General features: G+C 40.7%; 3 protein-coding genes across 7 annotated transcripts; 2 read left to right on the plus strand and 1 right to left on the minus strand.

Moving 5' to 3' along the window:
- Nucleotides 1–2,898: 2,898 nt before the first annotated feature.
- UBAC2 (UBA domain containing 2) lies at nt 2,899–106,617 on the minus strand. 2 transcript variants are annotated; one of them, XM_054074517.1, is made up of 9 exons: nt 106,469–106,617; nt 92,919–93,046; nt 87,645–87,764; nt 87,096–87,202; nt 42,723–42,846; nt 40,764–40,811; nt 27,121–27,369; nt 9,926–10,048; nt 2,899–6,675 (listed from the first exon to the last, which is right to left on the minus strand). In XM_054074517.1, exons 1-9 carry the CDS (start codon nt 106,497–106,499, stop codon nt 6,568–6,570), a joined length of 1,038 nt encoding a protein of 345 aa, XP_053930492.1. In that variant the 5' UTR covers nt 106,500–106,617; the 3' UTR covers nt 2,899–6,567. The 2 variants fall into 2 exon arrangements, with proteins under 2 accessions (XP_053930492.1, XP_053930485.1); XM_054074510.1 differs by lacking the exon at nt 2,899–6,675 and adding an exon at nt 9,694–9,822.
- On the plus strand, nt 52,455–63,695 carry LOC104057301 (G-protein coupled receptor 183). Its single transcript, XM_009558647.2, has 2 exons — nt 52,455–52,745; nt 60,071–63,695. The coding sequence occupies exons 1-2, from the start codon at nt 52,705–52,707 to the stop codon at nt 61,182–61,184; spliced, it is 1,155 nt and encodes a 384-aa protein (XP_009556942.2). The 5' UTR covers nt 52,455–52,704; the 3' UTR covers nt 61,185–63,695.
- On the plus strand, nt 81,036–87,054 carry GPR18 (G protein-coupled receptor 18). 4 transcript variants are annotated; one of them, XM_054074546.1, is made up of 3 exons: nt 81,112–81,149; nt 81,817–81,876; nt 84,482–87,054. In XM_054074546.1, the coding sequence occupies exon 3, from the start codon at nt 84,526–84,528 to the stop codon at nt 85,489–85,491; it is 966 nt and encodes a 321-aa protein (XP_053930521.1). In that variant the 5' UTR covers nt 81,112–81,149; nt 81,817–81,876; nt 84,482–84,525; the 3' UTR covers nt 85,492–87,054. The 4 variants fall into 4 exon arrangements, with proteins under 4 accessions (XP_053930503.1, XP_053930521.1, XP_053930515.1 ...); XM_054074528.1 differs by lacking the exon at nt 81,817–81,876 and having other exon boundaries at nt 81,036–81,149; nt 84,482–87,035; XM_054074540.1 differs by lacking the exon at nt 81,112–81,149 and having other exon boundaries at nt 81,164–81,876.
- Nucleotides 106,618–144,179: the final 37,562 nt, after the last annotated feature.

Genomic DNA, 144,179 nt, shown 5'->3' on the forward strand with positions numbered 1-144,179 from the left:
TCCTTAGCAAACTCACGCTGTGACTCCTGTAGCTCAAAACTCCTTGTGAACCAAAACCCTTGTACCAGAGTGTATTCCATGTTTCTCCTGAACTCCTGCCAAAGGCAATCATCTCATGCAATTGGAGTGCAGAAAGTAGATTGGATGTCCGCCTGCCTGACAAGCCATACCTTGATGGCAAATAAGCACATAGGGCTCAAACAGCACTGCCTTTTTCCCTTAGCCATGGTTCCCAACTTCATTATTTCAGCTTGGAATATAGATTTCCAGGACAGCGCTGGGGAACAGCAGCTGCCCTGGGGCTGCAGTTACACATTTGCCCATTCATAAACTCCCTGTGCTGTACAAAACACCTCTCTAGTCTGTGCTTTGAATTGTCCTGCATTCAAGCCATCATGTCACCATACCCATACCTGTAAGCCAGTAAAGCACTGTCATGTAAAACCACATATATCTACCTAAAATAAAAGCTTCTCATCGCCAAGTAACAAGCTTTGGTGTGATTGTTTGGGCCAGGTGATGCAGATTTGTTATCTTCTCAGAGGTGCCTGCTTGCCTCTCCCCCCTGCAAGCAAAGCGAACACTGGGAAGTGGCAAGGGACAAGCACAAGCTCTTGATCCACCTCCTTTATGCAGGATGTTTGTTTCCCCAGGAGGGTGGTGTGTTCTCATGTCATGGGGTTTTGTACATAACCTTCTGTGGGAAGAGCGGTGGGAGCTGTGTCATAGAACCATAGAATGGTTTGGGTTGGAAGGGACCTTAAAGATCATCTAGTTCCAATCCCCTGCTACGAGCAGGGACAATTCCCACTGGATCAGGTTGCTCAAAGCCTCATCCAACCTGGCCTCAAATACCTCCAGGAATGGGGCATCCACAACTTCCCTGGGCAACCTGTTCCAGTGCCTCATCACACTCACAGTAAAAAATTTCTTCCTAATATCTAGTCTAAATTTCCCTTCTTTCAGCTCAAAACCATTACCCCTATTCCTATTTCTGCAATCCCTGATAAAGAGCCCCTCCTCAACTTTCCTGCAGGCCCCCTTGAAGTACTGGAAGGTCGCTATTAGGTGTCTCCAGAGCCTTCTCTTCTCCAGGATAAACAATCCCAACTGTCTCAGCCTGTCCTCCTACGGGAGGTTCTCCAGCCCTCTGATAATCTTTGTGGCCCCTTCTAGACTTGCTCCAACAGATCCCTGCCCTTCCTGTGCTGAGGACCCTAGAACCCAACGCAGGACTCCAGGTGAGGTCTCACCAGAGCAGAACAGAGAGGAAGAATCACCTTCCCCACCCTGCTTATCACACTTCTTTTGATAAAGTCTGGGATAATTTCTGTCCTTCGTGGAGCAGGTCTCTCTGGGGGAAAAGCCAGGCTGGCAGGACTAACTGTGCTTTAAAAACCACATACCATGGTAATTCCAGGGTTCGCTTCACTGCTGAGTTGCTGGGATTAGACTGTTTTCTCTTTTGCTTACATGGACCACCTCATGCAAAACCACCCAAAGAAAACTGAAAGATTCCTCCATTCATCCCCCCTGAAAACAGAGTGGATTTTCAGTACAAGGTTAGCCACAATATTGTGTATTTGCGTTTTTCCACACAGAACCTCTGTGAATGCGTTCAAAATGGAACTAAATGCAATGTGACACTCCATCGTCCCCCTCCTCTCATCAGGTCTTTTCTTTCTCTCCTTTGCAGTCTATCACAGGATCATAGAACGGTTTGGGTTGGAAGGGACCTTCAAGATCATCCAGTTCCAACACCCCTGCCATGGGCAGGGACACTTCCCACTAACCCTCAAATCTTCTGACTTCGCTCCTTTTTGTTAAACCCTTTGTTCCACCCAGTTTCCCCTCCCCAGCCTCCAAATCCTCTCTTTTGCTAATCATAAATGGCATTTACGGCCCCTACTTATCTCCAGTCAAAAAGCCAAATCTTGCTTTCAGTTCTGCCATGACCCCAGCATTTTTCACCCATTTTTAAGCTGTGTATTATTCCCGCCTTTCTCCAGTGCTACGTTCAGGTTTGGAAACATTGTCCTACAAATGTGTATGAGCTCAGCTTACTTCTTGTTTCCTTTTAAAACTCTCCTTTGGAAAAAAAATCAAGTGACAACAGCTGATCTACCAATTTCTTGATATTTCCACCAGTTGCACTCATTCATCGGATCGTATTCATCTCTGCTTCCATCAGCAGTTTCTTGTCTTATATTTGGACTGAAAACTATACATAGCACGTACCCTCTTCTGAGTTTCAATTACATGGCCAAAGCACTCCTTTATATATGGAAACAAGAAAAAATGCAATTTTACTAAAAATTAAACCAAATATGTTTTAAATAAGCACAGAGATATATATGCTAAAATATGCACGCATGCGTGCATAAACACATATAGTGTTTTTCTGTTCGTGTGACTCTCTTAATAAAACAGCCAATCCCATTTAGGTTTCTCTTCTGGAAGAAGACACAAAAGAAATTAATTGCACTTGCATATCCCTAACTTCTACTCAGCTCCTATTCTCAGAACAGGAAGGACATGGATCTGTTGAAGCGAAGGACGGCCACGAAAATGATCAGAGGGCTGGAGAACATCCCATAGGAGGACAGCCCGAGAGAGTTGGGGTTGTTCAGCCTGGAGAAGAGAAGGCTCCGAGGAGACCTTATAGCAGCCTTCCAGGACTTAAAAGCGGCTACAGAAAAGCTGGAAATAAACCTTTTAGCAAGGCCTGTTGTGACAGGATAAAGAGTAATAGTTTTAAAGCAAGGGAGGGATATAAGGGACTGGATATAAGGAAGAAATTCTTTACCGTGAGGGTTGTGAAACACTGGAACAGGTTGCCCAGGGAGGTAGTGGAGGCCCTATCCTTGAAAGCATTCAAGGCCAGGTTGGATGGAGCTGTAAGCAAACAGATCGAGTTAAAGATCTCCCTACTCCTGCAAGGGGGCTGGACCAGATGACCTGTAAAGGTCCTTTCCAACTCAAAGCATTCTATGATTCTATTAATATTGTGACTTTATCTTCAAACTGATCGGTTCCCCTACATCATGAGTTGTAGTTCCAAGTGTTTTCAAATTTGGATGCCTTGAAAATCACACACATACTGCAAACACACACAGGTTTGAGAAGTGAGAGTCTTTGAATATAGACCTTTAATTTTCTTCAGCAAACTCTTAGCTCCAGTTAAACGCATCAAATCAATACATAAATATTCTCACTCACTCTCTGTATATATACATACTCGTACACACATACCTGTGTGTGTATATGTATACAGACACACAAACAGGAGAGACAAAAATGTTGCCATTTGCCCAGTACCTTGCGATACGCTTTGCTTGCTGGTTCTTCTGTTTCAGACAAAAGTAAGGAGATCTTTTCTCCATCACATCTTCACAAAGGCACCAAACAAGCGCGAGACAGCACAGGTTGGTACGTGAACCAGCTGCGACAGTCCATTTGCTCACGCTAAGTAGCAGGCAACCTTTAACACTTGTTTTGGGAGAGGAAAATGTATTTGGTAGGTACAGAACCAAATCATTCTTCATCTTAGCAGTAAGTTAAGGCTTGAGAACCTGGCGGCTTATCGGGCAGATTTCCACAAATACAAACCTCACCTTGGGCATATTTCAAAATACCACACAACCGTCTAGGAAAGTCCCAAATAAATCACTCTGAAGTCATCTCAAAAGGCAACATTCCCAGCCTAGTAGACAAAATTTAACAGCAGCAACTACTTTTATTTCAAAATACCAAATCTTGTCTTTACTCAAACCAGTGTGAATTTCCTAGGGAAGTAGAGATATATTAGGCATTCTCTTACTGCCTAAAATACATCACCAGGTATGCACAAAACAGAAAGAGTGCGATGAAATATTCAAAACCGTACTGGACAAACACTGCATAGGCTGTGAAGAACACACTGCTTGTGTTCCCAGAAATGGTCCATCAAGCAGAAACCAACATTTTCCAGCTCTAACGTGTGAATCTTTCCTCTTACACAAAACAGGAACCGCGTTCAACGGCATCCCAGTCCCCTCCTTTTACCACTTCTTTGTTTTTTGCTTGTTTGGTTTTTGTTTTTTTTTTAATTGGAAATCACAACCATGGAAGTATTTTGAGCACAAACTGTTCTCACAGATGTCAAGGGTTTTTCAACTGACATCATCACGACCTGAATTTTACCCCTTATGTTTGACCACATTTTGCGACATGCCCAGCAAAATGTAGTTTTCCAAACTACTGTGACATTTGGATACCCTCTGTATAGTAATACATGCTAATAGTAAGAAAGAATTTAGACTCGAGAATATCCACTTAGATGACTGTGATGCCACTCAACATGTTTTAAAATCCCAGGCAATAAATGCTCTTTGCTCTTGTCCCTACAGAACAGGGATGTCTGGAAGGGCACAGATCTTATTTAACTTGCCTTGGGTTAGGTGGACCTTTATTTGCTACAGACAAAATTTGACTTCTGAAGTAATTCACTAATCTTTATTGCTACTTGTAATAAAATACCAGCGAGGGAAGAATCAGTATGTTTCAAAATTAAAACCTGAACTTGGTTCAAATAATTTAGTTTACATATACAGATTATAGTATGTTTTTTTTCTTACGTCTGCCCTTTCCTTTGTAAGACAGTAGGTTTCCAGAGTTCTCTGGGTACAGAAACATCCCTACACACACATAGAGCCACTCATCTTAACGCAAACAAAACCTTTCAATGAGAAAGCAGACCCTGCCTGAGTAACGTGACCATAGCAGAAAGCCAAACCCTGAAGGAGGTTGATCAAAACCCAGGAAAACACATGGTCATTCAAAAAAATCCTTATTTCACCCACTGGAAAATACTAAAAGTATTCTAAAAGTCCATACAGGAGTTGATTGAAAATTATGTCATGTGCCAAAAGCTGCACAAATTTGATGTCATTTCTGGATAAGGATTTGTACACTTAAAGGACTTCTTCCAGTTTTATCAGTCAATTAAAAAAGACAAAGGTATCTCTCTCTCCCCAAATCTTGTCCTGTAATTTCCCAGCATATTTTCCAAGCCAAGTGAGGCTGTGCAGGTCTCAACTTTGGTACGGAGGTGTTCATTTGAATCTCCAAAACATCCTTCTCTCTCCTGTACTCTCTCACGTCCTCCCCTTTGAACCTGCTATTGCCTTTGTTATCCTCCTGATGATCTATATCTTATTCTAAATGTATGTATGTATTAAATATGGCTGTGTGTATATAAATAGACACACACATACGCAGACTTTACAAACAGAAGTAGATACAGAAATACACATTAAATGCTTGAGATACATGTGTAGATCAGTTTTACGGAGTCACAGTTTGGAATATCACATTACTTCAGCTTGGTTTTATAGAACTGTTCACCTCTCTCCACCCCACCTCCTGACAATCCTAAGGTGCTAATACTGAGCACTTCTGAGAATCAAGCCAAGTAGGTTTATTTTATCAATCAAAACTTCAAACCTGATATTGTACGATGTTGGCATTCGCATCCTGTAACCTCCTGTGTTAGCCTGAATAACCCTTAAAATTAATATTCCAGTAAGTTGGTTCAGACAGTGAGGATTCAGCAAGTGCAGGGTCATCCACATCTTTGACAGTAGAAAACTAGAACTATATATAGAAAATTAGCTTTTTATAATATTCTTTTAAGACAGTATGCAGCCAGCTCAAAAAATGAAACGAGCCCATAGGACACCGAGCATACGTCCATCATTACAGAAGGCTGTCTGAATTAGACATGGAAGTCATTCAAATCATTTCAGCTCTGATCTTACTGTATCATTCGATACACCTTTATTGCTTCCCGTGAATATCTTCTCGACCTGTATCTTAATAGCGATTCACTCGATTTGTAAAGATTTAAGTTTACAGTGGTCACTTACTCTGGCTTGCAATATGCACGTGAATTTTCTTGCATCCTAACTGTGTATTATGTGCTGAACAACAACTTTTAATTAAAAAGAAATTCAGGAAATAAAATATTACAGGCATTAATAAAACTTTCTGAAGAATGACATAATAGTCCCATATCCCTCCACTTGAGCTGAAAATGAAGAGATCTTCAAACATCTTATTATGTAATAAAAAATCAAGTACTGTAAAATAACATGTTAAACTAGAGAAATTAGGCTAGTAAATGAAGAAAATGTCATTTTTCTTGACAGGTAAATCTAGTTGTTGTGGTTGTTGGAGCTTCTTTTTCTAGTCATTAAACCTGATAACGTGTCTAACAAGGATTTACAAGAAAAAAACCCCACCTACTTTATTTAAAAAATAAATTTAGGTGATACCCAGTAAGAAGAAGAAACTAAAGTTACTTTGAAAAGAAAAAGCAGACTAGAAACCACCAAGCGATCTGAAGGCTTGGGAACAGTTCATGTCATTCATTAACATCACTTAGAATCACCACTCACACGGAGCCAGTTTCTCTTTTCCGACGCTCTTGCGGGGACGACCTTTGTGAGTCTGTCCAGCAGGTGGCTTTAATACTCTTTCAAACATGTACAAACTCATCCAGCAAAGTTCCTTCAACACAAAAACCCATCAGTGCTGCAGTAGAAAATTAGTGGCTACATTTAAGTCATTATTTGAAGCCCTCAGAGCTTCTAGAGCATCTCCCCTGGAAAATCCCATTTCCATAAGTCGTGCAACCTGGAAAAGAAATAACACCACTTTAAAACCAGAGTTTTATTCACACTGTGTGTGCATTAGTCATGTTAACAGTGTTAAGAGAGGACTTTTCCACTGATCAGGCTGTTCAAAAGCTTACCTTTTCAGAGAGTAAGCAAGCGTGGCTACACACTGCCACAAAGACATATCTGGGGCAGCGTGCTTGAAAACAATGCCACAGAGGTGGCTGCTTGCTGATACTTTATTCATAACGAACTGTTTGCTGAAAATGCCACGCCTGCATTTCCCAGTGCATCCAGTTTTGAAAGAAGAGTAAAATAGAAAGTATGGCCCCACACATGACAACTACAATCTGACCTGGGAGCTTGCTGCTTTTGACAGGAACAGGACCTCCAAGGTCCCAAGACTGACCAACATATGGAATTTCACAGCAGACGCAAAAACGTGTCCAGACATAGAATCACAGAATCATAGACTAGTTAGGTCTGGAAGGGAACTTAAAGATCATCTAGTTCCAATCCCTCTGCCATATGGACATCCCACTAGATCAGGCTGCCCAAGGCCCCATCCAACCTACCCTTGAACACCTCCAGGGATGGGGCATCCACAACTTCCCTGGGAAACCTGTTCCAGTGTCTTACCACTCTCATGGTGAAAAAATTCTTCCTAATGTCCAGTCTATATCTGCCCCTCTCCAGTTTATACTTGTACATCTTCAGCTCTGCTTTCCTTAGAAAGACCTGCTTCTCCAGGAGGCAGTAAAAAAAATCAAAACTATTCCTTCCAGGTGTTTTTTAAAATAAATCTGAAAGCCCTAAAGCAGAGGTGCCACAATACTTGAATGGAGTCAGTAAAATTGTTGGAAGGATTCTGCATATTCTCAAAACAGTGTTAAGTTAATGACTTTTGATAGAAGGATTACCCAGAAAAGGGCACATTAAGACAGTGACTTTGGTATTTAGAAACCACTTGACCATCCCTCTATATGATATCATGTACTCAACATCTAACCTGTTTGCTTTGTGCTAACAGATATTCAAATTACCACATATAAAAGGCAATGTAGTTACAACCAAATTCAATTTATGGTTAAATACCAATCTAAAGTACACTTACAATTTACAATTCTCAATTAGTTATGACTGAAAGTCACAATATAACTCATTTTCATAGTTAATTTTCCAGAGAGGGGAGGAAACAAGATTGTAGGGGTAAAGGGAGTGGCATGTAACCGTGGCAATCGGCAGCCTAAAGCATCCCCTTACCCTGCTCCAAACGGCCTGTGAGCAGACACCACAGCCCATGAACCTGGAAGTCCTGGGCTACAGGAGCTGTCTGGGAGCCCCCACTGCTCCTCCTCTGCTTGTATGGAGACTGCAGCCACAGCAGAAAGCAGCTAAGCAGGAATGCAGCAGAGGCCATTTACATCTCAGGAGGACTCTTCGCAGGCCGCAAGAGCAATGTGCACCACGTTTAAAAGTACTTTAAATGCCTTTTAAAAGACAGGTGCCATTAAAAACAACCTACCCTTCCTCTAAGATACCTTCAGAACTTTCAGAATTTTTAATCTCTGCTTTGGTGGCTTACTGAGAAATACACTGCTGTCCTGTTTGCCCCAGAGGTGGGGCTCCTCAATTCTCCTTATCTAAATACACCTCTACAAAACACTTGAAATCAGCAGCCTGGGCTGTCACAATATCAAATACGGCACTGACAATTTCTGTGTATTTCCCTCTTTTTTCCCCTTACAACCCAGTGTCGGTTTCTCAGTTCTGGTAGAGAGAGAAATGAATTGTTACTTTCGACACATCTGCAACAACAGTTTAACTTCAAACTGGATTTCATAATCTGTAACTTTCTAAAGTTTGCTCTGTCTGTGTTTTTCATGAGAAAAAGGGCAGGAGGTGAAATAAATGTTAACCATAGAAATACATTTCAGAAGAAAGGTTTTTACCATAGTTGCCATGAATTCTAACCTTAAGAGGCTATGGAAAGACCTGCCATGTTCCCATTTACAGAAATATCCAGCAAGCACCACAGGGAATTGATTGTAACAACAAAAAGTTCTTTTCATCTGAGTATATTTTAAGCACTGACACTGAATCCAGCTCCAGGAAACATGGTTGTGTACTGGTAACAGTAATTGAAGGTGCTAAAAAACCCACAAGAATTGCAGAGATTTTTGCACCAAAAGCACTGCAAATGCTTGCAAATTTTTATCTGAAGAACAGAAGAAAGCCTTGCATTTCCGTTGTTCTAAGACATCTTGTGTAGTTGTGAGTACAGTCCTGAGAAACAGCTCAGGAGGTCTGAAGTCAAAACCACTGGTGAAATTACAGTTTCAAACATTTTGAACATTATCTAACATTGAATCAAAACTAGAATTCAGATCATAGCAGATTTCCGTTTGGGACAATCTCATTTTAAGCTAGCTAGAAATGACAGCACGGTGCTAGCAAGTGTTGACTTATCTCCACTAAAAAAGACAAAGGGAAAGAAAAATTCACCCCTGAAACCTACTCTTGTTCAAGTGTAGCAGAGATCTTAGACTATAAAATAGCCAATGCAGCTAACTGCAGACAGGCTACAACCTGGAGAACTTGACTGCATGCAATAAATCTTGAATACAGAAACAAGACTAATATTAAATTTCCTAGTAAATCCTCTCTTCTGAGAATAAAACTGTTAACAAAAGTCTAAAAGTCTGAATCCATACACTAAGTCTAAATCTATACTTGGCAGAAAAGACACAAAATTCTCTGTAGCATCCATATGTGAAATCGGAGAACCCCATTCTTGAGGGAAACATCCAAGCTTTAGACCAAGTGTGTGTTGTAGTTCACAGCTGGCATAACATTCTTATTTCCAAGAAATTACATGACCAAATTGGAAACTTAAGCCGGAGACTTCAATGAAGGAAATCTTGCCTGTCTACAAGACAAATAATGAAATCTATTTGTTTTTCTTCCTTCTTTGAAACATTTATTTTATCAAATTTGAATAGCCTCATTGGTGAAACTCTCATCTTTCAATACAAAACACAAAGACACTTACTCAAAAAAGAGGAAACTCCCAAGTTGATTTGTAACTCTGGGTTGGATGGCAATGACCAATGACAATTTGCCGTCTCTGTGTTGTGACCGTTATCTGATACCCTAATTTGTGTTGCTATAGAGAACATTTAAGAAACCGTGTCAACAGATGATAACAAACTACTAGAGGTAATTCCCAAGTAGTGTTTTATGCCATTTTAAAATAGAAAATTTTTTACCTGCTCTTCAGAAACCTCGGTAGGTGGAGGTGTGTCTTGTTCAGACGGGCGACGATCTTGATAATTCGCATTATGTCTATGACGTAAAGGAGGAAACAGTCTATTCCAGTTAATCATTCCATCCTGAAACCAGATACAGCTGTCAGTCTTTGCAAGAGGAACTACAGAGATATTTAAACAATAAGATCATCCATCCTGCATAATACAAAAGGCAAATGTTTGAGTAAAATGCTTTATTTTAAACAACAAAAACTGCTGCAGTTTCTTACAAAGTCAAAATTGAGACAGGTAACTGGTTTACTAGTTATTAGAAGTAATCACTGTAAACTAAGGAAAAGTATTACTAGAAGGAGGAAGGGATCTTTGACATTCCTTGTTAAAGAACTGGTTTACTATGGTGACAGATTTCTGAGGCTGAAGGCTCTGCTCTCTTTGTCAATAGAGATTTGCCTGGCAAAATGCAATAGATGTAACAGTGGGTCCCGCCAGTGCTTTGCAAGACTGTCGCTGAGGTTAACAAGGGGAAAAGAGTGCAAGGAATAAGTGAGGGGAAAAAGCAAAAATGGATCCTCGGTGCATCAGCAAAACCACCTCAGAAAACTTGGAACAAGCCTGACCTTCAGGACGCCTGTGATCTCCATGCAAATGATTAATTTTGTGACACCAGCATGACAGTTGCAGACACACAGCCCACCTCGCCTAACTTCTGGGTATTAAACACCATTGCAAATCTGGCAGTATTCCAGTGCCAAAACATTTTGTAACTACATGGTGATAATACAAATACACAACAGTAAAATAGGTATGGTGCAAATCACAGAATTGAAACTTTCTTTCAACAGCCAACTTTCAGGTCTTCTAATACTAAGATGTTTAGAATATAGAGTATAAATATTAAAGTACAAGCTATATAATTTTCCAGAAATAACCCATCTTCATTTTATTAGCTCAAACGAACTTTTTTAAAGGGATCTTGTATCATATTAAAACCACAGGCCCTGCAAGCAGGGAATAAGAACAAACCTCAAAACTCTTTTCTGTCCAATCTGTTAAAACAGCTTTTGCACTTTGTGTGGTCCTTTTCCTTCTCTTGTGCTCTCTCCATTACTATGGTGAAGATCCCCCTCCCTTCTTTTTTTCTGTATATATAGGACACAGACTTCCTTCCTCTAGTTGCTCTATTTTAGCTCTATACTGTTGTTTCTCAGAAGACCTTCCTCTTAAGACAGCCTTTTCTTTTCTCCTTCAGCAAGGGCTCTTCCTGCCTTTATGTACTCCTAGAACGTTAAATGCTCTCTGCTCTATCAGATCAGCAGCAGCTAAACCTGCTCCTACACAAAAAAAATTTCTTGCCCTTTTCTTTGTTTTCTTCCTTTCTCTCCAGAGGAGACCCAATCAGCCCAGACACCACAGGGGGCAGTGGAACAGCACGCTTAAAAAGGCATTTGGGGAGTCGTGAGACTTGAATCATAATATAGTTTGGGTTGGAAGGGACTTTAAAGATCATTCAGTTCCAACCCCCCTGCCATGAGCACTGGTATCCTGCTAGACCAGGCTGCCCAAGGCCCCATACAACCTGGCCTTGAACGCCTCCAAGGATGGGGCAGCCACAGCTTCCCTGGGCAACCTGTGCCAGTGCCTCACCACTCTCAGAGTGAAGAAATTCCTCCTTATGTCTAGTCAAAATCTGCCTCTCTCCAGTTTGTACCCACTGCTCCTCGTCCTATCACCACCAGCCTTTGTAAAAAGTCCCTCCCCAGCTTTCCTGTAGCCCCTTCAGGTTCTGGAAGGTCACTGTAAGGCCTCCTCACAGCCTTCTCTTCTCCAGGCTGAACAACCCCAACTCTCTCAGCCTGTCTTCGTATGGGATGTTCTCCAGCCCTCTGATCATCTTCATAGCCCTCTTCTGGACCCGTTCCAGCAGCTCCATATCCTTCTTATGTTGAGGATTCCAGAACTGGACACAATACTCCAGGTGAGGTCTCCTCACCTTTACAAACAAGAGTTTGTAAAGTGTTCCAGTCCTTTATACTAGAGGGCATTTTTCCCTGTGAAGGTGTGCAATAGCAAGGAGTCATCATTCGTTTTCAAGACACAGTTTCCACTATTAAAGCTTTTTAATTTAAAAAATTATAATGTATCTACATTTCTATTTTGTGCACTGTGCAAAACATTTGCTTAAAAGTCAAGAGGTTTTAACCAAAGTTTCTGTATAAGCCTTCCATACAACTTAGTGTAGTAAAAAGGAGAACTGGTTTGTAGTTTAAACGTAAGAGAGGGATCTCAGACCTTCTGCTGACACCACTGCACTACTCTGTCTGTGGTCTTGGAAAATCACAAGTACTTCCCCGTCTATAATTTCCTCCAACTCAGAATTACCTTCAGTTTTAATCATTACCTTTGAACTCCCAAAAATCTACTGAGTCCTATAGTTCAGCAAGAACGTTGCACGAATGCTTCTTTGTCTGTTTTTTTACTCTTTTGAAAAGACCCAGAGGGGAGAACATAATGCTTCCAAGTGTCATTCACGTTAAACTGGTGAATTGCAGAATGCTAACAAGACCATGACACATTTTTTGTCACAGAATAACATGTATGAAATACAAAATCTACAATAAATGAATTAATTTAGCAGTACTCTAGTGCATCTGAAGACAAATAAATGTACACGTCTTGCCGTGCCCTTGGCTTTACTACTGAGCTGCCTATTCCACGCTGGGTCTGCATCTCTGTCCTGTGCACTGTAGCATAACACTACAAAGGGACTTGTCTAACTCCTTACCTTAAACTTACAATGCCTTTTAAATTAATGCACACAGAACTCATTACTTCCAGTTAAAAAACAGATTCTTTAGTAAGTTAACTAGTTTTGAAGGTTTACAGCAGATATCTTGATATACTGTAGATACAGATTGATGTATTCAGAAGAGTTCCATGTGCAGACTACTAACCCTTTCTCAGAAATAACAGACTAGACAAATTAATAAAAATAGCTGATAAAAGATCTTTTTCAGTTGCCCTCAGAATATTTCAATTACTTTTGAAAACTGTGACAAACATAACATAATCAGTTCTTAACTATATCAATAAGGTAAGAATACCCAACGTACAACAACAGTAAGTTATAAAGGCTGAAACTCTTAAAGTATGCGAATGCTGATATTTAGGATTAATCCCAACACTTCTCATCCGTGTGTTACTTTATAAACTGCACCAAAACCAGGCACAGTACACTCGTGATCCTTAACTGTAAGAGAATTGTTTCCTTCACAGATAAGCCTCTAATTATACAATGGACGAGCACAAAGTCAGGCTCAGAAGAGCAGAGATTCAGGGAACTGCAGCGGGAACCATGACACTGCTACCGGGAGCCAATCCTACAGAGTAAAGGTAAAGAAAAATTAGGAAGTGCAGCTAATGTCTCGGATCCACAGGAGATGGAGATCAGGGCCATGGATTCCCAGTGTGGATGATGACTGCAAAAAGCCTTTCACACAGCCTTAACTATCACAGCAGAAATGCATGAAGATCAGTGAATTTTAATTTGACCCAAAACAAAGAGCAAACAATATCTTCAATATAGTAAACATCACAAATTCCAGTTAAAAAATATGCAGAATGAGACTTCCAGACCAATACTCCACGTTGCCCCACAGAAATTATTTTGCAGACTTCCTCCTTCACAGTTTTATGATGATTTCTGTATTACAGTGTTTTTTGACTGTGCTAACAAAACTACTTTGTGAGAAGTCATGTGGGTTTCACATGAGGGTACCCAATCTGATGAATTTCTTTAAGTGATGCTTATAAGCCACCTGAGAGTCCCCACTGGAGAATCAGCAAAAAATATTTGTGCATTTTACAATATACTTGAACTCTGGCACCAGCTCCCAACAGCACAGATGAGCTCAGACCCACCTTCTAAGCCTCCACAGGCATCGTGTCTCAGTTAACAGAGCTCTCTGGAGTGGTCCAAAACAGAAGCAGAAAAGGAGCCAAAAAATAAGCAGTGAGAAAGATGAAGGGTCTAGTAGATAAGCTCCTTTCACGCAAGGCACCTTCAGTGACGAATGTCTGCCAGTCTAATCCATTAAACAAAATCCAGGCAGTTGTTTTGTCATTATGGTTTGCTGGTTTGTTATAAAAAGAAGTTTAGTACTAAATGGCCTGGGAGGTGGGATTTAATGCCACTCAGGACTAGGTAGGGAGGATGCACTAAAATTCTTATGTCCAGAGCCAGTTTTAACAACTGTCAGACTCCAGCTATCTTGCACTCAGATTATCTCAGGTGACATTTTAATTTGTCCTAAATCTTAGGTGTCAGGTAGCGGCAAGTGCAGGTGCTGCTGGAAGAGGAAAGCAAGCTGAGAGCCAAAGGTGTCAACAAGGCAAGCAGAGGCAGAAGCCTCTGAAACACAGTGTGTTTCCATAGGACCCAAGTGAGAAGAGCAAAAGCGAGTCCAGTGACCGTAACCACGGTTTGCCATACGTACAGATGGCCAGGCAGGTGTAAGATCAAGCCTAGAAGTCAAGTCAGTGGGTCAGGAGCAGGGAAGGAGATACACCGGATGGTAGATGTGTATCCACAAAGCTTAGCAAGGACCAAGGACAAGGACTTGAACTTAAAAGCAACTCCCAGACAAAGTGGGTGAGGCCACAACAAGACTTCTCACAGGTATTTCTAAGCATGGCTCTTTCTCATACAAGTCTGCTCCAAGGCTGAAGAGCCATACTGCACCAGAGCTGGCCCTCAGCACAGGTCGCCAAGCCCCTAGAGAACCTGTTGGTGCATTGGGGTCATGTCATAAACCAACACATTCCCCCATTCAATGTTCTGGACAGTCACCACTTGTCCAGTAAGCTAAACAAAGGTAAGGTTTCTCGTTCATGACTGCTTTTTTAGTCCAATCTTTCCATGTCCAATTGGAATTTCCTAGAGAAAAAAGGCATTTTATTTTTTTTTCATATTTAATTCCTCCATTGCTTTGTTTGTGCTGCATGATGAGAGGCTCGAAGTGACCTTCTCTGCTTATGGCGTGAAAAGCGCACCAAGCTCACTATAGTCAGGAGGCAAAAGGTTCCTATCAACTTGCATGCACTGTTCCATTCCCTGAAGCTGATTGCTATGAAGAACTTCTTGTCTCCACTGCCAGCTTCCATGGTGTTGATCAGAAATTCTGGTTTGGAAGTCCTCACTGCTGTGCTACTAGAGAGAGACAAGCATCAAAACACTCAGTCTACAGACTATCAGTCATAAAAATACTTTGAACACAAATTGGTGACCCGGCCCTTTTTTCTGTCCACAACAGCATCTGCCATGTGTCATCAGGAAATACACTTGACAAAAAGATACCTTCATTAATTATTTGACTAGAAGTGTGACTGGAAACACCTCAGGAAGGCCTGTAAGCCTTTCCCCCTCCCTTATTCCTAGGTTTTAATATTTATCTAAAGAAGAATTCAGTTTCCTTTGGTTTAGCAGTGCAAGGACTGGGTGACTAGGTCAATTGTAAATTCTTCGTTACTGCCTGACAGGAGGCAAACATACCAAGGAGACCATTTCATTGGTCTCTGATAAATCATTACTAGAAGTGGCTTAGGAGAACACCAGTGATGATGGAACTTCTGTTACAGGAAGATAAGAAGTCAGTCACAGGTTTAGATGACCAAAGAATGAGATTTAAGAATAGATTCGATTAAGGAAATGGGAAGATGGCAGCTCTTTATTGCAGAAAAGGCTGTAAGGAAATGCCATACTGATGACATTCTTGGGTAGCTGCCAGGGCTTTACGTACTGAAGCTGTAACTTATGAGGTCACATCCTCGATGTCTTTTTTTGTTTTGAGTTGGGGTTTTTTATGGTGTCTGGGACAATACTGTTTAGAAGGAAAAGAGTATCCTCCTTTCCTACAAAATAAGGAAGAGAGAGTCATACCAGCCTAGAGCTAGCAAATGTCTCTGACTGTACAGCTTGCCAAAACGTCAGTTATGCTATTTCTTTTCCTGTAATCTCCTTCCTCTCTTTCTGAAAAGGCAGCTCTACCTGTTTCCCACACACATACCTACACCATGGCGTATTGGGTAAAAGCACTTCTTACGCAAAGCTTGACAATTAAAAATGCTGTATTACAGACAAGAAATAAATATCCAGTTAAGTAGCTGTCACATCTGCATGTATTTGAATTAGATTATTTTAAAAAGAAATGAAAGAAAATGCTTTATAAAAGTCCTCTTGAAAGTGATGCATGTGGTTAAGATATTTTGATAATCTTATCTTATGTATATGGTTAATGCCAACTCGCCATGTTTGCACAAACAGGAAGCACCTCCCGATATCTGTCCTGTTCACCTTTTCTTAACATAACAACCGCAATGAAAGAAAAAAAAAAAAAAAAGGAAATTGCTTTGCATTTCGTCTTTTAAAGTAACATTTTTAAAGTCTGTTTCTCTGCATAGGAGCCATTACCTGGTACGGACATAAATATTGTCTTACTTCTTTCATAGGAAGCTTCATTTCAAAAGATGTTTTGCACTGAAAGCAAGAAGACACTTATTTGCTTTTCAGACATATTTTTTTCTACAAATTATTGACTCCAAACAACACATTTTGATGATAAAAACAAAGAGAAAGCCTAGCCGTGAATGACGCAACGATACCTGCCGCCCCAGTATCTGAACACTGTGTAAGAAAGATAAATGGCAACAGTGGCATTTCCAGTAAACTTAGTCAAATGTATAGCCTGCCTCTTTTTTTTAAAGACAAAGCTCTTCTGGTTTTTAGGATGGGTATTTTTGGTTGTTTTTTTTCTTTACTTTAATAATTATTTTTTTTTGAAAGGTGGTAGGAATGCAACAGTGTTAGTGTTGTGAGCATCATTCTTAACAATGGAAAGCTTTACCAAGGGAAGCACTCCAACAATTTCTAATGTTATTCCAGTTTCCTCTGGAAATGTATCCTACAGACAAGCCCCTTTAGCCAAAAGGCTCTGTCTCCAACTCTTAGTTACTGCATCCTGAACTTTGATGCCTGCATCGTCCCAGAGGAGGCTCAAGTGTCACAGAAATTCTGAAATCCACATGTGGCCTTTTCTGAAGCCTGAACAGCTATTTCCTTTGAAATCTAGGAGGAATCTGGCATCTGAAGCTGCATGAGAGACAATGGAAGGGATTTCAGCACAGGCATGATGTATTCATAGTAGCAGAAGTCAGAAATGCCTGCTCTTATCTGCTCTTTGGAGGTGAGGTGGGAATGGCTGCTTTTGCTACTGCACTCAAGGGAGGAGCAGAGCTGTGAGTGCTTCCTTGCATGCTCAGGTTTGTCTCTGTAGACCACAGCTTGTCACACATGCCAGGAAGGGATGCCATTATTTGACCTAGAGACACAATTGGCTGGTAGTAAGTGAGGAGCCGTACAGCTGCTCCCAAAAACTGGTGGCCAGCTCAGAACACTGTTAGAGTCAGACCTCTCTGTGTTTAACCTGCCACAATAAGGGTAAATACCTACTCTGGACCCAACTGTGCATCAGGGTAACATTCACTTTCCAGTACTGCCATGATGCAGTAATTCAGCCAGAAAGTGATGGATCACTATGTCAAGAAGGAAGATATTTTGTATCAAGCAGAAGCTGAGAGATGGAATTTCTGAGAAATGATGTTATTCATTTGTCTAACATCAGGAAAGCATGGATCAGGATTCTCAGACTTTGTTTGCACTAATAATTGGGGATCTGGATCTTTTCCTAGACAGCAGAGGCAGGTCTTCAATGACCTTTTCAAAGCACTTTCCCAAACTTCCCAGCTCTTGCTCTTCATCCAGACTCGGTTCCTGTGACATCGCAGATACAGTCATGGCTACATCAGCTGAAAACACGCATCAATGGAATGCTACTGGCAGCAGGGCTCATCACTTTTCCCCACAGAAATCTCAGTTATATATTGCAAAGTTAAGTTTCAATTATTAAAAATTAATCTTTATAAGTGAGTACCTTCTGAAAGGTGAAGCTGTCTACTGTAATCACCACCTGAATTCTAAAGGAATGATGTGTTTTGCTTTTACATTGGGCATTCAACACTTGCTGAGTGAGATAATCGGGTGAGGTGCTGTAGGCAGGTCTACCAGCATGACCACAGAGTCTGTACTCAAGGAAATAAGCTCTGATTTAGACATTCTACACAAAACATGAGTTCTAATCCTTACAGCGTGGCTCTTGGGATGTTGACTGGTGACAGTGGATTGCTACTAAAACTTGATAATTAGACAGATAATCCTTCACCTCCTATGCATAAACCTTTTCAAAGAGGAATAAGTAGAGGCTGAAATGAAAGTGAGAAATCAGTGTTCCAAAATTGATTTGATTTGACAAGTTGAAATCAAAAAACTGGGCACAAAGAAAACTCAAACCCAATTTCTCCAACACAGCAGCATAAACACACACTTGAGCATACAAGGGGCTAGTCTAGGATGATGTAGGGAAAAAAATAGGTAATTACACCATTTTGGGCTGTAAAGATTCAAGGGAGGCTTCCACTTGTTGCCATGTCAAAGTAAAAATACAAGGTATCATACTGGCAACACTGTTTGGTGAAACTTTCCTATCTATTGAGCCTCTTAAGATACTTCATTAAGGAACAGCCAGTGAAACTGTCCAGCAGTTGTTATGTGCTGATATCAGAGTTCTTAGACAGGGGCAGATTTAGACTAGACATAAGAAGGACATTCTTCACTCTGAGAGTGGTGAGGCACTGGCACAGGTTGCCCAGGGACGTTGTGGCTGCCCCATCCCTGGACGTGTTCAAGGCCAGGTAGGTTGTATAGGGCCTTGGGCACACTGGTCTGGTGGGAGGTGTCCCTGCCCACAGCAGGGGGGTTGGAACTAGATGATCTTTGAGATCCATTCTAACTCAAACCATTCTACGACTCTTAGATTAAGATGGACCACTTACTGCATGAACTACATCCTTCTTGTCTACTACGTGCTATGAAAGATGACACCAGGCCTCCCATCAAGACTCTCTCAGTGCAGACTGGAAGGACAACAAAAGCAGCCCTGGAACCCAATAACTGACCAGTGCCCAAATGAGATGCCTTTTTTGTGCCATGTCCCAAGCCAGAAAGGAAGGGATGGGTACAGCTAAGAAGAAACCTGCCTTCTCTAAACAGGAATTGATCTGACAATAGAGAATTAAATACACTGGAAATGCTTGGGGAGCTTTTCTTATGGGGAACTGCCTCAAGTTAATTTGTCAAAGGAAGATAATATAGAACAATCACGGAGGAGAACAAGCACGCTCTGTTTCTCAAAAAAAATCATTTGCTTTGAAAAAAACAGTATTTTGCTTTAGGAAGTTGTCCAACCCATCTGTCAATTAATGCTTCTCTAGAGAAACTGATTACAAATATGAAACCAAATTCAAAGGCTCAGTCAGACAGAAAGAGAATTTCATAATTCCAGTACAAGAAAAAAATCATAGTTCAGTGTATGAGCAGGGTGCTAGTGAGGTGTAGGAGTAAAAGACAGTTTGCCTTGTGAGTATGACAACTTGCGGTTAATGAGACACATCCAGTTATTCTAGTAGTACCACTAGTGTCTGTCAGCTTGTGGAACTGCTGATTTCCATGAAAAAAAAAAATACAGTGTTAGTCTGTAGAGGAAATAGTCATAAACTGTTTGTTACCTGGATCAGCACCCTGGAAATTCAACATTATTAATTTCTCACCTAGAATCCGTGAAAAAAAGTTATTGAAACAAAAGAAAACAGAACTATCTAAATAGCAGCGGGCTATCAGCTGCTGCAAATATGTTATTGAAATGAAAAAGTAAAAACCCAAGGAATTCACATATGCTAACAGCAGTATATGCAGTTTTCATCTTCAATAACCTCTAAGAGTAAAGCTCCCCCTTTGAAATAAAAATGGCTTATTCTCAACACAAAGAAAAGAGTATAAACAATTAAAGAATAATCAAATTTTGAAAATGCCAGAAGAGCACCAAAAACCAAAGGATGAGTTGAAGACTCACTGAGGTCTGAAAGAGAAGATACAACTTTCTCTACCAAAATAAAAGCTGTCTGTGATTTCGAAAAGGCTTGGGGTGTGTCCACACATGTACATCAACATGCAGAGGAAGAAAAGGATGAAGGAATACTGAGTAAATTTAGCCATGATTACTATTGCTGCAGTACACACACTTCACTCATGGACTGAAATAAACCCACAAATCACTTTCTAATTAATATAATTCTTTAAAAATACAACGTCGACTCTTGTACACACGTCTCAGGAGTCTGTGCTCAAATAACTTTTTTATCCTATTGGTACCCTTGAAGCTTATGTCAATGTTGCTCAAGGCAGTTGCTATTCAAATATGTCACAAAATCCCAAAGTAGCCTTAGGTAACAAAGAGCAGTTGGAATGGAAACCCAATTACAGAAGAAGACATTGTGCAACACTTGGCTGAAAATCTCAGCCGTTTATTCAGGTAAAGCAGTCTACTAGATTCCTTTCTGACAATAGCATGTACATCCATGGAACAATATAACCAAGCTGCTTCCATCCAAAGTCCTAGCTGTGTGAGCAAGAGTTTTTTATGGACCCACCAATGCCCAGAGGTTGCAGAAGCCCTTCATGGTTCAAAGCATCTGTTTGAAGGACTTCTGAAGTTACTCAAGAAGACTTTGCCAAAGTGGCTGGTGGGAGAGCTAAAGAATATGCTGAGGTCTGGTTCTAACAGTTCTTTAAGGCTGCAGAAATGGACTGTCTGGGAGGATATTCACTGAGGCTTTTTTTCCTACCATTGTGAATGAGAATAACATTCCTGAGAAAGAATTCTTGTGCCAGGATAGTCTTTGCTCCATTATTCTATTTTTTTCCCAAGGTCAGGATGTTAGTGCTTAGATATAACCAGAAGGTAAATCAATAATCTAGCCTCACAGTCCTTAGTTGACAAAATGTGAAACTTGTCCATGTCTCAAGATATGAGACTCCCCATAAAAATAAAGACACTCAGTATGCTTAACCGCAGAGCATCTCTCTGGTGTCCCAGGAGAAAGACATCTAATCAACGAACAATTAGAGGAAGTCACATTGTTATAGAAGAAGTCTGATCTTTGCAAGCAGAAGAATCTCATATAGAGATGCTGTGTGATATACATCAAAGGAGAGTCTGGTCTGACTGAAAAGTAACGGCAGTTGGAATAGCATAAAAAAAGACAGAAGGGAAAGACAAAATAAGCTTAAAGTAGGTAATGAAGCAGAAAAGAAGTAATGAAGTGAAGGCTGTGGGATTACCACACAGTATGGAGCAACCTGGTAAAGTTCTTTTCTGAGCCGTGAAACTTAAGAGAAACCAAGAAGCAGGCAATACAGTCTTTAACATGCTTGGCATGAGTAAAGTAATAATGCTCTGTGGATACACAAAGCATTTATAAAAGATGAAGGGACTAAGGTGCATGTGCTGCCTGCTGTGAATGGGATGAGCACTCAAAGGAGAAGTGGTATTTAGTTGACAACAGAAGGCGCTGATCACCTTTTCTGCATCTTTCCACCATTTTCCACACACCCATCTCTAGCGACAACAGTGTTTTCAACATTACCTAAGGCACAGACTCCTCCTTTAACTATTTGCAATTTGTTTATCCACCAGCCTCCCTCCAAGTTTCTCAACAGGAAGTGAAAGTCAAGTTGACTCCTTGCTACCACACTAGTGCACAGATGCAGCAGTTGCTTCCCTTTTCCCACCAGGGCCTTCATTTGGGTTACTGAAAGATAAACTTTAGAAAAATACTGCAAAATGAATGAAAATCAAGGAACAGAAAAGTCAGAAGAAGAAGACCAAAATGCTCACAGATACTATAGTACCAACAGGATAAAATAGTGCTCGAAGACCTCAACTACATCCTCTATGAATCATAGAATCATAGAATAGTTTGGGTTGGAAGGGGTCTTAAAGATCATCTAGTCCCAACCCCCCTGCAGGGGTCTAGTGGGCAGGGACACCCCACTAGACCAGGCTGCCCAAGGCCCCATCCAACCTGGCCTTGAACAGGGATGGGGCATCCCTCCAGGGATGGGGCAGCCACAACTTCCCTGGGCAACCTGTTCCAGTGTCTCACTACTCTCATGGTGAAGAAATTCTTCCTAATGTCTAGTCTAAATTGGCCCCTCTCCAGTTTATACCCGTTCTCCCTGGTCCTATCCCCACAAGCCTTTATGAATAGCCCCTCTCCAGCTTTCCAGAAGGCCCTCTTCAGGTACTGGAAGGTTGCTATAAGACCTCTTCGGAGCCTTCTCTTCTTCAGGGTGAATGAGCCAAACTCTCCCAATCTGTCCTGGTAGGGAAGGTGCTCCAGCCCTCCAATCATCCTTGTAGCCCTCCTCTGAACCTGTTCCAACATTTCCATAGCCTTCTCACATTGAGTATTCCAGAACTCGACACAGTATTCCAGATGAGGTCTCACAAGAGAGGAATAGAGGGGCAGAATCACTTCCCTCGACCTGCTATCCACACTTCTTCTGATGCAGCCCAGGATACGGTTGGCCTTCTGGGCTGCAAGTGCACATTGCTGGCTCATGTTGAGCTCCTCATCAACCAGCACTCCCAAGTCCTTCTCCGCATGGCAGCTCTCAAGCACATCATCTCCCATCATGTACGGAAAATGGGGATTGCCCCGACCCAGGTGCAGGACCTTACACTTGGCCTTGTTGAACCTCATGAGGTTCTCACAGGCTTACTTCTCCAGCCTGTCCGGGTCCCTCTGGATGACATCCCATCCTTCTAGCACTCAGCTTGGTGTCATCTGCAAGCTTGCTGAGGGTGCATCTCACTGTCAATATCATTGATAAAGATACTGAACAGCACCGGTCCCAGCACGGACCCCTGATGGACATCACTTGTCACAGATCTCTATCTGGACTTGAAGCATTGACCACTATGTGAATGCGACCAGCCAGCCAGTTTCTTATCCACTGTACCATCCACCCATCAAATCCATATCTCTCCAATTTACACAGAAGGGTGTTGTGGGGGACCATGTCAAAGGCTTTACAGAAGTCTAGATAGATCACATCTGTTGGTTTACCCACGTCCACTGCTGTGGTTACCCCATCACAGAAAGCCACTAAGTTGGTCATACAGGATTTGTCCCTGGTGAAGCCATGCTGGCTGCCACTAATCACCTCCCTGTCCTCCATGTCCTTTAGCATGGCTTCTAGGAGGATCTGTTCCATGATCCTTCCAGGCACAGAGGTGAGGCTGACAGGTCGGTAGTTCTCAGGGTTGTCTTTTCTACCCTTTTTAAAAATAGGCACAATGTTACCCTTCTTCCAGTTACCAGGGACTTCTCCTGACTGCTACGACTTTTCAAACATCATGGAGAGTGGCTTGGCAACCACATCTGCCAATTCCCTCAGGACTCTGGGATGCATCTCATCAGGTCCCATGGACTTACATAAGTTCAGGTTCCTCAGGTGGTCACAAACGCGATCCTCCTCTACTGTAGAAGGGGGTTTACCCTGGTCACAATCTTGCTGTCCCATGACCCAGGAGGGGTGAAGAGAGCAGTTATCGGTGAAGACTGAGGCAAAAAAGTTGTTAAGTACCTCAGCCTTGACCTCATCTGTTGATACATGATCACCATTTCCAACTATCAGTGGGGGTACGAAGGAGAGAAAGGCCAGAGGCATCTATCCCTAAAATCCTATGAGCTTCATGTTGCATCAGTAAATGATTACTGGTGGTGAGACACGATGGGAGAGAACTTTCCCCAAAGCAAAGAAGGGTGTTCTACAGGAGCAAACACAAAGTATGGGAAACAATAGAGGTGAAGGGGAAGAGATGATGAAACGGTGTGGAATGAAAATGTGCAAGTGATATGAAGGGGAAAAAGAGATCAGATTAAGGGGGCGGGGGGAAGGATAAATTATTTAAATTAGAACAGAACTAAGACACTAAACTTTAAAAAGCAGTAACTAAACAGCAAGCTGGTGAGTTTTGAGGGGATGAATGCATATGGCACACTTTTTATTCTACTGCCTCAAAAGGTGCATGGAGGTGATGCTTAGGTCTCCATTTGTGACAAAGTCATAATTTTTCAGGATTGTCAGTGGAAGAAAAAAAAGAACAGAAAGTTTTCTATATCCACACTACCATCTGTTTAAGGGCTGTAGCCACAGCAACTAGAAACAAAGACAAAAAAATCAGTCACCATGTCACCACACTCCCCAGAGAAACTAGCAACATAAGATGATCTTTCCAGTTTTGAACAACACATTCGGACACAGCACCACTGAATATTTAAGGGCTAAAATGAGGCACATCAAGTAATCAAGCTGGTGATTTATATTCAACTTCAAACACACACTCAAACTACTCCTTGAAGTTCTGGGTGTCTGATAACCCAGCTCTCACACGCACAGCTCTGTTTCAGGCTCATCCAGACCAGAATATTTCAGCTAAAGAAAGATTGGGAGAGGTAAAGCTCAAAGAGTTGCTCGCAAAGAAATTCTGGGGTGGTTGTTGCTTTTTTTTTTTTTTTTTTTTTTTGTAGAAAGCATATAAAGTGAAATATTCTCTGGATAAAAGAGCTCAGTGAACAGCAGGAAAAACAAGATAAAATTATTTACATTCCAGTATCTTGGAGGTACAGTAAAAACAACTTGGAGAAATGTTTTTGCTCTTCTTTTTTTCCCTGTTTCTTTTTAAATTTATTTATTTATTTTTAACACTTGTACTGGTTTTGCGTTGGCTTGCATAACTTGTGCTCACATTCTTCAGAATTTCTTGCAAAGACTTGAAGAATAAGCTTACTACTAAAAATGCCTATTTAAGAAACAGGCCTCCTTACAGCCAGAACAGAGTTTGCCACATTGCTCTGTCAATGGAACATCATCAAAACCGCCTATCATGTTCTTGCATTCTCCTTCCATATGCTACCGAAATGCAGAGAAACTGCATGGTCTCTTTTCTCAAACAGATGAACTGAGGAGTAAAAGAACAGGAGGAATGAGCAGAGCACCTTCTCGAGGGGCAGCTGAACAAAATTGTTGCACTATGGCATACAGAGGAAAGTCAAAGGTCACTTCTCTCACCAAACAAAATGGAAAGCAGGAGAGAAGATAGTGATTTATCTCACCCATGGCACATTACCTACACACAGAACACTGGGACTCCAGAAGCCTGCAAACATTCTCCTAGGATATAATTCAAAGCCATATTTGATGACTGATATACAGTTTGCAGCTTTTATTATCTTCAGTTTCACAAAAAAATACTCCCTAAGAAACTGATCTGCATTCTTTTATCGGCTTCACTCCCAAAGATAAAATTATCCTTTAAATCCCATCTGTAACGTGACCTGTTCAACTCCACTGTCTTCAAATTATACCTTTCCAAGTCTCTAAAGGCAAAAGAATTGCCCAAGTACAGCAATTCAGAAAATGGTTTCCAGTTTTTTAAATATTATTTTGAGATTGAAATCAACTTGCCTTTCATTTTTTTTACCACCACATCTCAACATTTGTGAAAAATGTTTTTTTTCTGATTTAGTTGATGGACAGTAAATTCTATGAGTGAGTCATTGAAAGAAAGGCTGGTCAAAAGCTTTCATCTTTACTGAAGAGCCTCTCTGAAACATTCATACATTGATCCCATCGCCTCTTGAGAGCTGGTTTCACAGATTAGCGCTATCAGTTAACTAAATGCTGCACTCAAGTTAAAGGCATAACATGAAGGCAACTTGAAAGTGTTTCAGAAACTTGTAAAGGGAAGCATCTTATTGATGTTCAAACAATGTTCATTTATTTTACTTAAAACCCTCCACCTTTTTAAAGAACTCTATTTGAAGCCAAACATGAAAAGACATTTTTCCACTTTCATTGTTCACAGCCTAAGGAAAGGAGAAGATGAGAAGAAAATGTTATCAACTCTTCTTTTATCATTTACCATTCTTATTTACCACTTTTTGCAATTAAAGATATATTATAAAGATTGTCCCTCATAGCTGGAAATGGCTTCTTCCTCCTTTATGAAGAAACTTGGCTGCACTTCTCCCAGCAGCGTGTAGCCCAACAGACACTTTCAATTAATTTTCTATTATAACAGCAATGTTCTAGAATTGAGTAATTTCTAGTTCAGCTCTTTATGCTAAAATTCATTAATGTTCTAATGGAAACAGAGAAAAGCAGATAAGGATCTTTCCACTGGAGGAACAATTTAATCAGATCGAAATGTCAAGAAATCAAGGGAAATAGAATTATGTTATCATGGACTGGAAACAAAAGATTCAAACTGCAGTTGGTGAGCAAACCTTTATGCCAACACATCTTTAATTCTGGAAACATTAACGTTAACATGGCAATACCTACCCACACTACACTAGCTTGAACACAATGAGAACTTGTCTGTCAGTACACAGCTGTGTTTCAAGAAAATGAAACTGAGTAAAGACATCAAATTCCTGGGCTGTAATTAAATTATGAGCAATATATGTTCACACAGAGCAATGCGAGGCCTATGTTGTCCTGTATGTTTGATAGAGTACTAACACATACATCTAAGATAAAGGAAAAAGTGAATTGAGACAGCATTTGCCTTGTTTTACAGTCCTAAACACGAAATGTGTGAACATCTGCATTTCCTGTTCTGACTAAAATAGAGAAAATAAAAAGGCTGTGCTATTCTATTCCATATGGAAATAAAACAAGAGCATTAGATGCAACAAACAGAAAACCGCTGTGGTTGACCTCTGCAAGAAAGTTACTTAATTTCTGCACTATCTAAAAAGAAAGAAGCCTTATTCAAACTATATCTGCAGACAGGAGTTATGCAAGACAATTTTCAACCTCTCTGAAAGGGATATTAACAGTACAAATATTCAGAAGAGTCAGGAATACTTTGACTTCCTGACTTTCAGCAGTGGCTCTTCCTGAAGACGATAAAGAAGCAATCACTTTGCCTTTCAGCCTCATTTTTGGTGAAAGAATGTTGTAAGATATCTTTAGAACACTGTCTGCAGTCTGCTTACATCTTTTGAAGCAACTTTAACATACAGACCTATATAAGCAACTTCACCGCTATTGGCAGTACAACAGTGTTTGAAAGACAGACTGAGAAGAATAAAGAAACGTGTTTAAGAAATACAAACCAAAAATGTATTTTTCCCGTAATTTAATATAATCCTTATAGAACATATATCAATACCTGTTGCTGCTGCCTTTGCTGCCTCATTTGGGCAACCTGAGACATCATGATTTGACGATCCAGTAACTCCATTCTCTGCTGCCTCTGGATGTCAACTGTTGCTCCCATTCCCACTCGAACTTCGTTTGTTGGTTCTGATGATGAGAAGACTGGTTCAAGAGTCCAAGAAAATATCCTGGCTACCCAGCTGGGTACACAAAGAATTCGATGAACTTTTAATATACTGCTATTGTAGCAAATCCCAGAAACCTAAAACCAAAAATGAAATGTTGAAAAAAACAAAACCAAACTGCAAAAAACCTTAAACACACCAAATTTACTTTGTATTTAGCTACAGATAACAGCTGGTCTGGTTTTTAAAGCACTTTTTATTGTATTTACCCAGAGTTCTCATTCAAGAACCAGGGAAAGAACAGGGGATTTTTTTACCTCCAACTTCCCCACAACTACAGACTTACTTTTTTTTAAAATCTGTGTACTGCATTGCCTATGATTCAGAAAGCTCTTGGGATTTTTTTTTTTTTGTTTCAGAATTTGAGCCCAAACCAAGCAACAGTTTCTCAAGCAGGTCAAAACTATGACAAAGTTTTCATTTCTAGTAACAGAACTCGCCAGGGTGTGCTGGATGCTGACCTGAGAAGATCAAGGTTGCCCTTGAGGATGTTGAAGCATTGTAAACTCATTAAAAAACCCATCTCCATTAAGGGTTCTGCCCCCACCACCCAAGTCTCTCCTTCTAGTAAAAACAAATGAAAAGCAGCTCATTTGAAGTTAAACCTAAAAGTAAGCAGAATCTTATTCCAAAAGGACTTCATCTGATTTTTCTAGGAGGAAAAAGAAACCAAAACATTGAAATATCAGTTCATCAAAAGCTGTGATACTGAAAAACCCAGTTTTTCTCATGCCCTTCTCCCACCTGTAAGAAAAATACCCATTTCCTACATTCACATTCATGCTTGCCTTGAGGCTTGCTTTCATTTCAGATCCAGGAGGAGCAACATAAATCCATGTGTCCCATAAATGATCTACAGTCATCACTCAAGCTTCCATTTAAATCCCATCATGAGGCTTTAGCACTTGACACCCAAAGCGGTCAATCAGAAAGGCTGAAGTTCTTGCACAAACTCTGAATCTGCTTTCTGCTTTACGACACATTTCAGTATTTGTAACTATTTATTGTCAGTTACACCACAAGAATTATGCTATGACAACAGAGTGAAATGAACAGGAAGAGATATGAACTCCCCCAAAAATGTAAACATACCCAAACAACGCAATTATGCCAAAAGCAATGTAGAAAATCCACATCTGGGCTATTTACCTGGGGAGATTTATTTTATTTCACTGGCATTTGCATAAACATGCTGGATGCATTGCTGCATACACAAAGGAAGACATACAGGAAAATCTCCCATTCTTTGGGAGGGGGATATTTTTCACGTTATTTACAAGGTTATTGTCAATTATCCATTCAGATAATAAGACTTCTAGGAAAAAAAAAATCTGCTTTGGGAAACGCTAATTTGCATTTCATTCCACTTTCATTTTATGACTGCTCTCAAGGTTGGATATAACACCAAACGCAGGCTACTATTCTAAAATGAGAAAGAACAAGTTTAAGCTGTCCTTATCCCCTTCAATGTCTTTGTGCTATGAGGAAGGAGGTAAATGGGATGGGATAAGAGAAAACCCATAATCTCTGGCATTATTAGAAGAGCAACAAAGCTGGTGAGGGGGCTGGAGAACAAGTCTTATGAGGAGCGGCTGAGAGAGCTGGGGTTGTTTAGCCTGGAGAAGAGGAGGCTGAGGGGAGACCTTATTACTCTCTACAACTACCTGAAAGGAGGTTGTGGAGAGGAGGGAACTGGCCTCTTCTCCCAAGTGACAGGGGACAGGACAAGAGGGAATGGCCTGAAGCTCCGTCAGGGGAGGTTCAGGTTGGATATCAGAAAAAAATTCTTCACAGTAAGAGTCATTGGGCACTGGAACAGGCTGCCCAGGGAGGTGGTCGAGTCGCCTTCCCTGGAGGTGTTTAAGGAACGGGTGGATGAAGTGCTTAGGGGCATGGTTTAGGGAGTGTTAGGAATGGTTGGACTCGATGATCCAATGGGTCCTTTCCAACCTTGTGATTCTGTGATTCTGTGATTATAGTGAACACTGCCTTTAAGAAAAGATTTCTTTTTTCAAAGAAAAGTCCTCACTGTACTTAAAGAGTGACAGGGCGCTAGAACAGAAGCTTCTTCATGACCTCAGCAATTCTGTTCTCAGTTCTACTGAAACTTTCCCAGATGACTGTAAGCCCTTGACCAAAACTGAAATAGAACAATAATTGCCAAAGAATAAGTGAAGGCACATTTGCATCACTTCTGCAATTCATTTACTTCTGGTACATAGTACTTGAGGCATTTACCTAGCAAGAAGGTCCCCCAAAAGCTAACCACCTGGTCACAAGAGTTACGTAGAGAGGTCCATCACTCAAAAAAACCCCAGATTATAAGGCTACCAGGAAGGTCACTTTTTGGGGAGCAAAAATTACTGAACCAGGCTGCAAATATTATGTATAGATTTAATCTGATGATTTCTTAGATGCAAAATGCAAAAACAGAACCAGAACCTACAAATTATCTTCCCTCTTTGCACCTCATATCATTAGGCTATGGAGCCAGGCCCTCTACTTGGTCCCAGGGATTCTGCATTCCTAGCTGCACAGGTGTAAACAGGCAAGCGAAGTGCTCCAGCCCAAAACACTTTGTCCAACATCATGCTAGCATTCCCTTACTTCCTCCAACTGTCCCTCCTAGTTACTGACCTCTGATCATTCTATCACCTACAGTCCTTCATTAAGGTCTAATGTTTTTCAGGGCACCTTGAATAGGTTCAAAAAGTCAGAAGAACAAAACAAAGCAAGTGGTGATAGGAAAATCTACATCTCCCTGAACGTGTGACAAATTTTGACACGTGTCTGAAAAAATTAACCGCAAACAGAATCATTCTCTTATCAACTCAAGATAGAAAGTACAGCAAAGAGATAGCAGCAGCATGTCTTTAGTGTCAGGACTTTGGGACTTGTTTGTTTCAGAAGGGAAAGTGTGCTGCAAGCACCAAACAGTAGCTGCATCAGTAAAAGCATTCTCATAGTCTTCTAAGCAGAGACAGTCATAGAACCACAGAATCATTTAGGTTGGAAAAGACCTTTAAAATGATCAAGTTTAACCGTTTTTCTACCACTGCCAAGCTCACCCCTGAACTATGTCCCTAATTGCCACACGTCTATACATCTGTTGAATACCTCCAGGGAGGGTGTCTCAACCACTTCCCTGGGCAACCTCTTCCAGCTGGATAACTCTTTCAGTGAAGAAATTTCTCCTAATATCCAATCCAAACCTCCTTGGTACAACATGAGGCCATTTCCTCTTGTCCTGTTTAAGAAAAGAGACACATACCCACTTCATTCAAACGTTCTTTCAGGTAGTTATAGACAGCAAGTCATTCCAGAGCATTTAATCAGAAGAAAAAGCTTCAAAAAGGCAAAAAGCCTATGGAAACAGCAAAAATGGAGAATGGCACTTAGCACTGCATCTGAGTCTCATAAGCACGGCCTCTACTGCCTTTCTAGCTTTACTGAGTTCATTAGAGTAGCATGCCTGGTCTATAGCCAACAAAGCAGTTGCACTAGGCTGTCTTCTCTCTCTTTGCTGCTCCTTAACAGCAGGCTTGTGTCTTGGCCCCTCCTTGCCCTGCCTTAGACAGAACCCCTTAAGGTCACAGAGCAGGAAGTTGAGAAGTCCAACAATACAAAGTTCACAGTAAGATCTAAAATAAAAAGCACTTGATAGAGGAACAATATAAACCTGTACAGGAGTAGCAGAAGAGAAGTATATTTACTACATATAGTTGCCAAGAAACTTATTGTGAACCAGTAATTGTTCAGAGCAGTCGTGTGAGACAGCAGTTCTTCACAAGTACAGGCAGATGGAAGGGCAGACCCAACAGTGAAGAGGGGCACCGAGTGTGTCCTGGCAATCCACCTTGTTACCTCCACGTCTGTTAGCATTTCAGTGCCATTCCCTTTCAGGTCTCCCTTGATTTACTACTCCAATTACAAAGCTTAGATGGAAGTACGCGAAACTTTAAACACTTTGCTCGGACCTAAGAAATATTCCAGAATTTTCATCTGGTGAGGAAGAAGGACCTATTTGCATATTTCCAATAAACCCATAAAGACGTTTGTAGTCAAAATAGGTCTCATGATTCAGTCTGGTTCAGTGTCATACACCCATCTTAATGTCAACTATTTCCAAAGAACTTCCTCTTTAGCTGGTTCATATGCAGAACTTGGTATGTGTCATTTAAAAAAGAACAAGCTTTGACAAAGTGTAATTTTTCACACTATTTTTGTTACAGTCATGTAGTGAATTTCTAGCATTTAAGAAAGTAAATCAACTTTGTTTATACAATAAAAGTAAGATGATCTCATTATATCCCAACTTCAACTCTCTACATCAGGTTAAGGGGATAGTTTCCCGAAACATGAGCATCTAGAAAAGTTCAGGCTCTAAAAAGTCACCATGGAAAGTTGCTGCAGTTAAATTCACATCATTAGAACAGAGAATTTTTTGCTGGCAACAGAAAATGCATCTTAGTTGTTTTCTGTTAGTCAAACCATCACAATCTACAACCTCATCCACTATATTGTATGAGTCACAATGCTAAGTGGAGGAAATGGATTACGCTGGAAACTGTCTGGAACACTGCAGAAAAAAGCATGCTTACATTTTTTTCAGTTTCTTAATATCGTGGCTTTCTACTGGTCCTTCACATGAAGTTTCCTAACCTCTTCCTGCCCTTGTAGAAAGCCCAATTTCCCCTCCCCTTGCCTCATGTCCCTCCAAAGTTGTACATTTTTCAGAAAAAGGAAGTAGCTGAAGTTTCTCTTTTATATCAGGTGAACCAAGCATGGAAGCTCTCCAATATTTTACACGACAAAAACACATATGTTCCACTACTAATTGACATGTTTTTAAATCACTGTATTTGGTTAACCTTAAAAAAGGAAATCAGATGGAAAAAACCAGTAGGCAGATCGATGTAGAAAATCTGTTGAAAGTTATATTGCCTAATGGTGAGAATTTGACAGCAAATAATTATTTTGTTCTGAATAATTTAAATATATTAATTATATGTATTCGAGACTTAGCTATTTTCAAATATCAACAAACCAAAAGTAAATAGCAGTATTGTGAGGGGAAGTGACATTTTTATGCCTTTTTAACCTGCTTTATCCTTAGTATGTTCAAATTCTACATAGCTAGATTCAAAACACGGTACTAAAGTTTGTGTCGAGATTCTGCATTTAACTTGATTAAAGAAACACATTTATCAAAGCAACAGAGATCGTGTGAAAACCACCAAACAAATAAAAACATTACGCTTGTATTTCCAACTTGTAGTGATAACCTGCAATGTAACTGTAACACATCAGGTTATTTTGTTTGGGTTTTCTTTGCGGAAATGGTTACTAGGAGTATAAACAGACTTGTGCAATAGTCCGATTGATAGAAAAAGATTATAATAACAATAAACCACTTCTCTTCAATTTCCCTCTCAGCTGACTGAGAGGCTTAACACGTTTTCCAGATACTATGATTTTTTTCCTTTGGAGTCCATCAATGCTATCTTCATAGGTCACAATCATTACCAGATCTCTATCACTCTGTGTATGTGCAAACATGACTGTACTGCTATTTCATCCCAGTACATCTATTCTTGACGTGTATTTGTGAGCTAAGGATAGGTTCTCTTGGGTCTCTGCTAGAGTTCTGCAGGTGATCATCATCATATTGCTAACCAAACTTCTTTACATAAAGATTATGACTGGATTTATCTCCACCAACGTAGACATCTGTAATTTAAAAGTCTACATATCAGCTAGTTGTTTAAAGTTGGTTTCATACCCAACAGAGAGAAATGGATGCTGTTAGAACCATGGAATCATAAAATCACCAGGCTGGAAGAGACCTCTTGGATCATCGAGTCCAACCATTCCTATCTGACACTAAACCATGTTCCTGAGCACCTCGTCTACTTGTTTTTTAAAATACCTCCAGGGATGGGGACTCAACCACCTCCCTGGGCAGCCTCCGTCAGGGCCCGATGACCCTTCCATGAAACTTTTTTTCCTGATGTCCAGTCTGAACCTCCCCTGGAGCAGCCTGAGGCCATTCCCCATGTGACTCATCCTATGGCAGATGTCTCCAAAGTACATGCCCCACCGAATTACTCTCATAAATTTCCTCTCCAAACAACAGTAATATTGCGACCATGATGGTGTGCACATATAGGATAGAAAAGCTTTACAGAAGCAATCTACCTCTTAGCAAACCAACTGGCACAGTTGACAAGTAGGCCAGATTTTAGGCTCACAAACCGTTCCTCAGATCTGAGAAACTGAAAATTTAAATGTGAAATACAAACTGAGAACTAAAATCCACTTTTTCTATAGGATCTCAGAAGCCACTGATATAAAAGAGAAGGTATCTTATGACACGTTACCTTCTCCCCTCCTTTCCCACTACTTTCTCCTTCTTCTGGAATTGGAAATATCTGCATCTTTCTCCTCTTCAAACAACTGCAACCTCATTACCACACTAACATCCCTGTATATGCCAGATGAATCAACTATTTTTCTTTTCAGATGCTTTAACTGATGCAGGAGTAAGTGTTGTCAGCTTACTCAGCTGTCACGTGTTTATATGTAGCCATCTAGACATGAGCAAGGCATCTGAACTCCACCACAGAGGAGACAAAGTCAGCAGGAATGTAGAGACACTCATGTCAAATAAAACCACTTACAGTCACTCAATTGAATACTGACCACTGCCCACATGCAGATAGGTTTGGGTGGGATTCAGCATATCTGTTAGCTTACATATGAGTATCTGCAGGTGTCCTAGAGTTAGAGACAAACAGACAATGCTTCTTTTTCATTCCCGAATCTGTTATTCAATTTCTTTTCCATTTCTCATTTCAGGCTACAACTTCACAACCTATGTGCTAAAATCACCCAGAGAAGGCGTGGAGCCTCCATCCTTGGAGATACTCAAAAGGTAGCTGGACACAGTCCTAAGTTTGAACAAGGGGCTGGACAAGATGTCAACCTCAGCAACTTTGTGATTCGATGAGCAGTTTTACTACTTGGTCTTTGGTAGGCAGTACTATCAGCAAAGGGGTATCACCTCACTTACACATAAAATATATATGTTTTCATTTAGGAAGATACTATACAAGTAGGATTTTTAATAAGTGAACAGTCTTACTGCTATCAGCAATACTACTGATACCTATATTGTAAAACCAATGTCAAATATTCAGAAATCACAACTCAAGTCCCACAAAGTCACTAGCTAGATTGTCTTAAAATCGTAAGTGTGTTTTTGGTAGTTTGTTATTTTGTTTTGTTCTCTTTTAAAAAAGTTTCTTTTATGATCTCTAAGCCCTTGGGATATTCTTTTGGATTTTGAAGTGGTTGTTTGCACAAGGACTAAAGGCTTATTTTACTGCTAGGAAAGCTGACATTCCCTAAAACTTCTGACTCCTTGAGCTAGGACTTCAAGAAACACCGACAAGGAAAAGAAGTAAAAAGAAAATAAATCAAAACTATTGCTAGCACTTTCTGCATCTTTACAAACTTTCTAGAAAAAGAGCTTGGGTTAACTATGTAATCAAAGAAGTGGTGCCTTAATTTGAATATCGGGTCTTGAAATTGTATCCTGGTCAATAACTCACCTCTTTTATACAATAAAACCTTTTGCTGCAGATTTTAGAACATAATCCACAGTAACGTGTAATATGATCTGGCTCTACAGCACTTTGTTACATGGGTGGTTATGTACATAGGACCTTTTCTGACAGGCAAAACAGGGCGCATACAAGCGCCCTAGTGAGGTGTTCAAGCTGAGCTAGAAGGCCCAGCCCATGAAGCAGGCACAGCAAGCATAGCTCTATAAAGAGCAGCCCAGTATATCTCCAGAGTAAGAGATGGGGTATTTAATGGGAGTTCTTGATGATGGTCAATGACACTTAGGTATTCACCTCATCATCTTCATCGTGAAGAAATTTCTCCTTATGTCTAGTCTAAATCTGCCCCTCTCCAGTTTATACTCATTGCCCCTCCTATCACTACACGCCTTTTTGTAGACAGTCCCTCCCCAGCTTTCCTGTAGCCCCCAGCAGGAATGCTGCTATAAGATCTCCTTGGAGCCTTCTCTTCTACAGGGTGAACAAGCCCAACTCTCTCAGCCTGTCCTTGTATGCAAGGTGCTCCAGCCCCCCGATCATCCTTGTGGCCCTCCTCTGGACCTCTTCCAACAGTTCCATAGCCTTCTTATGTTGAGGATTCCAGAACTGGACACAGTATTCCAGATGATGTCTCACAAGAGAGGAACAGAGGAGTAGAATCACCTCCCTCGACCTGCTGGCCATGCTTCTTCTGATGCAGTCCAGGATATAGTTGGCCTTCTGGGCTGCAAGCACACATTGCTGGCTCATGTTGAGCTTCTCACTGACCAGCACCCCCAAGTCTTTCTCTGCAGGGCAGCTCTCAAGCACATCACTTCCCATCATGTACTGAAATTGGAGATTGCCCCAACCCAGGTGTAAGACCTTACACTCAGCCTTGTTGAACCTCATGAGGTTCTCACAGGCTCACTTCTCCAGTTATTGTGAGTGCACTAGATTTTACTTTACACAGTAACAAAAATCAGTAACACATCATTTAATTATTTCTTATATTGTTTTATCTAAATTTCATATTTCTAGTAAGCTTTGCTTTCACTATAAATTTTCATAATTACAAATTTAAAACAATGAATTAAAAGTATGATTTTGGTTATCACTGATAAATTAACTTTTACCTACCCTGAACTACAATTCCAATATTGCTTGGCTATAAATCAACAGCATAAAAAATTATTAATGCATAGCTTTCATATATCTTTTAAATTATCCAAACTCAGTCCTATCAGACTGATTCTCTTCTGGGTCACCAAAACATCACCAAATGACATTTCATGAGATGTAAGTAACTTACCTAAATCACCATTTAAAATTACACAATTATAAAGAACTCAAGGAATATCATAATTTGACACTGACTAAAGATCTGAATAAGAATAAGCATGGATGACTGGGAGATGTCCAGACTAAATGGAGGATGAAAAAGGATGCACGTCAGGAAAGAAATGTAGAGGTAACTGCATATTATGTTATCAGGTTCTGATCAAAGATTCTCTTTAAAAAGGTCAGCAGATATTTAATACTAATTTTAAGCATGTAAAAGGGATGATATTTTAAGTGTGAATACTGCACTGTGGGGTAATACAAATGCTTCTGCATTCCCATTAAAACAGTTTTTTAAATAACAAAAAAAAAGTCAGTAAGGACTGTTCAAAATTGCTTAAGAAAGATGTGGAAAAGGAAGGACAACAACAATGATTCACAGTTCAACGATCAGGTATTAACTACATAATGTCATTTTTAAGACAAGAACTAAAAAAATCGAAGTCTGGTTTAAACATTTTTCTCCCCAGCCCAATAACATCTTATCCTATCAATGCCGACCCTAAAGGACAGCAATTCACTACAGAAAACCACTGAATGAATAACAAACAAAAAGGATGAATAAAGTTCTTAACAAACAGAACTAAAATCAAAGTACGTTTGGGAGCATTTAACAATAGTTATCTGTAGTCTATGTAAAACCAGGTTAGCAATGTCAAAATTATGAATAAGAACTAAAGCACTCAAAAAGTAGAACTGAAATTACAACCAAGCACCTGACACCATCTGAACTTCCTATCTTAACCTTAAACTATTAAAGTACACACTCTAAATCACAGATTCTCTGCAGTTTTCCAACATCTAAAGCATAAAAAGAACAGCTTTCCATACAACCTGAGAAAAGCACATCACAGTGTCACACAGAAAGAATGCAGAAGGCTGTTGCATTTGGCTTAGTGAAATCTGTGAAGTAAAGAGGATCTTAGAAAATTCAGCAGTTGTAAGCTTAAGGCAATTTCAGTTTCCTAAGGTCTGAACTGAACGCTGCACAAATTCAAGGCAGCCCACAGAAGACTTGGGGTATTCCGAATTTCAAACTTTATGCAATGTGGGTCACCTTGCAGACAAATAAAGAACTAAAACGAGGTAAGAAGAAAAAGACTACAACAATATAATCACAGGAAGGGCATGAAAGATATCTTCCCCTATGAAATATAGCCCTGGCTACATGGTTAGCAGACACCCTGCCACATGATCTGTATGATGGTGATATTATACTAATGAGCAGAGAAAACTGCATGTCCCAGCAGGCACATCTCAGCTGCGGGTACCAACCTGAGCTTACTCCCTGAAGCAGGTTTGCTTGTAGCTATGTTTGAGGGAGCCTTGACGTGCCCCTCGAATTTCAATCCTACCAGAGCGTAGTGTTGAGAAATGCAAACTGAGAACGCAGAGACTTTAAAGGAGGAGGGAAGGGAGAAAAGATGGGTTGATCTGTACCTATCCAATGAAACATACACATGGATACATTTTCTAAGGTGTTTTGACTGTTTTAAAGGGAAAAATAGTAGGGAAACTGTTTCTGCCCCTCACTAAACTAAGTGATATGTGTTATATAGGAAGCACTTCAGTAAACAACTATTGAAAGAACTTTTTGGCTTAAAGTCAAATGGAAATAAGCCGTGTGACTTTCATGATACGTCTGCACCTCTAATATGAAGTTTCCTGATTTTATGACATAAACCCCCTCCAATGATAAGAAATAAATCTAGACTGTGTGTGCCAAGTATGGTATATTCCTGGCAAAACAAGTCATAAGAAAGTAAATTAGTCTCATAAATTATAAGAACAACATTACAAATTACCGATTATATCATTTTTGTGAACTTGTTTAGTCTACTTATTAAAGTCTCCCTTTTCTGTAAACAGGTACTATGTATTTAACCGGTGTGCTTTATGCAACATACCAGCAACTGAAATTACCAGGCCTACACTGACAGACCAGAAGAACGATAATCGAGAGATTTTCCAGTTTCAACTAGAGAGTTAAGAAGCTGCCATTAAGAGCGTATCTCTATGTGTCTTCAAAATTAGAGATCTAAGAAGGTATATCTTATGGCAAAGACAGTACAGTAGACCTTTTGTATTCCAGTAACAAAACACATTCTGTAATCTCTGTAGCTGAGAACAATCCAGCATCAAATTAAAAACTGTCTAAAATTCCCTACCACTGGGCACATTACACCAATGTCTACCTGCATATGTAGACTCATAAACAGACAGAAACACATTTCTCTAAAGATAGCATCACTCAAACCCGCTGAAAACAAGAACTCAAGGTGGTACAATTCCCAGTTGCTCTATACCCTGCCCGGAATGCACAGGGATGTCTAACAGCATTAGCAAGGATGAACACAGAATGAATCTCCAGTGCCACCCCTTGTATCTGGAAAGTCAGATCCGGTTTAGTCAAAGAGCATTCATTACATGTTAAAATATAAATTGTGAGAATTTAAACCTAACCCTGGAATGTGGTGAAGAGAAAGCAGAACCTGACAACGTTCAGAAATCGTGCCAGCACCATCCATTTTAACAGTCCACATTAGCAGAAGTGCAACAAAAGCCAAATTGCAGAACACCATCATATACGGTCATATGAATGTCTAAGTGATCTATAGAGCTAAAAATACAGACAGAGAAGCATCTAACGGCAGTGAACTAGTGACTAAATATCACACCTAGTTGACTTGGTGTTAATGCATCTACTCAGCCTTTTTGCAAAAACACATGAAAAACTGATTCAAGAAAGATACAGTATGTTTGAAAATGTCAAGTTTTCTCAAAAGATGCCAAATCATAATTTCTAACAGAGGAGGAAAAAAGATTTCTTATTGACAGAAGTGTGACAGATACGCTGTGCAAAAAAATGGCTGAGATTCCTAACATGAACTTCTTTCCAAATTGTAGCACTTATTACAAAACACTAGAGTGCAGCTCTCTGCTTGCTGCAGAAAAAACTGAGACTGAAAACACATCGCCATAGATGATGACTTAATTCATTCTGACTGAAACAATATGAAAACTTCAGATCATTTTTCTAAGCCTTCCTGTGACAGAGAAAGCTTGTTTTATTCCTATGGAACTATACCTATGTTAAACATACTGTCAACCTGCAATCAAGAAAAGGTTATTTACGAGAAAGAATCCCAAGAACATTGTGTAATACAGCTGAATAAAACTGTAGATAGAAAGGGAATTAAAATAAGAATTGTATAATATATTATGAAATAATATATTGAGCTGTTCTTTATAAGTCTTTTTTTATATATATATATAAGTGCATGTGTGTATACACACACATACACACTCACATATACTTATAACCAAGTACACATACAGTTCCTGCCACCAGGAAAGAGGGAGTTAAAATGCCTTTCCTTTCCTTCCCTCTCTACTGAACACCTGTTCAAAAGGAAGGGCTATTAAAAGAGCCAGAAGAGTAACAGGAAGGGTAGAGCATTTGGAGGAAGTCACAGATCCTCAGGCGGGCACTGAGGCTTGGGCTGATCTCCAGAAGAGAGATATTCTGGTTTGTTACTTGCACTGTTTTCACTGATATTTACGTTCAGACCAAACTGCTGACAGACTTCACTATTTACTGCTCCATCCCTCCTGGAAGTTATCTTGTGAGTTCACAGAATATTTTGGAACAGTCAATGCAAACGGTAAGAGATCAATCTACTGAGTTATAGCAGCAACATATGAAGTGTCCACAGGCATTCCACTCTGAGCTCACTGCAAATTCAGATTAGTAGGTTCTAAATAGCAAAAGCACAATTCTTAAAGATTGCATCAACTCAATACTGAGCTTCTTTGGAAAAGGTGGCACTTTCACTGTTTGAAAAGCAGACAGTATTTTAGGCCAAGAAATCAGAATCTCAGCTTCTAAGCTTGTAAAATTTTTAAAGAAACTTAATCAGTATCTAACAATCTGGAAAATTTAGCACAATCTGTTTCAGCACTAAGCACCCTAGTACTGAGAACAGAGTTGGAAAGGAAAAAGACAGACCACATCGGTTTTATCTGACTACTGTGAAGAAAGTGATTTTGCACCCTTTAATGTCGTTATCATAGTGAGAAACGGCTGTGTTACAGATGTCCTAGGAGAGCAACAGAACATGAAAAATCCTCACAGCAAAGTTATTAAAAGCTGTTTTATGGAATATAACCTTGAGGCTTGCCAAATACTGGAGGGGGAAAATAGGGTAAATATTTCTACCATTTCCAATTATATTTATAGCTGAGGATCTAAAACTATATACATGGCAGTAAAATTAATTTTTTAAGAGTGGCAGAGAGCGGTGGCAGTCTGCAAATATTAACCAGGACTTTTGTTATCTGTCTGTTTATCACCAGGCAGACAGTGCTTTACATCTTTGGAAGTTAAAGATGAAAGCTTACTTATTGTTACAAATAAAAACATTACTAAGTAATTTCTGTTCTTATTGAGTCCAAATATACTGCACTGACTATACACATATCAGAGTGCTTTAGCAACACACGATTTTTAAAACAGTAAGACTTACCAATCCACTTAAGGCTAAAATCCAGATGTAGGAACCAGAGGTTAAGAGCTAGAAGACAAAACCAGTGATTTAAAAGTTTAATTTTACATAGCTGTTGCTGTCTGAGCTACTACATGGCAATATTATATAGGCTATGTACTTATCATGACAACGGGAGAAGTCAGACATTTATTTCTGTGAAAATTCAGTTTAATGTTAAAAAAATATGTAATCCAGAAGTAGCAGAAGTGGAAAAAACATAGGGATTCAACAATTGTTCTCCTTCTACAGAACAATACATTTTATTTTCATATAGCATACAAAGTATAACAGGATGTCAGTTATAGGCTGCAGAGAAAAACAAGCCTGAAAGACATACTGAAGCAAAGGAAATGACTCAGCAGCAACAGGAGAAGAGTTCCAAGCAGGGCAGGCAGTGCAAGTGAAGCTCTCAGACGTGCAGTCATGGAGAGACTAAGCGTAAGCAGCAAAATTAAAGAAATAAAATTCTCACCTAGTTGCCTATTTGTCGACACAAAATTACATAAACACATCGGAGTGAATTTTAAAGAAAATCTTGGTAAGACATCAGGGCAGCCCATCATTTCTAGTAAAGTATGTGATTAATCACCTGGAGAAGGTTATTACCAAGTAGAAAAATGGGCTGCAAATTAGACCGATACTGCTTGCTAAAATAGTTCTGCCCGATGCTGAATGAATCATGAGAACATCTTCTCTCTAGACTTCTGACTACGGAAAGAATGACTTGAGAAAAGGGTAGAGTTTACAAATGAGGAGAAGGCAAACGACTTTCCCTCAGCCTCTGTGACGGCAGCAACCGTTCTGTAGCCGGCAGGGGAAGATGCAGTGAAGATACAGTGATTAGTAACAGCAGTGATCTGTATCGAAGGTGGTGTGTGTACGAAAGCAAAAGGCAAATGATACGATGGAAAATAGCTCAGACAATATCATGGCTTTCCCAAAGACGAGAGCAATAAATGGTATTGATAGGTTCCAAAGAGACGAAACAAAATTTCTGTAAGATCAAGAAAATAAGGTGCTGAAGCACAAATTGAAGGAGTCCAAAGGCTGAACAGAACAATGAATGAATGAAATGTTCATGTGGAGCATGAGTCAATATTCTGAAACTCAATTCATTCTAAAACACTTTTTACTACACTTCACATAACCATGGTGCTTTCTCTTCCTAGTGCTAAAGCTATTTTTGAGTCTCTGGAATATATAAAAATGAGTACAATTTCTCATAAGTTTGCACATCTCCTGTTTCATAATTCAGGTTGTGACATGAATACTCACTCATTTCTAGGCTTATGGGGTTTTTTGTTGTTGTTTTTTTTTAGCAACTACTGCTTTCCTGTGCCATGTACCTATATTTTTTCCACTCATATACATCATACTACACGTTATGGTATTTTAAATTACCTGTCACATGCTAATGCTTGATATAAAATATTATACTTATTTATATAAAAGTGTAATTCAGCCAAAAAACCTTGACTGTTTACCAACAGTCTTACCACAGAAACATATTGTATTCTATAGCTTTGTTTGAGCTCTAACAGACAAGGAGAAAATAAACAAAACAAGAATACAAGCAAATTTAAAATTCGATAAATAAAGGTGAAAGAGCCATAGGCCTTAGCGTTAGGTTCTGTTTTCATCTAGTTCATTTCACTGAACAACAACAAAAAAGTAGAGAATTTATCTAATATATTTTCCTATGCAAGACAACTAAGACAGAAGGCAATGGAAGAACAGATCACTCGCCCACCACTTCAGCAAGCAGAAATGGATAAGAACAACATGTTTTTCAAAACTGTAGTTGATGGGACAGTCACTAGCAACACATATATGGAATCCTACATGTAGAAGCATCAAAATTCATAGATGAACATACAGAAAAATTAACTACTACATTAGTAACTCATTAAAAGATGAACAAGCAAGTACATACCATACCTGCAAACCCAGTATATAGACCAATGTCTTGTTTGTGATAGAAAAGTGGCCTAATACTTGTGCCACCTGCACTCTTGGAATGGAGGAATAAAATGGTACAAACAGAGCAAACACAGGACCCAAGCTGCAAAAAGAAAGAGAGAGAGATGACTAGAAAGAACAACAGTAGCAACAGTAGCATAAAACAATCAGAAGTAGTTAATCCTAAGAACATAATCAAAATGTAGGACCATCTTGCAAACAAGGGTCTTTTTTGGGGAAGCACTGATTAGGCAACATGTGGTGTTCAGGATAAAAGATTCAGTAGCAAATAATGAACCACTAGTTTTTTGGCAAATATCCTTGTGAAAAAGAAACAGGTGACAAAAAGTATCTTATTTCCAAATGTTTAGGGCCAGAGACAGCAGAGAAGGCAGATAATAGCAGATTGTTTCTATAAAACATAGCATGCAAGAAGAACAGCAGTAGTCTCCCACATCAGAACAAAACTTCTTTGATCCAAGCAGAGAAATGGTGGGATTACATAGATCCCAAAAGGTCATAGAAACCAACTTCACTTTTGAAGTTAAGCTCCATATTCACCCAGGTTTAAGGTCAGAGGACTGCAGTATCTAAGATGGGAATATTGACAGTTTGATTAAACTTTCTTTGCCAGTGACTTCTATGGCCCTATAAACAACTAACTTTCTTTAGGGTCCTCAACCACAGCACAAGATGTTAATATTAAGTTTCTAAACCCTTACTGGAAGCAGTTTCATAGAATTTAAAACTCAAGCACCTTTTACAATGACCTGACACCCAGACCAAACTTGTGAACATAACCAGTGCATTTTATATATCAGGTACAAAACCTGTGTTTGATAAAACATACAGAAAGCTAAATCATATATTAAAAACGACAGGAGAGACCACACCGGAACCAGGGCTAAAGGCACCGATATGGAAAATCCTAGGAGAAAAATACTTCCTAGGATGGAGAATGGAGAGGAAAAAGGTCTCTTCAAGTAGACATGTCCTGCTCTGCTGTTGGTGACCTCCAGGTGTCGAGGTTGCAGGCAGCAGGCAGGTAGAGGCTACCAGCAAAGCACGCATCTCTGCCAGTTGAATCCTTGCCTGTGGTTCCAGGCTGCCTTGTGTCTGGCAGGTGTGGGATGCTGCACAAGTTAAATTTTCACTGCTCAGCAGCTTATCACAACTTTCAAGAGCTGCAGTTTCCACAGGCCTTTACATGAAAGGGATCTTATTCTACTCAGTGGGAATTCTGCAAACAGCACAAACCAGGATCCAAATAACTTGACGTGTTCACTCAAAAACACACTTCCATTCCAGATAACCTACTGACAGGAGTAATACTATGTGAAACGATAGTCTGAATATTAAAACTTATATTTCCTGAATAACTGCCAAATGCAAAACCCACAGCTATGAAAAAACCCACCCTTCAAATATTATTTTTACACATTTGATGGGTTGCAGCTTAAGGGCATTTTGTTATCATTATGTTTGTTATACTTGAAGTTCAGCTTGCTGAAAAGCTTCCTCTCTGAGGACTTAAATACAGTTTAATTACAGAAACATTTTTAGTACCATCTGTTTAACTCAGAGTCAAATGCACTTGAATGCACAGAAGAAGTTAACTCCGGAGCTACTGAAAAATGTTCAATTTTGCATATAATTCTTCTTACATAAACCAAAATCACCTGTCTAAAAATGCACAGAACATTCTAAAAATGAATTTAAATTATTTGAGTTGTAGGAATCATAGGATCATGGAATCATTAAGGTTGGAAAATAGATCATCCAGTCCAACTGTCAGCACAACACCATGGTGCCTACTAAACCATGTCCAGAAGTGCCATGTCTACATGTTCTTTGAACACTTCCAGGAATAAAAGAATCCACCACTTCCCTGGGCAGCCTGTTCCAATGCTTCACCACTCTTTCAGTAAAGAATTATTTTCTAATATCCAGTCTAAACCTCTCTTGGGGCAAGCTGAGGCCATTTCCTCTCATCCTATCACTTGTTACTTTGGAGAAGAGACCAACACCCACCTCGCCACAACCTCCTTTCAGGCAGCTGTAGAGAGCAATAAGGTCTCCCCTCAGCCTCCTCTTCTCCAGACCAAACAACCCCAGTTCCCCCAGCCACTCCTCATAAGACTTGTGCTCCAGACCCTACAGGAGCCGACAGGCACAGCTATAAGAGTGTCACACACAAAAATAATTCTTCATCAGAAGCACTTCCAATGTAGACAACATTCAGTTTATTAAATCAGGGTTTATAAGGGAAGAGAGAAGAAAAACAACGGAAAAGGAACTTTTCCTTTCCTAGAAAAGTAATTTTAAATGATTTCTTCTCTACTTTCACCAAATGACCTGAGGGAGTACCAAAATTGTGGCATGCTTTTCAGGTTTTACTCCTCCTGTGATAAACAGTCACTCAGACAGAGATTTCACATGCAAGAGGTGCTCAGTCATAAGATGGGAAAGTACAAAAATGAATTTCCCATAACTGCAAGTGCATTTTAAAAAGAGGTTAGAGAATGTTGAAAGGTTCCTTAAATGTTAAAATTCACCATTAAGGTCAACAGAGACCACAGAAAGCGCCATCCATCCCAGTCCAGGGTAGTGATCCGCGCAATTCAAAGTCCAGTGTCTAACACTGCTCAGTACCTGACAATCTAGACGAGTGAGAGGAAACCTGGTGATGAACCCTTTCTCCTAAAACAGTAAGTTTGTGGGCATCACAGATCTACGCCTCCAAAGACATCGGGTTTTGTTTTTCAGACAGAGTTCACCTATCGAATAAATAGGTATAACACAAGTATCCAAACAGCTATCTTTTTTTTCCAAAAAGTCAAAACTAGTGCCCTTCAAAATATTTTGTGAAACTCATCTATACAGGACTCCACTGTGTGAAAATTTATTCTGATTGATTTTAAACTTTTGCCCTCAACTTCTATTATTTATTTCTGTACTTTCACTTTGAAAATGTAAATTAATCTTTCCCATTGCCTTCAGAATTTTCTATTCATTATTCATGCCTTGTTTTAGAATAGCTAAATGGAGATACCTCTCATCTACAGAAGGTCTTTCAGAGAAGTTATCTATGAAACAATACTAGAATACATAGTAAGAGACAACAAAAGATGGCTGAAGAAAATGTGGACCCATTGCCTGGTGGAAAAAGGGACATAGTGACAAATGGCATGGAGAAAGCTGAGATACCCAATGCCTTTTTCACCTCTGTTTCATCGGTTAGTTTTGCACTCGGACCTCCCAAGTCCTTGAGCTTCCTGTGAGACTAGAGCAACACTTGCTGTAATGGAAGACAGTTATGAAGCTTTTGAGCCCAACTGGCCACACAGGAGTCAATAAGACCAGGGAGGATGTACCTCAGAACACTGAGGGACATGGCCAATGTTACTACCACTGAAACATCGCGATGATCAGGACAGCTTCCTGATGACTGGAAAAATGCAAATGTCACACTCATCTTCAAGGAGGGTAGCTACAAGAGGACTTGGGTAGCTACAAGCCTCACCACTGTCCCTGGGAACGTTATAGAGCTAATCTCCAAGAAGGCATTTCCAGCTATACAAGGGACAAGGCAATTGCTAATAGCCCATATGGATTTACCAAGGGTAACTGGCACTGATGACAAGAAAGAGAAAGGTGGCAAATGTTCTATGGTCTGACTTTAGGATGGCCTTTGACTCAGTCTCCTCTTGTGTCCTGAAATAAAAACTGGGGACATATGGTCTGGATAAGCAGGCTTGAAGGAAACAGGCTGTACTGCTGGACTCAAAGGGTTCTGACCAGCAGTATGAAGTCTAAGCGGCAGCCAGTTACCAGCAGCTTCCCCAGCAGGGTTCCACACTGGGGCCAACACTATTTATTGTCTTTATTAATGACCTGGATGACAGGACACAGTGCACTCTCAGCAAGGTGCTGAATGACATCAAATTGGAGGGAGCAGTCAATACTTTGGATATCAGGGTCACATTCAGGTACTCCTTGACAGGTTGGAGAAATGGGCTGACAGGAACCTCACCGAGTTCAACAAAAGCAACCACAGAGTCTTCCACTCAAGGCTGGAATAAACCTGTGCAACACTATAGACTGGCTAGAAAACAGAGTTGCAGACAAGGAGGTGGAGAATTCTTTGAATGTCAGTTAGCAGCTCATCCTTGCAGGGAAGACCAGTCACATACAGGGCTGCATTATAAAGAGCACAGTCACCAGGCCAAGAGAAGTGACTGTTTAGCCCTTCTGAGCTTGAATCCGCATCGTTGTGGCTCCCTGATTCGAGAAAGACGTTAATACACTGGAGCAAAGCAGCTGGGAGTAATGATAGTCCAATACTGTAGTACGTTGCATGGAGCTAGAATCTACATCCTCAGAGATACAGACTGGACACACAGCCGTAAGTAATCTGTTGTTGTTGGACAAGCTTTGAACCCAGGGGTTGAACTAGATAACAGCCAGAGGTCCTGTCAAACCTAAGCTACTCTGTTATTTTGGGAATAATCAAAGCCTTGTTCCTGAAGCTCATAATCACTGAAGGGATTTCTGCTCCTGTATATCACTAGACAGGTACAAACATCCATCCATGTAGAGTAAATAAAAGGACTGATTCTTAACTCTTTTAATTATGTTAATTGTTTGATAATATATCGTCAGATTCAACATTTACAACTGGAAAAATACTCTTATTGAAGCTCTACTTCAATTCTCTCTTTTCCTTCATTTGCATCTTTTCCTCCTACTTTTGCTTTCCCTTTCATCCCTTTAAATCTCCTTTCCTCTACTTTCTCTTCTTTTCCAGAGACCTTTGCCCTGGTCCTTCATTCAATATACTATGAGAGCATGAGGAACATCCTTACAAGTGCCACTATTAACTTCTACTAGAAACCAGAGATGTCTCTACGCAGAGAAGGGCCATAGACATAAATATGTGCTGACTTTAAACTGAGATTATGCCCACTTCATATTTAGGAAGTTAATTTCAGTTGTGTCGGTTAGAAAATAAAATTCTCAAACAAAATAGAAAACTAAGACCAGAAACATTAAATTCTAGAGTTTGAACACTCTATACGGACACCATGTCCATCCCAAAGGTGTACTGTAATAGGCGTTACAACAATTACATTGTCATTTTGAAGAACATGTTAAATGTCAGCAATTGCATTGAAAAAGAAACACAGCAGAGCAGATGGGAACATTCTGCATCATCTGAAGTGATAAGATTTTTTTTGAACAGAGAGAAAAAAAACAACTTGAAGAAACAATAACCTTGAAAAAAATAAACCAGAGATGTAGAAACTACTGGCAGAGAAGAAAGAATCAGGCACAAGTACTTCTCATAAGAGAAACACGCTATTTAAAAGTTTAAAGGGGTGACTGTTAAATGCAGTATGAAATAAAACATTCTAACATTACAAAAGAACACTGAACATACACAAAGAACACTGAAAAAATGGTTCTAAAATGTATGAACTAATGTGCAGAAAGCTAATGTTACTTCTGCAAAAATATCTGCTGTTGCCAATGGAAGTTCTGTGGGATTAAATTTGCAGAAATAACCTATTGTTTTATTCAGAATGACTCACTACACTTACTGACTGTGGTGCTGTGTTTTTCTTCATTTAAGTTCTTCATAGAAACATTAACCTGACAAACTCACAACCACATATTTTTTGGGGGACTAAAAATATCCACTATAAAAGCAGCTGCAGATAACACAGAGCATGTAAACAGTGTGTTTGTAATTCAAGTTGCTGAGTTACTTCAGTGCTCTGCGTTCCTACAGGCTGCCTGGACATTGCCATATTACACTTAAGGTGCCGGCCTTTATTCTGAAAATGTTAAACATTTCTCAATAATATTCCTTAAAATTAGGAAAATCCCTGGAATATGGCCACCCTTGATAGTTGGGATGGAGCCCAATTTTCACAAGAAAGAAAGTGGAGAAAAAAAAAGAAACATGACAAAATTTATGATAGAATCTTACCACCTCGGCACCAGCATGAACACTTTCCACTAGACCAGGTTGCCCAAAGCCTCATCCAGCCTGGCCTTGAACACCTCCAGGGATGGGGTACCCAGGACTTCTCTGGGCAACCTGTGCCAGTGCCTTGCCACCCTCACAAAATCTCAATTCATGCATCATGAGGGAAAAGAAAGGTTTCTCCGGTCCCTGGATATCTCAGCAGAATCACTGCTACTTTGGGTTCATTAAAATATGAGATCAACAAACCAGCTGAACACTCTACAATCCCCTCATGAGCACAGAAGACAGACATGTATCTCTCTTCACTTTTTAATGCGAAGACTATCTGACAACTTATTCTGTAAACTGCTCAGCTCCATTGTAAAACAGTTTCAAGTTCCTTTCCCTTCCCATTGGTGAGCTAATCCAGACTTTTCCTCTTGTACTGGCTAGAACCTTTCTTCCGATTTAAGTTTTAATTTCTCCATCATTAGTAAGATGCTAACATATGCAATCATTACTCTTTAGCTTTTTCTGAAAAGATCAGTTAATCCTCTATCTCCTAAACCTTTGTGCAAAGCTGACTTACAGCAACTGACCAATTCTATTCTACCAGCCTGGTGACAGAATACACAAAAAAAATTCTTCAGTTAAGCATTAACTGCTTTAAGTCAAGCAATTGCTGCAGACCATCAAAGAATTATTCATCTTACAGCACTATGAAGATATTGTAAAGCATGGCCCTGTCCTTTATTTAATATATGATTAGCATGCTGCCATTCCTGTGAAAGCCAAAGAAGATGAAACTGAGGGAGTGGTATAGGAATGGCTGACCAAATTGAGTACAGTATCACAGGGTCAACTATTTATCCTTAACTGATAAATTATTAGTGTCAACCAGGTGTTACAAAGTTAGTTACCTGTGCTTACCTACTGACAGTTGCTGCCCAGCATCAGATGTCTGCAGCAAGGGATTGATGGTGACAGTTTACCTGGTAGTTTTGCTTTCAGGACTGGTGATATTAAATAAACCAGAGCAAGAGTTCAGCACGAGAGAGAGGACCTTGCACCTTTCTCAAAGGCGGCGGTTTGGAATGAATCCCATTCTCAGCTAAATCTGACACAGACACTGGAACTAGGCAGAAGGCATATAGAGGCACAAGCAAATGCTGAAAGGGTTTAGATGATGGAGTATTTTGTTGAGGAGGTACAATTCAACAGCTGTATATAAATTTTTAGTGTCCTGAGTTCATCTAAGTTTGGGTGCTCAATTTCTTCTTCATCTAGATTAATTTAACACACTTCATTTGACCTCTGCAGATTCACCATGACTCACTGGTTAGTCATCATTTGCTGTTCCTCTAACTCAAGTCACTTGAGCAATCATGCTTATCCACAAAAAAAGACTGGATTCAGCTACAGGTTAGTTCTCGATACCTGACCTGTCTCCCAGAAAACAAAAGGAGTTTTGGAAGGAGAGGCAGTTTTGTAGCTAAGAAACAGGCTGGCTGGATTCATTTTCTGGTTGACCCATAAACACCCTGTATAATTTAGAAGTAATTTCTTACTTTGGGTAGCAGGTCTCTAGATGTAAAATTGTAAAGCTAAGTTCAGCACCATTGGTAAACTGCTCAAGAAGAGTAGGGACTATGTAAGCAGACCGAAAATAACAGCCCAGGCGTCATAACGTACTGGTCAATATATTAACTGCATTGCTTTCACGTCACCATCTCCAAAAGTAATACATCAGTACATTAATTTACATGTTACTCTCCTCACACACCAAAAGGGGAACAGTAAGCTTCTGCACACAAATGGTCAAACCAAACATACGTCACACTTTTTGATACACGCCATTTCTTGGCTTTAACGTTCAAATCCCAGGACAGTCAAGCAGATATTGCATGAACAGCCGCTGTATAAGAATGGCAAATAAATAGCTAGAAGGATAAATAGTGAGAGAAAGAACGCAAACCCACATTATTCAGCTCTAGCAGTTAACATCACATCATGCTAGGCTGGAGTGGTGGCAGATACATCAGTGTGACTCAACGGGTACATAATGTATCTTAATCAAAGGAAGGCAGTATTTTATCAGATTGGTGCAGCAACCACATATTGGCATTATTTTATAATCTTAAGACTATTTTGAAATAAACATTTCCTTCGATATGTAGCTGTGGTACTTATGTTAGCCCTTGAGCAAAGACCACTACAGGACTCTGTATCTCAAAATTTCCTATTTCTACTACATATTTTTGCCGCTGGACAGGGAACCACACTTCAGTTTTATTTTGTGTACATATGAAGAATGTTCCCTGTGCAATTTCCCTTTAAACAGTTTTTAATTCTCATGACTCCATTTAAAGAGATCCAACAATGTGATGAAGCTGAATAACTAAAATAATTCAAAAACTAGAAAGGAAAAAAAAAATCCAGAATAAGATCAGTGAGTTCTCTCAAAGACTTTCTGAATCTGTTGTTAGAAGATAAATGCCCCATAAAAACTGAGGAGCTGAAAGCCCTAGATTGAGCCCTGGCATCTAAGGGAATTCAAGTCATGTCTACCCTGGGAGTTAAGCACCAGAAAAAGCAGCACATAGTGCCAACTAAGTGCTCCAAGTAAGCACAAAAGTGGCTTGCCAGGCTGTACTTCATTGTTCTATAGCAAAAACCTTTCCCATAGGACAAGATACATGAGTAAGGTTTAACTTTGTCATTAGATCTGCATTAACTTTAGGCTTTCTGATGAGATGAGACATGTGAGTCGAGATCATATCTCTGCACGCTTCCAACACGGCAACATCTGCAAAGGCCATGAAGACAGCCCTAATGTTTCCAAAAAGGCATTCCACCCTCTGTGTGGGTTTGATACACAAAAAACAGCATCATCATGTCTACTTGCTGGTTCTTAAAAATGAGGCCACAAAATGAGGCCACTTCAAAGATAAATAGTCCTATGCAGTCACGAACAATCAGTATGAGTTTCTGGGGAAAATCCCAGGTAACTCCCAACCACAGCCTCTAGCAGCAAACCACAGGATTTTCCATCTATCTCTAATCTCCAAAACCCTCTTAACAAACACACAATTTAATTCTTAGATCAATGTTCTTTATGCAGAAATAGGGTTATTCCGGGTAACAACGGGTTACCTCACAATTTGACATCCTATTCCTTTCCTATTGTCTAGCCATTCATTCTTATCAATATCATTTTAGGGGAATTAGATTTGTGTGTTACAAGTTCTTTACCTCTGATGTATTTACCTTACATGTGTATTATTATTATTGCTACTACTTTTACTATTATTATTGTTACTATCACTACTACTATCCTCAAAATATAATAAACAGCTTACAAAGCCGCAGAGCCTCCTTAAATCTCCAAAATCACCAGAGTCCTTCAACTCCCTTATATATTTGCAAAGGGTATTTCTGTAAAACCCCATCATTATGATACTAAACCAGTGCTGGGAATGTACACGGGCTGCTGAGACGTCTGTTTTCACACAATATCTCAGTATGCCTCAGTCCCGAGGCTTTCTTGTGCTATGTCAGATCCGATCAGTAAGAAGCAGTTTTGAAGCATGTGCTGATCATACAGCTCTTGGCTACCAAGTAAATTTAAGTTATTTTTAAATGCAAATGGCATATAAACAAAGTTTTTCTCTTACGGATTTTAATTGGTCAGCAATTACGCAAGTAAATCTCTGGGTAAAGTCCCTTCTGTGAAAGTTACCGAGTGCAACTTCAGGCGGGAGCATTGTTTCTAATTACTCTCTTTGAACAGACTAATTGTAAAAGGATTAAAAATAGGTGCTTTCACATCCCATAAAACAGTAGGCAGCAAATCAAGACCAGCATACAAACAAAGTTGGGGGTTTTTTTAAGCACTTGAAAAAAAACTGCCCCTCCCACAAAAGAGACTCACATAATCACTCTTGAAAACAATGTGCAAGGGTAAACTTTCGCAGTCAAGCCATCCTGTTAATGCTCTTAACTGCTCAGAGGATCCAAGGAGCTACAGATATGTAAGTACAGAAAAGAGTTAATTTTAATTATTTTCAACTAACTTTTAATGTATGTGTTTTGGTTTTTTTTTTTTTTTGCTGAAATCCAGCAAACAATTCCAGAAAGATTCTTTCTTTCTTTTTTTTTTGCATTATACTTATTATTTTCATGTGGTAGGAAGGATCAATGATCTTTGGATGGGAGAAACAAGGCTCGTGGGAGAATGTTCACATATTAATATGCTGACAGTTAATTTTTATTTAAAGGATCTGTTGATTCACAGCATCAAGTTACTACCAGTCCTTTCTTACAATACAGCCTTTCAACAGTCACATGGAGACATTTGATATTGCAATAGCTTAGACAATTTTTTTAGCAGGAGCAATTTAAATTACACTAACAGAGAAATAACTACTGTACAAGTATTAAGGGAAGCATTGCAGTTCTTAAGTCATTCACTGAACCTCGTAGGATACTTTAATAGGAGAGAGCTTTAAAAAACATCTGTACTATGGTCTTGAATGGATAGCTTGTTCTATCACATGTGCTCCTTGTCTATGAAACTGCCTTTATCATCAGCTCAAGAACTGTCCAGTCACTATTCTCGCATCTAAATATTGCAACAGAATATTTTAAGAAATCAAAGTTTTATGAGCTAATTCCTCTTTTACTTTCTGACACGCATTTCTTTCAAAGTTTTTTGAAGGAATTTTCTTCTGATCTGCAATGACTAAATATCTTTCTCCTCAATACTGATCCTCATGCCATAAAGCTGAAGAAATATCACAAGTAGTACAATTTTATACATCTTCACAATTAAAAAGGATCCATTTCTTCCTATTATACTGGCAAAACAAGACAGACTGTTCAACAGACAATAACTGAACTACCATTTATCTTAAAAATCAGGGACAGCATGCAGACCTTTGAGCACAGAGCACTAGAGGTCTATCTTACATTTTCATGGCTCCTCCTGAAGAGGCGAGGGAACTGAAAACTTACCTGGCAATTCATCTTTATAAGTTCAAATCTCATTCCTTTCTGCTTGAAAGACTGAGGAGTATGCATACATGTAATGAATAATAAATTTAAGCTAGAGTTCTGAAGTTGTATTCCCTAAAATTAAAGACTGTACCTGTACAGGTTTCATATCATCCCGGGCAAAAAAAACTTATAAAGACATGCATGTTTTCTAGTACTAAACTTAGAAATTGTTACTTGATCTATTTTTATTTCTGCTTGCAGGAAAGTAATTGTGAGTGAAACACGTTCTTATTTTATTTGCCTTACTTTAAGCTATCTCCTTTTTATATTTAGTATACTTAGGCAAGTAAACTGAAGGGAGTTTAATCATCTCAGCATCAGTACAGATCTTCACACTAACATATGTTTTTGGCAGAGATGAATTATGTTAGATAGTTCTTACACTTTTCATAGGACAGATGACATTTGGAAAGAGAGATGCCACAGATAAGAGTGAGACATGTACACTTCAAAAGACTTCCACTTTTTCTTTAACTAATTTTACAGCATTTCAACTCAACTTCTTTATTTCCAGTTTGCTTACTGCAGCTTCTGTTATTTTTGAGTGCCAAATATAACTGTCACATAACTTTGCAAAATCTATTGTAATAGATGAAAGCAGGACCATAAAGATCCTACAAAGTGCGAGTCTGAAAATTCTGTTAAGCACTTAAAGAATATTATAATTCTTCATAGCCATCATTAAGACAATTTCATTCACAGAATGCATACTTGGGATTCTCTGATGTGTCGCTTACAAATTTAGCTTTAATATGCAAAAAAATGTGGCTTTATACCAAAGAAGAACAAAAGCATTAGCCCGGAAACTATCTCACCAACACTACCTGTGGGTTGCAACTGAGGATTCAGTCTTCAGGTCACTATGCCAACTCGTTGTCATTTAGGACACAAAAAATCCAACAGCTTTTGAAAAAATGGTAAATTAAACATCATACACTAGAAGCATACGACTGTTAAAGTATTAGAAAGAAACAGGAAGCTTTATGAGACACCCCTCTCTTGCCTCAGCTTTTATTGAACCACGTGTAGCTCCCAAGCTGCCAAGGCATACAGCTAGGTATATCTACCTTAAATTTATATTCTTTCTATATTAACAAAGTGTTCTACTATGCCACTCAGCATGCACACTTTTTAACTTAGCTGAATTGAGCCTTTTTCTCAAAGAAAACACTCTACAATGAAGATCACTTCTATCGTAAATTAGAAATCCAAACAGTAAATACGACTGGTCAACAGAAAACAATTAATTTTAGAGATCAAGGTGAAAAATAAACATACATAACAACAGCACTGCCTATTTCGTTCCTTCTACAGTCTTTTAAAGTCTGTAAGACTTACACCTACAGAGAGGACTGTAAGCACCATAAGTCCTCAGGTCAGGTACTGCAGGAAAAGAGAAGTCTCTCTCCCAACTATTAATTTTAAATAATTTATACTCTTTATGCATACATAGGCAATGTTATTCCCCAACACTGTTAGTTGTCCATCTCAAAGTGACTAAACCATATTATGTATAGAGGCAGGAGAGATCTTTCTGATGAGCTGCCGTGCCTTTCCAGGAATTTAATTAGTATTCCTCTTAAATTAGCTACGGGACAGATGGACCAGGGATTAATCTGCTAAGAATGAAAATTATGAGGAGACATAAATCACACATAAGATTACAACACACAGTTAAAGCTTTCTGCATGCTCCTTGTTATGCTGAAAAGACAGAAGGTGCTCCTTCAGCAAAAGCAGATGAGAACAAGAAGAAAACTCATTTATCACACAGAGGGAGTTTGGTACCAGTATATATAATCCAAACCCACGTAAACTAAGGTTGCAACACTGAATTGCTGGCTCATAGCTTAAGTTTGTGCTCGTTAATAGTTAAAGGTATGCAACATTACAATGCTGTATATAAAGCTTATCATACACGAACATCTCTATGAACCAGGGCTTTGGATTACATAGTACTTCCAGACTGGAGCCACTATTCTGTTTGTCAAAAACTTTTGGCAGTGGGGACCCTACTCTGAGCTGGGCTCTCATGTACTGCAGTATAAATGTACAACAAATAAATAATGTCAGTCAAATGTTTTCACAGATCAATCTCCTAAACCAACATATTTTCCTTCTTTGATGAGATTACAAAATTGGCTTAGAAAGGCACCTGCACAGACTTCAGATGTGCCAGATTTTGTAAGCAGCTTGACATGGCACTGTGATTTCTTTCCCCCCAAGTGCACAGATACAATTGCTATCAAACATCCAGAAAGCATAGTTGACTAAAAACTGCCCAGCTCACAAATTTCATGAAGTAATCAGCTAAAGAAAAACTTTTTTTATTCCCATTGGTCATCAGAACACAAATACAACACTAAGCCTTGAAAACAGAAAGTGTGAAAACAATAAAGAACAATCTCCACTGGCTACAAGCCTGGGCATAATATTAAAATTAATTTTAAACTCTCCCAGGTGTAAGGTCCTCCCAGGTAGAAGCAGAGAGCAATGGCTATGCCACTAGACTGGAGATATCCTAGGATACAGTGAATCTGAGGAGTACTCCAGGATGTAAGTGAATTAACATCACAAGTTGTCAGTGCAATGCTACACAGCTCTAGCTCGGGTACCTAATCAACTAAACAGGCAAAGCAGGGACGAGTGGTGATTATGATTCCAGGTACACCTATATAAAAAGGCATTTGGAACCCCATCTCCTGCGTGGGACTAAACTGGGGTTAAAACAAATGTCACAAGATCATTTTGCCTTGTGGTGAGACATTTGAAAATTCACCTTGAATTGCCAAACTGATGAGACTGTACACAGGGGAAAGGCTCAAACCCAGTAACTGCAAATCAATTTTAGAGAAATTTAAGTAAGACACACCCACATTTCTTAAAAGGGAGGCTGACTGACCAAAAACTACAGTAGAAACACCTAATTCGCTTTCTCTTCAATTCTCTGAATGAAGACCAAACAGCATTTTAGAAAATAACTTTTAAATTAAAACTTAGTGGAATCCATACACAAATAACTAAAATAATAACGTCACGTGGCTCATACAGCAGGTCACATTAAATAAGTAAGTGCTCTGTGTCACTGAGTATTGTGTGCCTCCAAAAACGTAAAAACCTGAAGAACCTTCTTTACAATATTGACATAAAGGCAGGAATTTTAAATACTTTATGCCTCAAAATTCTGCATGCACCTCTATGCTAAAAATTGTGGCAATGTTTTCTACAATTATTAAATTGGCAAGGTAAACTAATGTTATCTTTTCTCTCAAGTATATACTTCAAAACAGAACAATTAATAAATTCAGAAAGCCACTGAGAAGGGGTATTTAATCCAACAACCTAGAAGAGCAAACATTTTGGTAGTGATTGTAGAGGGTAGCTCCAATGATACATCTGGATTCAGGGCAGTAAATGGCCATGTTCTCACAAGGTATTCAGGCATATAGCTCATTAAAAACAGTAAGAACCAAGTCCAGTTGGTCCAAGGTTTGCAGCAGTAAGGAGGTAACATTCTCCATTTTTGCTTCAAGAATGCAAACCATACAAAAAGTACAGAAAATGGGCCTGTTGTTGTTTTTTTGAGATACATTCTGTGGAGGATATCACGTGCTCTGTATGTAAAACAAGCTGCTCGCTAAGGATTGCTGCCAAGAAATAAAGAACAACCTGACATAAGGAAGAAGATTAATAAAAAAAAAAAAGTCTTCTCTTACTTAATAGTGTTTTAAGGAAGAATATACCTTTTTTTTTTAAATTCAAGATTGACAAGAAGATGTGAAACACCTGCTGAGCTGAATGGAGTTCATCCATAACCAATAAGAACTTAGATGTACAAAGAAGTTATGACAGCTCAGGTGACACACATTAAGTTGTCAGATGGTAGCAATTTTATCATCTGTTTGGGCTCCAAACCAGATACAGTACCTGGAGATATTCTTTTTTTTTAGAAAATGAAATATATTCAGGCAATATAACACCTAAACACCATGGTGATGGCTCAAAAATGCCCATATGTATCTACTATATACAGAGAAAATACTAATGCTTATGTAGAGTATTATACAACGTGCTCCCTACATTAACAGTCAGAATATTTGGTGGCTAACAAGGATCAAAAAGAACACTTTCGTCACCCAGGGCTGACAACCACAGCAGGCAGAAGAGCCTGCTGACATCCTCTGCCAAGGAGCACAGCTTAGCTGATGTGCATGCTACCCTGGAAGGCTCACAAGCTGTGGTACTGCACCCGTCTTCTCATCTGTTTGTGGCCAGTTTATCCTGCTATGGAACTGTTCCTCATGTCTACCCGTGCTAACACCCCGGATAGACACAAACCCTCAGCTAGGACTCCTTCTCAATATAGCGCATGGTTTATGTGAGGGTGAACATCCTATATTGAGCAACAACAAGTACTAGATTAATTCATTACACTGAAGCACAAAATTAGGTAACGTGTTTTATGAAATTCTATTCTTAATGTAAACAAAAAGTAATTCACTCTAATGATGGAAATTTTTCTAAACCGTAGTTAAACGTATTTGTGTAAGAGCTGTTCTACATTTTACAAACATTTACAGAAAGATAAATGAATGGATGTGACAATTATGCACATCATTTATGAACCAAAACTGTTACAAATTTACAGTGAAAATAAATTCATGCAGTTAATATGCTGTAGCTGGCTACTGCAATAGAACTGGTTATTATAAACCTTAGATTGTTCTTTCTTACGTATGTTTCAGATATTATTTTATTCAAATTAGAAGGAAGAGATGAGTAGAAGATAGGTGTCATGCTGGGAGTATGAACAAGTCATCAGAAGCATTTAAGTAAGAGAAATGAAACAAAATACCTCACTGACACCCAGGTGCCCACACAAACCCACACCATTTTCTGCAAAAAGCAGCCTGTTACGCTTATGTAAAACAAGAGCCCTCCTACATGCTTCTGCAAGGGAAAAGATGAAACAGGAGGAAAGTATACCAGGACTATCCTCAGGGTAATAATTACCCTATTAATCAATCATTAGACACACTAACACCAAGCTGAAAGAGGGATGATTCAGATCAGATATCCGGAAGAACTTTTTTCCTGTGAGGGTGGTGAGGCACTGGCACAGGTTGCCCAGAGAAGTTGTGGATGCCCCATCCCTGGAGGTGTTCAAGGCCAGGTTGGATGAGGCTTTGGGCAACCTGGTCTAGTGGAAAGTGTCCCTGCCCATGGCAGGGGGATGAAACTGGATAATCCTTAAGATCCTTTCCAACCCAAACCATTCCACGACATTGTAAAGATACTATGAATGATGCACAATTAAAGAACATAAAATTACAGGCATTCTTAAATCAGCACTACAGCTGGAAGTGCTATTTACCAGTTTAACTGCCTTATTCAAATCACAAAACTCTCACTTGGTATTTAACTCCCAAGGTTGAATGCAGTATTCCCACCTCTCGGCATGTGGTGTGTACTTCATGGATAACTAAGAATCATAAAATCATAGAATGGTTTGGGTTGGAAGGGACCCTAAAGATCACCTAATTCCAACCCCTCTGCCATTTGGAGATATCTTCTTGCAATAGTATGCTTTGCCTGTTTATTTCTTGATAGGTAAATATCTCTGTTCAAGAAAAACCACTATACAGAACACTGTACATCTATCAGACAGAAGTCACTCACCTGTCTTTCCCACTGCCTGTACAACACAGGCTAATATAGTCTTAATTTATTATCTGGATGCTAAATATCTTCCATAAACATACATGAGGTAACTTGTTTATGTATTTTCATACACATCATCCACTATCCACAGATTTACTGCTTGCAGAGAACCTTGTGCACCTTTGCTAACCCGCACAGAAATCTGATCAGACTGGCGTATATATATGTTACAGGTACATTAACTCTGAGCAACCTGAAATATGTAGGATAAGCTCCTCAAAATGTAAAGGAAGATACTAAACAATCCTCTCAGATTGCTTTAAGCAGTCTCCCACCTTCTAACCATCCATAAACTTCACTTTCCAAATACACGACATCCCTGGTTTATTATTTTGCCCCATCCATTTTTTTCAGGAAAGAAGGCATTGGGATCAAACGAGAAAAGCAAAAAAAGACACAAAAGCCATCATTTTGTTTGTTTGTTTTCAGATGGAGGCTTGAAAAGTATTTTGCCACAATGAAGTTTCATTTCAGTTTTTTACAATCTTACTTTTTGCAACAGAGGTTGGCTGTTGTAATGCAGAAGTTTATCTACATTTATTAAAAAATGTTCCCTTTTGTTGGTTTTTTTTTCACGTTAGGTCTACTGAGCTTCCTGCAACAACCATGGTTACAGAAATGGACACTTTCACAGTTTCTCAGAAGAACAGTTCCACTTGTGACTTATACGAGCACAAAGATACAGCACGGATACTACTGTCTGTCTTCTACAGCTTCATCTTAATTCTCGGGGTGCTTGGAAATGCCATTGCCCTCACTGTCATTTTTAAAAACAGAAAGAAGATCAACTCCACTACCCTCTATTCAACAAATCTTGTCTTCTCCGATCTCCTGTTCTGTATCGCCCTGCCTACAAGGATCGCCTACTACGCCCAGGGATTTCACTGGCCATTTGGAGAAGCACTATGTCGAATAACTGCTCTCTTGTTCTATATCAACACCTACGCAGGTGTAAACTTCATGACTTGTTTGAGCATTGACAGGTTTTTTGCTGTTGTCCACCCTTTCCGATACAAGATCAGAAGGATTAAATATGCCAAGGGCATTTGTATCTTTATTTGGTTTCTGGTATTCAGTCAAACTTTCCCATTACTTATACAACCCATGTCTCAGGAAGAAAAAGAAAGGACTACGTGCATGGAATATCCAAACTTTGAAAAAATAGCACATCTACCATTTATACTTCTTGCTGCTTGCTTAGTAGGGTACCTTATTCCCCTGGGGATTATACTGTTTTGTTACTCTCAAATTAGCTGCAAACTTTTTCAAACAGCCAAGGAAAATCCATTGACTGAAAAATCAGGGATAAACAAAAAAGCTATCAATACAATCATATTTGTAATTGTAGTATTCATCATCTGCTTTACCCCCTACCATGTTGCAATCATACAACACATGATCAAGAAGCTTCAGAATGAACCCTCATGCACTGAAACTAAAATTTTCCAGAAGTCACTCCACTATACCGTGTTTCTGATGAATTTTAACTGCTGCCTAGATCCTTTCATCTATTTCTTTGCATGCAAAGGATACAAGAGAACTGTAATGAAAATACTGAGGCGACAAGTGAGTTTATCGATTTCAAGCGCTGCCAGGTCACATCACGAAGAAAGCTCACGCGAGGTAGGAGAAACACAGATGACGGTACTTGCAAAATCTTCCAATGGAAAGCTACCTGAGAAACAAAGTCTGTAGTACACTGCAGGGAAAGAAGCTTAAAAATCCAGGGTCCACAGCGAAAAACTCATAATTGTCCCTGTACAGAAGCTTAAGTATGATTCTGTTTCTGAGGATGTCAGGAAATCAAGGAGTGATGTTGGACTGAGAAAGAACTGTCATAGGACATCAGGAAAAATCAGCATTATAAATTCCTAGCTGTATCATTGTGACCAATTTCATTATTTTTTCCGGGAAGTAAGCACCACTGTGAATGCTCTAATTCCATACTGCACATACATATCCCTGGATGTTATTAACTCAAAGCAAAGACTTGATTCACAGTTTATCTGGGTGTCTGAGAAAGAATTAGACTAAAATAGCTTACAATTCAGACTGACTACAACCAGAACATCTGAAAATTGCAAGACCTCTAGCTGAGCTCCAATTACAGCAATGGTTTTGTTAGCCAAGTCACACAAGCAAAGGAATTAATGAAATTATTTGGGTTGAAGGGACCTTAAAGATCATCCGGTTCCAACTCCCTGCCATGGGCAGGGACACCTTCCACTAGATCAGGTTGCTCAAAGCCTCATCCATCCTGGTCTTGAACACCTCCAAGGACGAGGCATTCATGACTTCTCCGGGCAACCTGTTCCAGTGCCTCACTACCCTCACAGTAAAAAAATCTCTTCCTAATACGAGATCTAAATCTGCCCTCTTTCAAATCAAACTTTGAGATAAAATGCACAATTCCTGTGCACATCTGACTATCACAAGTGCTAAGTTTATAGACCTTTGGAGATGAAAATGCATGTTATAGTATTTGAAGCATGAAAACCTTATTGGACAATTCCCATAGATAACACTGTCAAATGTATTAGACTAAAAGTTAATGAACTGTTTGGTTCACCCCAAGACTGAATATCTCCCATAGGTTAAACAACTTATCTTTGCAAGGTGTATTATCTCCTTACTCCTTTTCCTGAAAGAGAACTTTCCTTTCTAGTGTGTATTGTAAAAAGTCTATACTCTAGTTGTATATAAGTTATTTATAAACACAAAAAATTAGTTGAAGTAAAGAGACTGTAACATGAAAACTGCATCATTTCAGTTAAAAAAGCAGTGATACAGGCTTCTTCAGAACTTCTGCTGAAGTCTGACAAAGACACAAGACAAATGTTTTATAAATGTTCACAGCTGAAGCTACCAAAAAATAAAGTTAACTTGTTAATTCTGATGGTGTGAGATGGCCACTTCTTTTTAAGCACTGTTTACCTGAGTGATCAATAAATGAGAACAGCAGGACTGGCTGGAAAACAAAAGCTGTCTCATCATGCCTTCATACAGCACATCCGGAATCCCTTTGGGCATACTGACATTAGGCCAGCAAAGAAACCAAATGACTTAAAACACATCCTGCTGGAATCGGCTCAATACCAGTTGAGTATCCAGGATGCAAGCCCTGGGTTCCTGCTGTCATGCCCTTCCGTCATGTGTCAGTTTCCTTCTCTACTTTATTTCTGGGCCCCAAGTCTTTTCTTTTGTCTTCTATGTTATTAATATGCCTTCATGTGCCAACACAACTTGGTAATTGCACCATGACGTTGTGATGGGAAAGGAAAATTAAAGAGTGCCTGGTAATTACTGGTAAAACATATGCCAGATGCCAGAATAAACGTTATTTATTGCAGCTGTATCTCTCTGTCATTGAGGTTGTAGTGGAAGTCAAACAAACATAGTTACATTTGTCATCCTTGTAATTCCTTCGTTTTTCATCCATTGACCTCCGCTAACCTGCAAACGTGGACAAGTCCTATCCAAAAAGCAGTAAGAAAGCATGAAATTAACAATGACTTTCTTATGGAAAAGAAAATGCAGAAGATCCTATATTTCATACCACTTAGATTGTCAAAATTGAGTTTTTAACTACAAAAGACGCTATGCAACTACAGGAAAATGGAATAAGAAAAGTAATTTTTAACAGGAGAAGATCTACTTAATTTTGTTTGCTATAACAGTTAAGTCCTTGTCAGCTTTTTAATAAACTATTTTAAAATATTATTTAAGAATTTGTTCCTATTGGACTAAGCAAATGATAACCTGATAAAGCCACAGACAGACCACTCATGAATACCTAGAAGCTGTAAAAATGAAATATATATACTATTAACATCACACTAGCACAAGCTTGCTTTATTCTGCTAACATCTGGGTTTTTTAATTATTGTTATGCATTTCATCTAACTATGATCACAAAACCTTAAAGCCAAGAAGTCTTTTTCATATTTGTCTGTAAAATGTAACTCAAGTATGTATTACAGCATCTCATAATGCAGATATCTATTCCCTCCTAAGAGGAAACAAAGTGAAGATCTGTATCGAAAAACCTTCTCTGTCCCCATTTTCTCATGCTAGCAGTTCTGTTATTTTCAAATTCAGACTTTGTTTCTAAATCACATCAACATTATCAAACAACTAACTTGACATCAAAATACTGCTTTTGCTCTAACAGGCTTTAGAGCATTGGTCCAGGCTAGATACAGATTTGAGAAAAGCTATTTTTTCTCCTTATTTTAATGTATCTCAAATGCTAAAGGAACAAATAAAAAACTTTTAAAAGCTAAGATAAGCTCAGCTCCCTGACAAGAGTCCTAAAGGCACAGATGCACAGACAGTGACAATTTATAGCTGTGGCAGCTGATGCCGCTGCTTCCCCTCACTACCTGTCAAGTACACACTCCCAGCTCATGCACTCTTGTATCAATGAGGAGCCTCTTTCTGTGAGCTTATCTGAAACTGCAGTGGTGATTTCAGTTGGCCTGGGACACTGCCCTGAAGTTCAGAGAGCACCTGTCCTATTTCTTGTACCAGCTGTGTTGTCAGGGCTGGTAGCTGTCAGCAGAGAGATGGTAACAAGCTGCTGCAAGGGAACAAGTGAGAGCAGTAATACTGAAACTGTACAGATGTTCGCAAACAACTGGTTTTCTTCAAGATACCCTTATCTATTCATCCTGCTGGTACCCTTCCCCCAGTACTGTTTGTTGGAGTACTTTTATGATAGCAGTTACCTGTAGTAGCACACCATAGGTCCCTTCCCTCTTGCCTGACGCATAGATATGAATAAAGGAGGTAAAAGCCACACCTGGTGTCCCTCTTCCTCTCCAAAACTGAGTATGCAACATGTGTTTGTCTTAAAAGACCTGAGCATGCCACGCCATACAACGACGTGGTACTTCAGGGCATAGCTTAGTAGGCATGGTGGTGTTGGGCTCATGGTTGGACATGATCTTAGAGATCTTTTCCAACCTTAACGATTCTGTGATTCTAACATGCAGCTGATGCAGTAACAGCTTTGAAAAAAGAAAATTAGTTTTTGCTTTGGCAAAAGCTTTTGCTACATTCTAGGAAATGCCCTCTTTTATGTGAAAGGCTGGAAAATGGTTATACAGATCTACAGCTCACTCAGCCTTTTCATATACAAATAAAGCAGCTGAAAAGTAGAAGGAGGTTCATATGGCTTGCTCATTATGAGGGCCTGACTGAAGTTCTTTGGAGAAACCAGGTCGCTAGATGGAGGCTGAACTCCAGTCAGAATCTTAAAAGCCATGTTCATGACAAAACAACAGAATATCTTTTAACTCTACGCTTCAGAGTGTAGGGCTCGGGCAGTTGCTAAAAGGACTCCAAATATGTTCACCGTGGACATGTCTCTCAAGTCTTATCTGGCAGGGAATGTGACAGAGTCCATAGAAATAAAAATAACAATGGGGGTCAAACAGCACATATTGGCAGTTTCTCTCCCAGTCCCAGTTGTATAGACAACTGCTGTTGAACATGTGACCAAGTATAGGTGCAACATGTGGAAAATCCCAAAACAGACATGCTTTTTCAGCAAAAGTACATTTAGTGCCTTCACCTCTTCTTTCATGGAGAACACAAAACAAAGGACTACTACTTCAAGGGCTCAGATGGGTTTCCCCAGCCACCTTGGGCTCAAAGACATTAAAGTCTAAGTCAAAACGTAGAGATAAAGAACACAGTCTCCTGTGGCTTACAGTCCCAGAAGAAGAGGACAATTATTCCCCGAGGCATCGCTGCCTGACTCTTTTCGCTGTGGTCCTGAAAGCAATGCAGGTAAGAAACCCATCAGCAACATGGTCATTTCCTAGCAAAGGGCAGTAACAGCAACTGTCCAAAATGGTAAACACACTACCACAAATAACACTGTTCCTAAAGGTGGTTAATGATTCCCCTTAAACCAGCAAGCTCATAGTATAAAGGGAAAAATGGAGGGCTTTGGTTTTCTTCAACAGATATTGTTGCTTTAAAGACTAACGACATTCTGAAACTCAAAAGCTTTCAGGTAAACAAGGAATTAATAGACTCCAAGAAAATCATCAGACAGTCTGCAATGTAAGAAAAATAAATAAGGTGCAGCTGAAGAGAAGAAGAGAAGCTTTGCCTTATACAACCAGTTTTGGAGGAACTGAAAAGCAGTGACATGGTCTGTCTCTTCTATCTCCAGATCTGTGGTACAGAGCAGGGGAAGAACTCAAGACAATCTAAGGTTTGTGTCTTAGCAGTATCCCACTGTGCTGACTCAACCTGGACAAGGTCAACAGACACTAAGAATCACTAGAAAAACATCAAATTAATCTGAATTAACTATTTCCTAATGTAGTCTTGGCTAGGCAGCAGCCTGCAGACTAAGGCTCTGGTACAAAATAGACTTGGTCATGCTGCAACCCTTTTCTGAAGAAAAACAGGGAGAACTGCTGTTTGTGTAGTAAATGCTCAGACATATTTCCTCAATTTTTCTGCCCCTCAGAATACTCTCTTGGCTTCCTGCGATGTCTAATTGCAGATTTCCTGAGGCAGATGTCTCATCTTTGCACATGGCAGTTCTCTATCAATTTTTCTTCCATCAGTCTGTCTGGTTCCTTTTAGAACACAAATAACATGTCTGCGCCTGCAGCATCTTGCAGCAAGAAGTTCCACAGCCTGCCTGCCCGTGGTGTCTGCAGTTGTTTTCTTTTGCTTGTGACACCTGTTAGTTTCATTCAAAGTCTCCCTGCTTCTCACACTAGGAATGAGTGAACATGGTGACCCCCCATTTACCCTGTCCACGTTACTTGTGGTTTTACAAACCTACATTAAATGCCCATCCTTCAAGTCATCTAGTCTCCTCTCCTATGAACAGCCAGATCAAAGCTGTTCACTACTTCATCCAGATTACAAAGGAAGGAAAGAGAGAAAGTGCAAGAAAGAATGGAAATCCAACTGTGTTCAAGTTAGGCGGTAGAAGATAAGAGAGTAATTCCAAACACAAGGAGATCAACAGCATACTGATCTACTGTATGCAGAAGCATACAGGTTAAGTCTCAAAATTGACATATTGCCCCATGACTGCCAAATTTAGATCGTCTTCCATTGAATAAGGAAGAATAGAACATCAATGGTTTAGAAAAATGGGCTCACAGGAACATCATGTAGTTCAAGTCAAATGGAAGTCCTGTATCTGAGATAGGATAACCCCACACAACAGCACAGGCTGGCACTAAATGGGCTTGGCAAAAAAAGATTTGGGCTCCTGGTGGACAAGAAGTTCAAGAGCAGTCAACAGTGTGACCTCATGGCCAAACACGTACTGGACTCTGTTAAAAAGAACATCAAGGAAAACGATCTTTCCACACTATTCAGTATTTATGAGATCATACCTGGGAGTCCTGTACTCAGTTTTGGGCCTTCTGGTACAAGAAAGATACTGGCAAGCCGGAACAACTCTAGCAAAAGGCCACTAGAAATGATGGAAAAGCTGCAGCACATGCTACTGGAGGAGGAGGTGAGAAAGCTGAGATGGTTCATGCTGGAGAGAGACGAGTGAGAGGAGATGTTATCGCTGCCTTCAAGAGTACAGAAAAGATGGCGACACATAGTAATGGGTACAAGTTGCAGTAAGGAATAATTAAACTCTAGGAAGCATTTTTTTCACCATGAGGTTACTCAGACACTGTGCAAGATTGCATAGAAAGTGAAATCTCTGCCCTCAGAAATATTAAAAATTTCCCTGGACGCAGCCCTGATTAAATAGGAACTGCATGGGTTGGACAAGATGATCTCCAGAGGCTCTTTCAACCCTCATCCTTCTACAACTAACAAATCTGGTCAAAACTTTGATTAAATCAGATAAGAAAGCAGCAAGAAACTCAATTCTGGCTTTGCTGTTAAACTAGCAAATAATATAACTTTAAAATCTTCTGCCATCATCCCCTATTTATGCCCTGAGCAAAATGCTGTCGTTAACACCCTCTTAAAACAAAGAAATGTCAAGACATAGCCTGGATTTCCTTCCAAAAACTTGCATTCATTTTTCCTCATTGCAAAGATAGGAGTTACTCCTCTTCCTCTTTTCTTTTCCTCAGTTGTAACAGATGTTGGCAAAGGGCTAAGTGAAAAAAGCAAGTTTTGCACCTGTTCTGAAGGCAGGAACATTTGTGGTTAACCTATCCCCTCCAGAAAAGTATACACTGTCTTATGCCATGCACAAGGAGAGCTGCGTTCCACCCTCTAATAAGCTAGACTTAGCAGTTTCATCCTTCCTGTGGCATGTAACTTTCGAGGGAAGTTGTGGTTAGTTAGCAGAAAGCACCCTGAGGCAGCCTACTTTAAATATAGAGATGCTGAAAACTGATTGTTTGCAACTTATTAGCCTACAAAGCAGGCAAACTGTGTTTTATCAGCAGCTGTAGATACTAAGGGGCTAAGAACTTAAACCTTAATAGCATGCTTGGATACCACCCCTGGCAAGCAGAACCAGTGACCACAAAAGCCAGGGATGACTGCAAAACAAGCAGCTTACAACTCTAGGTACAGCCAGGCCATTTTTTCCACTTGGCCATGATGAATGTCTCCACATCCCTGAGCACAGGAGAGCTGTCCACCCCTGGGCCAAGCTACAAAAGTCAAGCTTATGGCTGAGAGCCACTAGCTGAAGAACACCATAGGTGGAGAATCTAGGGTCAGGGAAATGCCTCCTTTTGTCTGAACTGCTTTTACTGACCACAAGTCTCATGAGGAGCAGCTGAGGGAACTGGAGTTGTTTATTTTGGAGAAAAGGAGGCTGAGGGTAGACCTTATCACTCGCTACAACTACCTGAAATGAGGTTGTGGTGAGGCAGGTTGTTGGTCTCCTCTCACAAGTAACAAGTGATAGGACAAGAGGAAAGCGTCTCTAGTTGTGCCAGGGGAGGTTTAGACTGGATATCTTCACTGAAAGGGTTGTCAGGCATTGGAAGAGGCTCCCCAAGGAAGCTGTGGAGTCTCCATCCCTGGAGATATTTAAAAGACATGTAGACGTGGTGCTTAGGGACATGATTTAGTGATAGACTTGGCAGTGTTACGTTTATGGTTGGAATTGAACTTAAAGCTCCTTGCCAACCTAAAGGATTCTGTGATTCTATACTGCTTCCATAAAAGGTCTGCAGAAGCTGAATCTGGAAAAAACAATTCCCTTGGCGATGGCCCCACCTTCTGAATAGTATAGTTGCTGGTGCTATGCAGGGACTTACTGTACAGCTCAGCATCTCTATTCAAGCAGTCAAGCACTACTGCCATGATATAACGCTTTGCAGTGCTCCTTGTGTTGCAACTTGCACATTCCTGAAATTAAATGATTAAAGATCAGAATGGTAATTAAAATTCACAGAACCATAGAATAGTTTGGGTTGGAAGGGACCTTAAAGATCATCCAGTTCCAACCCCGACGTGGGCAGGGACAATTCCTGTTAGATCAGGCTGCCCAAGGCCCCATCCAACCTGGTCTTGAACACCTCCAGGGATGGGGCATGCACAACTTCTCTGGGCAACCTGTGCCAGTGCCTCACCACCCTCATTGTGAAGAAATTCCTCCTCATCTTTTGTCTAAACCTGCCCCTCTTCAGTTTATACCTATTGCCTCTGGTCTTGTCACTACAAGCCTTTGTAAAAAGTCCCTCCCCAGCGTTCCTGTAGGACCCTTCAAGTACTTTTTATCACCATAAAAATATTTTTAGAACATATCTCACTAAAGAGCTAGTACTATAGCACTTTTTGACTACCGTTGAAGTCTCTTTGTCATATGGCCTAGAAAAGGCCTTCACTACCTTTTTAAAAAAAAACATTATTAGTATTTGTCTTTAATTTTTTAATCAGTTCTTCTAAGAGTGTGCAACCTCTATTAATCCTTTTACATTCTCTGTTAAAATAGTTGTGGTTAGCAGGGCACAAAGATGGGAGCTTGAATTCTGAAATTACTTCTCAGAAATCTGATTCTAATGCCCTTTCACAAGTTGCCACTAACAAAAACAGGAAACAAACACACCTCACTGGCCACAGACGGTGGTGGAAGAAGGTTTTGCTACTGCCTTTACACAGTTTTATCCAATTTTGTCAGCATCTCAGAAAAATGCCTAAGAAAATAAGAATTACGATTTACACTCCATCTAACCCAAAAAAATAATCCAACTGCTCATAATAGGACTGTTCCACACACAGGACGATGACAGCAGTGGCCAAGTGAAGGGGAAGAACATCAGAGCTTACCAACAAGATGCACTAAGAACTGCAGAGCTCCTAAGAACTATAAAGCAAATTTTACTTCAGTTAAGTGACCTTTACCTACAATAACAATACTTCTTTGATCCATAAGGAATCAGAAAATCAGCAGTAATTCAAACAAAAATTTGAAGGTTACTTCCAAATGCAGAAGTAACCTTACCAATAATGGTTTATTTACTCTAGCAGCCAGCAGTAGACGACTATTCTGCGAAGAGTTGGTGATCCATATAACCACTCACCCAGGTGTACACCTCTGTATCACAGATACTGTGTGAGTACTACCTAATTAAGGTGAATTCAATCGATAGTATAATTCATAGAATTATAGAATGGTTTGGGTTGGAAGGGACCTTCGAGGTCATCCAGTTCCAACCCCCTTCCAATGGGCAGGAACATCTCCCACCAGATCAGGCTGCCCAAGGCCCCATCCAACCTGGCCTTGAACACCTCCAGAGAAACCAGCTGTATGGAGAAACTATTTCTGATTAAAATTTTAAACGGCTTTATTTTTTTAAAGAATATTATTGCAGGCCAAAATAGTTCTTGGTTTTATTTTTTAAAGTATTGTAGAAACGTAGAAGATAATAATCAATCTATTTTCCCTCTTCTTCTAATTTATCTTTCAAAAGCTCACAACGTTGGTACAAAGCAACTCTCAGAAGCATCACCTGCCCCCCCCCGCCAACTCAACCCAAGCTTCATTCCCATTCCTGTTTCCCCACACATAATAGGAATAATGGGAATTGCCACAACAAAGCACATTTCTCTCTAATCTGCTACCCTGATTCTGGTAGACAGATATTAAATCACTCAGAGAGATCCAATATCTCATAACAATATGCCCATTGTACAGTTTCTTCATAACAATTACTGCTTCTTCTAATAGCCCTTGTTTAAAATTATCCAGTACAGAAATCTAATTACCACTCATTTATCGTTAAAAAGGGTCAAGACAGCTGGTGATATTTGGCCAAGCTGGCAAAGACATATGTAATGTTTATCTCCATCAGCTGCTTTTAGAATACTGTCCACAGAGATTAATCCTGCTGCAGACCAGTTTCTATAAAACACATTTCCAGTCTGTATAATTATACCTAGTTCACAGATCTCTAGTAACAACATGCCTGGTACTTTCTACGTAATAAAAGTAATTAAAAAAGGTAAGTGTGAAAGTGGTGACAGCCTGTAACTACAAACACCGCTTAGTACTTTCTGAACTTGAAAGGGGCTGCTTATGTCACGGGAGCCCCTCCAAAGGTGTTTCACCTTGCTTCCCAGTACATTCAACCACCGGTAACACTTTTGATCAACTTACTTCCCACTGCTCTCTTCCTCTTAAATAATGTTACCCAACTGTGTATTCTGTGTGCATGCACGTGTGCTTACCTGAGAGGCTTGATGGCTGATAGACCTCACACCCCAGCTGCAATGCAAAGGTAGGCACGTGTATTGTGAAATGCAGCATCGCCCCATTTCAAAAACTCCCTCAAAACCCTCAGCAATCCCCAACACTACGTAAAAACCACCTGATTCCCCATTTGTTGTTACAGCCTGATACCCCAGATGGCACAGCTTTGTGCAGAGTACAGCCTTCTGACTTTTGGTCTCTTCTTACAGTTATTAAAAGCAGGGCTTGGTGTGATGACACCAAGTCACAAGTGTGCGGAGAACCACAGTTCAGAGGTGATGGTGTTCTGCCCCACCTGGTGTGATAAACTGTGAAGAACCCAGTTCAGAGGTGATGGTCCTCTGACCCACCGGTCCCCATCCTCTGGCAGAGGTTACAGACTACAGCAACACATGCCCTGACCTCAAGCACTCAAACCTGGGCTTAAGCAATCAACTCTGAATCTTGTGGTACAGAATAACAAAAGGAAAAAGACCCTGTTCTGCCTCCCAGCTACATGTTTCCACTGCTCTCCTCCTTCTGGTGCTGGCATTCACCCACCTAGATGCGATCAAGTTTAGAAACTTAAGCCAGTGGGAAACGAACCCTGCAAAAATATATATCTATACACATTTTACTTTTAAACTTTTATTTTATCTCCCTGCAACCACTGCCTGGAGGAAGTCAGATGACAAATGCTGCAAGTGGTAGATAGGAAAGTATAGGCTGGGGCCAAACTCTTAAGTCATAAGTGGCAGCCTACACTTCAACTAGCTCAGCCCTGCCACAAAACTGCACCTTCAACAGGTGAAGCAAAGCCACATGTGTTTTCTTGGCTGCCTCCTTCACAAGGCTCTGGTAGAGCAGTGGAGAATACAGCTGGGGAAGCTAGCTTTATGTTCTGAACTAGCACAGCTCTTTCCGTCAGTTGAACACAGGTCAGAGCCCTCAGTTCAAAAGTGGCAATGCACATAAGTTATTTTTGCCTAATTTACTATGACCTGTTTTCATGGTACAGACAATAAGTTGGAACTAACTACCAAAATGTGACTTATATATCCACTGTTCAAGATCGTGAATGTTAGTCTGTAGAACAGTCCAGTAACTGGCTATCCCCCAGAGCTTTTCCAGAGTAAATATAGAATCATAGAATGACTTGAGTTCAAAGGGACCTTAAAGATTATCCAGTTCCAACCTCCCTGCGATGGGCAGGGACATCTGCCACTAGATCAAGCTGCCCAAGGCCCCGTCCAACCTGGCCTTGAATAATATTCATATTTTTATATGTTATATGTAATATTATTTATATTCATATAATATTATTCATTACTTTTTGCTGAGCCTTTTTTTTTAAATTACTTTTGAATTTCTGGTTAAAAAAAAAAAAAAAACAACAAAAAAATCCAAACCTCTTCTCCTAACTTACTACATTGTCATTAGTACATTACAATGAACATCATAACATGTCTTTTAAGGCTAAGGATTAGTAAAGAGCGGTTTTAATGTTCATCTTATTCACACAGTTTGGTTTACTTCACAATACTTGAAAATTAAAACATTTCCCACACTTTGGAGTTTTCTTGGTTAAGATACCATTCACACTTTCTTTTGATCCACGGCTGTAGCTCACCTTTTCTTTTTACAAGGAGAGCTCTGTAAAAATTCTAAGGGCCAAGTTGCTGGCAGGAAATTGTTCAGCTTCTTCATGACAAAACAGAAATAAAATAGAAAAAAGCTGTAGCAGAGAAGTGATTTCTTTGCAAAAAACACTTCCTCATTAAGACCACCATCATAACCCTTTTGCACAACTACAGACCAAGGTGCCTGAAGCAAAGCGATGACTAAACAAGAGGAGAGTATTCAGTAAGCACAAAATAAAAGCAAAGAGGAATTTTTAAAAGAAAGTCATACCAAAAAGTCTTGTTATTTATTCAGAAAGTCTTCAAAGTCCTTTAACTCTCACAAAGAAAAGTTCTAACTTCTTAATTCTTTGGTGAAACAATGGTGTTAGTTTTCTTATTAACTATATTAATTGTCCTCTGTCTCATGCCTATCTGTTTTTTAAAGTCTTGATCACACAACTCTGCCTTCTCAGAAAATCACTGACCTGACTGAATTAACTTTTGTCCATTACTTTGGTAAATAAAGAGGGGCATCAGTCACTGTAAGACCTGTATTACCCTCTTCCTCCTAAAAGATCTATTACATGCTCTTTATTTTGCCAAAGTCATGACAGACACGGTATCTCCTCATACTAACAACATGTCCAACTGCTTTGAAGAACTAGTAATCTATTTTTTTCTTCCTTTTTGCACCAGCTAAATCAAATAATTAGCTGCCCTACAGATATGAGGAGAGGAAGCGAGATACATAAACCATCATTGGAGTGGAGGCAGTTCATTCGGTGACAGAGGGGGATGTTTTATCCTTTGTATGAAAGGATACCAGATCCTTAAAACAAAAACGTTATAGCAATCCATGCTCATAGCAGAATTTCTACAGACAGGAGAAAATTGAAGTTTCTAAGATGTAACAAGATTGTTTTCTTTCCTATTAAGTAACATGAGGCACCACCGACAGGGAACTAATTTGCAAACAATAGCCAAAATTATCATTTGTACAGAATTGTTTGGCACAGACATCTACAATTAGATGCAGGATTTCCTTTTAAATTCCAAAGGGACTTCCACATCCCTGTCTTCCTTTACATGGTTAAACATGAGGAACAAACAAGATGTCACTACTTCCTGAAAGAGGAAAAGAGGAGGGGAAAAAAACGCAAGCCGCCAGTAAAGACAGAAAGAAACGATGATCTTCTTAGAATTGATCATCCCCACACAGACTGAAAATAACCTTCAAGGGTCAACTGTTAAGCTAAAAGGACAGTCCCCTATCCCCACACAGGAAAGAAGGAATTGTTTATTTTCATGAAATAATTTAATCACAAAACTTTGTAGAACACAAACAGCCACTCCTTCAGCAAACTGAAGTGCCGCGGTAAGAAAGTTGCTATTGTCTTATTTTGATAAAGACAAATAAAACACAACAAAATCAGGAGGTGGGTGGCTTTAAAAACACAGAGTTGCTTAACTTTTCATTTTAGTTTTTATCCTCATGTTACATAATAAAGCCAGAAAAAGAATGGCAAATACTGTTTCCGGTCCTTCTTCTCTTTTCCCCACCACAGGGTCTTGTAATTCTTCACTTTTTCAGGGCAAATTTGGATTATGCACAGTAAGGAACTGTCCTCCACAACTCATTCAAATAACTGTATCTTATTTCTCAAAAAGAAATGCAAATAGGAGACCTGTATGAAATGTGACTCCTTGAGCAACCACAGAATTTGCAATTCTACAAACACAGGAATGATCAAAGCTTCCATGTGATTCAGTATCTCCCTTCCATGGGGAAATCAAAGTGGTCTTCACTCTTCATAGCCAATTGTGCAGGAAAACTGTTTAAGTAGTGCAGGTGCATAAAGGAATGGTCCCATCATATCCGTTTTCTGCTGTTCCAAAGATGTGTTGTTATGCTGGCTAAAGATCTGCAGATGGCAGCATTGACACAGTAAATTAATCTTCACCACAGTAGAGGTCAATACAGTTCACAAAACTGTTTCTTATTGCAGCCTAAGCCCCATCTTCAGATGTCATAGATCTTAGCACAGGGCAGTATAAGCATTGGGCCAGGAACTGTCCGGCATTAAAGAGAAGGCAGATCCAGCATCACTACCAAAAGATACCATGTCAAGCACTCACCCAATAACCACGGCAGTTTAGGTCCCATCATCTTGGAAATAAACTCTGTCATCTAGACAGTAATGAGCAGTAACATTAAAGGGTGTTCCAGTATTTAAAGGGTGGCTACAAAGAAGATGATAACTACCTTTTTACAAGGAATCACATGGAAAAAACAAGGGGCAATAGGTACAAGTTAATGCTGGGGAAATTCCTGTTGGACACAAGAGGAAATTTTTTCACCATGATAACAATCAGCCATTGGAATAACCTCCTCAGGGAAGTAGTGGATTCCCCAACATAGGACACTTTTGAGATTCACATGGACATGGTGCTGGGCCATCTTGTCTAGACCATGCTTCTGCCAAGAAAGGTTGGAACAGATGACCCTTGTCCTTTCCAACCTGGTATTCTATGACTCTATGAGTGCTGTGAGCCATGGGCTACTTCTATAGTTCTTAGGGTTACCTCCATGTGCTGTTAAATTAGAAAGAAGAAGGAATACATAGATATCCCATATCCTTCCACCTTTACTGCCTTTCCTCTCTCCGCTGCACTTTATTCAAAATGAGCTGTGCACTCTCCCCCATTTCTGCAGGCTGGGCTAGTGCTATGAATCTGGTGTTTCGTGTCACCACACAGCACAGATTTCACCTACAAGCAAATGAAAGCAATGTCCCAGATGTTCTAGGACAAAAATAAAAATAAGGTGACAGCCAGTATGATCTGAAAGCGAAGGATGAAAGTGTTGGAGAATGCTAGCTAACAAGTCCCAGTTCAGCTTCACTGCTCACCCTTTCTTAAAGCCATCTTTATCAAAACAGTGCCTACATAAGGAAACTTGCTGCTTAAATCATTGAAAGTCAAATCTATGTCTGCCTTATTCTGCTAGACTTCTTGTCAAGATAAAGGGAAGGAGCTGAAACTCCTGAACTTTTGAAGTGTGTGTGTGCGTGAAAATGAAATACATACCCTTTATCAGAAAGTACAGAGTCCTGTGGTAGGACCCAGAACTGTACCTAGTTCAGTTAAGATGAAAAGGGTGTTAATGGCCTCTATTTCTTGCCTTTCCAAGTCTAAAGGATAAGTGCATTTCCTGGAATAGAAAAGAATGACATGGGGATTATCAGCCTCCAGGTAGCAGGTGGGTAGCAGGCCTCCCTTGGAATTTTTCCCAGAGCAGAGAAAGCATTGAAGGGATATGACAGAATGCCACATCTGTAAGTCAGGTGCAAAGGGTTAGGGTCATCTGCTTGCAGCATCTCTGCTGTCTTCCTTTTCCAGCTCATCACAGCAACAGCCAGTGACGCGTCCCACGCTTGGCTTCTCCTCCCTCCACTTCCCCCAAGGGCAGTGCTGAGCACCAAGCAACCCTTCCCTGCAGAGATCCTAACTAACCAGATTCACTGCTATGTGGCAGGAATTGAGCTGCTTTGTTGCAGTTTGGATTGTGCCAGTCCCTTTACCATCCTGAATGCTCCCTCTCATGGCAGCTCAGCTCCACCGCAGCACACCAAAGTTCACAACTTCTACTCATCATTATGTTTGTTAATCTGTGCCAGAGGGAGATGGCACAGGCAGAACAACACTAGGAGACTGTCACTTCAGCAAAGCAAGCCACCTGCCAGGGCTGCACAGGGTTCAAGGGCACAGCCAGATACCCTTGAATTTAAGGACAGCTTCTGTTCTCATTCAAGGAAACGTTAAAGGTCAGGTTGGATGAGGCTCTGAGCAACCTGATTGAGTTAAAGATGTCCCTGCTCCTTCTGGGAGGTTGATCTAGATGACCTGTCAAGGTCCCGTCCAACCCAAAGTATTCTATGATTCTATGAAATACTTGCACAGCTCCCTCTCACTTCAGGTACCTTCAATTAAACACATCACATGCTCAAGGGTATGTAGCAATTTTTAATTATTTAATTTCTTATGATGTATACTCAGGCTAGTAACTGAGCAGAGTGTGTCTGAGCTCCTGAATTCCGGAGGAGTAAAACCAATTTTCCTTACTTTTGCACTAGACTTCATCAAAAAGAATCTGAGAATGAGCAGCTCCCAGGAAAGACATTTCTCTTGGAACATTATGCCTGGGAGGCACATCATGTTTCAGAACTGTACTCCCACACACGTGAGACTTTTAAGAGCAGTTTAATAGTGAAAATATCACATCCCCCACACACAGTAAGGAAAGAGTATTTGAAAAACCTCTCCTAGACACTTCCAAACTGGAAAAACTACTCATTGCGGAGGCCCTGACCTTGCATACAGGCTTTAAAAAGAAAAGAAAAAAGCTGACTATTCATGCAGGTTTTAAACAACCATGAAATATTAGCCATGAGAAATCTGTACTTTTTGGGGGAAAAGAAAGCTGCTTCTCAATACAGCAGGGGGAAAGAACAGAGGGGGAAAGCAGAACACAGACTTAAATTTCTAAGAAAACTTCCAGAGGCAACGTGGGTTCATCAAGAAGGATGAAGCTGTGTTGGTATTTGCCATGACCTGACAGTAGCCTACGAACACCCTGAGACTGCTGCTGTGTTACAAACTGCTGTCTCTCGTCCACTACCCCACTCTCAGACACTTCAGAGGTGCAACTTTCATTTCAAATAATTTTTGAAGTATTGTTTCTTTTAAAGGCTGATGCCACTGAACAGACGAACTGCAGGCCAGAGGCACCGTATACTTTTAGGGTACTTGGTGACATTGGGTGTGTCCTGGCTGTACAAGACAAGGCAGGAAAAAAAGGCAAAATCCCCATTGGAAACATGTAATCTCAATTTCACCCGTTTTGTTTTGAGAAAAAAAAAAAATAAATCAATAACTCCTTCCTTAAACCATACCAAATTCTAGCAAAAACACAGAAGAGAAAGCAAAATGTGACAGTTATAAATTTAACAAGACTGCAGTCCTTTTAAGCTGCTCTGCTTCCCATTCTTTCATCTCTGCTGCACACTGTTTATGCTCACTCACAGGCTGAAGAGTGGGAGAGGAGGGGCAGCTACACCGTGATGCAGTCTCTGAGTAACATGCAAATGGCACAACTGGAAACAATTGCAGTATATTTATGCATTCAGTGTCATGACAACTTTCAACCAGTGGTCTCTTCTTAAACCTTCAGCGTGGGGTAACACAATATGGGAATAAAAAATGAAGCACAATTTCATGAAGGTCAAGAAGAGTAACCCCAAAATGCATGTGACCTCACTGGCATCAGCAAGCCGCTAAGTTAGCAAACTGACACAGGGAAGAGTTGCCTCCTACACCACTGGTGCACTGGACTGTGCAAGAAGTTTCAGTTCTCTGTTTTCAATAGTTCCAAATGATGGTAAGTTCAGAAGGAGAACACAACTCAAGCCTACTCTTTACCCAACCAAAGCAGAGGATGATCCTTTTGCCCTGTGTGTGTAGAACTTCTCTGTACCAGTGGGACAAAGCTTACATTACATGGTTAGTGGACAGGCAAAACACACTATTTTGTAGTCTGACTAAAAAACAGCAAAAGAGAAAGACATAGTAATGCATTGCTTCTACAAAAGCAACAGCATGAAGACAATATCCTCAGCGCTGCGCCTGCACACTGCTGCAAGCGATCAAGCTCAATTCTCCTAAGCCATAACACTAGCTGGTGAAGGGATCATATCCGCCTTACCCTCAGACATGAAGCTTTGAATTACTGAAAAAAGGCTTTAACACTATGTACCACAACTAAAATGATCTTCTTCAGTCCTCAGACTTCAGAATAGCAAAATAAGACCTGTAGGGAACTGAGCATTTATTTCAGCAAAACCTGGAGCAGTAGAAGTACTCACCCATCAGAGGGAAACCAACGAAAGACACTCATCCCTAGCTGAGAAAACAGTACTGAAGAAGAAGAAAATAGAGTCAGGTCCTTCCTACAACAGAAACCAAAGCGCCAAGGGAATGAGGCACAGCAGAACAGCCCACTGCCTCTCGCAAACCACAATCGGTACAACTTTTAACTGGGGTGTTCACGTCCAAATGTTTATCAACCTGCAGCTGCAGCCAGCCTGAGCACCTTCACAACAAGTATGCTCTTGCTGGAGCACAAACCCAGTGCTGCCAGACAGAGCCGTCCCTCCATGGTCACGCCAGGCCTTCCAGCAGCAGTTCAGCTGCCTCTTCTCCACTAGGCAGACTGCAAAAAGCCTGGGTGAAAGCAGAACACAGACTGAAATGCATGTGCTATGGCAAACCAGATGGATGGCTAATGTGCCAGTAAACCCAACTGTGCAGACTCCAGCTGCCCTCACAAGTCACGACCTCCCCTGCAGGGTGAATGTATCAGACACGCTCTTCAGACAAAAAGTTATAAACACCTCACCCTTTCCACCCTCCCCCAAGAAGACAGCAAGTTTTCCTAGACGCAGTTCACTGCAAATATCTCTTCCGTTCCCAGCCTCAACATCTGCTGGGTTTCCACTCAAATCCAGAATTACTTTTGTAGTCCTTCTTTAGCTAAGGGGGGCAATATCTATCCGCTTACTGGTTTTGGTATATAAGTAGCACAGTTTAGGTTGGAAGGCACCTCCGGACTTCTGTACATTATTTCTCCCAAAACAGTCTTGCCTAGCAGAGCTCAAAAGTCTACTCATTCTCTTCCAGGAGAAACACACTCTTTTAAAAACATATATCACAGAATTTCAATGAGCTTCCACTAAACATGAAAACAGTATAAATGACTCATTGTCTGGAGTATGCTCCAGAGTTGTTTTGCTAATGATAAAGCCACTGAAGAGTTTTCAGCATTGGTCAGTCCATTTAAAATACCGTTTAATCCTAAAAATAGTAAGCACTTTTTAATAGGTTTATATTTCTATGGGATGGTGTGAGTTTGCAGCTCATTGCATTTAAGAGGTCTTTGGAATGATCACAAAAAATAAGTTTGGTATTAGTTCACCCAAACAGAAAAGACCAAATATTTAAAGATGTTATTAATCTAATCGGTGAAAACCATACCCAAGTCCCTCCCCGTGACTACTTCACCCATCTCACTGACCTCTGCAAATGCCTCCGCACTACCACAAACACATTCAGCTGAGATGAACTACATGACCCCAGCAAAGAGGGTATTTTTCACACAAGTTATCTTTAGCACTAGGCGAGGAACACCTACCTACACTATTTTTACAGTCAGTGAAGAAATATGTACCCAGGAACAAACCTGATTCTGGCTACATCTGAACTGCTTGTTGCTTCTGGCACCATGTTCGCGTCCCAGCAAATTCTTGACTGCGTGCCAGGAGGAGACTGAAACGTTACTATTTCCTCCCTCAACATACATCTCTTTGCTTTTTTCAAGGGAGGACACAAGAGGTATCAAAATCTCCATTAGTGTGCTTCAATGTCCCAAAGACTGATGGTCAGAGACCTGGAGCTAGGAAGCACTCTACAGAGAATTTGGAATTATCCAAATGTCTCTTTGCAAGACTGGATCTTTTTTCAAGCTGCCAAGGAGAATACATAGGAGATTAGTCTTCTTTACCTATTAGCCTTTGTGAATGCTCTCATCCCATCAAAGACATCTGCTGCAGCAAAACAGCTCAGAGATTTCACTCTATTTTAACAAAGGCTAAAACCTCTTGTCATACAGCAATTTTCTTCAAAGCTCTTAAATAGGCACGCTATTATTTTAGACAGCAAATAAAATACAGAAACAATGCTGTTGTGCTAGTAAAATACAGTAAGTACAGGCATAAACGAAGTCATGTATTCAAGCAAATAAAACTTCTCATTTCAACTGTAGTTCCTGTCACTTTCAGACTGACTGATTTCTAAGGCAATGTAAATAAAAGGGGGATTTCCACAAAAATCAGAAAATGCACTCTACAGAAAATGCATTTACATTGCGCTTACTAGAAACTTTTGCATAATCAAGAGGCATATTCTTGCAGATACCTTTGCATGTACACATCAACCAAAAATATGCTGTCATTATAACTACAAACATCTGAAAATGTTATTAGAAATATATATATACATAGTATAACAGTTCAGTTTAACCACACTGGAAATACAAAAGCTTGCCTGTTCAAAGGTACCAGAAATATCAGTTCACAGACACCACATGTATGTGAAATATTAGCAAGATACTTGTAAGTGTGACCAATAAAAGCTCAGAAGCAATGACTGCGTCATTGTTTCCTGCCTGCAAAAAGAGGCTATTTTAGCTAAGTGAAGCTGAGCAGAGAAGAGGAAGTCTAAACCTTCTACAGATTTGGGGACATGAAAGGAGCATCTCTGAAGAAACAATGTAGTGCACAAAAGGTGAGTAACAATGTATTATGCTATGCTAAGAAAGTACCTTGGATGTTCATGTATGTTGCTAAGACAGATTTCTTTCTGCAGAAGTTAGTTGAACATGGGAGTTTATTTTAGAACTAAAGAAAAGAAATCTCCTTAATTGACTTTGAACTATCAGTGGCATTCTATAAATAACACTGAAAGTAAAACAATTGCACTTGTAAAAGCATGGTGCCTTAAATACTGTTATTTAGGATTTTAACAATCAATTAAATAATACTTAATAACTGAAAGCATGTTTTATGTTATCACTAAAGGGAAAACAAACCCAACCATTTGTTTTCATTAAACTAAAACCAGGACAAGATCTCGTTGCTTGACCGCTCTGTGCTTCACTGAAAGTTGTCCTCCTTAGGGAAATGTGAGCAAATGTAAAGGACAGCCAAAGGGAAAAGGGGAATCCGGAATACACACACAGTCCTTTAAAAGAAGTCAGTGTTACCTAACTTGTAGTAAGAATCTGAAGGAAAAGATTTAATTTTGGTTTTATTCTGAAAGATTTTGTTCTTGTACACAGCACATTGATCAGCTTCGAGATTCACGATAGGCATTCAGGGCCTCATAGAAAAGTTAGAACAGATTGATAGAACATATGGACCATCATCAGAGTAATCATTTGGAATTAACACAGACATCCAGAAACCAGCGGCTCCAGGGGCTCTTCAGCAAGGACTTAAATGAACACCAGTAAGTAAGTAGTCCCATTGTGAAAGATGGCAACTAAGGCAAAACCATCCATCCAGAGGCACGCAAAGATCTGCTTGGGCTGACCTGTGAGCTATCAATCTGAACTCTGTGCAGACAAGTACCGATGAAAAAGCAGAACATCTGCATTCGTGTGTAAATCCAGATAGTTAACTACACTTTAAAAAAAAAAATCTCATTATTTCTTATCTACAGAAACATTAAATACTAGATTCTTAAAAATTAAAAGTTAGGAGAAATATCTAATTGCAACTATCTGACTAACTGACATGCATTTAAACCCACAAAGTTTGGAAACAGTATCTTCAACAACTAAACAAAACAAATCCTTTTTGTTGCAGTAGGTCCACTCTTTGATATATCTCAAAGCTGAGACAAACTCGAAGTAATGAGCAAACATGACCTACATATACAGGTCTTCCTGATGAAAGCTCATGTTAGATTCAGCTTCTCCTCTTCCCATCAACATTTGCCTGCTGGTTATTTCAGTAACAGAAATTATTACAGTCACTGCAAGTGCAATGGACAGAAGAACAAAACTAAAACCAAAATCCCTGCTGTTTATTAGCACTCATCTATAAAAAATTAATTGTTCTACCTATCCTATACATTACTACTCAATTCACCTGCTAAATCAGTCAGGATCTTGAGATATGCACTGTGCCATACACAACAAGAGAGGAAAACACAACAGAAGAGGAAAAATAGCATTTAAAGTGTGCAGGGACGGGGGGGTGCATTAAGCAATATTTGGGCCATTTTACATACAGCAATGAAAGGGGAACAGCATAGAATGGCAGACAATATTTCAATCCTGCTACAAGCATATACTATAAAAGTTTTCTTTCAAGCATATGCTATCTACCTTTAAATAAGGTAGCCATTGCTCTTCTTCTTGTGTCCTTCACACAATGAGGTATTTTAGAGGCATTCATACAGATGCCCTGTAAACCTCTACTCTGTCAGTATGGTAAGCCTAGCTTCTCCCAGATGAAACATAAGTTCTGCGATATGTTCTAATGACCTCATCTGATTGGGAAACTCACCTTTTTGGTTTGCACAGCTAAAAAGAAAAATCTTGGAGAGCGAAGTGTAGGGCTAGATATTAGCATGCAAAATTTCTTTATATATCTGTAAACTGGAGAATTGTAAGAAAACCAGGTGTCCAAACTTATTTCAAGGCAGAAACAAATCTTAAAAAAGATTTAATAGATCTTACTGAAGTTAGTTAAACCATGGATACTCTGATATATGCCAGTGTTGAACCAGGATGCTAGATTAATAAACCTTGGTTCAATCCCCTATTAATACCACAGAAAAAAGTACCTGGTAACCATACGATGACAGCATAAATCAGTTGGGCAGTAACAACAAGCACTTTTTTAATGCATTCTCCACTTTTGGAGATAAAACACAGGATCTGTGCTCTTGAGAACAGTTTGGGAGCCCAACTGATACTGTAGAAGTTATGTGGCTGTTTGCCACAAATGGGAAAATCAAACAACCCACTCCTCCTCTTCATGGAGCTGCCACAGGGCTGGGTAGAAGGCCAAACAAGAGGAACCCTCCCATGCAATGTCATGAAACTGTGACCGCAGCAAGAGCCAGGAAAGCAGGGGGGTGCGGGTTAACCGAAGCGCCCGTGCAAACACCGGGTAAGTTCTGCAATCCTCAAATGGCTTCCCAGGAAACCAAGGGACAATCTCTTTCTGTTCTTACCTGAGGCTGCATAAGGACATTTCAGATGTCCGAATCCTGTAAGCAAGAAGCTGAGAGAAGTAACACAACTATACTCCCAAGTATCAGCCAGCAACTTACACCTCAACAAACGCTGTTCACCCAGGGCTTGGTTGGAGACTGCACTGCTTCCCATCTTTCCTCTTTTTTAAGTAGAAATTCTATTTATCTATTAATCTCATTCTTATATCAAGTGGTTGTTTCTGATACCCTGAGATTAAATACTGTATTACAAGCAACATAACTATTAAGATAGCATTTTAGCATCATTTATGAGCAACAGCATGCACTTTTTCCTTAGGGAGCTAAGCAGTTCCTACACAGATAAAATGCAAAGCCGATACTTCCCTTTGCATATATAAATGTCATTACATGCCATGCTCACTTATTTCTTTCCATAACTAGTTTTATGCTGCGATGGAGCCCTGTGCTACAGTTTTAGTCATTAATTTTTCAACAGGGACAACTTGAAGAAATATTTTCTTTAGAAAACAGCTCCCTTACCTCAATTACCACTGTTTCAATCTGATTACCAGCCACTGAAGCTCACTCAAAGCAGCTGGTCAGTCTGGACTTTCTGATTCCTTATATAAGAAATCTCTTAAGTAATTAAAAATATTTAATTAAAACTAGCTTATAAATGCTATTTCTTGGAAGCCTGACAGTACACGTACTTCCTTCAGAGCACAAAAATGTATTTGTAGTCAGAAAAAGCAAAAAAGCTAGCAAATTTTCACAGCTAAACAATACAATCCCCATGACTCAACCCCATCCTACAACAGTCCTCATTTGTTTTAAGGAAAGCTTTTATTTCACTGACAATAACTCTTTAAGTTTTTTATCTGTTTTTTTAGTGTATTTATGGAATGCAACAACTATTCCTAAATTTAATTAAAATATGACGCCTGGAAATGACCACCCTGAAGAATACAGGATTGCATCACTGGTCTTCTACAGCTTTGTATTCACAGTGGGACTGTTGGTGAATGCTACGGCGCTATGGGTTTTCAGCTGCACTACCAAGAAGAGAACAACTATAACTGTGTATATGATGAATGTGGCACTACTGGACATAATTTTTATATTTTCCTTGCCTTTTCGGATAATCTACCATGGGACAAAAATGTGGCCTTTCGGAGATACATTCTGTCGGATTGCTGGTGCTTTCACTATATTTTATCCAGCCATTGCTCTGTGGTTGCTCGCTTTTATAAGCGTAGACAGGTTTATGGCTATTGTCCAACCCAAACATGTCAAAGAACTAAAAAACACAAAAAAAGCTGTACTGGCTTGCATTGGAATCTGGGTAATGACCCTTGCCACAACATCCCCACTGCTGTTTCTACAGTCTGATCCAGATAAACACTCCAATTTCACTACCTGCATGAAAATTCTTGATATCGTCCATTTAAAGGAAGTAAATACATTGAACTTTTCTCGCTTGATTTTTTTCTTTTTGATTCCCTTGTTTATCATGATGGGCTGTTACCTCGTCATTATTTACAATTTTATTCGTGGCAGGACTTCCAAGCTGAAACCCAAGGCCAAGGAGAGATCCATAAGAATTATAGTGACTCTGATTGCTCAAGTTCTCACCTGCTTTGTACCTTTCCACATTTGCTTTGCTTTCCTGATGCTGCAAGATGCAGACACAACTTACAACCCCTGGGCAGCCTTTACCACCTTTCTCATGAATCTCAGTACATGCTTGGATGTTATACTATACTATATTGTTTCTAAACAATTTCAGGCCAGAGTCATCAGCGTAATCCTTTACCGCAATTACCTTCGAAGCGTGCGCAGGAAAAGTTTTCGAACTGGAAGTGTAATGTCACTCAGTAACATGAACAGTGAAATGATATAAAAAAAGTGTCAGGGGACTTTTTTAGTGGAAACCAGTGATTCTTTTTACAGACTGTAGATGTTGACTGCACTGAAGAGTGCTCTATAGCCAGAAGTAATGGCTATATTTTTTTGTATTGTAAATATAAGAGAAGCAGAATAATAATTGCACCTTTTTATATTTGCTCAACAGCTTTGGTAAATCTGAAATGAACTAAACCTAGCACCAGTGTTAAACTTCCCAATGTTTTTGTCATCTCAAAACATTGTGAATATTCAGACAGGGAAAAGTGATTATAATAAAGCAGACAACACCGAGGAACGATGACGCAATGTATAGATCAATTTTTTATATTTGCCCAAACAAATGCTCCTGAAACTACTGTATATCCCACACTTCTAAAATTTAGCTCCGTTATCTCAATATCAACGTTAGCATGACCTGAAGAGAAAGCATATGCAGGTAATATTTCATTCAACTAAAAACTTCTTTGACAAAGATTTCTTTGCACCTGACAATATTCTGCAGTCATAGGTAAAAATATCATCAAAAGGTATAATAGTCAAACTGCTTATCAGTTCCTTGTGGGAATGACGTGCACATTTATTACACCCTACTCTTGCACAAAGTATCTTTTCAGACAGATGAAAATACTGAATTTGTCCAGACACACAAGGCAGCCTATGCCCCAGCAACAAACTTCAAGGTAGAAAACATGAGTAATTGCACCACCATCCAAGCTTTCAACTTCTTTTGAATACTCACACACTACAAAAACTTATCTTTATAATGTCAAACACATGCTTTTTCTTCCTAATTATATCAGCCTTTAGCTGCTTTCAAGATACACATTAAAAAGGTAGAAATAAAAAAAAGCCTAATAGTGTTTAATATTAAAAGATCTCACTCCAAGAGCTTTTATTATTACCTCAGAGCGTGCAACACATGGAAACTCAAGTCTGTATGAGGGTGATCTCACCCGTCAGAAGCTTAACCACAAAAGCTCTGCAAACTCTATGGTTCTACTTTTACATCTCTTATTAAGTAAAGAAATTTCAAATATAGGTAATGCGAAACTGAACCATTAAATACCTTAAAGCTCTAAGAACATCAGACGCAAGCACTAAGTGGAATAACATGGTCTGGCACTCAATTTTTGAAACACAAACATACAAAATACCAGTAGGAAATTAATATAGCTGCATAGGCATTTAAAAGTGAACATAAAGAAATGAATTAAAGTTGTGCTGTCTGTGGTTTAAGAAAGCAGCACCAACCTGATTGCAGTTTTCAGATATACTGAACTGAACAAAAACAACCAAACGCGGCAATAATTTGTGCCCTGCATGTTTCAATCACGCTAACAGTGGAAATGGGATTAGCGATGGATATTATATGGATAAATGATAAATTAATTAACCACAGATCACAACTAGGAAATGAATGTTTGAAAATACAATGGTTGTGCCAAGAACCTTTACGCTGTAGTTCAAAAGGGGATTACATTTAATTTGAAGGGTTACATGAAAAAGAAGTCTTTAAAAAAGGTTTTCTTAATTAAAATCTGCACAAAATAACCCCTTGAAACTATATAAAAAATAACCAGTCCACTAGGAGCTACTTACAAACCAGAAGGCAAGCTGTTGATGGTGATGCCAAATATATACTGAGCGATTTCTACAAGGAGAAGATCAAACAAAGCTGAGAGCATCCAAGCACCCAGTAAAAAGGACTGGAAAGAAAAAGTTTAATTTTAATTAATTTGACAGTTTAAAAGACAGGTTTTAATCTCTCTAAAGAAAACAAAAAAAAAAAGAAAACCGTGACACTCAATCAATTAAGACAACTAAAATCTTTAGCACAACATAACTCCAGATCTACATGATTAGGCACTGAAGAACGAAGAGTTAAATTTTTTACCAAATTAAATCCTATGGGTCTGATAACTTTCAACTGATACAGCCACAAACTTGAATTAGAATAGTCTACTGACCCCAAGATAATAGCAACATAAATTTAGATCTATGGAAACCAAATTCTCTTTATAATCCTTTAACATTTCTACACAAAATTAAAATTAAAATTAAATTAAATTAAAAGATTAATTCAAGACTGCAAGATTCTAAACAGCACTGAAAACAGTTTCTGTTAAAAAAAAAGTAACTAGAACTTACTGAAAATTTCCTGCTGCCATATCTTCTTTCAAATATTCTAAAGTTGTAAATGAGCAGGCTGCTGCAGAAGGTGTCTTTCAAATCAAGACATATTGTTCTCCCACATACAAGTCTCCAAATCTAGAGGGTAAAAGATGGTCATATTAAGCCTCTGTTCCTTCCAGGAAATTCTTAACAGAATTTGTGCTCAAAGTGAATATAACACTGAATTCAGATAATAGAAATGCATTTAAGGACAGGAATAAAGACAGTAGAATGTTATGGAGAGTTCAATAAGTCTGTTGAACAATTAAATATTCACAAGGAAGAGGTCTACCTGTTAAAAGAAATCTACAGTTGAAATGAAGTCAAAAGCATTTTCACACTTGCAAGGATGGAGATTCTACAACCTCTCTGGGAAACCTGTGCCAGTATTTCGCCACCTCCATGGCTAAAAAACTAAATAATATCCTTACATCTAGGCAGAGTTTCCCATGTTCTACCTTGTGTCCACTAACTCCTGCACTACCTCAGTGCATCTCCAAGCAGAATCTAGGTCCGGCTTCTCCTATAGCTTCTAATAAGATACTTGTAGACAATAGTAAGGTCTCCTCTTTGCCTTCTCTTCCTGAGGCTGGACACACTCATTTCTGTCACCCTCTTCTTATATGTCACATGCACCAATCCTCTGACTGGCTTGGCGGACCTGCTCCAGTGCATTCATATCTTTCTTGTACCAAGGATCGTGCAACTGGGCACCTGCGAGACTACATCTAGAGCACTGTGTTAACCAGAGGATTAAGGACACTTGCCTTTGCCTGTTGGCAACACCCTCCCTAACACAGTCCAGGAGACGGCTGGCCTTGGCTGCAACTGTGCACTGTTGAGGCCTGTTGTCCACCAAGATCCACAGGTCTTTCTCTGCAGACCTGCTTCCCAAGCACTTGTCGGCTCCAGTCTCCCCTGTTACAGGTTGGGATTATTCCATTCCAGAAGAACAACCTTTCAATTCATGAAATTCCTGTCAGCCCATTTCTGGGGCTTGCCAAGGTCTCTCTGAATAGCAGTCCTGTCTTCCAACACATTGATCGCATACCCCACAGGAGTCTTCTAAGCAGATCCCTGAACAAATCAAAGCTCTCCTCAAGTTCAGGGTTGCAATTCTGCAATTTGCCTTGTCTCCTATTCTCAGGACTCTGAACTTCACCATCTCATGGTGACTGCAACCAAGGCAGACCCTGATCTTCACATGCCCTACCAGTTCTTCTTCCTTGTTTTTAAGTATGAGGTCCAGACACATGTCCTCTTATCAGATCTTCAATAATCTGCGTTAGGAAGTTACTATCAAGGCACTCCAGAAACCTCCTGGAATGCTTGTGCCCTGCTGTGTGACCCTCCCAGCACACATCATGATGGTTAAAGCCCTCCACGAGGGCCAAGGCTTGAAATCGTGAGGCTTTCTTCCAGGTGTCTGAAGAAGAACACATCTGCTTCTTCATGATCGGGTGGGCCTGTAGCAAACACCACCACCAAAGTTGGCTGTGCTTGTCTGCCCTCTAATCCTGACCCATAAACTCTTAACCTTCTCATATTCCAAGACAAAGCTCAGTGCAGATCTACTGCTCTTTCACAGAAGACCATTTCCTTTCCTTGCCTATGCTTCCTAAAGAGCTTTTATCTGCCTGTTGCAGCACTCCTATTGCGTGAGCTAACCCATCGCATTTCCATGATCCCAATGAGATTGTAGCCCTGTAATGGCATGCAAACTTTAATTCCTCTTATTTGTTCCCTGTGTAGCACACAGTAGTGTACAGACACCAGAGAGGCACCCAGTCACACTGATTTCCCAGAAAACATACGCAAGTGGTTCCACATAATGCTCTCCCATAGGCACTTCCTTATTCCTACTTCAAGTAGGTCCTTCTCAGTCCTGTTTTGTTGATTACGACATCCTTTCTGTTCCCATCACTCTGTACCCTTTGCTGGCTAAACCAGTACACTGCCTTCCTACTTGACTGTGGGTTGTCATTTCCCTCCTGTGTTGCACTTATCTTAAAGTTCTTCTTACCAGGCTGGCCCGCCTGATAGCAAAGATGCTTCTGTTTCACTGGACCAGGTGGATCCCCTTTCTTTCAAGTAGTCCTCAATCCTCAAAGAAGGTCCCGTGGGCACAAAAACCGAATGTTGCCAACACCACCTCTGCAACCAATTGTGACCCACAGGATCTGTCCACTTCACCTTCGTTGGCTGCTTCTAGTCACCTTTGTGTCCTGCCTGTGTTACGATATAGATTCTAAGAAGATTTGCTCCATGACCCTCCTAGGCACCAAGGTAAGGTTCAGTGGCCTGATGTTACCTGGATCCTCCTTCTTGCCCTTCCTGAAGATGGGTGGGATGTTGGCCTTTCTCAAATCACCGGATAACTCTACCAGTTGCCATGACTTTTCAAAGATGCTAGAGAAAGGTCTCACAATTTCATTTCCAGCTCGTATGGCACCCTCAGAGGCAACTAATCTGGTCTCATATCTTGTGTATGTATAGTTGGGTTAAATCACAGAATCCCTAGGTTGGAAAAGACCTCCAGGATCATCGAGTCCAACCATAAATGATCCCTATCTCTATTTTTGTCAAAGTTGGATACGGCTTCACTCTCACAGATGCTGCTAGAAAGTTTAGGGGAACTTGAAGGCCTGAAGGCAAAACATATTAGTACAATCTAATAAATACATCTGCATGAATACTTCAGCCTTTTGCATATTCCTCATCACCTGGGTCCCCTGCCACCACAAGGACTGGGCCCACACTCTCCTTATGCCTTTGTTTTGTTGCAGATGTACTTACAGAAATCTTCCTCACTGCCCTTCATCTCTCTTGCTAGTTTACAGCTCAGTTTTGCCTCTACCAGCTTCTTTTCCTAAGCCACAGTGTGCTAGGCATTCTCCTCTTCGAGTACCAACACATTACCTGAGCCTTATGTTTCTCAAGGCCTTCAGGCATCAACCGATCCTTCAGCGTCTAACTTCCCTGGCACACCAAAGGACTGAAGAAGAAGAAAGTAGTGGGACCTCACTGTTCTAGCTGTCCCACGTCAACATGTTCAGAGTTAAAACCTAGCCAGGAGCTTGAGCACCACCTTTCCTGAAGTGCAGACTGGCAGGGCTGTGACCTTGCAGCTCAACATTTCACGACAGACATGAACTGAACAGCCCTTGCATAGACTACGTAAAGCTTCTAAATCTAATTGCTCTTTATTTTAGCCAGCCTAAAAAATACACAGGTCTAAGGTCATCCAGATCTTCATTTTACACACTTCACTGTTCTTGAGGGTTCCCTTGATCGAGACAAATATCCTTTAGATTTGGACAGTACATATTTTGCTTTCCAAATCAAATGCACTCTTCTTCGGTGGCACATTTTATCTCCTATGTTCTCTATCAGCTTTGATGAGTGCTCATACCCAATATCAGCCCTTGGAAAAATTCCATTCCATTAAACTCATGCCCAGAGGCGAATTTATTCTAAACAACTTTTCTTTAAACTGTTCTCATTTGAATATCAGTATCAGACAAGAGTAAAATGATCTGAAGGGGGCCTATAAGAACACTGGGGAGGGACTGTTCACAAAGGCAGTTAGTGATAGGACAAGAGGCAATGGCTATAAACTGGAGAGGTGTAGATTTAGACTAGACATAAGGAGGAATTTCTTCACAATGAGGGTGGTGAGACACTGGTCCAGGTTGCCCAGGGAAGCTGTGGATGCTTCCCTGGCTAGGTTGGATGTTCAAGGCCAGGCTGGATGGGGCCTGGGGCAGCCTGTTCTATTGGGAGGTGTCCCTGCAGGGGGATTGGAACTTGGTGATCTTTAAGGTCCCTTCCAACACAAACTATTCTACGGTTCTATGATCTGCTCTCACTGATCTCAAGAGGTGCACAATTTTATAGCATACACAGCTTACTCCAAAGGCTGTGCCAATAAATAAAACAACCACCTCAGGAAAGGAAAAAAAACCAAACCCATAGACTCCTCAAAGCACCACAACAGAAGTATCACAGCTCCTACAGATACTTGCAAATATTTATGCTTAAGACATGGTAAAGATGGTTTCTTTGAATAAGACACAGATACTACTGTTTTAAAGCAGATCAAACAAATGGAAAGAGAGGACTCTTCTACAGACAAAATGCAAAACAAACAAATTAGCAAACAAACCCCAAACTCACAAAATTTCCATTTAAAACCTGAATTGTTTCTCAGACTTTCTCTGCCGCTTTCCAAACACTTGCTTGTAATACTAGTGAGACACTTGGAAAACATGAACAGTGCTCTTGCAGAGTTGAAGTCAACATCATTACAATAAAGCTCTTGTTCCTGACAAAAAAGGTCATAGACTGTGCAACAATCAGGCCACAACCAGCATCCTCAAAGACACAGTTGACTGCTTACTTTTCTTCTCATCTAGCTGTAAAACATGTGGAGTGAGATAATGGCAGAGGCATTTGCTGACCTTCTGCTGTTACACAGTAGTTTGCCATTGCCAAAAAAGAAAAACAACCTAAGACCCCACAGAATTTACCTAATCAGTTCTCAGTGCATTGTTTCAGCAATCACAACTGATACTAGATGATTCTTAATTAAGCTGAGAACAAAACCTTACAAGATGCAACACCTGAAAGATAACATAGCTTAGTTTGAACTGGGAATAAGTAAGAAATGCCTAGTAAGATAAATAACCAATTCAGCAGAGCATAACAAACTCCCTCATGACGTGGAACCTTCAAATTAGAAGCAGCAAGTCTATTCAACAAGCAAATTTTAGTTCCCCACAACTACCTACAACAGAAGTCACAGAGTGAAAGTTAAAGCCTCTGTTGTTAAACTGAATCACATATAATCAGAGAACTCAATCGCAATAGCCCTGTTCAGCCTCAAAAACTAAGCACAATATGATAATGACATTCATATCAAAATACTTCTTCTATTATTAACAGATTAAATCACACTTCATTCACAAGCTTCCAAATGCCTGAGGCTGGAAGGAAAAATGATACAAACCAAATAACTTCCCAGACAAAAGAAAGAAGTGAAAAGCTGTGTCAATCTTTTCAGATCATTTTTTCTCATCTTTTCTAAAAAGTGGCACACTTCAGTGACATAAGAAAAGGTAAGAACAAGCTGGTCTACAACAGGGAACAAAGGGAAAGAACCAAAGGAAAAACAGACTGTAGGGGAAAAGAAAATCACAGAGAAGAGCACAGTTTGCAGTCTCTTCCCATACAAAACAAACTGACTCTTACCTGAAATTCCTCTTTTATAGCTTGCAGGTTGTATGCAAAGAACTTCTGATAATGTTGGAAGAGCAGAGTCAACAGAATCGAGATGGCACTTGGGACCAGTAACAGACTCTTTGACAAAGGTGCTTTATCTTAAAGACAAAAAACAAACAAATAAAAAAAACATTTTAGAGGACAGTCTCATATTTAAAAGTGATCTATTTAAACAGGTGATTGCAAAACATAATAGCAGTGGCACCACCATGACTTCTTATGTCAACAACTTCCCAAGCTCTCAACAGCTTGCAAACAGACAGGAACAAGGCATCAAGTAAAGGAAGTCTTTAGACATAGCAATGACAGTTAAATATTAATCAGACATTTTGTTTTCAGCATTTTCTCATGAAAGTAATTGTTTGGCTATAAGGAAACCTAAGCTCGTTGCACCTCTAGAGATCATGTTCTCCTTTGCAGCCCTCCTAGGGCCCAATCATGTTTCAGGAAATAAAACAATCGCTCTTTGTCACAAGGAAAATATACATGCAGTCTAGTCAAAACAAATACTTTTGTTTCCTTTGCTTTAGAAATTAAGATTAGCTTTTTTTTTAGAGACTATGAAGCAGGAACCACCTGAATAAACGTCCTGAATAAACTGACTTTCTCCTCACTGCATTTGGATACACCATTCAAGAAAATATATCTAAGGTAATTAAAATGGCATTCATCTTCCTTCTATTCAATCATTACAATTATTAATAAAGAAATAAAAATCAGAACTTTTGTGAAATCAGAATTTCTTCCCCCCTAGTAGCATGACTTTCAGAACGGGCACTCAGAAGAAAACAAGCAGAGAACAGAGAAATCTGCAATACACGTCTTCTAAAAATCACCAAGTGGAATATCCAGGAGTACATCCAGCAATTCATCCTGAACTGTTGGTGTAGTTAATACAACAAAACACAAACTCTTGCCCAACAATTGAAGCCAACATAGAAACTCTGACATATTGTTTCTTCTCTGACTTTTCTCCTTTTCACATATGCAACCACTTACTTCCTTCCCAAACACCCCAGCTATAGCACAGAATCTACTGATTTTCAGACAACTGCTTTTTTTGCAGGTTATTATAAAATCCATATCTCTGGTGTCATTGTTTTTAGACAAAAACAGGAGCAGCAAGACTACTTTTAAAGTAGTAATAAGAAGTAAAGTGCAGGAGCACAGGAACAAAACTGCATTGAATAGTGTACTACAGGAAACATTTAGGAACTACCCAGGTAAACTGACTGCCATGAATGACTTAGTCAACATCTGCTGCACTCTAGAAAGACTGAACTGCTAGAGAAGACACCAATGTCAAGGCACAATTCCAGTGCCATCAAAAATAAGTTTCTTACTACACAATTTGAGCATGATTCTCACCCAAGGGCTAACAGACGACATCAAGAACAACTTTGATAGGCATTGTTAGCTGGTTTCAGCTTACACCACCCTGAAGTCTGCGGTCTTCTGATGCTCATCATGTGAAGAAAAGATCTCTTCCTAAGTGTAATGTAAACTTGTACATAAAGCTCTTTAATCCACAACCATACTTTTGAGTTTACAGACTCACTTTTCCTACTCCATTTAAGCAATTAATGTCTTGAAGAACTATCCTTTTATAGTGACTTGGATTGACATAGGTTTGGTACTACTCTGCTAACCATAAGCTCTCGTACTCGGATTAGATTTATTTGTAAGACACACCAGGAAGGCAGAAAACCTGGCTGATTTAATGCAAGAAAACTATTTACCTTACTATTTAGTATCTTTCTTTGGATTTTTCTTCTCTCCAAAAATAAGGCCTATTGTCTTTAGATAAGTATTTTTTAAATGATTCATTCCTCTGATCCTCTGTTCCTCTCTTGTGAGACCTCATCTGGAGTGTTGTGTCCAGTTCTAGAATCCTCAACATAAGAAGGAAATAGAACTGTTGGAACAGGTCCAGAGGAGGGCTACAAGGATGACCACAGGGCTGGAGCACCTTCCATATGAGAACAGGCTGAGAGAGTTGAGCTTGTTCAGCCTGGAGAAGAGAAGGCTCAGAGGAGACCTTATAGCGACCTTCCAGTATCTGAAGGGGCTACAGGAAAGCCGGAGAGGGACTTTTTACAAAGACAGGTAGTGATAGGACTAGGGACAATGGGTATAAACCGGAGAGGGGCAGACTTAGACTAGACATAAGGAGGAATTTCTTCACTCTGAGAGTGGTGAGGCACTGGTACAGGTTGCCAAGGGAAGTTGTGGCTGCCCCATCCCTGGAGGTGTTCAAGGCCAGGTTGGATGGGGCCTTGAGCAGCCTGATCTAGTGGGAGGTGTCTCTGCCCATAGCAGGGTGCTGAAACTGGATGATCTTTAAAGTTCCTTCCAACCCTAACTATTCTATGAGCCTATGATTTAGTTGGATGCTTCAAAAATAGTTTGAAGCCATCAGAGCACTGTAGAACACCGAGGGAATAAAGAAGCTGGAGTTGCCTGAAAGTTACTGTGCACACAATGCACACATTTTTCTGTTGGAGTTGATGATCTCAAAGGTCTTTGCCAACTTAATGATTCTGTGATATATTCACTTAGACCTCAGGCTGTTACCTGAAATTAATAATAAGAAACTCCCAAGACAAAGTATTTTATTTAGAGAGGAAGCATTCCTCCTATTCTGCGTAGGGTGCTAGGTGGAAGATCTTGCACAAAACTAGCACACCTACCGAAGACCCCAAAGGCCTATTTATACAAAACAATGCTCAAAATCCCACCTAATACAATTGTTACATCTATCTAACACATATATTCACTAGATTAAACAATTCTACTTTAACACAAAATGGGTTACTTCCTTTCCACATCCTTAATTAGGATAAGGATGTCCTTCAGGTAATCCCTAAACAATCACAAAGTCTCCCTATCTGGTATCCCTTTCTCTGCTTCATCACACATTTTCAACATCAAGACGATCAGCTACTGAGTTCATCCTTTTTTAAAGACCAAGTGTCTACATCCCTGAGCAGAGGCCAGGATGTTTATAGAAGAAATTAAGTGTCTTCATCTCTAGGCAGATATTAGGATGTTTGTAGAAGATCCCAAGTGTTTGAGTCTCTGGGATCAGGATGTTTGTAGTAAATAAACAAGGTAAATGAGGTGCAAAATACATTCTCCTTATCCCCTTGGGTAACAAGGAACAGCTCCCTTAGTTAACTTAAGTTAGTTAAATTAACATTTCTTAATTTGGAAAGGACAGTTTTATAACAAGGATACAACAGATATTTGAAAGTACAGCCTAAATCAGAACAATAGTTTTATAGTAGTCACAACAGTAGCCATTTCTGAACCAGAGTTTGATAAACGTTGTTATTTTACTATCAAATACATTTACATTATTTAATGAGTTTAAATAAATTTTCACAAGAGCTCATTAATCCTATATATGCTTTTCACATAAGGATCATATTACCACAAAAAACATGACAGGCAAATCACTAGATTTCCTACAGTGACTATATATTTCTATGCAGGTTTAATATTTATATTTGGATTTTACACTAATTTTCATAGCAACAGATCATTTTTACAATGCAGGTTACAGACAGTTGAAATGCTTTATCCTATCAAGCTCATTCCTAATTTGCATGTATTCAAAAATAACAAACCAACAGCACCTTATCTATTTTCTCCAACAGTGTGAACACACGTTTTCATCATAAGCCTCCTTTTAGTTTTCAGCTTAGACACTCAAACTTTGTTACAGAGGAAAAAGACTTATTTTTAAGCACTTCACCAAGTGAAAAACCACAGAAGAAACTAACCCATTAATGTGACAGTCACCCACGGGGAACATCACATGACTAACGGAAACTTCTACTCTCAAGCTTCTCAAAATATCACCATGGCTGATGAGTTCATTGGTGTCCAGTAAACTTGAGAATGCTAAACTCTTCCAGATAAATAACGCAAAAATGTTTGGGGTTTTTTCCAAGTGTTTCACTGTACAATGTAGTAGTTCGCTTTACCCCTCAAGAGCACATAGAGCCTTACCAAGGACTACCGTGAGGTCCCCAGTGAAGGAGAAACCTTCTCACTGCTGTGGAATGTCTCAACCAGTAAGGCCAAAAAAGCCCAACAATCCGAGATACTGTACAAACAGTGATTCTGACATTCAAGTCAAACTCCTTCCATAGAATATAAAGGTAACATTTAGAAAGCAAAACTCTAGCCCAATGGATTTGCAACCTTGTGCAGGATGGAAACACGTACTCCCAACCTGCTGGGGTACCAGTGTCTATTGGCAGCACCGACGTAAATGTGCATAAGGAGGAAAAAACACAGAGTCTCTATGCCACATAAAGAAAGTAGTATGAAAGGATAAATTCTCTTTTTGACCCTGCACAGTTAAAATATATCAAATACCACCTTCAGAGATCTTGGAGCAAATTTGTAACCCTTAAGTACTCTTTAAGTAGTTCTATCAAACCACAAGCAGTACCAGCACTGGTCTTGCAACACAGGTACTGAGCTTCCATCTAAATGAACAGAGACATTTTGTAATAACCAGCAGAATAAAAGCAAAGAACTAGCTTTCACTATAGATCTTTGCTTCCCCCTGCTGCAATGGAGAACTTCTCCCCCAAACTGGCTATAAATTGGAGAGAGGCAGATTTAGACTAGACATAAGAAGGAATTTCTTCACAATGAGGGTGGTGAGGCACAGGGTGCCCAAAGAAGCTGTGGATGTCGCATTCCGAGGTGTTCAAGGCCAGGCTGGATGGGGCCTTGGGCAGCCTGATCTAGTGGCAGGTGTCCCTGCCCATTGCAGGGGGGTTGGAACTAGATGATCTTTACGGTCTCTTCCAACTCAAACCATTCTCTGATTCTATAAAACTGCCCTCATAATCCCACAGGCAAGTGTCCCAACCTCTGTGTTATCACTACATACTGTGAAGCTGATCCTAAAATGTGACATGAAACCATCTTTAAGGCTCCACGTTCCACCTCTGCACTCATTACAAAGTCCGTAAATCCTCTTCTCCACAACCTACTACTTTTCTGGCTGCCAGCACCCCTTAGAAAGTACAGAACACTAAGGAATAAATGTGTCCATCTGTCGCAAATAGAGGGGGGAGTTTACAGCACAACTGCTCAGGTAGCTGCAGCTTCAGAAATCAACACTGCACTAATGAGGATAATATAGAAGTTGTGCCAGCAGCAACAGCTATAGGTTATTTCTTATTCACTGCCTACTCACCACTCACGGGTGAAGAGAAATAGCAGATGAGCGTGAAAAACCAGCCAGCCAGACACAGCTATTGTTTCAGAAGGGTTTTCGGGGAAAACTTCAACCCCTGGACTGCTATACTGGGCCCAAGAGTTAAGTGTTGACTTGGGAGAGGACCTCACTGTCAACAGCAGCTGATGAGCAGTGGCTGCAGAAGCTCAAATTAACTCAGAACTCTTTTTGCGGGGATCCCTAGTGAGCTAACACGACAGCTGCAGATGAAACATGCCGAGTAACAAGTTTTTTTCCCACTATCATCTGCAAACTTCCCAAACCCAGCTGCTATGAGACAGACACACTGCTTTCACACAGACGATTAACTCCTGGATGCTACTATAATGGCACAAAATATGCACAAACCATTTTTTAGTGCTGATATGCTAGATCATAGAATCATAGAACGATTTCGGTTGGAAAAGACATGCAATACCAGAGGACCCTGCAAAAGCAGTGAAGTTTCTGGTGCCTGAAAGCACTACATGACTGAATGAAGTACTATGGGTCAGGAAAGCTCTTGCCCCTGGTGCAGACACAAAGCACAGACACAGGAAGCAGATCCTATCTTCAGACTGTCACTTCACAGCGTACTCTGGTGGTCATTTATCATGATGCCTGCAAGCGAACACAGTAACAAGAGTGTTGCTGCAGGAACATTTTTTCATCAAAGGCTTATCAACTTAATGCAGGAGCTGAGAGGTGAATAATGTCAGCGTATACACTAAGAAAATCAAGAAACCAATTGTGATCATGTTTTAAATCTATTTTTAAAGGCATGGGTAAGATTGTGATCAAACAAGTTACTTATGCATTTACTGCTTAGAAAACTGCTGCATTTAGCATAGGTTACAAACTATAAAAGAATGACAAGCTACAAATAAAAATAATAATGAAAAAGAAAACCTTTATTTCTAAAAAGAACACTAGCAAATAAATGGAAAATGAAACACGATAAAGTTAACAAAAACACTCGCCTCATTGAGAAGTCTCTTCTTCCTCCTAACTACAGATCATATGACCATACTACTATTAATATACAGCCAGAGAGATCAGGTACAGCTACACCACAACACCACGTAGAAATCCCCATGCTAGCTTGAGATAATCTAGCTCTGCAGCAGCAGCAGCAGAACAACTGCTTCTTTGGGGCATTCAGTTCAGTGCACAGCTAACTGAACTGAGGTGGCTGTGCTGCTCCTATGACCCAAGGTATTATTTTGAACCAGGGTGCACTGTGGCGCACTGTAGTACAAGCAAATTTATTTTCCCATATAGTACTGTACTGTGTAATAGTTATGCACAGAAGTCTGGTATATTCAGCACACACTTGATTTTTCCTTCAGTCGTACCACAAAGCATCAACTTACATACCTCTCTGGTTTACCTGATGCCTGCACACAACACAGTTCAGTTTTGCAGGTTGTGCAAGCCAAGGAGTCCAGCGCCCCCTTGTCGCCTGGGGGACTTTAAATAAATTGCTAGCACGGTATTACAAGGTTTATAGAGAGGTAAAAGCATAAGCTGCATCAGCGTAAATGCTTGAACGCCAAGTTCAAAGTACTCTGCTCCCTACTACTACATAAAGTATTACAATTTGTGCGTAGTAGGTAAAGGAGTCAAATATTTTCCAGATGTAGCAAGTGAGTAGGCTTTAAAATGCGGACTCGGGTATTACCTTAAGCAGACCAGCTCTAATAGGCTTTCCTGCAATCATAGAATGGTTTGGGTTCAAAGAGACCTTAAAGATCACTCAGTTCCAACCCCTCTGCCATGGGCAGGGACACCTCCCACTAGATCAGGCTGCCCAAAGCCCCATCCAATCTGGCCTTGAACACCTCCTGGGATGGGGCAGCCACAGCTTCCCTGGGCAACCTGTGCCAGTGCTTAACCACCCTCATTGTGAAGAAATTCCTTCTTATGTCTAGTTAAATCTTCCCCATTCCAATTTAAAGCCTTTCCCCCTTGTCCTATCACTACACGCCCTTGAAAAAGTCCCTCCCCAGCTTTCCTGTAGTCCCCCTTCAGGTACCGGAAGCCCACTATAAGCTCTCCCCGGAATGCTCCTGTGCAGTATTGCACAGAGCATGAAGAACCTTGGGACGGGATACTACAATGCCTGCAGAAAAGTTTGGTGTTGGTGTTGGTCTTACAGGTTTAAGTTGTTGGAAAGGTCTATGTGTCTTATAATGGAAAGCCTTCTGCATATCTTTGTTCCTGAGGTGCAGAATGTTGGAGAACAGCAAATACAGCTAAGTAGCGCTACAGTAAACCAAACAGCCAACCCAGTGTCAGTCTTCATGCACTCATGCTAGCCTTTGCAGAGCAACTGAAGTGCTTCAGGCACATTGTTCATGGGACTGGAGTTGCTGGCAGACTACAACAGAAGAAACCAGCCCAGGTCCAGCACCACAACCCACTTCTCAAGCCCTTCCTGAAAGCCAGGTAGTACAGTGTGCTTCCTGAACACGCTGCAAGGCTGTTTTACAGATCAGCTCAACTGGGTTAGCATTTTGCTACCTCATTTGAATATACCTATGCTGTGCCTCTTACCATGCAGAACTATCTTTTTTCCTCCCCAGGGCATAACAGCTCTTCCAATAGTCCAGATAACAGAAACAGTTTCCCTTAGCAAGGGCAAACTGTCTTTGTCCTTTAAAACGCTGCTCTTCCTTGCTTCCTGACTTCCAAATCTCATAGCTGTAACATGCACCAGGTATGTTTATTTTTACACATTCTCATCCAAAATTGTGGGAGCCACAGACTGACCAGGTGTGTTATCAGCTCCCAACAGTGTCAGCATCTGCTACACCCGATACTGCCTGTCCAGAATTCAGTGTGTTACTGCCAGCAAAGGACCTACTTGTCTGAACTTGCTCATGTGCACCCAGAGTTGAACTGTTTGTTTGTCGGAGAGCTTTGCTTTTACATCTTTGCTTCTTCAAATGTCACTTTTCAAGAACCTCTCTGCCTACGCACATGATTTTAAAGAGTACCGAACAGAAGAAACAGGAGGGAGGATTTATACCACGAACCTCTTAAACTAGGATACAAAATATTAAATAAACACTTCATGTAAGAACTCCTCTTAACTGCAGTGCTCAAAGTCACAAGACATTTCCTTAAAAGGTACATGGACAAGGTCAAGGACTTCACCACACAGGCCCAGCAAGTCAAGCATTATTTACGATAACGTCTCATTTCAGTAGAAGTGGTCAAAATCACCAGGAGTACCTGAACCTGAGTCTGTGGTAAAGAACTTACAAGTTTTGCATATTCCTTAAATGAAGATAATATCATTCACCTCACTGAACTATGGACCCAAGGCATGAAACAAACTTTTTTGTGTAGCCACGTATCATAGTGTAGCATCCACAGGCACCCACAGTACAGAGATGAGCCATAAAGCTAGCTCAAGGTAAGTGGTTTTCACTTGCTAATAACTTCGGAAAATATTGTTTGTTCAGCAAGGAAGGAGAATATCAGCAGAACTAAAATTTGGCCACCAAACAAGCAAAGATCCATGTAACGAAAAGGTTCTAGCTATGACTGGATCTAGACAATGGTTTTTATAGGACTGTTTTATCAAATGCCTTTAAATAACACAACAACAACCTTACACTGAATGAAGAATAGCAACAATCAGGACAACTGCACTACATATCATTTTCCTCTACTCCACACTCAGGCAGCCCCACCTGGAGAACTGTATGCAGTTCTGGGAAACACAGTATAAAAGGTTATAAAGTTACTGGAGAGCATCCAGAGTGGGGGCACAAAGTAGGTGAAAGGTTTAGAGGGAAAGCCATATGAGGAGCAGCTGAAGTCACCTGGTCTGCTAAGCCTGGAGAAGACTGAGGGGAGAAGACTTCATCGTGGTCTACAGCTTCCTCACAAGCGGAGGAGAATGAGCAGGTACTAATCTCTTCTCTCTGGTGACCAATGATAGGACCCAAGGGAATACAGAAAGATGTGCCAGGGGAGATTTAGGTTGGACACAAAACTAAAATGCACTCTGGTTAAACAAACCCAGCAGTATTATTGGTCCAGAAATCTGGAAATGCAGCTACTCAGAAATCTGCATAAACAGGTACAGAGCTGAACTCCTTTAATTGATGAAATTACAATACTCAAGTTTTTCATTTACTCACTAGCACTCAACATTTTGTTCATGTGTGCAGTCAGAGATTTTCCCAAATGAATGTTATAAATAAATCACGTTAAAAAGAAGCCACAGCGTCTTCCTCCCATGCTTCCTAGAAACAGTACATCAGTACACTGTGAAGTGGCATCAGTCTACCGATGTTCAGTCATCTCTCCTGCCACCTTTTGCCATATTAAATCTTTGGAATATTAAATAATAACCTAATTTTAACAAGCACACAGACTTTTTATTTGAATTACAAGCTGTCTTCTCTTAAGCAAATACAGATACCATGTCTGGGACATAAAGAAATATAGAAAGGATTATATAGTGAATTGAAGTTCTGTGAATTTTTACAGCAAAAGGAATAATGTGTGATGAAAAATGCCCCAAACTTAATGTTGTAATTGAATTATTCTACACAATGAGGGTCAAATAGCAACTTAAAATGCATACTTAGAAAACAACTTGAAAATAACCTAATCATTCACTCTCCTTATAGTTTAAAAGAAGAGTTGTGTTTTCATCAAAATATCAAGAGATGAGAGAGCCATCCTAGAAATCCTGAGAAGACAGGATGCAAGAGGAGGAGAAGGGACAACTCAAATATCAGTAAAAAAGAGGCATGCTTTGTAGGACATTGATTATGGATTTGATCTCTGAGCTGCATCAAATAAAACATAAGGATTCTTGAGATATTTCTCTCCTTTAGACCTCAAATGACAACACATACTATTAAATTAATCTTTATATTGTTGCCACAACCTAGTGAAACTATATTATACAGTCCATTCTTATTTATTTTGGTTTATTCTAAAATTAGCAGAAGAAATAATAAACAAAGAATTCAACGGATATGGATAATAATATCCTCACATCTAAGATTCTACCACTCTTCCTTAGGTTAATATTATCAGATGGAAAAAAAGTATATAACCAGCTGCTGCTGCTGCAACTAAGAACCACTGGTTACTCTCCTAACTCTTTCAGAAAAGTAATACATGCAATTTCATGAATTAACTAATCAGAAGACTTTACAAGAAGCAAAATACTCCAAATGAGTTCATTACTCAGGTTCTGATAAGAAGTTTCTAAAAAGGGGAGTAGATCAAAGCCAGGCTTGCTTCTAGAAAACTAGGCACAAGGGTGTCTCTGGCACATAAGAACCCATCAGTCACATTACCAAAATCTAGTAGAACTCTGTGGTGATATGTTGTTTGTTTTGCCAGTGATAAAGAGGGGGATTCTGCAGAAAGCAGTGAAAACAAGGCAAAAAAAATACAGTAAACTCCATCAACATTTTTACCACCGCTTCAACGTCTGAAGATGCTTAAAGCCTTAGTCTACTAGAAATATAATCAACAACTTGGTCACATTTTTAATAACCTAAGATACAAGCCTACAGGAAAGCTGCAGAGGGGCTTTTTATCAGGGAGTGCAGTGATAAGACGAGAGGTAATGGTTTTAAGCTGACAGAGGGGAGATTTAGATTAGGTATTAGGAAGAAATTTTTTGCTGTGAGGGTGCTGAGGCACTTGAACAGGTTGTCCAGAGAATCCAATGGATGCCACATCCGTGGACGTGTTCAAGGCCAGGCAGGGTGAGGCCTTGAGGAACGTGACCTCGTGGAAGCCATTCCTGCCCACGACAGGGGACTGAAACTGGATAATCTTTAACCCAAACCATCCTATGATTCTGTGATACACACGGCTAAAAGAGCTTAGTATTACTAAGTTTCACCAAATGGTGCTGTGATACGGATTGAACCAAACTTTATGGAAGTTAAGAAGTACGACACAAGTGGCATACCAGGCTACAGAAGCCTTCAGCCTGACCTGGAATGATCACTTGTATCACTGCTTAGCCCGGCACCTGGTTATTTCATCTCAGGTCTCTGATACAGGTCCATTTATCCACCAACTGAGCCCCAACAATCATTTGTCACCACCCTGCTGTCAGAGCAGAACGGCATCTTCTCTAGGATCTTCTCCTAGCACAAATACGTTTCTTATGACTACAGTTTTCTACTCAGATTTCTAATGAACCTGTCTTGGGAAAATTTTTAAATATTGACCATGACTTTCCACTCATTCAGCCAAACAAGGATACTTTTCACCCCACCGTCTTCCTCATACATAGCCACATGCTACTAAGCGGTTGTTTTTCTACGGTATCCAATACTGAAGGGAAAAAAACCCTAAAAATCAAGAGCCATGATCAGGTACAGTGCTATCAGATCCATCCACAAAAATAACACCCCCCCTCATTTAGATGCTTCAAACAAAACACAGCTACAACTAATCATAGAATCACAGAGTTACAGAATTATAAAATCATAGAATGGTTTGGTCTGGAAGGAACCTTAACAGTCACCCAGTTCCAAGCACCCTGCCATGGGCAGGGACACCTCCCATCAGACCAGGCTGCTCACAGCGCCATCCAACCTGGCCTTAGACACCTCCAGGGATGGGGCATCCCCAACTTCCCTGGGCAACCTGTTCCAGTGCTTCACCACGCTCATAGGAAAAAAAATTCTTCCAAATACTTAATCTAAATCTCCCCTCATTTAGCTTAAATCCATTACCTCTCGTCCTGTCCCTGCACTCCCTGACAACGAGCCCCTCCCATCTTTCCTGTAGCCTCCTTTCAGTACAGGAAGGCTGATATAAGGTCCTTCCCCAACCATCTCTTCTCTAGGTTGAATAATACCAAATATAATATCCCTTCTTAAATGCCAGATTTATTTGTCCCTAGCAGGAGGGTGTTTTCACACTCAGACTTGGGGATTGTGCACAGCTGGCAGTTACTTAGCAAAGTTCTGACTCTGATTTGTCCCAGCCTGCGGTGCTGAAGTCCACACCACAGCCCTGGCCATTCCTGAATGCAGCAGATTCTTTGTCCTGTGAACAAGCTCAGAAGCCACCCTTGAACGCCTGAGAAGCCCGTTGAGGGGAGCACTAGAATACGAAATAATGTAAACATAAAAGTTAAACAGAGCTAGGAACACATTTCTCCTCAAATCTGCCTTATCAATGAATTGGTTTAAATAACAACTTTCTTTTCACTTTGGAAATAAAGCATTGATTCTCTTCCCAGATGCATGGCAAGGCACATAGATCCAGGACCCTGCACATCATACTGTAAACGTTGGCAAATAAAGTCTCTTTGGAGTTTTAGAAAGCAAGCATCCTTTACTACAAGCCTGTTTATAACAGCTTGTAGTGATAGGACTAGAGGCAATGGCTATAAACTGAAGAGGGGCAAATTTAGACTAGACACAAGGAAGAATTTCTTCACAATGAGGGTGGTGAGGCACTTGCACAGGCTGCCCAGGGAAGTTGTGGCTGTCCCATCCCTGGAGGTGTTCAAGGCCAGATTGGATGGGGCCTTGGGCAGCCTGGTCAGTGGGATGTCCCTGCCCGTGGCAGGGGTGTGGAATGGGATTATCTTTAAGGTCCCTTCCAACCCAACTATTCTATGATTCTATGATTTATCAGACCTGGGCAATGAAGGAGTGATCTCCATCAATCACGTGCAGCGAAACAGGAGCTGGGGACAGAATATATTTCCCACTTACATGCATATGAATAATGTTCCCAAAAATCTTATGCATACTCCCATATTTTCTAAGGACTAATTTAATGTCATTATGAACTTTGCGACAGGCAAAACTCTTGCTAATTTGGAGCCAGCTCTGCATGACCTTGGATTTGGGATAGGGAAAGGCTGCAGACAGAGGTGGTTACAGAAGAAGACACATCTGTTCAGCACAGATCACACTGAACACAAGCCGCTATCTTCTCCAAAGAACGAGCAGTGCCTGCGAAAACACGCTGTCAGAGAGACGCTAACTTCCAAAAACACGATTACCGGGATGAAACTTCCCCCTGCTTTAGCTAAAACCGAAACCACCCCGCTTTTGCCCTAGGAGCTCCCGGTGCCACGCGGCGTGCAGGAGCGACACCGGCCCGGGTCGCGCCGCAACCGGAGCCTCCGGGATTCCCGGCTGGATCTGCATCCCGCCCACCGCTCCCTTCCCCCCACTCCTCCTCCACCCACCCCCCGGTCCCCGGCGACGAGGGAGGGGGCGGTGTGACCCGAGAGGCGCTCGGCCGCCGCCCCGGTACTCACAGAGCCCGCTGGAGCCGGTGCTGGTGAACATGGCTCAGCCCCGGCCCCGGCCCCAGGACGGACCCCGCAGCGGCGTGCGCGGGGACGGCGGCCGCGAGGGGACAAACCCCGCCGGTACGCGACCGCCTGGCACCGCCTACTGGACCTGCCAAGCGGGGAAGGGAGGAGGGGCGAGAGGACCCGGAACCAGGAAGCCGCTCGAGGACCTCAGACTGGGGAGCCTTCGGAGGGCGGAAGACGGCGGGGCGGGGACCGGGGAGTTGTGGGGTCATAGATCCATAGGAGCATTGAATCTTAGAATTATAGAACGATAGAACCATTGAATCACTGAGTCATAGAACCATAGAATTATAGAACCATGGAACCGTAGAAACATAGAGTCATTGACTCTGAGAACCACAGAACCATAGGACTCATAGAACTGTAGAACCATTTAATAGTAGAAATATTGAATCATAGAAACATTGAATAGAATCATGGAATCATAAGGTTGGAAAGGACCCACTGGATCATCGAGTCCAACCATTCCTAACACTCCCTTAAACCTCAGCACCTCATCCACCTGTCCCTTAAACATCACCAGGGAAGGTGACTCAACCACCTCCCTGGGCAGCCTCTGCCAGTGCCCAATGACCCTTTCTGTGAATTTTTTTTTCCTGATTTCCAGCCTGAGCCTCCTCTGGCAGAGCTTCAGGCCATTCCCCTTGTCCTTTCCCCTGTCACTTGGGAGAAGAGGCCAGCTCCCTCCTCTCCACAACCTCCTTTCAGGTAGTTGTTGAGAGCAATAAGGTCTCCCCTCAGCCTCCTCCAGGCTAAACAACCCCAGCTCTTTCAGCCGCTCTTCGTAAGACTTGTTCTCCAGCCCCCTCACCAGCTTCATTGCTCTTCTCTGAACACGCTCCAGAGCCTCAACATCCTCCTTGTGGTGAGGGGCCAAGAACTGAACACAGTACTCAAGGTGTGGTCTCACCAGTGCTGAGTACAGAGGGAGAATAACCTCCCTGGACCTGCTGGTCATGCTGTTTCTGATACAAGCCAAGATGCCATTGGCCTTCATGGCCACCTGGGCACACTGCTGGCTCATGTTCAGTCAGCTGTCAACAAACACCCCCAGGTCCCTTTTCCCTAGGCAGCTTTCTAGCCAGACTTCTCCTAGTCTGTAGCACTGCATAGGGTTGTTGTGCCCCAAGTGCAGGACTCAGAACCTCATCCCACTGGTCTCAGCCCAGCGGTCCAGCCTGTTCAGATCCCTTTGCAGAGCCTCCCTACCCTCCAGCAGATCCACGCTTCCACCCAGCTTAGTGTCATCTGCAAACTTGCTGAGGGTGCACTCAATGCCTTCATCCAGGTCATTGATAAAGACATTGAACAGAGCTGGACCCAGTACCGAGCCCTGGGGAACCCCACTTGTAACTGGCGTTCAGCTGGAGTTAACTCCATTTACCACCACTCTCTGGGCCCGGCCATCCAACCAGTTTTCAACCCAGGAGAGTGTGCGCTTGTCTAGTCCAGAGGCTGACAGTTTCTGAAGCAGAATGCTGTGAGAATCTGTGTCAAAGGCTTCACTGAAGTCCAAGAAAACTACATCCACAGCCTTTCCCTCATCCAGTAGTTGAGTCAATTTGTCCTAGAAGGCAATCAGGTTAGTTTGGCAAGACTCGTCTTTCGTGAACCCATGTTGACTGAGCCTGATCACCTGGTTCTCTTGCGTGTGCTTCATGATAGCACTCAAGATCACCTGTTCCATGACTTTCCCCGGCACTGAGGTCAGACTGACAGGCCTGTAGTTCCCTGGATCCTCCCTGCAACCCTTCTTGTAGATGGGCACAACATCAGCCAGCCTCCAGTCCGGTGGAACTTACCCAGTCAGCCAGGACTGCTGGGAGATGATGGAAAGGGGTTTGGAGAGGATATCTGCCAGCTCCTTCAATGCTCTTGGGTGGATCCCTTCTGGCCCCATAGACTTGTGGATGTCTAGCTGGGCAAGCAAGTCTCTAACTGCCTCCTCTTGGATCATGGGAGCCTCATTCTGCTCCTCTAACTCCTAAATCGTAGAACGGGTCATTGAATCATAGAATCATTGAACCACAGAATGATAGAACCATTGAATCGTTGAATCTTAGAACCATAGAATTGTTGAATCATAGAACCATCGAATCATATAGAACCATAGAATCATAGAACCATTGAATCATAGACTCATAGAACCATTGAATCATAGAATCATACAACTATAGAATTATAGAACCATAGAATCATTGAATCATAGAATGGTTTGTGTTGGAAGGGTCCTTCAAGGTCATCTAACGCCAGCCCCCTGCCATGGGCAATGACACATCCCACGAGATCATGCTGCTCAAGGCTCATCCAACCTGGCCTTGAACACTTCCAGAGATGGGACATACACAGCTTCACTGGGCAACCAGTTCCTGTGCCTCAACACCCTCATCATGAAGAATTTCTAATGTCCAATCCAGATCTTCCCTTCCGATTTAAAGCCACCCCCCCCTCATCCTATCACTACATGCCCTTGAAAAAATCCTTCCCCAGCTTCCTTGTAGGCCTCCTTCAGGTACTGGAAGGTCACTATGAGGTCTCCCTGGAGCCTTCTCTTCTCTAGACTGAACAACTCCTAATGCATAGTCTGTATCTCCCCCCCTCCAACTGAAAGCCATTAGCCATTCCCCCTCATCCTATCACTACATGCAAGGTCAAAAAAGGTACATGCAATGGTAAAAAGCCCCTCCTTGGCTTTCTTGTATGCCCCATTCTATGAAGGAATCATAGAATCATAGAATAGACTGAGAGCATCCCTGAAGAGAAGGACTTGGGGGTACTGGTCAGCAATGTGTTCTCGCAGACCAGAAGCCCAACTGTATTCTGAGCTGCTTCAGGAGAAGTGTGACCAGCAGGTCGAGGGAGAGGATTCTGCCCCTCTACTCTGCTCTCATGAGACCCCACCTTCAGTACTACATTCAGTTCTGAAGTCCTCAGCACAGGGAGGACATAGAATCATAGAATCATAAAATCACTGGGTTGGAAAAGACCTTTGACATCATCGAGTCCAACTGTACCTGTCCTCTACTGAACCATATCCCTGAGCATTTCATCTACCCATCTTTTAAAAAACTCTGAGGATGGTGACTCAACCACCTCCCTGGGCAGCCTGTGCTGGTTCTTGACAACCCTTTCTGTGAAGAAATTTTTCTTAATGTCCAATCTGTCCCCTGGTGCAACTTGGGGCCATCTCCTCTCATCCTACCTCCTATCACTTGGGAGAAGAGACCAACACCCACCACACTACATCCTCCTTTCAGGCAGTTGTAGACAGTGATAGCCCTCTTTTCTCTAGGCTAAACAACCCTCATTCCCTCAGCTGCTCCTGATAAGAGTTCCTCATGACAGAGCTTGGATGGGCACGCTAAACTCTGCATGCACTTCAGGAGAATGAGCTGAGGCTCAGCCATAAAATGCCTCAGGTTTGCATAAAGTTGTTGTGGGTAAGTCCTTAAAGCTTCCCCTTCTCTCCTTCTGGGAATAGTATTGTCATATCCTTGGATGATTTACTTGGAGTACTGCGTTCTGTTCTGGAGTTCTCCACACAGAAAGGACATGGATCTGTTACAGCGAGTCCAGAGGAAGGCCACAAAGATGATCAGAGGGCTGGAGCACCTCCCATATGAGGAAAGACTGAGAGAGGTGGGCTTCTTGAGCGTAGAGAAGAGAAGGCTCAGTGAGACCTTACAGCAGCTTTCCAGTACTGAAAGGGGGCCTGCAGGAAAGCTGTGGAGGGGCTCTTTGTCAGGGAGTGCAGAGTTAGGATGAGGGGTAACGGTTTTAAACTGAAAGAAGGAAGATTGATGTTAGGTATTAGGAAGATTTTTTTTCCTGTGAGGGTGGTGAAGCATTGGAACAGGATGCCCAGAGAAGTTTCGGGTGCCCCGCCCCTGATGGTGTTCAATGCCAGTCTAGATAAGCCTATGAGCAACCTGATTCAGTGGCAGGGGAATTGGAACTGGATGATCTTTAAGGTCTCTTCCAACCCAAACCATTCCCTGATTCTATGAGACAGAGATTTAAAGTAGATTAGTCTATGTATATTGTAAATAATCACTTCTATCTTTATAAGTATGGTTTACGTATTAATTTTTCTGTGCCTTGGGGAAACCAGACTCCTCACACTTTTGAAAGCCATGACACTTGAGGCTCACCCTTATTTTGGGAGTCCACAAAGTTAAGTGCCCCATTAGGAGCTGTGGATAAACCCTCATTACAGTTAATGGAGATGCAGTCAATATGTTCAGTGGAGTCTGGAGAGATTTTCAGGTGACTAAATGTAGGTGTCTGCTTTAGGATGAAATTAATTGCTCCCCAGGCTTCATCAACTGTATCAAACAGATTACAGCTAGCTGTAATTGTCAGTTAGACACCTAGATTTTTACCAACACAGTCGCCCCACCTTGAGTGCTGTATGCAGTTTTGGGAGATACGGTATAACTAGGGTATAAAGCTACTGGAAAGTGTCCAGAGGAGGGCCACAAAATTGGTGGATTGTTTAGAGGGGAAGCTGTATGAGAGGTGGCTAAAGTCACTTGGCCTATTCAGCCTGGAGGACACTGAGAGGAGACCTCATCACAGTCTACAGCTTCCTCACAAGGGGAGGAGGATCAGCAAGCACTGATTTTTGTCTGGTGACCAACAATAGGACTCAAGGGAATGGCAGGAAGGTGTGCCAGGGGAGTTTTAGTTGGATATTAGGAAAAGGTTCTTCACCCAGAGGGTGGTGGAGCACTGCAACGGCTCCCTAGGGAAGCAGTAATGGCACCAAGCCTGGCAATGTTCAAGAAGCATTTGGACAATGCCCTCAGACATTCATGGTGTGAATGTTGGGGTTGTTCTATGCAGGGACAAGAGTTGGACTCGATGATCCTTGAGGGTCCTTTCCAAGCCAGGGCATTCTATTACTCTATGAATAAAAGATGAGCCAAATTCCCAATTCCATTCAGATGTGGTATAATAAGGCTGAAATTATTTGGACACCGAATTCCAACGACATTTTCAAGTCCATGTAGAAATCAGAGTTTACTGAAGTAAGTCATGCTAGTTATTTAAAAGGTGATGATGCTTTACTCCACTTTGCATCACAGAAGTGAATGTCAGGCAGAAACAGGACAAGGTTTTTGTGTGGTGTGTTTGTGCACTCAACAGATCTGACAGCTTGAAAATCACGTTTAGCCTGCTGCAGTACAAGATGGAGAGTAGATGTTACCCTGGAACTGGAAAAGGTGACTCGTCAGCTAGGTAACAATTTTTAAACACGCCATCAGTAGTAAAAACTCTTTAGGTAGGTCAACAGCTTTTTGGATTCCATAAACTTTTCTTACATAACCCCAAATATGACTTTTAATAATTTCATCCAAATGCAACTATTAAATAGTACTTGTAAATGTGAAGATCCTGAATCCTTGTAAACAAAATCTCTTAATATTGTAAAGGGGACATAAAAAGACCTCCTGCTTGGATCCACAAAACCTTAAGCAAAGTTCAGTGTATCAGCATGTAATTTTAAAATGTCCAGCTGCCAGCACTAATTTTGGACTTGTGTCTCTCACTTGTATGTGACTTGTATGTCTGTATGGCGCCCGCAGTCGGGCAGGTAGGAATGGGAGTCAGAGCCAGCTCGTGGAGCAGAAGCTATGTCTAAACTAACCAGAAGGAAGAACCAGAATGATGGTGCATTGGAAATCCTGTCTCTCTCCGAGGCTGAGATGCTTTCCTCAGTGAAGACTCTAAATTGAAATCACAGCATGAAATCCATCATGTACATTGTGTCTTTGGCTACAGACAACTGGCTTACTCTTTGCTGTTAAAGCACAGCTGGAAGAAGCGGTTTGCTACAGAAATTCTCCTTCTTTGTTTCAAATGCAAATAGCTCTGGCTGCTGTGTGTTACATATGCAAACTCTGTCTTGCCAGCATTCCGCTGAATGTGCATAATCATACATAAGTCACTAGCAGCCTTCATTTCTAAAGAAAGGGAAGGTAAATAATTGGGTGGAAAGCCTGCAAAGCTTCTAACAGTTCCAATGTGAAACCTCATTGGATAAAGTTTGGGTGCCTCCTGAAGCTTTAGGGGGCTAATGAGGTATTCAGGGATTAATTAATTGCCATTCTGGACTTTTTTTGACTAACTTAAAGTAATTAAGCCTTTCTGTAGATCTGGCTTTCATATAGGTGACGATAAAACCTGAAAGCTTTTCCAGCATTGCCTGTGTAATAGGTTTAGGATTGCTGAAGATAAAGCTTGCTTTTATTTCTTTTCACAGTTACACAGAATGAAGTGACAGAACCATCATTAATTTAGAGGCTTACAGTCCTGACAGCCAAGTACTAGTGCTGTTCTGTTTTATAAGCTCAGTTTGAAAATTCCCCTAGATTGATGTCCTACATGGTAATCATATTAGAGTGATTCTTCTCTGCAAGGTTGAGCACTGGAATTGGATTGAAGTCAAAATCATTGAATATGCTACAGACTTAGGTGTGTATTTTGCTGAATAAGAATGCATTTGGGCAAATATTCAAGAGCTATTTCCAAAAGTATCTCTCACTGAGAGATACAGCAAACCCAAATGAGTAGGAATAGTTGGCCAGCTTCTCCCAACAACATACCAAAATACCTGCAGATTTGTCAATACTGCTGACATAAAGGAAGTTGGCTCTGAATTTATTTTCTGCTAACTTATTTAAGTCTACAAATATTTTACAGAGCCTATGAAACAACTAATGGTATCCCTTGCTTCAAAAAAGATTTATTAAGTCAGTTTTTCTAGGATTAGATCAGATGGGAGACCATATGTGTTTTTAAGAAGACTACATACCCTGTGCTAATAATCATAGTTCTACATACTGATTGAACAGTAGAGGAAATGTAATTTTTACCCTCAGATACAGTGCAAGCAGAGTTTTTTCATCCCAGCACCATCAGTGTCAACTGTTAGGTTGGGGTTTTTTATCATTCACACAATTCTTTGCATTTTCTTATTTTCAATAAGAGACATACAGTAAAGTCCACTTTGGAGTTAAATGAAATCATCAGTCTTCATACTTGCCTTGGAACACATCCCAGAATAGGAAAGCTAGCACTTATCTACTAATCTACTGAGAACAAGCTTAGAAGGCTTTGACACTGCTCAAATGTCAGCTTAAATATCTCTGTTTGTTTATTACATCTACTTAGTGGGGTCAATTTGCTATGTTCAAAATAAAATTATTTAAATTTCCTGCTCAAGGAACATCCCGGGAGACTGGAATTTATATTTCTAGCTGTTTTCTAACATGATTATGTTGCTTTCTTCTCTGAACTTCTGATGTTTCTGAACCAACTCTTAATTACTAATTAATGTCTTACAGTCAGATGCTCCCCTGCCCTACAGAATGAAGGATAGCAGCAGAGTGTGGAAATTTAACACCTCGCTCAGGAATTGTCTGTCTTAACTCAGTGCGGGTTAATGGTTCTGCAGGCTAGTAGCAGGTGGTTTATGCACCTGCAGCTCTTAAAATTACCTGACATATCAGCAGATACCTGAAAAGAGGTTAACGTGATTTTAGTAACTCCTCCCCACTGTTTCCGCCCTATATCTTCAGTTACACAAGACTGTAGAGAAGAAAGCTGTGTGCCATATGTACCTTACAGAGGAGACTTCTGTAGCAGCACAGCTTGCCAGTAACACCTAGTGGGGGAACAAGAAGGGCATAAGGCAGAAAATTGCTGGGCTGAAATCAGACTGATCTGTCCTGTGCCTTTCTAAAGAAAAATTCTAAAATTTCTAAAGAAATTTCTAAAATTTCTCTTGATCACTCAGAAGTGAATAAAGTTTTGTACTGCAGCAGACCTGTTGTCCTCTTGAACTGTAGTGGGTTTGTTTTATTACACAAATCTGGTTTGTTTTTTTTTTTTACTATAGCTAGAAGATACAGAATATTTTCCAGGTAGAACTTAGAGAACTTTCCATGTAGGCTTAGAGTTAATGTGAAAAGCAACAGAGTGGCTAAAGGAGGAACGTTGTGGTGTTTCTTAAGTGCTAACAAACTGTGCAAAAGAAGGCAATCTAGCGGAGAGTATCTTTTTTGCTATTGATTTTGCATCATGCTCTTATAAAAACTGTAAAGAGTGCTCAAAAGTTTTCCCTTTGTTATGGTTCTTACCGTTTCAATGAGATTTTTTGAAAACTTTGAACGCCATTATGAACCTGAGCTCTGTGTCAATGTCTACCAATACAAATATGTTGGTAATTACGGCTTCAATAACTCAAACATAATTCAAACAGAACTATCTTGTTTTCCAGCTAGAACCTCGGAATGGGAGGCAACCAGAGTACAGTGTTAAAGGGACTGGCTCATGTGCAGCTGAGCCAAGTCACCAGCTGGTGGCCACCAGCAGCCACAAGCTCCAGTCCTTTGCATTGCTCACCTCCATCCCAAGCTAGGGCCTTCTCATCCATAAACATCTTCCAACAACATGTTCTATTTTGTCCTAGGAAGTCATGAGAAATGTGCCGCATCTGCCACCTTCTGGATTCCTGCCACACCCCTGAAACTGGGGGGATAGGAGAACAGTGGTGCAATACGTCTTGCAGAGATGCATGAAGGAAGCACAAGGAAAAAAGTGCTTGCCTGGGCCTGTAGTGGCAGCCTGTCTTTCTTCTTCACATTGTATCTTTGTGGACTGAACATGCACACTGAGGATTTGATGCTGGAAGTCTTAACCATCACTTGCCTTTTAACAGCTGACCACGCAATCCTGAGCGCTGATATCACAGCCCTCGTTGGCATCTCTGTGTTCAGGGGCAGCACCAAGCACCTGATCAACAGCTGTGTTTCTAAATACCTGTAAAACACTCCCTTAAAGTTGTTGTCCTTAAATTCTCCATTACGTGTGTTTAGCATAACCAGTAACTAGATCCTAATTAGGATCCATATTAGGAATCCATATTAGGAAAACAAGTTTAAGATAGGCAAATTGATTCTAATGTTTTTTAATTGTTGATTTTTATCTCAGTTTTTGTGTTTAATGTTCTATGTTTGTGTTCTTGTGAGAATTAGAATTTAGGCTGAGCAGCTGGCACGAGATTTAGATAGCTCATCTGAATGGCATTTATTTACTACAAGGTAAATTGTGAAACATCGATAAAATTGTGATATTTATGCATAGTGCACAGAAGACCCAGTTAAAAAATCCATTAGGAGGCCAAAATATTATGCATAGAATTGCATAATGCAACATACTTTGCATATCTGTACTCCTTTTTGCATAGTAGAGATCAAGCACTAGCCATTTATTTCAGACTGAATTTATGTCAAAAAGTACCTTTGTGATCTGGAGTACGTGCTAAATTACCCAAGATAGCTATTAGCCATAGCAAAAACTTAATTAAGCCTTTAAGATGCAGAAAACGAGTTGCAGTGTTCCATACAGGTACAGCTGTGCTGAAATTGCATATTCTGAAAATTAGATTTTAGAAGATATTTATGGAGGAATTAAAAGGATTTTTTTCTCCCTGATACTTATCCATATTTCTCAAACATCCTCCTCCTCTTGCTTCATGCCTGTATTGTAATCCTATCTGTGTATCTCCACACAGTGCAAAGGTTGTTAAACACCTATATTTACACTCGAAGGCAAACCTGTATTTAAGGGAACACATAGCCACCCACACATGATGTTATCAACTGCTAAGAGATTAATAAAAATGATACAGCTTCAAGCAGTTCTTCTCCCCAAGTGTCATTATCTTATTTGTATTTGATTTATTTAAGTTTGAGCATGAAGGAATAGTCTGATCTTTTTTCCCCCTAACTCTAATTATCCATATCAAAGGGTGTTTGTGTTCGTATAATTTTATTGAAATACAATGATCCCTCAGAAGAACTTGCAAAAAGTTCAAAGATTTTCACCCCAGAAATGTACTTGCACTGTATTTGCAATAGAAGTATGTATGCTTCCAGGAAATAAACATTCCAGCATTTCTTTTTACCTCTAAAAATATTACTAATGGCAAAGTTAGATGCCAAAAATCTGTATCTTATGGAAGAGTAATTTTTTTCCCAGATGTGGCCTTTAAATTGCCATCAGAAAACTAAACTGCTCTTCATAATTAGGAAGAGGAACTCTTGTAAAAATAATCAGAGCATCGATAAATCACATTTAAATATAGTGGAGCTATGAGAAATGAAAAATATGACTTATTACAACTATTCTTGATTCTATGATGTACTTTTTCCAGCAGGGGCCATTGTCTGTTTGCTGTTACAAGCACAGTTATGCTAGAGAAATTTCTAAAGCTGAGGATTAGAACTACTCTAACAGTGAAACAGAAAACTAATTAAACGTGGATGCCCCAGCCCTGGAGGTGTTTGAGGCCAGGTTGGATGAGGCTTTGACACCTGATCTAAAGGTGTCCCTGCCCATGGTAGGGGCGTTGGAACTGGATGATCTTTAAGGTCCCTGCCAACCCAAACCATTCTATGATTCTAAATACAAAAGGTGGAATTCTTACTGTTCCTTTAGCGCCCCTCTCTGCACATAGGAAGTATTTCTTGTTTTACTTGCTGAATGTAATTTAATATATGTAATTAATATTTTTTTTAAGGTACCTAGGATGCTTTATAAATTGAGATCACTGACACTACAAAAATCTGTGTTCTCATGGCTGGTTGTAGCAGAAATCAGGACCAGTGGCAAAGAAATCTTCCCTGGCACAAAGATGATATTCTGGACCTGCATTCATCTGCCGTTCTGGGATCTTCCTCTCCTCGCCCAGAAGGTGGGATGGTGCTGTTTTCTAGTCAATCAGCACAATGTCGAGTGCAGTTTTCTACTGAGGTCCCAGGACAGACTTGACTGAGGTGTTAAACCAGAGACATGAGCACTGACATTTCATGCTACTGTTATTTTCCAAATAAATCCCAAAATGCCTGGATGATGAAGCTTCCAGAGGATCTTTCCATGCTGCCTTCAGCTTGGATAGGCCAGCCTGGCCTCCATGCCTCCATGCTCTTCATTGGCTTTGTGGCTTCTCTCCAGCAAAATGCACCTGTACCCAAGGGAAATGAGACAGCAAGCAGGAATTCATTGGGAGAGGAGGAACTGGAAGGCCTTATTTAAAGGGGTGTGTGAAACACATCAGTCTTGTCTGTTGCTACACATACATGCCGGAGCTCTTGCTACAGAATCCTCTGGGGGCTTGGGCATCCAGCCATGCCGGGTAGCTGGAGTCCAGTGACATCTTACCTGTTAATATACTGGTCTGGCAGTTGCACTAAAGATTGCTTTAAGGTCATTTTTTGACACATTAATCATGTCAAAAAATAACAATTGAATACTAAAAGCTTATACTAAACCTCAAGTTTATTGTTTTGTCCTTACTGTAAGCTAACAAGTTTTTCAAGTAGGAGAAAAATAAACAAGCAAAGTCAATAAGCTCCTTTGTACATACCAGATGTACATTCATTGCAACACTTGTTCCTTGAGTATACATTTGGGCCACAAGTACATAAACTAGTAAGTATATATTTAGAACACAAGTCATGGTACACAGGTGACAAAAGAGGTATTAGTGCAAGTATTGGCTTAATTCACAAATAATGGAGGGGACAGTGGTGTTGATTAATTTTATATGTGAATCTATATTGAGAAGAAAGTGTTTTCAGCCATTTCTCTGTGGCTTTGATTTCAGATTTCAGTGTGGTCATTCCTTCCTCAACAGCAAGTTTGGCATCACAATGACAAATGGTTTGAACATACTATCCATCAATATGAGTGAAAACTGATAATTTTGTATATAAAGGAGAAGCAGCTTGAAAGCTGAATTCGACATCAGTGATCTTACTGGCAACGTGCACATTGGGGGGCAAAAGCTAAGCTTTTGTGTCTGAGGCTGCATTTCGATGTCCTACAAACCCGATAAATTTTGCTAACTTGTAGGTAAACTATTTTCATCTGAAGGTCACTGTGTAAAATGATAGACACGATGTCCAGAAAAAGCACCAATTTGGGGCTGAAGTACCTGCATTTGATGCAAGACTTGAGATGTGCCTGACGTCACGCTGGAAAACAGGGAAGAAAAACATCGCAAAAAATAAAAGAGCACATCATCCCCAGATGATTTATGGCCTGATTCAAAGTGCCCTGAATTCAACAGTGAGAGTCCTGTTATGTTTTCAGTGGCGTTTGGCTCAGATGGGTGCATTTACGACTTCCAAACCGCAGTCAGTGCAGCAGAGGGCTGGGGCAGATGGAAAGTGTCCGTCACAGCTGGAATGATTCAGGGAATAGAACCCGCTTTGGTTTGCGAGGGTGGTGGGAGGCTTCGAAGCTGCCATCGGGTGGGAGGCCGCCTTCGCTCCGCACGGATGGTGATGGCATGAAAGAAGATATTAAAGCGAGAACAAAAAGAGAGAGGAAGGGAGTGGTTTGAGGGGAAGGCTGGGTGGAATGTGTGGAATTAGCACGGGGTGGAGCAAGAGACAGGGGAAGAAAACAGAGGCATGCTTGGGGTTATGCAACTTGGCAGGTCTTAAATCTGCTACTGACACAGGAGGAATCCAGAAGAAGCTCTGAGGAGAAGATATGGCAGGGCAGATTGACAAGAAAGGGAACATCAATGGGATGGATCCCAGGTGGTCTGTGCACAGTGGAATGATGACTTAAAAAAAAAATCAGAGAAAGAAAAAATAAAAAAGAAAATGAGATAAAGGCGGCAAGTAGAAGAAGAATTACCCTTTCTGGTTGCTTTTTATGCTGTGTGCAGAGTCTCTTTTTCTTTACGTTCATGCAGCAAAAGGGCTTTCTGAGCTGCATTTTCTAGCTAGGATGTCCTGTATCCCGAAATTCCCTCATGTTCCACACAAAGTACAATAGAGGTGCAAGAAGTGTCTTCCCTCTGCAAAATCCAAACGTTACATGACCTTCTGAGTATGTGTGTGTAGGTAACACAGGGCAAACCCCTCCAAATAACATGCACGTAAGTAATTTTTCTTGGAGGAAGCTTGTCAAAAAATATTCTGTGTACTTGCACATACTCAACACGATACACACAATCATAATCTATGAGCTAAACTGAGGAAGTGCTGGGAGGGCAGGGTACTGTTCCAGAAAAAAACCCCACAGTTTAAAAAAGTCATTTTGTCTAATATTCATGCTTCTGTCGTAGGAAGTGCTTAATGGAAACCTGGAACGGTTTCATAGCAATCAAAAGTAATGACACATGCATAAAAGCCTCAGCAGCAGCTTCAGCCTAAGACAATGAACCCTTGCCTGATATGAGCAGAAAAGGGAAAGAGATTTAATTGTGCTATGTTGGGATTATATATCCTAATATAATTTAAAACCTAGTTATAGAGACTCTGAACCTCAAGGCCAGGTTGGATGGGGCCTTGGGCAGCCTGATCTAGTGGGAGGTGTCCCTGCCCATGGCAGGGGAGTTGGAACTAGGTGATCTTTAAGATCCCTTCCAATCCAAACCATTCTATGATTCTGTGATTCTATGATTCTATGATTCTATGATTCTATGATTCTATGAACTGAAATCTGATGACTCACTAGTGTTTTGGTGATTATTACAAGCACTCTTAAGGAAGTTTCAAAGTTCTTTCTGAGTAAAAGGTTGATACTTTCTAAATCCAGATATGTATGCATACTCCAGGCAGTATGCAACCAGGCTTCTCCCATCTCTGAAGGAAGCTCAAGGAAGAAAATCAGTAAGTGGATCACTTCATTCAAATGGCATTGTGTAACCACCTACAGTAAGAATTCAGGGTGAGGCCTGAGAAACACTCTATTGAGACGTAAAATTATAAAGGGTGTGTGTCTTTCATCACGTATTATATTTCTTCATTTTGTCTCACTGATAGAGTAACAACAAAGATGATCTTCTCAGATACAGCCATAATTAACAAGACTCTGGCCTGGATTCAATATAAGAGTGTTTTTGACCTTTAAGAACAGAATTGAAATTCAGATAGGTAGTAGATTACTTACTGCTGAATGAAGACCAAGTATTTAATTAGTGGTGGAAAAAAATCAGATGGTCTTTCACAGTGAACAGAGGTAAGGGTGGAGGTGCAATACTCTTTCTTTTCCTGGGCTGTCACATCCAGCAGGAAAGCCACTGTTCATGATGAACCATCAGGCAGTATCATCAAAACCCAGATACTAATATTGTCTTGGCTAGACTGCAGCAATTGTGATCCCTCTGTCAACACCCTGTCTGACTTTCCCACGGATCCAGGGAATAGAGATTTGAATATATTAACAATTTTGTCAAGCAAAAATTATAAGAAACTCTAAACTTAGGCCTGTCTCTTTGGGAAAATGATTAAACAACAGCTGTTCTTGTCTCTTGCAAAGGTTTATTGACCAATAACCCTGCCTACTTAAATCACAATGTGTACAAATGGGTGTTGGGTGTCTTGTTCACAGTATGATAAAAATACTGGATAGTCCGTCTGCTAAATCCCTTCTATGCCTAGGGATATTTGCTGACAGCTGTACTGTTTTCACAACCAAACCGTCTACCAGCCCAGCAGGGATTATTTTGTCTCTTCCTTCCTGTGAGAGTGCTCATAATTTGATGGATGGATTCTCCCTTCCCAAGCATTAGGGACCAGGCTGCTATTACGGCGCTTTCACAATTTCTTTGCCTAGTCTTTCAATCAGCCATGCTGCTTTATGATGAGAGTAGCTTAATTAAATTACACGGTCTCAATAGACTTAATGGAAGTAATTGGAGGTGTGGCCTCATATGCTGTGTGACAAAAGTGCCAGGGGCCAAAAGCCTCATCCACCCTCTTTCTGTGTCCAGTGACCTTTCCTTAAGGCTTGTCTCCATGCAGAAAGTCTTGTGCAATAGGTATGACACACAATTAGAGCTTAATAACTATTTAATACATGCCCTCTGCATGGACTTTTCTGTTTTGCAAGAAAAGCTGTCTTGAGGCTTGGCATAACCCAACCCAGAAGAGCTATTGCATACAGAACACCAGCAAGAGACTTGACGCTATCACTTGGTACACAGCATTTTTCTAGCATTCATTGTTTCAGTCTTTTCCTTCACATAAACAAGCTTGGTGGAATTTTTTCATAACTTGTGCTTGCCAGCCGGCGGTATTTATTTCTTTGACACTTGTCATCATTCCTAACTAGAATGTGTGCTGGAGCGGTGGATGAGCAGTCTCAAGCAAGTGATTTACAATCTCACTAAACCACTCATAAACAGGGAAGGACTTAGACAGGGATTCAGATACAATAAACTCAAGAGTGACTGAATCAAGACTGCGATGTCCATTTTAGGAGGGATTTTGAGGTTTTATATTAACCAAGGATTTGGTATTCACCCAGATAAAACAAAAAGGAGATCTAGAATGCTCACTGTTTTAAAGGACTCTTCCTTAGAAGATAAAGAGTTCACAACCCCCACCCAGCTGGGTTTTTAAGTCTCGTGGGTCAGGCACCAGGAAAAAATGCCCTGTGTGAAAGGCAAATGGAAGATGAACAAGGAGATATGTCAGACATTATGCTACCTGACACATCAGCTCCTAGATGGTGCTCCAGGAATTACGGAGAGAAAGAAAACTGAGGTGTGTGAAGACATGGCAATTTGAGGCATGTGAAGACATGATGCTGGCCAGTGCCATCTTGCAGCCACAGGCAATGAAAAGAAACCAAGGGGCATCCAGTCATCCCCACTCTGATCACAAGAACACGCTGGGAACAGGCAATGACGGTTAAAAGGCTGCTCTCCCGTGCAGGTTTATGAGTGTGAATCAAACGTCTCTGTCTTTAGCTGGGGCTTTGCCCAGGTGATTCAAGAGACTAAATTACTCACCTACTCCCCCATTGCCTTCATCAATACTACCTCCATGAGAAGCATGGCCTTAAATGAGAGGGAAACACTATGTCCCTGTACTGCTCAGCTATTTCATCTCGAACCCTCCTGACCCATGAATGTAGTGCTCAGAAGGGGCTGTTTCTGCTTACTGGCCCAACAGCTCAGTTGGCTGGACAGGAATTTCTCCTAGTCTGTAAATCCCATGACTAGGTTATGTGCTGACTCTACTTATTTCCTTTTCTTTTTTGACTGTTCCTTGTGTAGACAAGTACTTAAAAATTATACAGAGGTAAATCCTTGATTCTTCTTTCATATTTGTGCGAATTCAGATTCAATTTTATATGTGTACATATACGCACATGCATACATTTTGCTCATCGTCACTGGCAGCCCTGGAGCATGGAATTATTTGTCTCGAGTACATGTACGAACAGGCTGATGGCAGTGAGTGTTTCAGTACCCACCTTTGTCATTCTGTGTCAGCACTGAAGAGGCTGCAAGATGAAAAAGTAGCCCAGAGATATTACAGCATCCTGTAATTCTATTATGAAACTTAGTATATTTCATGGTCTTCTTTTAACCCCAGAGGATGAAATCCAGAGACTCCCTGAGAGTATCCACTTTGATTTTTCCAATGGAAAAGATTTGAGGTCTTGACATTGCAAAGAAAGATTTGAAAATTGTGTTGCAAGTTTGATACAGAGATTCAGAAGGAAAATACTGGAAATCATAAAATGCAATTTATCATCTGAGGAGGCTTACTTGTGTTTTGGGAAATGCAATTTGCAGTATTGTATAGGGTCATTTCTACCCTGCTTCACCTATGCAATCAGTCGTACCAAAAAAAACCCAATTATAAAGCATTACTACTCCTCGTTAGTAACATACTGTGCTCCGTGGTCCAGACCAATTATGCAAAGGATAGAGCAATGGTCCTGTTTTATGTTCTTTAACTTCTTGGGCAAGCCTACTGGTGATCTTAAAGCACAGCTAGCCAACACGGCTCTTGTTTGGGGAAATCAGAAGGGGTCAGAGGCAGCAGGTCAGAAAATTATTTTAAGAGGTGGATTGCTGATTGATGACAAACTTGATATGAGCTGGCAAGGTGCGCTTGCAGCCCAGAAGGCCAACCGTATCCTGGGCTGCATCAAAAGAAGTGTGGCCAGCAGGTTGAGAGAGGTGATTCTGCCCCTCCATTCCTCTCTTGTGAGATCTCATCTGGAATACTGTGTTCAGTTCCAGAATCCTCAATGTAAGAAGGATATGGAGCTGTTAGAACAGGTCTAGAGGAGGGCTACAAGGATGATTGGAGGGCTGGAGCACCTTCCCTACGAGGACAGGTTGAGAGAGTTGGGATTATTCAGCCTGGAGAAGGCTGTGAGGAGGCTTTATAGGGACATTCCAGTACCTGAAGGGGCTACAAGAAAGCTGGGGAGGGACTGTTTACAAGGGCATGTAGTGTTAGGACTAGGGGCAATGGGTATAAAGTGGAGAGGGGCAGATTTAGACTAGACATAAGGAGGAATTTCTTCATGATGACGACGGTGAGACATTGGCACAGGTTGCCCAGGGAAGTTGTGGCTGTCCCATCCCTGGAGTGTTCAAGGCCAAGTTGGGCAGCCTGATCTACTGGGTAGAGAGGTTGGAACTGGACGATCTTTAAGGTCCCTTCCAACCCAAACTATTCTATGATTCTGATTCTGTGATTCTATCACTCTATGATTTATGCAGATCCTTAGATAGATTAGGTCAATCTAGCTCCATCCATTTGTGCCCTTGAACAAAAATCAATTTGTTGCAGCTGGGGATCTTTGTGCATCCTCCTCTGCAACTGAGCACAGACGGAGCTTCCACTTGCCACTTCATATAGAAGCATCTCACTTACAAAATATGTGAGTTTCTTCTGTGTTAAAGTTGATTTTGTTTAAGCATGTGGCTCTCCTGCCTGAACACAGTACACATAGCTATAATTTTTTCTGTGACTAATTTGACCTCATAGTTGCAGGTGCTAAAATGGCTTTGCCATATTTAGCTGGCAAAGAGGTAAGCACCTTTAAATATACTGTAATTGGGGTTTGGTGTTTTTTTTGTCTAGCCTTGTTAAAACCTCAGTTAACACCTTTCTTGGAGCTGACTTCATGAACACACAGATGAAAAACTCCTATGAGTTGTTTTGTAAAGCACAGCTAATTAATACAGTGAGGGACAATTGAGCTAAGTAGGAGAATCACAGCTTATAAATAAAGATAAGAAAATTATAAAAGGTGTGACTGATATGTATGTAATTATCTGCTTGGGAGGCAGCCTGATCTGGAAAAACCAGAAGAGATTTGTGAGGCAGGAAATCCTGTGTCGTAATCCTCATTCCATCCATGACTCTTGTTGCCATAGGCAAGGTGCCGTGCCTCTCCTTCCCTGAATGGTAGTCACTCAATGAGAGTCACATAAGGATTTGTTAATAGAATAGACAATGCACCTGAAACACTTTAAGTGTGATTTAGGTGCTTATGAGTATTACATTGAACAGAGATTGTCCCAAATTAAAATCTTCTAGCACCATTCTTGTTCAGAATTGATTGGCACAGGTGAGGAAAGAGGGACTCATCACTTCGCAGGGATTGCTCCTTGAAAGTTAAACAAATAATTTTTGTTAATTCAAAGTAATGCATTACACATCATGTTGCTAGAAAGGAATTATCACAGTAAAACTCACAGTCCTGAAGAGAGCACTGGCACGGGGCTGCTAATAAAATCAAGATTTTGTGTCTTCTTCAGCCAGGAACAAGAAAGTAACCTGATCTAGCGGAAGGTGTCCCTGCCCATGGCAGGGGGGTTGGAGCTGGATAATCTCTAAGGTCCCTTCCAACCCAAACCATTCTATGATTTTATAATTCTAAATCAGTGTCAACCCTCAAGAAAAAAAGTCAATTCTTGACAATTAATAACCAATAAATCCGATGTTATAACTCTGTATTTGTCCAGAATTTTACTCAAAAGCAATGTTTATAAAAGGATATCACCTCCTGTTTTGTAACATCTCACTCTCACAATAGACAGAGGAAAAAAAAGCCTGAAGATGAGGAAATCCAAGAGGAAGTAAACTGGAGGTTGAGTCAACATTTTAACTGTGTAGTCAGAGGGTAGATGTAAAATCCTGAAATGCACACGTCTGCTTTAGTGAGCTTTGCTGATCCAGATCCAGATGCATTTTGACAGATGGAAGAGATTCCAGTCATTTCCACTATGTTTCTCAATATTCAGACGCTGCTGTGTGTGAGGTAGCTTACAAAGACAGCTGGAACATCTCTCTTTTCCCATGTTACAGAATAACTGCCAATTTGTGACACCAGCTTGTCTAATTTGGTAATATATAAGTTGTAAATTTGAAGTTATTTACCCGCCCTGAGCCTGAACAAATCACCTTGCTAATGTCTCAGGGGTTAACATGGGTCTGTGAAGAGGATTGCTGCTCGAGTCCTTCCAGGCCATAGCCACCAATGCATGGGCTTATAGTGCCCAGAAGAATGAGTAAACCCTTTTCGGTTCTTCCTAGGACAGTCTGTAAATCCTTTCTCTTTCTGGTATATTTAATTCTAGAAGATACTTACCTCCACTGAATTAATTTAATTAATTAATTTAGGCCAAGTCACCTCACATACATATTAGGCAGACCACAGCACCGTGGCTTCTCTTGCCTCTGTACCTCTGTAGCATCCATTGAAAAAGAAGTTTTGTATTTCCTGTTGGGTTGGATAACTGCACCCTTACAAGGCTGAGAAACTGAAATAGGTTGACCTCTTTCATACTTTTTTTGTTCTGAGTCATCGCTGAGCAAAAAACCACTACTGCGAGGAAAAGAAACTAGGACAATGACTGAGCGGGACAGTGGAGCTGTGTGTTGGTCCACTAGTGCTAATAACATCTGGAAATGCAGAAGATAAGTGGGGACATTTTTGACCTTCGTCTAGGAGGAGAAATCAGAGAGGTGTCAGTAAAAAGTCAGGCTAATGAAAGGTATTTTGCCTAGTTACAAAATGTATTTTGCCTGGGCACTAGGAAGATGACGACTATAACAATATTCCAACTGCAGCAGAAGGGGAAGCAGCCAGGTCATAGTTTTGTTTCTGGCAAGGAGCTGAAGCACTTAATACCTTTGATTGTGTTTCATGAAACCAGGCAGATGAATTATGGAAGAATATGAAAATGTAAAAGGGAACTGAAGCACATAAGAAAGCAAGCTATTTTCATCAGGAGCTAAAGAGGGTGAAAAGCTGGTTCAGGCTGACTGATCTAGCACTGACAGTTTTGAATAGTTGACTCGAAAGAGGCAAGAATATTTAGATCTGGAACATACGATTCAGAGTTGGAAAGCTGGAAGACTTGGGTTAAATGTTAACAAAACAAGGAGAATTTGTGAAACAGAGGAAGTTACCTAGCCCAGCTGGAGCATTCGAGAGGAAGGACAATAGCCTTGCACAGATGCCAACATAGAGATTTCAGCGCTCTCGAACCGAAAATCCCAGAAGCAGAAAGACAAGCACAGAAAAAATTTCAAATCCTTTCAGGAAAAAAAAAAAAAAAGGACCTATACACATGCAACAAACAACACGAACCAGCACAATGTCTGGCATCGGAATGGTGGTGAAAGATCTGCACAGGATTACATCACTCTGAAAGAGCTTGCCAGCAGTAGCAGGTTGTGCACAGCAGGCTCAGAGGGATGACAGCAGCCCAGCCAGCTCAGAGGAATGCTTTGTACAAGCATTGACTGGAAAGCACACCAGGGGAACGAATGAGCGAGCAAAGCAAGGAAAGAAAGAATGAAGCATTGTTTGGAGAACAAATGGGATATTTGCACTCAGGTGTGCAAGCCAGTGTGATGCCAAAGGCCATTGCCAAAGAAATTCTACAGCAGTGAAAGGCATGCAAGGGAAAAAAAATTGGCTCTCCTTCTGGCCAGCTGATCATCCATAACAGGAGTGCAGTACCTTAAGGAGAGTGGTCTGGCAGAGATTGAGGCAGGGCTATGGAAGGGCTGCAGGGAATCTTTTAAGTCCTTCTCTGTGCAACAAGGACTGCAAATACTGACAGGCTTTAAGCAGAGCCTACCAGCATGTCTTGATTTTTCCTTTTCGCTGTATCTCTAGGTGGACTGGGAATAGAACTAGTTAAATGGAAATGTTCAGAGTCACCTTAGTAAGGCTCTGGTCATTAATTCCTGGAGAGAAGTACTTAACACTGCCTGCTGCAGGTGGCTTTGCAAGCTTCTACAGAGCTGGGGGTGGGTAAGAGGGCTGAATCCAGGGAATCAAAAAATGGTAAACCTGCAGGATTACCTCTAGTGAGAGGACGATGCAGGAAAACCTGCACTGAGAAAGGTGCCTTTGTCAAGAATCATGAGATTACAGAAAGAGTGGTGTGTCCAAGCACTCAGTGTGAGAATAATGACCCAGGGCTAGAATTACCATGAACTTTACAGGACCTCTGGCATTGCTCTATGCAAGATGCACTTTTCCTGTATTATCATAGCTGCTGATCACTCTCAGGGACCATCAGTAAGCAGCTTCTGCACTTAAATGAACAAATGGTACACAAGCTGTACCTCCAGTACTGCACTCAGCCAATTCTGCGTATGGGCACTGCATATCTGACCCTTGCAGGCACTGCAGTTAGATGCACTGTAGCCATGCAGAACGGTTCTCCATACCACAGCACTCAGCTGGCCAGACACGATCTTCACATATGCTGTGTAGACGATCCACATATGCTACAAGGCAGATTAGAGACCTTCACTACACTGCCTCAGGCCTCCAAAATCTTTGTGACGTCCTTGAGTGTAAACCTAACACAATATTCATGGTGATGAATAATAAGAGGTTTTCATCCAGCTGTAGAGCTTCCATTTTCTAGTGAAAGCCAAGGCTTGACTCTCAGGAAGTTGTCTCTAGTATCAAGAGAGGCTGTGAAAAGATGTGAGATGCCACCTAGCCCAGATCATGTCTCCTTTCACTACTTCTGGGCTTTTCTTTTCTGGGCCTGAAGTATGTTACTAGAAGAGTCAGCTCTCAAGTTCAATACAGGCAGCCTTTCTGGTAACTATTACATTGCCTTGAAGGACAGAGAAGATCCAGATTCTCACAGCAGTGTTTGAGTATGCAATAGTTCAGTCAAACCTGTTTATCCCCATTTCCAGATGCCTTGAAGTTGCACGAAATTACTCCCTTCCGCATCTTGACTTACTTCCCTAACCTTTACCTCACCCCAGAAAAGCAGAACTTCCAATACATGCAGCAAGGGTCTTCAGTTGAGAAGGAAGAAAAATCCAGAAGTATGCCAGTACGATTCCTGGAAGGAGAGAGAGGGAAGCCTTAAGGAGTTATCCACAATAACCTGATGCCAACCTGAGGCATATTATGGCTGAGCCTCAGCTCATTCTCCTAAAGTGCAGGCAGAGTTCAGTGTGCCCATCCAAGCTCTGCCACCAGCCTGCATTTGCGGAGCAGGTAGGAGGACTTTTGACATCCGTTTACCAAACATTACATTACTCCTTAGCAAAATTTCTCATGTCAGAAGCCAGTGGTGCTTTGGGAATATCTTGCAGTCGTTCTATAGGCTGTCTGCTACTCAGCCACAAGCCATTGTGTTACCCACCAGGAACAGAACATTTCTGTTAATGTTTCTTCTTAAAGGAGAAAAAAGTAGTGGTAACATTTTGAGAAGTGACACCCATGAGAAGTTGATAATCCCCATTTCTTTCCTAGCGCCACAGATTCCTGCAGCTATGGGATCCTTCACTGTAGGGGAAGGCAAGTGATGATTCAGTCTGCAATATGTACTCATATTGTTCAGGGTGGGAGCACAGGCCCCCGCTGACACTGCTGGTGGGTTTATGTGTGCTGCAGTCTGCGAGGAGAGTTTTTCAGTGACCCGCAGTTATACCCAAAACCCCAAAATAAATAGTTTTCATGACCACGCCAGGATGTGCTTAGCCCCAGGGTTCTGTCCTAGTGTTCACAGAATCACAGAATCATTAAGTTTGGTAAAGACCTCTAACATCATCCTATCCGACTGTCAACACAACACCATTAAGGCTACTAAAACATGTCCTGAAGTGCCATGTCTACACACTTTTTTGAACACATAGAATCATAGAGTAGTTTGGGTTAGAAGGGACCTTAAGGATCATCTAGTTCCAAACCCCCTGCCATGGGCAGGGACACCTCCCACCAGACCAGGCTGCCCAAGATCCCATCCAACCTGGCCTTGAACACCTCCAGGGAGGGGGCAGCCACGACTTTCCTGGGCAACTTGTGCCAGTGTTTTACCACTCTCATGGTGAAGAAATTCCTCCTTACATCAAGCCTAAATCTGCCCTCTCCAGTTTGTACCCATTCCCCCTCATCCTATCACCACAAACCTTTATGAATAGTCCCTCTCCAGCTTTCCTGTAGCCCCTGCAGGTAGGCCACCTCCAGGTATGGTGACTCCACCACTTCCCTGGGCAGCCTGTTCCAATGCTTCACCCCTCTTTTCGTAAGGAATTTTTTTCTAACGTCCACATCAAACCTCCCCTGGTGCAGTTAGATGCCATTTCCTCTTGTCCTATCACTTTGTACTTGGGAGGAGAGGCTAAACAAGCCCAGTTCCCTCAGCTGTTCCTCATACGACTTGTGCTCCACATCTTTGACTCCAGACTTGTTGCCTGAAACAAAGCTAATTGTCTCATGAAGCCCTGTCTAAACTCACGCTGCCGCAAATATGATAGCAAACATATTAAAACACGGTTATTTCTGTGAGGTGCCCTTGGACTGTCAGATCAACTGCTGACAGAGTCAAGGGCCTGACACCAGGCTGGAGGGGGGCTTTCCAGTTTGTTTGGGTTTTTTTTTTCCTTTTACTATTTTAGTCACCGAATAGTCTCTGAGCTGCAAACCAAAGCAGATGTGATTATCTCAGCTGTCACTGGGACAGAAGTGGTATTGTAAAGAGACAGGATCCAGACCACATAGCACTTTAAAGATCCAATTGCAACACATTGATATACAAATAGTGACAAATAGGAAACCACTGCAGCCTTTCAAGCATCAATGCAAAGCTTTCACAAGGACTATCACCATTGTCAGCTATTTCATTCCTACCTCCAAGTACCCGTCTTACATAAAGTATGCTGCAAAAGCTCCTTTTCAAAGCTGCCTGTTCAGCTTTAATGAGAAAAGGAAGCAGTAGGCAGAAATAAAGCAGTTGTGCTGCCACACTTATGGCAACCCTAAGAGTGGCTGAATCAATCAGAAGTGAAAAGTATATTACGAGTGATGTGGATTTCAGAAGGAAGGATGATACTGAGAAAGGCAGAGTTAGAAAATTATTACAACTAGGTTTGAAGGTATAAGTAAAGACTCAGTCAGCCTGAAAGAAACTATCTTCACACAATTAACCACATTCTTAACTGGATTTCTTATATAACTAAGTTTACACTTAAATAGCTACAAGTAGTAGTTGTTTCTATCATAGCAGGTGTTCTCTGAAATTTTGTGTCAGCATCCAACGAAGGTAAATCAGCCTGTCTATAGAAAACTGTTCCTTTTAGAAAAATTGCAGGGCTTTTTATATCTAGAACAATTAAATAAAATGTATAGTTTTGCCTATTGTTGTGATTGAGAAATGACCGATACCCATAGCACATCATCTGTAGGTGAACTACTGCCCAAATTGTTAATTAATTTTATACTTGCAGATATACTGTTGTTAAGTCAAGTCTGAGTCTGCTAGCAATTCTAATACCCTAACTTTACATGTTTTTAGGATTATGACTGTATTTTCCAAATTGTGTTGGAAATCCTGTTGGAATGGGTCCTGTTGGAACAAATCCCATTGGAATGGGTCCAGAGGAGGGGTACAAAGATGATCAGAGGGCTGGAGCACCTTCCATATGAGGACAGGCTGAGAGAGTTGGGGTTGTTCAGCCTGGAGAAGAGAAGGCTCTGAGGAGACCTTATAGCGACCTTCCAGTACCCGAAGGGGCTACAAGAAAGCTGGAGAGGGGCTGTTTACAAAGGCTTGTGGTGATAGGACGAGGGGCAATGGGCATAAACTGGAGAAGGGCAGATTTAGACTAGACATAAGGAGGAAATTCTTCACAATGAGTGTGGTGAGGCACTGGCACAGGTTGCCCAGGGAAGTTCTGGCTGCCCCATCCCTGGAGGTGTTCAAGGCCAGGTTGGATGGGGCCTTGGGCAGCCTGGTCTAGTGGGAGGTGTCCCTGCCCATGGCAGAGGGTTTGGAACTGGATGATCTTTAAGGTCCCTTCCAACCCAAACTACTTTATAATTCTATGAAATATTTTTATTCCAAGAGGGCATTTCAGGGAGCAAGATGCTCCTTGGTGTGAGTATATCTGGCAGTATTTTTGTGTTAGTCTTTAGAAGTAAACACATCGCTGAATTTGCTACATTTCTCTGAATAGTATTACACGTTTGACGTACATATGTAATATCTTATGGAAGTTTATTTTTACGTTGAAAACTCTAAGTTTAAATTCTGCTAAATCTTTGATATCTCTATTAGAAACAGAACTAATTATGAATAGGTATACAAGGTATTCTTTGATGCTGCCATTGAAAGCCCATCCACAACAAACTGTATTACATAAACTCCCAAGTTTCATTTTATGAGTCAAATAATCAAAGTACATGTAGTATACTTCAGAGCCTAATGTTACTAAAGTGTGCAAAATCTGTTAACAATCCACAGGATTTTATTAATATAAATACTACATGGGTGATTTCCTTTTTCCCTTCTTCTTTTTAAATGTAAATGAAATATAGACACCTGATCTAAGGAAGCCCAAACAAAGGCTACATGGCAAGGATGTTTTGCTCATATGTATTTCTGAGTATAAAACAGAAGAAGGTTTATTCTGTTCTGCATCTCCAAATGGAAAGTACAGTCAAATACATTTTGAAGCGCCAAAGGAAATTACTACTAAGGAAAAGTTCAGATCACAATCCTGTGTTTGTCTTGGAAGGGTCATAGGTTACCCGCACCTCATTGACATGACTGCAGGAGCTATCCTGTGATTTTTCTATTAATTTTGATTCAATAGTGCAAACATATCCCACCAGTATCCTTGTCAAAGTTCGTTTTTCACACTTTTATCCTCCCTCACACTGCCGCTTGAGAGAGCATCTCATGCAGGACAGCTGCGGGGAGGAAAGTTAAGCAACTAAAAGATGGATGTCCATGTCTATGCCAGTTGCATTATAGTTCCTTTAGCGCTGATGGTTGGAAAGAAACACCTCCAGAGAGCAATTCGTCTCACTTTTAAAGTAAATGGCTGAAGTAGATCAAACAAACTGCCCCCTGGAGATTCTTGTTGCTGCCCTTTATATATATAGCAGGCTTTAGGGAAGTGTTTAGGTAGTGAGATGCACCCCAACTTCAATGTCTATGTTGCTTTGAAAACAGAACTGAGCCATTTAAGCCATTTGGGGTTTCCTGGGGAAATGGAACTGGGACTGGCATGCAAAGCCTTTGGTGGCATCCCAAGATCACTGCAAATTTGCAGCTTCTGGAAGACCGCAGCAGTACCTCTCCAGGACTCAGTGTAAACCCAAACAGTGTGACAACCACTCCTGTGTACGCTTCCCAGCTACTGCTGTAGCCAAAATGACCTCTGACTGTGCTCCTGTCTCAGGGTATTCTGACAGGGTGTGACAGGGCTGTTCTGCCAACTGTTTGCCACCCAAAAAACAGTCCTATAATGATAAAAACCACAGATATAAGGGGCTTTGTTACCAATTTATGTAAAGATAGCTCACATAGTCAGTAATACAAGCCAGTAACCAAAGTTCAGATTTTGCAGTATGCAGCCATTACAGTAGGCTTTTCCTTGACCTTTTTCACCAATGTACCACACGTGGCCAGCAGGTCGAGGGAGGTGATTCTGCCCCTCTATTCCTTTCCTGTGAGACCTCATCTGGAGTATTGTGTCCAGTTCTGGAATCCTCAACATAAGAAGGATATGGAGCTGTTGGAACGGGTCAAGGAGATCTACAAGGATGATCAGAGGGCTGGAGTACCTTCCATAGGAGGACAGGCTGAGAGAGTTGGGGTTGTTCTGCTTGGAGAAGAGAAGGCTCTGAGGAGAACTTATAGTGACCTTCCAGTACCTGAAGGGGCTAAAAGAAAGCTGGGGTGGGACTTTTACAAAGGCTTGTGGTGATAGGATGAGGGGGAGCAGGTATAAACTGGAAGAGGGCAGATTTAGACTAGACATAAGGAAGAATTTCTTTACGATGAGAGTGATAAGGCACTGGCACAGGTTGCCCAGGGAAGTTGTGGCTGCCCCATCCCTGGAGATGTTCAAGGTCAGGTTGGATGGGGCCTTGGGCAGCCTGAATAGATTGAAAGCTGAACCACTAACAGGTTGAAAGCTTGTGGGTAAAAATTAAAGATAGAAGATCCAATGGGAACCTTGTGGTTGGTGTATACCACAGGACACCCGATGAAGGAGAGACAACTGACGAAGCCTTCTTCCTCCAGCTACAGGAGGCTTCACGCTCACGAGATCTCACCCTACTCGAGCACTTCAACTACCCAGACATATGCTGGAGAAGTAGCACGGCAAGCTGTAGGCAATCCAGGAGACTCTTGGAGTGCATCAAAGATAAATTCTTAGTCCAGCTGACAGAGACCCCCACCCGAGGAGAAGCAATACTGGACCTTAAGGTCACCAATACAAGCAAACACATCAGTGACATTAGGATCAGTGGCAGCCTGGGCTGCAGTGATCATGCACTGGTGGAGTTCAAGGTCCAGAGGGATACGGGACAGGTGAGGACTATAGTCAGGACACTAAATTTCAGGAAAGCAGACTTCCAGCTCTTCAAGGAATTACCTGGTAGGAATCCCTGGGACTTGGTCCTCTGAGACAAGGGATCAGGACATACCTGGAAAATATTTAAGGAAGCTTTCCACAAGGCGCAGGAGTGCTCAGTCCCATGTGTAGAAAATCAGGCAGGAAAGAGAAGAAACCAGCATGGCTGAGTCGAGACCTGCTGGTTAAACTAAAAAAGAAGAAGGAACTGCACAGGCAGTGCAAGCAGGGACAGGGAACCTGGGATGGGTATAGAGGCGCTGCCCGGTTGTGTAGGGATGAAGTCAGGAAGGCCAAGGCGCAGCTGGAGCTGAACATGGCAAGGGAAGTGAAGGCTAACAAGAAGGGCTTTTACAGGTATATCAATCAAAAGGGGAAGGTTAAAGAGAATGTACCCCCACTGATGGTTGGAAATGGGGATCATGTATCAACAGATGAGGACAAGGCTGAAGTACTTAACAACTTCTTTTTGCCTCAGTCTTCACCGATAACTGCTCTCCTTGCCCCTGCTGGGTCATGGGACAGCAAGATGGTGACCAGGGGGGTAGACTCCCTCCCACAGTAGAGGAGGATCAGCTTCCCGAATACCTGAGGAACCTGAACATATATAAATACATGGGACCTGATGAGATGCATCCCAGAGTCCTGAGGGGACTGGCAGATGTGGTTGCCAAGCCACTCTCCATGATATCTGAATTGTCATGGCAGTCAGGAGAAGTCCCTGGTGACTGGAAGAAGGGTAATGTTGTGCCCATTTTTAAAAAGGGTAGAAAAGACGATCCTGAGAACTACCGACCTGTCAGCCTCACCTCTGTGCCTGGGAAGATCATGGCACAGATCCTCCTAGAAGCTATGCTAAAGGACATGGAGGACAGGGAGGTGATTAACGGCAGCCAGCATGGCTTCACCAGGCTTAAGTCCTATCTGACCAACTTGGTGGCTTTCTATGATGGAGTAACCGCAGTGGAGTTCACGCATAAGCCAACAGATGCGATCTATCTAGACTTCTGTAAAGCCTTTGACACGGTCCCCCACAAGATCCTTCTGTCTAAATTGGAGAGATATGGATTTGATGGGTGGATGGTACGGTGGATAAGAAACTGGTTGGATGGTCGTAGTCAAAGAGTAGTGGTCAATGGCTCAAAGTCCAGATGGAGATCTGTGATAAGTGGTGTCTGTCAGGGGTCTGTACTGACACTGGTACTGTTCAATATATTTATCAATGATATTGACAGCGAGATTGAGTGCACCCTCAGCAAGTTTGTGGATGACACCAAGCTGAGTGGTGTAGTTGCTACACTGGAAGGACGGAATGTCATCCAGAGGGGCCTGGACAGGCTGGAGAAGTGGGCCTCTGAGAACTTCATGAGGTTCAACAAGGCCAAGTGTCAGGTCCTGCACCTGGGTTGGGGCAATCCCCGTTTTTGGTACACAATGGGGAATGACGTGCCTGAGAGCAGCCCTGCAGAGAAGGACTTGGGATTCTGGTAGATAGGAAGGTCAAAGTGAGCTGGCAATGTGTGCTTTCAGCCCAGAAGGCCAACCGTATCCTGGGCTGCATCAGAAGAACCTTGTCCAGCAGGTCGAGGGAAGTGATTCTGCCCCTCTATCCCTCTCTTGTGAGACCTCATCTGGAATACCATGTCCAGTTCCGGAATCTTCAATGTAAGAAGGATATGGAACTGTTGGAACGGGTCCAGAGGAGGGCTATAAAGATGACTGGAGGGCTGGAGCACCTTCCCTGTGAGACTGAGACAATTGGGCTTGTTCTACCTGGGAAAGAGAAGGCTCAGAGGAGATCTTATAGCGACCTCCCAGTACCTAAAGGGGGCCTACAGGAAAGCTGGAGAGGGTCTATTCATAAAGGCTTGTGGGGATAGGATCAGGGAGAATGGGTATAAACCAGAGAGGAGCAGATTTAGCCTAGAAATTAGGAAGAATTTTTTCACTATGAGAGTGGTTAAGCACTGGCACAGGTTGCCCAGGGAGGTTGTGGATGCCCCATTCCTGGAGGTGTTCAAGGGCAGGTTAGATGGGGCCTTGGGCAGCCTGATCTAGTGGGATGTCTCTGCCCACGGCAGGGGGCTTGGAACTGGATGATCTTTAAGGTCCCTTTCAAGGCAAATTATTCTATGGTTCCATGGGCTGCTGCAGACCTCATCAACTTTTCCTCACCAGGGTTCACACTCCTGTTGCCAGACCTGGAGCTGATAAGAGGTACAGCTTAAGGGAAGCTCAGCCTATGGAAAAGCCATAGAGGCTGGATGTATGGCTGGAAATGATGTGCTGTGAAGGCAGCTGTTGGGCAAGGAGAGATGGTGGAAATGATGTTGTTACAAGGCAGCCCTGGAGCAGTGCTCACACCCATGTTTGGGGAGCTGACCATTAGGTTTCATTAGCTCCTCTGGCTGCTGGAACAAAATATTCTTTCAAGTGGAAAAGTGTTGTTTCAGTTTTCTAGGACACCCGCTTACTCTGCTCTTTAAAGCAGAGTTACTCGCTCTCTTCAGTCTAACCCAATATAGACTCGGATGAGGGAATAGCTAATTTTTGATGGAGAAGGTGACACAAGGCAGTATTTTTTCACAGGCCTGATCTGAAACATAATTATGTATATTATGTAATTTTTTTTATGTTTGATTGGTTTGCCTTTTTAAGCAAATAGTTATAGGTACTGTAACCATTTACCTTGGTTCACTGCAGCTTTATAATACCCAGTGCAATACACTTGAAAAAAGGGACTCAGTTCAGATTTCAAGTTCATTTTAAGAGCAAGTGAAATGTTTGGCTTGCAAAACTTGCCTTTCAGTAGGCTGAATGTGTTTCCGTGCTAGCAGCTTCCAGGAAACTCTTAGGTTACAATTACAAGAAGTTAAAACTGCAGCAGCAGAATTGTTAACTGGAAGTCAGAATTTCCTTTACACCATTCCTCTTATGCTTAGTCCTAATGGGCTGGCTTAAATACTTGTTTCTTTTCTTTTTCTGTTACACTGTACTCCTATCCTCATGACTTTTTTTCTTCCTGATCCTTACCTCTAATTATTCCTCTTTGGTCTGGTTCTTTTACTTTATTCTGGATTATCTACTTACAGTAGCATTTTCTAAGAAACCTTCCAGGTTATGGGACTCTCCTTCAAATTTATTTGTGGTATACCCAAGTCTTAAAATGGGTTAAAGACACTTCTTATATCCCTTTCCAGGTTTCCTAATTATATGGTCAGTAGTCCAAAGTAGACTGTAACCAGGAAAGTCAGTGATAAGAACAATAAAAACAGTGTTTGCTCTAAGGAAAAAAACTGAAGCAGAATTCACAAAGTAAAGGAAGAGGAGGAAAGAATGTAATGGGTGGATTCAGTTGGAAGAAAAACATGGAGATTTTTATTAAAATAATGATTTAGTTAATGAGAAACCACTAGTGAAGATAACTAGAGCATAACAGAAAATCTGAAGAAAGAAATGGAAGCATGATTCAATAAGGCTCAGCAAATGATGAGTTTAGGCATGATACTGCAAGACAGATGGTATCCCAAACAGATCTGAGCTCTGCAAACTCAGATGACCCCATTTCTTTAAATTAAGACGCAAGGAGATGACCCTGAGAAAGTGAGAAATTGAGAAAGGACAGGGCTGGAATGCTGGCTGAGTGAGCCATAGGGACAGAGGACAGTTTGTTTGATCCTATCTGTCTGTTAGTTGAACATAGATCTGAATCTTGATAAGGACTGAAGACCTATTTTTCACCACCTAACATATTATGAGATTCTTTGCAAAATAAATGCAAATCTTGTCAAAAGCAGGAGCATTTCCATTTAGTCAGATTTTTCTCACTCTTACCATGGGATTGAGCAACAATGCTGAGAAATGGGGACAAAATTTGCGTCAGAAGAAATGACACACACAGCTTTATGTTTACTTGCTTATTCTATATGTAAAATACAAAAATAACAGATCAGTTTATATGGTTGGTTGTATAGCAAATGTGAGGTTTACAGACTATTTGTCACTGCTGTATCCACTGGAACATGCCAGTAAATCTGTGGCTCCATGTCTCCTTACAGCTTCTTTTATATTTGGAGTATAAGATATGTTAGCTTCCCAAGTATTTGTCAGTTCAGAGGGCAGCTGTGGTATGTTTAGGAGAGAACCTAAGGACAGCATGGCTCCAAAATAAAACTGTATTTGGCTACGCGATCTTCTGACATGTGAGACTTTTCTACAGAGTAAAGACTTCCAGCGGAGGAGAGCAATCCAGAGATGTCCTGCAATTACTTCCCCACTCTACAGCAGAGGAATGCTTATTTCTGTGAATTTTTCTTGTCTAACAGGAAAAAAAAAAGACAATATGTGGATGGATGGATAGAATATGTACTATTGGAAAAAAAATCAAAACATTCCAGCAAACACGTTTTTTCCATTAGAAAAACCCCCACATTAGTCACATGGCTTAATAAGCTTCTGGAAGGCTCTTAAATGTTATCGTTGCTATAGATAATACTGCACAGAGCAGAGTAGCTGTAGTTTGCAGACAGACAATAACCTGATCATTTTGTTCACAACTTATTTTCTTCACACGTGCAATTAAAATTAAATGTAAGGAGTGTTTGGCAGCTTTTGGAAGACATAAGAGTACAACCTAAGTGTTGTAAGTCCTCTGTAGCAAGCAAGACCAGTTATGAATGGAAATTTCCTTTTTTAGTTTTTGGGTTTTTTTTTTTAAACAACACTAATACATGCAAAACAGCACATCAGGAGGACCTAGGAAATCAAGACTAAAATAACCTCTTCTCATTTGTCCCTGCAAAGGAAGGCTGACAAATGCTCATGAGCTTCCATTCATCATGCTTCATAGGAAAATAGGAGACACCAGGCATCTTGAGCCAGTCTGTATCGATGCGTGTACAGGGATCCTCCTCCAAGACTGTTGTGCTTAACAGCTAAGCAAATTCCCACTGTCCTGCGAAGAAATCTAAGTTTTATCCTAAGTCACATTGGTCATTGGTCACATTTGAATGGTCTCGAATAATCATTGGAATTATTATTATTATGATTAGGAGATGTTGCTTTTAGATACTATTGCACATTCCAAAGTCTGTCGTATAGTCCAGGACTGAATATGAAATATTTATCTTTATTTCTTGGGAAGATGTATGACTTTCGCCCTTTCATTCTGTACTAATCATTATAATTTCAGCATTCTGGTTTACGATTTCTCTATTTACACTACATCCACAAACTCACTCTTGCAGCTGTTCCTCATGTGATTATTTCTAGTACTTTCATTGTGGTTACCCATGTGAATAAGGCTTATTGTTGTGGTATGCCATCGCAGGCTACAAATATGCAAAAATTATAAAGGGACAGGAAACTTTCAAACCCTTTAAATAATTACTTTTGGTTTTGGATATATATTCTTTTTTGGGTTTGCCTGGTTTTTTTTTTGTTTGGTTGTGTTTTGTTTTAAGACTGCCCTGCAGCTAATTAAAAATAGCTTTAAAAAGTTTAAAAACTGCTTCCACTGATTTACTTTAAGTAAGTCAACCACAGGACAGTAAGCAGTTCCAAAATCTGCCAGAATTTTGGCCAGTAGAAGTTAGCAGTTATGCAGTTATTTTTATTAGCTGCATATTGTATGAAAATATAAGTATCTAGACAATAAAATACTGCATAGATAATTTTAATTTATGATAGTATATGACATTTATTTGTGACAGTATAACTGCTACGACTGTTATAAATGGCAGCCAGACAAACTGGCAAGGAAGAAAGCATAGCAACCGAAGTCTAGTATTTTGGAGTATATATTTATACTGGAGAAACAAGCTCCTAAGTATACTACTGTAACAGATATTGGGCAAGCGTGGACTATACAAAAGAAATCTGTTTTACTTTTCTTGTGAACAGCATATGGTGAAAACTGTTCCCTCACGCCAGCAAAGATCTCTGCTGCATCAGTTACTGTGCCATGGAGATGAGAACTACGAGCTTTTGGATTCACAGGCAGCGTAAACAATCACCACTTGGTCACTTTGCTGAATACAGCTCACATCCTAATACTTATTTCTCAGCTCATGGCTTGGAACTGTAGCTACGCTGATCTCAAAACAAGGGACACTTATCCAAGTTTTTTGTGGATGAAGAAGGTACCTATTCAGAATGAAAGAAATGTGAGCTATGCCGAATTAAGGAAGTGAGCAGCCAAGTCAATAATAGAGGATTTGTAGTCATAAAGACTACTTTGAACTACAGTGCCTGCAGGAGATCCTGTCAGTAATTCTATGTGTCAGGAGGTTATCAGCTATCTTTTCCATGCTGCTCTTAGTGTAGAGTGGGTGGGGAGTCACAAATATTAGCACCGCAAAGAAGATACTACTGGTTTGTGTAGTAAGGGGTGTAGTATCATAGTAATAAATATTGTACCTCGACACTGAAGAAGCGAAGCACCAAAATCATTCTGCAGTTTTAATGGAAACATCTTTGCCTACATCAAGAAAGATACTGATTACAGATAAGAAATCCAGGAATCAGCATATGGTCTGGCTTAGCTGGAAATCTCCATCACTAGTGAGCAGGAAAATCCTCTTCTAAAGGCTACAACAACCCTTATGCTGATAATAAAAGAAAGATGTGTTCCATGGTATGCACTCAAGCTGCTGCTCTTGGTCATGATGTGACGTGAGGCCCCTCTTAAAAGTGCACAGCAACCCTAGCCAGCAGCTCAATGAAAACTGTGAAAGTAAATAAACATTTTAAATTGTAGAAGCTAAACTCCAAATAATTTAAAAATCTGAGTTAATCGGTACAAACCCCTATGCATTCATTTCCTATTGGGTCTAAAACGACACATTTGTTGTACTCCATTGAAAACAGAAGAAAATTATGTGGAATTCTGCTCACATTACATGAGTTAGTCCCCAAAAGATATTGCTAATACTCATGGGTAAGTTCTTACAACTAACACCAAAGGAAGAATATCATCCCTGAAGCCTGAATTAAACTAATTAACTGACTGATAAACTGAAAGAAGTGTCATAACTCTCTTATGAGTCAGTGGAAAAGGCAGGAAGTGAATTAATCTGTATCCTCCTGAACTTGCATAGGAATTTATTTACCTAGGACTACAGTTACCCTAGTTGGAGTTTAGCCAGGGCATGAGCGGGAACACCACCCTTGCTTTTAAGAAAAAAGAAACTATACTTATGCAGTGCATTAATGCAGAGACAGATTCAGTTGCTTACATTAATCCGGCAATACCTCCACTGAACATGAGAAACATAAGTGGAAAAACAAGCTTTTAGAATTGCATCTGAATGGGTCAAAAGATTACAGAGCATTTACTTGGTCCTTCCTTAAGTTTCTATTGGCAAGTTTACAGTAATTAAGCCTAAACTGCAGAGTTACACTGCAAGTGATTACATCATTCTGGGAAGCAGGTAACGTATGTAATTTTATGAACAGTAATATGCTGGAAGTTACTGAGGAACTTCCCCTAAATCTTTCTGCCCTTCACCACATGATATAGCCAGATTTCCAGGTAAGGAATAAACCAGAACATTTCTGCATATTTTTGCATTTTGAGCAACAAAGACACACATACAGGTACGCATTTTAACTAATATGATCAAACGAAACAACATCAAAGTAGTTTATCGTGTATCGGCTCAGTGGAAATACACATTTCTTCTACCTTACACCAAAGAGCCAGTTTCACATATTTGGATTTAATATGAATAAAAGACCTTGTAGACCTGGGGACACCGTCTGATAGAAAATGACGTTACCTTAAGAATGCATATTTTGGATTTAGTGGGGTATATCAGTGCTGTATAAACAAAGTAATTTCTAAATGCTTTGTACATTTCTGTATATAAAATGTGGCAGATGTATTCCACTGCAAAAAAAACCAAGAAGAACTAAAACTTGCTATTCACAAATACATTTGTGCGCTGCTCGCATAATATTTGGAAGGACAGAGTAGCTCTATGTGGAAAAAAGTCAGTCTTAGTCAGATGCAGAAAAATTGCTCCCTTATTCCTTTCAGGCACTGGGGGAATTTTAATAACGAGCTCAAATGATGTGCTATTCCAGCACATCATTGAATGTTAGTATGTTTGAAGACGTTAGGAAGGCCGCTCATCAGTGGTTTCGTTTTACATTGATTTTCACTCTTATACAGAACTAGTAGCTCATTTTAAATTAGAATACTGATAAAATGCCATCAAAATGTAGTTTTTTATGCTTCTGCCTTCTAGGGCACAAAAAAAGGAATGTGTCTTCTCTGGATTTAAAGATGCATTTCTAAGTTGTTTATTATCTGTAAAGCCTCCAGACTGTCTGTGTATCTAACATTTACTGAGTATTCCCTTGCTTCCTCTATCCTTTTAGCACTTTGACCACATAATTTGTTATGATTTGATGGCCATTAGCTTGTCATCTCTTTTGTTTTCCTAACTGACTGGATTTGCAAGCCAGAAAGGTTATGATGATCATCTATCTTGACCTCCACAGAACTACAAACCAAGAAATTTTATAACGTGAACTTTGCTTTGAGTCCATAATTTGAGGGATGACTTAAAGCCCAGGATTCGGAAAGATATTGAATCTTAATTCAAAATTCGTGAGGGTCCTTATGGATATTATACCAAACAACTCCTCTTGCGGCTAAAATGCTCATTCTGAATTAGTACAATTTTAGCTCCCAGTTAATGGTTCTTACTGGTATCTTATCTGACAGATTAAAAACCCTTTTAATGTTATTTAAAATTTTTTTCACTTACAAATCCTTGTACATTATGATCAAGCTTTTGTATAAGCTAAGCAGGTGATTCATCAGTCTCTCACTGCAAGGTGGATTCTCCTGGCCTTTCCAGGTTGTCATTTACTTGTGTGAAAACACAGTACCACAGTTTCAGTAATGATCTGATGAATGCCATATATAACGACATAATTACTACTTCTTAATACTCCTTTGCTTCTGCATTCACCAACTGTATCATAAGGACAAATCTTTTTCGAGTTGTTCATACACAACCGATGAAGTCTCCTCCTCCAGCTGCAGGAGGCTTCACGCTCGCAAGCTCTGATCCTACTCGGGGACTTCAATCACCCTGACACATGCTGGAGAAGTAGCACAGCAAGCTGTAGGCAATCCAGGAGATTCCTGGAGTTCATCGAAGATAAATTCTTAGTCCACCCGAGGAGATGCAGTACTGGAACTTATGGTCACCAATACAAGCAAACACATCAGTGACATTAGGATCAGTGGCAGCCTGGGCTGCAGTGATCATGCACTGGTGGAGTTCAAGGTCCAGAGGGATATGGGACAGGTGAGGACTATAGTCAGGACACTAAATTTCAGGAAAGCGACTTCCAGCTCTTCAAGGAATTACCTGGTAGGAATCCCTGGGACTTGGTCCTCTGAGACAAGGGATCAGGACATACCTGGAAAATATTTAAGGAAGCTTTCCACAAGGCGCAAGAGTGCTCAGTCCCATGTGTAGAAAATCAGGCAGGAAAGGGAAGAAACCAGCATGGCTGAGTCGAGACCTGCTGGTTAAACTAAAAAGGAAGGAACTGCACAGGCAGTGCAAGCAGGGACAGGGAACCTGGGATGGGTATAGAGACGCTGCCCGGTTGTGTAGGGATGAAGTCAGGAAGGCCAAGGCGCAGCTGGAGCTGAACTTGGCAAGGGAAGTAAAGACCAACAAGAAGGGCTTTTACAGGTACGTCATTCAAAAGGGGAAGGTTAAAGAGAATGTACCCCCACTGATGGTTAGAAATGGGGATCATGTATCAACAGATGAGGACAAGGCTGAGGTACTTAACTTTTTTTTTTGCCTCAGTCTTCACTGATAACTGCTCTCCTCGCCCCTGCTGGGTCATGGGAAGCAAGATGGTGACCAGGGGAGTAGACTCCCTCCCACAGTAGAGGAGGATCAGCTTCCCGAATACCT

Source organism: Cuculus canorus, chromosome 1, assembly GCF_017976375.1.
Source record: "Cuculus canorus isolate bCucCan1 chromosome 1, bCucCan1.pri, whole genome shotgun sequence".
Lineage (NCBI taxonomy): Eukaryota > Metazoa > Chordata > Aves > Cuculiformes > Cuculidae > Cuculus > Cuculus canorus.

What these genes read in the sequence shown, in the direction of transcription:
- GPR18 (XM_054074528.1), top strand. Translation starts at nt 84,526, where the DNA reads ATGACGCCTGGAAATGACCACCCTGAAGAATACAGGATTGCATCACTG.
- LOC104057301 (XM_009558647.2), top strand. Translation starts at nt 52,705, where the DNA reads ATGCTCTTAACTGCTCAGAGGATCCAAGGAGCTACAGATAT. An exon ending in ATCCAAGGAGCTACAGATAT is followed by an intron (nt 52,746 to 60,070) that starts GTAAGTACAGAA and finishes TTTTCACGTTAG; the next exon opens with GTCTACTGAGCTTCCTGCAA.
- UBAC2 (XM_054074510.1), bottom strand. Translation starts at nt 106,499, where the DNA reads ATGTTCACCAGCACCGGCTCCAGCGGGCTCT. An exon ending in CTATAAAAGAGGAATTTCAG is followed by an intron (nt 87,765 to 92,918) that starts GTAAGAGTCAGT and finishes TTTACCCTCTAG; the next exon opens with ATTTGGAGACTTGTATGTGG. An exon ending in AGCAAAGGCAGCAGCAACAG is followed by an intron (nt 10,049 to 27,120) that starts GTATTGATATAT and finishes ATCTGGTTTCAG; the next exon opens with GATGGAATGATTAACTGGAA.